Below are 144179 nucleotides of genomic sequence, written 5' to 3'. Positions count from 1 at the left end.
TCATTTGGGCAGGTACATAGATAGGAAGGGTTTAGAGAGGTATGGGCCAAATGTGGGCAGGTGGGACAAGCATAGATGGGAGATCGGTTTGAAAGGGCAAGTTGGGCCAAAGGTACGCTCGATGCGGGGTTCCCAATGAAAATGGAAAGTGCTGTGGTTTCAAACATTATCTCCCATTGAAACTTTCTTTGGATTTTGGCCATGACATTAGCATTGATGAAAAGTAAAAGCTCCACAAAGACAGTAAATTTATCGAGTTAGCGCATCATGAATGTGCAGTTAAAGACTCACCTGATACCACAGTAGAGCTGGAGAATCTCTAAAAGCAAAGCACAGTCAGGAAGAGGAGATTGGACTTATTGCGTGCTTGTCTAGTTCAATGGCAGCATGCCACATTGGCCTGGTCTTGCAATTGGACCAAGTGTATCTTTACATTGTGCGGTGTGTTAGTTCTGAACTCCCAGTCATTAAGATAGAAGGGGAAATTATACTGTAATAAACCTTAACTGCATTTTGCAGACACAAGAACCCAAGGAAATAGGAACATGAGTAGGTCCTTTGTGAGTTCAGAGAAAACAACATTCAATATGATTGTTCACAAAATTCTGGAGTAACTCAGCAGGTCAGGCAGCATCTCAGGAGAGAAGGAATGGGTGACGTTTCGGGTCAAAACCCTTCTTCAGTCTGAAGAAGGCGACCCGAAACGTCACCCATTCCTTCTCTCCTGAGATGCTGCCTGACCTGCTGAGTTACTCCAGCATTTTGTGAATAAATACCTTCGATTTGTACCAGCATCTGCAGTTATTTTCTTACATTCAATATGATTGTGGTTGATTGCCACTCAACTCCTCTTCTGTGACAATTCTTCAACCACCCCCCACCCCCCCACCCCCCCTTTCTCAATTTGTCAAGTATGTGTCTACCTCAACTTTAAATGATGCAGCTCCCACCACCTGCCCAGGCATAGAATTCCAGAAACTCACCACACACTGAGAGAAGAAACTTCTGTACGTCTCAGCTTTAAAGGGCCAGCCTCTTGTTTAGAGTTACGCCCCGTTATTCAAGACTGTCCCACTTACAATCTACTCTGTCAAACCCCCTTTGGACCTCATAAGTCAAGTAAGATCTCCCCTCATTCTTCTAAACTGTAGGAACAACAGTTTAGTTGTTCAAACTATATAGTCTCTCTTGGTAAGACAACCCTCTCAGGTGACTCTCTTTTGCACTATCTCCAATGTCATCATATCATTCTTTAGGTGAAGTATACCAAGTGGAGCCTCATTGAAATCCCCATAAAGACCTAGGGGTACAGTACACAGTTCCGTGAAAGTGGCAACGCAAGTAGACGGAGTGATGAAAAAGGCATTTTGCATGCTTCCCTTCATCGGTCAGGGCATTGAGTACAGGAGTTAAGAAATCATCTTACAACTGTGCAAGACACCGGTGAGACTGCACATTGGAGTATTATGTGCAGTTCTGGTCATTAATTTTTAAGCTGGATCGGGTGCAGAAAAGATTCACAAGGGCGATACTGAGACTGGAGGGTCTGGATGGGGAGGGTTTTTGCCCCTGGAGTGTAGAAGGCTGGGGAGAGACCTTATGGAGGTACATAAAAACATGAGGGGCAAAGGTTAGATGGATGGTCTTGGGCTTCTTGGGTCGGGGAGTCTTAAACAGGAGGACAGAGGTTTAAGGTGTGAGAAGACAACTTGAGAGGGGACAACTTGAGAGGGCAGGTATTTCCCACTGTAGGTGGTGAGTATGTGGAATAAGCTGCCAGAGGCAGTGGTAGAGGCTGGTACAATTACAATATTTAGAAAACATTTGGACAAGTACTGTACATGGATAGAAAATGCTGAGAGGAATATGGGCCAAATGCAGGCAAATAAGATTAGCTCAGATAGGCAAATTGGATGGCATAGGCAAATTGGACCGGAAGGCCTGTTTCATGCTCACTTTATGACCTCAACCATGGATCCCAACCTCCCAGCGCACATCTCCCCAATCCACCCCTCAACACAACATCCAGAGGCACAAACACGAAACATGTAATTATTAACTGGCAAGTTTATTCAGTTCTGCCTGGAGTTGATTCATTGAAGAGCGACACAGTGATGTAGCAGTAGAGCTGCTGCCTTACAGTGCCAGAAACCTGGGTTCGATCCTGACCACGGGTGCTGTCTGAGTGGAGTTTGTATGTTTTCCCTGTGATCGCGTGGGTTTTCTCTGGGTGCTCCAGTTTCCTCCCACACTCCAAAGATGTACAGGTTAATTGGCTTGGATAAAATTGTTCCTAGTGTGTAGGATCGTGCTAGTGTATGGGGATCACTGGTTGGCACAGACTGGGTGGGTCGAAGGGCCTGTTTCCATGCTGTATCTCTAAAGTCAAAGCTAAAGTCTAAAAGCTCTATGATAACATTTGGCAGTCTCATTCAGATTGCACCATGTCATTTCCACATCCCACAACTCTATAAACTGAAACGATTTCTTAATAGCATATCAAAGAAAATATAAGCTTTATGAAGTAGGAACTTTGGCTAGCAGGTTGTCCCCTTTAGTATCCAAGATTTGTACCTTGTTTCTGTGTCTATTACCTGACTTTTTTTATGGGCAGTTAAAATTATTTCATATTTTATAAATACAACTGATTGAATTAGCTAGCTTTCTCATATCACAGATATTTGCAAACACGTTTAGTATTTAATGTTTAGTTTAGCTTAGTTTAGAGATACACCGTGGAAACAAGCCCTTTGGCCCACTGAGTCCGTGCCTACCATCACCCATACACGAGTTCTATCCTACACACTAGGAGCCAATTAATCTACAAACTGCACGTCTTTGGAATATAGGGGGAGAAAACTCACGCGGTCACAGGGAGAATGTACAGACAGCACCCGTGCTCAGGATGGAAACCCAAGTCTCTGGTGCTGTTAAACAGCAATTCTACCACTGTGCCACCATGCTACCCCTTTGCTAATAATAATTTCCAGTCTCTTACAGTTTTAATGCAGAATTTTATCCAGGGCTTGGGAAACACCCTAATTAGGATTTGAAAGTATAAGGAGGACAAAATCTTACGTATAAAATTATAAAAGGATAAGCTAGATGCAGGAAAAATGTTCCCAATGTTGGGGGAATCCAGAACCAGGGGCCACAGTCTAAGAATAAAGGGGAGGCCATTTAAAACTGAGATGAGAAAAAAACTTTTTCACCCAGAGAGTTGTGAATTTGTGGAATTCTCTGCCACAGAAGGCAGTAGAGGCTAATTCACTGCATGGATTTAAAAGAGAATTAGATAGAGCTCTGGGGGTAGCGGAATCAAGGGATATGGGGAGAAGCCAGGTACGGGTTACTGATTGTGGATGATCAGCCATGATCACAATGAATGGCGGTACTGGCTCGAAGGGCCAAATGGCCTTCTCCTGCAACCAATTTCCTATGTTTCTATGACACTTTCCCATAAAAAGACACAAAGTGCTAGAGTAACCAAGCGGGCCAGGCAGCATCTCTCGAATTTTAGGGTCGGGACCCTTCTTCAGACTCACTTGTTCACTTTTACATGTTGTGGATCTTTTTCCTGTTCTCAGGTTTCTCTGGGGAGGAAGTGATGGTCATTTTGGTGCAGGGGATAAAACCGCTCATGTCATTTTGAAAATGATAAATGACTTCAGGGGTCAAGTAATGCTATTGAACTCTGCCTATTGACATATGCCAAAGGAACCCGATTGCTATTTCTTAAACAACAAGGCAAAAACATGTTTTAAAGATGGTCTAAAAAAGAGCAGAAAGGAATGGTAAGATGATAGCCAAAGAGATTTGCGGTGGAAATTTCAAATTGCAGGATCTGCATGGATGAAGGCACAGTTACTAATAGCAAGACAAAGAGCTGTGGAAGCAAAAATGCCCAGAGTAAGATGAACATGAAGCATTTAAAAGGTTGGAAATGGTGGCAGAGTCATGTTGGCGAGAAACTATTAATTACTGTAAACAGGAAGATGCCTTTGTTTAATGTGAGTTGTGAGAATGAATTAGGAGAAAATCCAAACCAGTGAACACTGGAATGATGGATGAGTGCACAGTGAGGAATTAGTTAATGGAGGCATAGGGTCATACAGTGTGGAAACTGCCCCTTCGGCCCATCTTGCCCACGCCGACCGACATGCCCCATCAAATCTAGTCCCACCTGCCTGCTGTTAAGGTCTTAAGTCATAGGTGATAGGAGTAGAATTAGGCCATTCGGCCCATCAAGTCTACTCCGCCATTCAATCATGGCTGATCTATCTCTCCCTTCTCACACCATTTTCCTGCCTTCTCCCCATAACCCCTGTACTAATCAAGAATCTATCTGTGACTTTAAGAATATCCACGGATTTGGCCTCCACAGCCTTCAGAGCCTTCTGTGGCAATTCATTCCACAATTTTGGTCCATATTCCTCCAAACCTACCTTATCCATGTACCGACCGGTCTAAATGTTTCTTAAACATTGTAATAGTACCTGCATCAACTAGCTCCTCCGGCAGCTTGTTCCATACACCCACCACCTTTGTGTAAAATAGGTACCCTTCAGGTTCTATTAAATACCCCCCCCCCCCCCCCCCCCCAGCTCACTGAAACCTATGTCCTCTGGAAAATTGTATTGAATTTTATGAAGCATGATGGAAACCTGGCCATTAGGAAGCTTAAAATGTCAATATCATTTGGGAATAACACTAATTTAGAAATCAGGCAGATTAGTGTCTATGTTTTAGGCATTCAACACACAACATTCAATATAACCCAGAAAAAACGTAACGGTCCATCATTTCCAGGTGAAATTGTGCCCATCAAAAAGTGAACAGAGCACTCCAAGGTCTCCGATGTGTCTGACATTATTGTAGTGTCACGTGTGCATGATAGGATGCCGTGTCATTAGTTCTAAACCTTTGACTCTCTACCAGGTGAAACTGGACCTCTGACTTTGGGACAACATCTTGCACGTGACTGCCACAAAGAACGAGAATCACGCTTAAAACTTCAATGTGCCTCCATTGTGACTGCAATGTTTTATTCACAATGTCTGATAGTAGTAAGAGGGATGGGGACTGGAGGATGGGGAGGATGGTGCACGATACAATGGTGCAACAAGTAGCTCTGCTGCCTTGCACTTTCAGTGACCCAGATTCAATCCTGACCTCCAGTGCTATCCAACCAGAGTTTGCACATTCTCCCTGGTCTGTGTGGGCTTCCTTTTTCCAATTCAACATTGTCCCCAGTGCACCAGCACATCCTTTGGCCATCTGAGGAACAATGTAGTTGAAGATCATGATCTGAAACACAGAAGAACCTTGACTTCCATGCCTCTTTGAAACTTGCCTTCCTAAGATATGAACCTGAAACATCTGGGAAGGTAAAATCAATGCCACATCTCAAAAAAACTCTATATCCACAGGGTGAACAAATGTCAGTGTCTTCTCCAAGTCAACATCCTCAGCATTGAAACACTAACTTCATTAATTAGGTTATTCTCAAGCCTGACTTCAGTCTCCAAATGCAAGCATTCTGAGCTCTGTCATGGGAAAAGATTACCAGGTGAGAAAGCAAACTCAATGCTAGCATTTATTTCAAGAGGGGTTGGATACAAAATCAGGGATGTAATGCTGAGGCTCTATAAGGCCGCATTTGGAATATTGTGAGCAATTCCCATATCTGAGGAAGGATGCGCTGGCTCTGGAGAGGGTCCAGAGGAGGTTTACAAGAATGATGGAATGAGTAGGTTAACCTATGATGAGCATTTGTTGGCACTGGGCCTGTACTCGCTGGAGTTTAGAAGAATGAGGGGAGACCTCATTGAAACATACAGAATAGTGAAAGGCTTGGATAGAGTGGATTCATAGAGGATGTTTCCACTAGTGGGAGAGTCTAGGACTAGAGGTTATAGCCTCAGAATTAAAGGACATTCTTTTAGGAAGGAGATGAGGAGAAATTTCCTTCATCAGAGGGTGGTGAATCTGTGGAATTCTTTGCCACACAAGGCTGTGGAGGTCAAGTCAGTAGTTATTTTTAAGGAAGAGATAGATAGATTCTTGATTAATGCAGGTGTCAGAGGTTATGGGGAGAAGGCAGAAGAATGGGGTTAGGAGGGAGTGATGGATCAGCCATGATTGAATGGCGGAGTAGACTTGATGGGCTGAATGGCCTAATTCTACTCCTATCACTTATGACCTTATGATCTCTCAGAGTGGAGACACATTTAGGGAAGGCATTGGGAACTTTGAGAACATACACTGGGAGTAGGGGGAAGCTCAGCCTAAATAAAGCACAACATTCTGGAGTAACTCAGAGGGTCAGAGAGCATATCTGGAGGACATGGAAAGAAGATGTTTCATGTTAGCGCTAATCTTCAGACTCTGATTACTCAAGATTCCAGCATCTGTAGTTACCAGTGGCATAGTGTAAAGCGGGCATCCAAATTAGTTATAGTTGGACAGCACAGAAACAGGCCTTTCAACCCATCATGTCTATTCCTGCCATTTTGCCCATCAATACTAATCCTATTTGTCAGCAAATTATTCATATGCCTGACTGTTCATTTGTGGCAGAGTGCTGTTGGCTACATCAAACCCACAGAACAGGACGGGAAGTCATTTTTGATCCCAAGCTACAGAACATTTTACATGCTTCTGAAGTCAGGGCATCCATTGTGAATCTCAGAATGATCTGCTCTAGTCAACATTATAAAAGAAAGTCAAACGTATAAAAGGCACAAAACATTATATATACTTACTAAAAAGCAATTCACCTAAGATTCATGTGGGAGTCAAGGAAAGTTGTTCCTTTTAGATTATGCTTTGACTTTTAATTTGAAATATTGTCACACAAGTGATTTTTATGCATACTCTCAATAATTGAGTTCAAACCTTATCCAATATTTTGCGGATATTTCCTTATCATGTATCATACACTGTGTATGGCTCGATCGTAAGCTTGTATTGTCTTTCTGCTGGCTGGTTAGAACACGACAAAAGCTTTTCTCTGTACCTCGGTACACGTGACAATAAACTAAACTAGACTAACCAAACCAAACTAAACCAAACTAAACTAAACTAAACTAAACTAAAGTTTAATACATGTATTACTGCCTGTATTGCCTTGCTACTCTTTGCAAAATGTGTCTGGTATTAATTATCAGTGTTACATTGCAATGTAGGAGTCTCGGCTTAGATTGTTGAATAAATAACCTCCCATTCTAGATATTTAGTCCTTTAGCATCGAATAGTTATTTCACAGTGTCAAATATTTCAGCATAGACAGCTCACTGAGAAAGGTAATACAGTGTAACCTTATATTGGTGATAGCCACCCTACGATCAAAGATTTACCAAGAGGTGAGGACGGGGGCAAGTTTAGGTCTACCTTTTTGTTCCTCATCCACTAGACCCATCCTTATAAATTGTGGACACATGATCTGATTCTGTTTGCTTTAAGCTTCTGAGTAAATCATTAGACTGGGAGACCGCACTGTGATGGAAACTTTGTTTGTTTGGCCGCTTTATCTTCAAGCAGTGATGACAGTGCAAAGTCACCGAATTGTCTGTGCACTGTGTAAACTACGAAAAGCTTGGCCTTAGGTGAAAATTCTGTCGGAGCACACTGAGAGAAAAGCCATGGTGAAAACTACGGAGATAATGATCAGCCGCCTATTTCACTTGCACCCCTACGATCAGGGGTATCATTCCGTATATACCACCGTTGCTTCTGCATATCAGATGATCACAGTCTAATGCACCCTAATGGAAAACACACACCTCCAGGACACAACTACATTAATATAACTGAACCAGTGGGGAAAACTATTAACTAACACCTTGGAGGCCAAGTCAATGGATATTTTTAAGGCAGATTCTTGATCAGTAAGACTGTCAGGGGTTATGGGGATAAGGCAGTAGAATGGGGATGAGAGGGAAAGATAGATCAGGGCATTATTGAATGGCGGAATAGACTTGAAGGGCTGAGTGGCCTAATTCTGCTCATATAACTTATGAACTTATGAAGTTATGAACACCTTATAATCCATTCTGTCAATAAACCTAGAACCTGACATGACCCAGATATTTCATCTTAACCCCACACTTTACAGTTTGAAGTCAAACTAAGATCTGTTTCCTCAGTGGACATAACAAAATTCACTGAGATGAATCATTGTGTATGCTTGGCTAGCAGCTGCACTACTTAATCTCAAACATTAGCTGACCGGTGGGAGCTGGATGGTGGGCAGCGAAATTACATTTGTTTGGCATTTTCATCTCGTTAAAAGTACAATAGTTTTATAGAAACAAAAATCTATTTATGAGAAATAAATAGAACCTATTTTTGGTGGGCTTATTAAACTGCATTTCTGCTCTTACGATTCATGTATCTACTTTAATACCCTGACCCATGTCTATTTTAAATTTTTTCTGAGTGTTGTATTATATTACATATGGCCATTTTGCAAGATTATTAGTGTCTTCCATTAATTAGGTAGCAAATTAGCCTTTACGATATGCCGTATCCCTAAACTAAACTAAATTCACTGTTCAAACTGAATGCCATGACATGTAACAGTGAACCAATTGAGTCATTCTTTTACAGTGCTGCTCAACAGGAAACTGGCCTATGAAAATTCTAATTCTGACGGAGATAACAGGCCTGCATGTTGCTGTAAATAATAGCCCACAACCTTTATCACCACTTTTTTTTGAGAAAGCAAGTGTTATTTTGCCAAGTTTGCTGATGATAGAAAACCAGACAGTATTGTAATCAGTAAAAAGGATGTACAGAGAGGTCAAGAGGACAAAAACAAGCTAAGGGAGTGGCTGAGAGCACGCTAAATGGATTATAATGTGGAAAACGTGAGATCATCCACTTTGGTGCATTAAACAGAAAAGCTGTGTATTTTTACATTGATGACAGATTGCGAAATGCCAATATTCAAAGGGATATGGGTGTCCTTGCATACTAACATGGAACATAGAACAATACAATACAGGAACAGGCCCTTCAGCCCACAATGTCCGTGCCAAACATGATCTCAAGTTAAACTAATCTCATCTGCCAGCACGTAATCCATACCCCTCAATTCCCTGCTTATCCATGTGCTTATCCAAAAGCCTCATCAGATCCACTTCAACCACCACCCCTGGCAGCACTGTCCAGGCACCCACCACTGAGTGTAAAAACTTGCCCCCTCCCACCTCACCTTAAAGCGATGCACTCCAGTCTTTAATATTTCCACCTTGGGAAAAAGATACTGACTGCCTACTCCATTTATGTCACACTCTATCAGGTCTCCCCTCACCCTCTGATGCTCCAGAGAAAATAATGCAAGTTTACATCATGTAAAAATATAACGCAGGAACAGGTCCTTCAGTCCACCTCATTTGTGCCAAAAATGACGGTAAGATAATTTCATATGCCTGCACATCCTTGTTCCTTCATTCCCTGCATATCCACATGCCAAAAAGCCTCTGAAATGCCACTATCGTATTTGCCTCCACTACCACACTTCCAACCTCTCCTTATAGCTAATACCCTCTAATCCAGGCAGCATTTTGATAAACCGCTCCTCCATCCACTCCAACGCCTGGTAGCCTTCCTGTAATGGGGTGACCAAAACTGCACACAATACTCCAAATACAGCGTAACCAAAGTCCTATAAATCTGTAACATAATTTCCTGACTCAATGCCCCAACCGATAAAAGCAAGCAGACCATATGCCTTCTTCACCACTCCTTCTACTTGTGATGCTGGTCTAGTCACTCTAGTTACTGATAGCTAATATGCTGTTGCAGCAAATAATTCAGACAGAAAGAGGTATGTTGACTACTATTGCAAAAAGATTTGAGTATAGTGCAATTATATAGGCTGTTGGTGACACCACGCCTCAGGTATGGTGTAGCTGTTGCCTACTTAACTAAAATTAGATATACTTTCCTTAACAAGAAGTGTGACAGAAAGAGGTTCCAGAAATGGCCGTTTTTTACAATGAGATCGAGTAGACCAAGTGTGTATTCTCTAGTTATAGATTCATACAGCGTGGAAACAGGCCCTTCGGCCCAACTTGCCCACATCGACCAACATGTCCCATCTACACTAGTCCCATCTGCCTGCATTTGGCCCATATCCACCTAAACCTGTCCTAACCATGTACTTGTCTGAATGTTTCTTAAGCAAGAAACTAGAATTTAGAAAAACGAGAGATCTCATTGACACTATCGACATTCTAATGGAGCATTAGTTTCACAACTAAAGCTAACAACTAGCACCAGGTAATTGTTGCTCAATGTGACAGAAAGGTAGGCAACTTAACCTAGTAAATCATCATCTCAGGCCAGGTGGCTCCAGTTTGTCTCACCCTCATCATTAGCTTTATCCATCATCATAACATTTCAACAATTTAACTAAATGACAGATATTGCCTTCAGCAAGAATGATAAAATCTTCTCGTAGGATTTACAATTCTGCCATCGCTCTCCCATGCCCTCAAGTAATGGTAGATCACCTGCCGAACTCTAAACGATGGCCTTGAAGAAGGCACGATTATTCTTTATTTTCTGCAAGGCCATAGTTTAGAAGAGTATGACTGGTACTCTAAATACATTATATATATATTTTACATGTTACAGACAGTTGTGATTTTCCTACTGAAATCCAAATTACTTTCTTCAAATAAAATATTGTGTAAAGACGTTTGTGGTCTTATCTGTTTGTACATACCTTTAACCTTTTAACCCAGGCTAACTTCATTCGTTAGCTTTTCGGATCCAATACATCCTTCACTCAACATCTCTTGCAAGAATGCTAATGAATTTGAGATTCTTAAGATCTGGATGAGATTTATGGAGATCTTGAAACTGATTGAAACAGGTATGAATCATAAGCTTGTAAACTATCATCAAAAATTAAGTTGAAAATACATAGTTCATAGTGCCTCCCATTGCAGCATATTTAGGGCTTAATGTTCCCATTAATATGATTTTAATTGCATCTATATTATTCTAAGGGGAAGCCCACTGTGGGTCATTAATATAAAGCTAATTTCTATAATGTTTAAATTTTGCATAGGATTATTAAATGCACTAATGCAAGTGTCACCCTTGCTTGTTATATGAATAAAAAAAGAAATGTTTCCAGGATCATTTCCTGAACTGGGCAGTCTGATTCAACTGAAATGACAGTAATGTCATTATGACGTCTATTATGACCAGTCTTTTAGGTTAAAAAGAAAGCCAACTCAGGAGTCTAAAATGTCGATCGTTTCGCTGAACACCTCCGCTCAGTCCGCCTAAATCTACCTGATCTCCCGGTTGCTCAGCATTTTATCTCCCCCTCCCATTCCCAATCTGACCTTTCTGTCCTGGGCCTCCTCCATTGTCGAGTGAGGCACAGCGCAAATTGGAGGAACAACACCTCATATTTCGCTTGGGTAGCTTACACCCCAGCAGTATGAACATTGACTTCTCTAACTTCAAATAGCCCTTGCTTTCCCTCTCTCCATCCCCTCCCCCTTCCCAGTTCTCCTACCAGTCTTACTGTCTCCGACTACATTTTATCTCTGTACAGGAAAGAACTGCAGATGCTGGTTTAAATCGAAAGTAGACACAAAATGCTGGAGCAACTTAGCGGGACAGGCAGCATCTCTGGAGAGAAGGAATGGGTCTGAAGAAGGGTCACGACCCGAAACATCACCCATTCCTTTGTGTCTACCTTTTATCTCTGTACCGCCCACTCCCCTGATATCAGTCTGAAGAAGGGTCTCGACCCAAAACGTTACCCATTCCTTCTCTCCAGAGATGCTGCCTGTCCCACTGAGTTACCCCAGCATTTTGTGTCTACCTTCAAGAGTCTGAAATCTGAGTGAAATCTTCCAAAAGTACTTGGGAGTCACTGCAGCGTCGAAACAATGGACATCAAGTAAACTTCCAATATTTGCCGTCTAGACCCCCTCTTGAGTTACACCCTTTCCACCGCTTAATGCATTTTCCAGAGAGAATTAGACAACATTGACAGTCTTTTACTGATAGCAGGAAAATGATCAAGTTTCAGTTTGTGACAAATGTTTTTCTTGATGAATGAAAAATGCAGTTTATTCGAAAGCACAAGAATTTCACAAAAATACATACCAATATACTATTTTACTGTTGTTAAAACATAATTCTCATTTAAATTAATAATTATAAACTTCATGTTAAATACTGGTTCTTTTGTTCATACTAAATACCTGGGTGAGGGAAGGTTGAATGAGATCCTGTGTACTCAATTCAAGTCACCTGAGGCAAAAGCTTTTATTGTGTTTAATTTACTCTTTATTCTCATCTACCTTTTTGAACATCTTGCATTTTCAGCATGTACAAGAGTGAGCGGACAATGGCTATTTACCTGCGATATTCGAGGAGGAAAACATAATCATCGTAGCATTTGTGCTTCTTTTTCTTGTCAGGGTCCCTGCTACATGCTACAATGATTTCCTCCTTCCATCCTGATTAAAACTCAATATCCACTATGCCAGGAGCTGTAAACAAGCTCCAGCGGTCCAGACCCAAAAGTCAGTTTTGTCCTATTTCCATTCATCTGTTTCTTCTTCTTTTGACAGAATTTTGCAGTTGCAGGTATTAAATAATGCTGTACAGTCATGTAGGAAAAATGCTGTACAGTCATGTGCACTTCTCAATTAGGTGTTAGTGTAAGAGAACATCCTAAATGTATTAAGGGGCAGTACATATGGCACAGCTGGTAGATTCTCTGCCTCACAGCGCCAGAGACCTGGGTTCAATCCTGGCCTTGGGTCGTCTTTTCATTTCACTGCACATTTATGTGTATGTGACAAATAAATTGACTATTGACTGTATGGAGTTTTGCACGTTCTTCCTGTGTCTGCATAGCTTGCCTCCAGATGCTCTAGTTTCCTCCCACATCCCAAAGATGTGAAGGTTGATAAGTTAATTGGCTGCTGTAAAAAAAATTCCCTCGTGTGAAGATGAGTGGTAGACTCTGGGCAGATTGGATGAGATCGGTGCAGAATTAGTGTAAATAGGTGGTTCATGGAAGGCAAGGACTTGGGAGGGCCGAAGGGCCTGTTTCCATTTTGTTTCTCTCTATAATCTATTCCCAGGAGGTGGGGGTTACTGCAAGAACAGCAGTGCTTCCTTTCGCAGGTTGCCGACAGACCTATCTAGGTTTTGGTTGTATTGTTGTGCACCACCATAGTCTTGAACATGTGGCTTAGCCAGACGATACAGGTAGTGCTTCTATAATGTGATAGTTGTGTTCCTAAGAAATCTCATATTATAGAAAGTTCTGTTGTAAAGACAGTTAGATCTTTGGAGAAAAGTGGGGTAGGGCCTCAAGAATTCAGGACTTACAACAACAAAGTTATTTATTTCAAAGGATTTTCAAAAATAAGCTACAGGTTTTAAAAAGCTACAGGTTTATTTTTGTCACAAGCTTGAACAAATCCCCCCAAAATACTGACAGCTATACATTACATTGATTAATGGAAAATCATTGCACAAATATCCATAGTAGTAATTTTTGCCAATTCCATTGGTCACCTATGGTGAAACAGACAGACTATGTTCTTGAAAAAGATAGACACAAAATGCTGGAGTAACTGAATGGGATAGGCAAGATCTCTGGAGAGAAGGAATGGGTGACATTTTGGGTCGAGACCCTTCTTCAGACCCGAAATGCTAGGAAGAGGGGATGTTCAACGAGATCTGGGTGTCCTAGTGCATCAGTCACTGAAAGGAAGCATGCAGGTACAGCAGGCAGTGAAGAAAGCCAATGGAATGTTGGCCTTCATAACAAGAGGAGTTGAGTATAGGAGCAAAGAGGTCCTTCTACAGTTGTACCGGGCCCTGGTGAGATCGCACCTGGAGTACTGTGTGCAGTTTTGGTCTCCAAATTTGAGGAAGGATATTCTTGCTATTGAGGGCGTGCAGCGTAGGTTCACTAGGTTAATTCCCGGAATGGCGGGACTGTCGTATGTTGAAAGGCTGGAGCAATTAGGCTTGTATACACTGGAATTTAGAAGGATGAGGGGGGATCTTATTGAAACATATAAGATAATTAGGGGATTGGACACATTAGAGGCAGGAAACATGTTCCCAATGTTGGGGGAGTCCAGAACAAGGGGCCACAGTTTAAGAATAAGGGGTAGGCCATTTAGAACGGAGATGAGGAAGAACTTTTTCAGTCAGAGTGGTGAAGGTGTGGAATTCTCTGCCTCAGAAGGCAGGAGGCCAGTTCGTTGGATGCTTTCAAGAGAGAGCTGGATAGAGCTCTTAAGGATAGCGGAGTGAGGGGGTATGGGGAGAAGGCAGGAACAGGGTACTGATTGAGAGTGATCAGCCATGATCGCATTGAATGGCGGTGCTGGCTCGAAGGGCTGAATGGCCTACTCCTGCACCTATTGTCTATTGTCATTCCTTCTCTCCAGAGATGCTGCCTGTCCCGCTGAGTTACTCCAGCATTTTGTGTCTATCTTTGGTTTAAACCAGCATCTGCAGTTCCTTCCCACACATGTTCTTAAGAGGCACTGGTGTCCGATTATTCTAGTGAAGGTTGGGGAGGGGAAGGGTTCGATGGAAAGTTTATTTTCCCTAGACTGTCTTTTGATCAAGACTGCTTTTATCCGCAATTAATTTCTAAAATAACTTTTAAGTAGTTCTCTACAGAAATTGTGTTATAACAAATTTAGCCCGTCTAATACACAGTGTTCCCTCATTCATCAATTGCATTACATCAAAATGGCGTCATGAAAATACGTTGTAACAGAACTATCTGTACATGCATATGGCAGCCCAAACATGTAGCATTTGCAGAGCGTAGGAAGGGATGTCAAAGCTACTGACTAGAAGATGCAAAGGGCATTTAGTCTTGAAATTTTTCATTCTTCTTTCCCGACAACATTGTCCTGAATTATTAAGTTGGCGACGTACGTAACATTTGTACTAAATTTGAGATAATTTCTGAAAGATAGTTCCACAGAGGAAAATAAAAAAACAATTGAATGCCCCTGTCACCTAAAGATAGGGATGCAAAGTGATAAATAGTTACAGCTATGGTCTTGCACTTACAACTCTAAGACAACAGTATATGGCATGTCCATGGTGTGTCAGGAGGATGAAAACACACACATATCATCAATATACCATGTTCACCGGGGAAGCCACTGTAACTGATTGTCCTGCAGGCAATAGCTCCAATCCGTGGTTTTCCATGGTCTAATCAACAATGTATGAACAGGGTTGCTTCCATTTTAAATTGCCTCCAAGGTAACATATCGGACTGTAGAAGTGCAGTTATAGTCATGGTCTACGTAAAACGTTAACTGAAGCAATACTCGGTTCATAAGCAAGTATCTGTGCTCACCTGAAGAATCTGGATAGATAAGTAACAAGATTCTTCTCCCTCAGCCCCAATTAATTAGACCTTCAAGCTTATGTTCTTTGGGATGGGATCATGAGAGGTAAACTAAAAGATTGTTTAGAGCACTGGCAAACTGCACGGATTTATCTTGTTTTCGGAGTATTCACACACATTTGACGCAGTAACATCACCACCTTGCCAAACTGCACTCAAACTCTTCGAACATTCTCTATCAAACACAAATCTGACGTATTGAGTAGTGTCAAAGAGGATATCAAGGTCAACTTATAACAAGTCAACAATTAAACAGATATATCCTGGTCATTCTCTCTCTAACACAAAAAACAAAGTTGGCATGGTCAAACACAATCCCCAATTAATTCAGCATGGTCTGGAAACCACGTGTTTTTTCTGGCTTACTAGTGTGCAATTTAGTATACTTATCTAAGCCTTTAGTGGAAACCAAAATTTTATTCATTTCTACAAATATGGCAATTAATTTTTTTTATATCACTGCACAAAATTGCAGAATAAATGGCTTTTGATGAGAGTAACTACACGGCATTATTACAACATGTTAGTGGTCTGAAGTATCACTGGAGTTCTCAGTCGAGGGATGCACATTTCTCGTGGCACGTGACCTCCATGACACTGTCTGGTCACCAGCTGCCTCGTGAGATGTATAAAGGAAGAAAATTCGATTCACCTCGCTGATGGAAACATCTTGCAGGCCAGGGATTGCTCCTTCAACATACGGTTTGCTCTGTTGGCTTTTTGCATAACTGTCTGAGAAGAAAAATATCTTTCTAATAAAAGGCAGAAACTGATGAGCCACATTACAATATTAATAACTATTACACAAAATGTAACCTTTTCCCATATGTGTGCACTGAAATGACAACAGATTTGAGCACCAAATATGTAATATTCAGATCTAGAGAGATGAGAGAAGCTGGGATATTTCCTTTAGATCAGAGAAAATTTGAGGGATTTTTCAAAGAGGCTTTCAAATTACAATTGATGGATGGAGAGAAATTGTTTTCACGAGGATGAAGGTTGACAACCTGACAATACATATCTAAGTAACAAAACACCATTCTGACAAGGTGCACAGAAATATATTTGCAAAGCATATTGATAACATTTGAAATGGACTAGCTGAAAGGGTGATGGAAGCCATTTTATTGGTAGGTCTCAAAAGGGGTTTAAAAGAGAGAAGTACGGAGAAGAACATCAAAAAGAGCACAATGATCTCTTTTTATTTTATTATTTTTTAAAGGCGGCACAGCCGTAGAGCTGTAGAGAATATCCTGATCCTGAGTGATACAGAGTTTGTACGTTTCTCCCTGTAACCGTGTGGGTTTTCTCTGGGTGCACTAGTTTCCTCCCGCATTCCAAAAAGTGCAAGTTTTTAGGTTTATTCACAAAATGCTGGAGTAACTCAGCAGGTCAGGCAGCATCTCGGGAGAGAAGGAATGGGTGACGTTTCGGGTCGAGACCCTTCTTCAGACTGAAGAAGTCTGAAGAAGGGTCTCGACCCGAAACGTCACCCATTCCTTCTCTCCCGAGATGCTGCCTGACCTGCTGAGTTACTCCAGCATTTTGTGAATAAATCGATTTGTACCAGCATCTGCAGTTATTTTCTTATACTACAAGTTTTTAGGTTAATTGGCTTCTGTAAATTGTCCCTAGTGCATAGGATTGAACTAGAACGTGGGTGATCGCTAATCGCTAGGGACCCGTTGGGCTGAAGGGCCTGTTTCTACACTGTATCTCCAAACTACACAAATATAGTCATCACTGAACAGGCTTGCACGTTTAGGCAATTCCAAAATGGCTAGAAAACTTTGGTGAACTGTTTCACTGAACTACTCCTGAAGATTAAGTATCGGTGACTGACTGAAGGAAGTTTGGAATACTTTCCCCCCTTACCTAAACCTATGTCCTCTAGTTCTCGATTCCCCACCTCTGGGCAAAAGACTCTGTGCGTTCACCTGATCTATTCCCCCTATGATTTTGTACTCTTCATGAAATCTCCATTAATGCAACCAACAGCTAAAACCCAGATCAGTACCTTCCATTCCAGGAACAACTTGGATGTTTTGACCAGAAAATTAACTATGCATTCCATACAATCTTTGTTATAAAAAAAACGCAACTGTTTAATTTAGATTTTAGACTTTGGAGATATAAAGTGGAAACAGGCCCTTCGGTCCACCGAGTCCGTGCTGACCAGCTATCCTAACACGATCCTACACACTAGGTACAATTTACAGTCATCAATTAACCCACAAACCTGTATGTCTTTGCTGTGGGAGGAAACCTGAGCACCCGGAAAAAAGCCACTGTGCCGTCCATGTGCTTAAACACACATTAAATTATTCGCAATAGAAGAAACCAGCTAACCAACTTATCTGGTGGTAATGTTATTACTGACCATTTCAATTGCCACTCTACCACTTTGTTGGGTCTGACATTCAAACTCACCAGTGACAGTATCTACAGAGTCCAGCGGCGCTGTGCTCATCATATTAACTCCACAGAGTAAAATGTAAGCAATTACAATGACGACAAGAAGATAGATGGGCAAGGCAACAGCCCAATACCTGTGAAAAATATTCAAATATTAAACAATAAATCCAATCCATCAAAAGATGCATATTGTTTTTAAATAAAGTGCCGGTGCTGAGATGCTGCATTTTAACATAATTTTTTTTATTTGACCTCTTGCACATCTCTGGCTTGTTCAAATTTCTACATCCACATCAGACTAGATTAGCAGGGGAAAAGCACTTCAGCAATGTAGCGAAAGGCAAGTATTTTCTTTGCTTTATCTTTGGTTCTTGAAAAAGTTCTCACTCAGCAAGAAATAATCCATATTGATTCAAAATTACTCATGGCCTCAAGGGCAGGACCTTCATACGGAATGCTCGGGCCTTGGGGAGTGTACTGGAGCAGAGGGATCTAGGAATACAAGTACATAGTTCTCTGACAATGGTATTGCAGGTAGTTAGGGTAGTGAAGAAGGTTTTAGGCACGCTGGCCTTCACCAGTCAGGGAAATTAGTATAGATGTTGGGACAATATGCTACAGTTAGAGTTGTACAAGACATTGGTGAGGCATCATCAACTCAGGGAAGATGCCATTAAGCTGGAAAGGATGCGGAGAATATTTACGAGGTTGTGGCCAGGACTTGGCCTGAACTATAGGGAGAGATTGGGCAGGCGAGAACTTTATTCCTTGGAGAGCGGGAGGCTGAGGGATGATCTCATAGAGGTGTATGAAATCATGAGGTGAATAGATAGGGTGAATTCAAAAGTCAGAGTAAAGGAGTTTAAAGTGAGAGGGAAAAGATTTAATTGGAAACTGAGAGGTAATTTTTCCCATACAGAGCATGTTGGGAATCAGGAACAAGCTGCCAGAGGAAGTAGTTGAGGCAGGTACATTAACAGCATTTAAAAGATATTTGGACAGGGTGTATGACTAGGAAAGATTTAGATGGATAAGGGACAAATGCAGACAAATGGGACTAGCTTAAGTGATCTGTATCCAGGCCATATGTCTCTATGATTCTATAACCTCAGTATGCAAATTCTCATTAAAACTAATACCAATCTGACATTGATACTCAATTAATAACCAATAGTATATTATAAATATTAATATAAAATCCATCCATCTGAAGAAGGGTCTCGACCCGAAACGTCACCCATTCCTTCTCTCCAGAGAAGCTGCCTGTCCCGCTGAGTTACTCCAGCATTTTGTGTATATTATAAATTGTATGTAATGCATACATTATATTGAGCCCAGATTATTGACATAATTTATGTTAACACTTACTTCTGTGGCCAATAGGTGAGACCCACTGAGTGCAACCACGATTCAGGAACATAGGCCCAGACTAGATACAGAACTGTGAAGTGAGAATAATAAATCACTGCAAAAATGCATTGGCACAACAACAATCTGTTTCCATAACCTTTCCTTATCTAATGTCTTAAGCAAATTTAATTCTGCCTTTTTAAATAATTTTGAGTATTCGTATTGAATTATTGCTAAAATGGTCCAATTATCATTTTCAATGTTTTATTTATTAATAATAATAATAATAATAATAATGAATTTTATTTATATAGCGCTTTTCATATACTCAAAGACGCTTTACAGAGATTTAGAGAACATAGGGAAATGAATAAATAGATAAATAAGTAAACGAACAGAGAAAGGAGACAGAAGGTGAGGTGACCTTCAGTGGTTGAAGGCAGTACTGAACAGGTGAGACTTCAGCGATGTTTTGAATGTGGTGAGTGTGGAGGAGTCTCTAACGGTTTGGGGTAGTGAGTTCCATAGGGTGGGAGCAGCGATGGAGAAAGCCCTGTCCCCCCAGGATCTGAGTTTGGTCCGGATGTGGGGGGATAGGAGATTGGCAGCAGCAGAGCGGAGGGTGCAGGTGGGAGTGTGCCTGTGGAGGAGGTCGGTCAGGTAGGATGAGGCCAGTTTATGGAGGGCTTTGGAGGTTATGAGGAGGATTTTGTACTGGATTCTCTGGGGGATGGGGAGCCAGTGGAGTTTGTAAAGGACGGGGGTGATATGGTCACGGATCGGGGTGTGGGTCAGTAGACGGGCAGCGGAGTTTTGAATGTATTGAAGTTTACTGATGATTTTTGAGGGTGCGCCATAGAGGAGGCTGTTGCAGTAGTCCAGACGGGAGGTGATGAAGGCGTGGATGAGGGTTTCTGCAGCTGTGGAGGAGAGGGATGGACAGAGACGGGCAATGTTTTTGAGGTGGAAGAAGGCTGTCTTTGTGATGTGTTTGATGTGTTTGTCGAAGGAGAGGGTTTGATCAAAGATGATTCCAAGGTTCCGGATGTAAGGGGAGGTGGATACTGGGAGACCATCAATGTTGAGGATGAAGTTTTGGGTGGATTTGGTGAGCGTTTTTGGACCAATGATGATGATTTCAGATTTGTTGCAATTGAGTTTGAGGAAATTTGATTGAAGCCTGATTGAAATTTGATTAATGCATATCATTTTCCCCAACTGCATCAGTAAATCTCAAACTTAGAAAAAAAATTAAACCATCCAGATTTAGTTCAGCACCAGGAGGTTATCCACTAATTGTATTTTCGATCCAAGCTGCTGTGATTTCAGAAATGTCAACAATGGGCAGCAAGGTGGGGCAGCGGTAGAGTTGCTGCCTTACAGCGAATGCAGCACTGGAGACCCGGGTTCGATCCTGACGACGGGTGCTGTCTGTACGGAGTTTGTACGTTCTTCCCGTGACTAGCATGGGTTTTCTCCGGCATCTCCGGTTTCCTCCCAAACTCCAAAGACGTACAGGTTTGTAGGTTAATTGGCTTGGTAAATGTAAATATTGTCCCTAGTGTGTGCAGGATAATGTTAATAGACAATAGACAATAGCCATTCGGCCCTTCGAGCCAGCACCGTCATTTAATGTGAACATGGCTGTTCATTCACAATCAGTACCCCGTTGCTGCCTTCTCCCCATACCCCCTGACTCCGCTATCCTTAAGAGCTCTATCTAGCTCTCTCTTGAAAGCATCCAGGGAATTGGCCTCCACTGCCTTCTGAGGCAGAGAATTCCACAGATTTACAACTCTCTGACTGAAAAAGTTTTTCCTCATCTCCGTTCTAAATGGCCTACCCCTTATTTTTAAACTGTGGCCCCTGGTTCTGGACTCCCCCAACATTGGGAACATGTTTCCTGCCTGTAATGTGTCCAATCCCTTCATAATCTTATATGTTTCAATAAGATCCCCTCTCATCCTTCTAAATTCCAACGTATACAAGCATAGTCGCTCCAGTCTTTCAACATATGACACTCCCGCCATTCCGGGAATTAACCTAGTGAACCTACGCTGCACTCCCTCAATAGCAAGAATATCCTTCCTCAAATTTGGAGACCAAAACTGCACACAGTACTCCAGGTGCGGTCTCACTAGGGCCCTGTACAACTGCAGAAGGACCTCTTTGCTCCTACACTCAACTCCTCGTGTCATAAAGGCCAACATGCCATTAGCTTTCTTCACTGCCTGCTGTACCTACATGCTAACTTTAAGTGACTGATGAACAAGGACAGCCAGATCTCTTTGTACTTCCCCTTTTCCTAACTTGACACCATTCAGATAATAATCTGCCTTCCTATTCTTTCCAGCAAAGTGGATAACCTCACATTTATCCACATTAAACTGCATCTGCCATGCATCTGTCCACTCACACAACCTGTCCAAGTCACCCTGCATCCACATAGCATCCTCCTCACAGTTCACACTGCCACCCAGCTTTGTGTCATCCGCAAATCTGCTAATGTTACTTTTAATCCCTTCATCTAAGTCCTTAATGTACATTGTAAATAGCTGCGGTCCCAGCACCGAGCCTTGCGGTACCCCACTAGTCACTGCCTGCCATTCTGAAAGGGACCCGTTAATCCCTACTCTTTGTTTCCTGTCTGCCAACCAATTTTCTATCCATGTCAGCACCCTACCCCCAATACCATGTGCTCTAATCTTGCCCACTAATCTCCTGTGTGGGACCTTATCAAAGGCTTTCTGAAAGTCCAGGTACACAACATCCACTGGCTCTCCCTTGTTCATTTTCCTAGTTACATCTTCAAAAAATTCATATGCGGGGATCTCTGGACAGCAAGGCTGAAGGGCCTGTTTCCGCACTGTGTCTCTAAAAAAAACTAAAACTAAAACATTACGATTATTTGGCAGATTAATCTCAGTTGGGAAGGCAAAATCACGGGCTAAAATAATGTCTATTGCTTTCTTTCTATTTCCTCTGAGTACATTAATTGATGTATCAATAGATGCGGTTTAGAGGCAGAAACCAATTAGCCCAACGTGTCCATGCCATCTGAAAAAAGTCCACTTTCCAACTTAAGCCAAGGTTAAGGCACCAGGTACTCATCCAGACGCTTATTAAATGTGAAGATGATTTTTACCTCAACTATTCATTCAAGCAACAAGTTGAAAATCCCATTATTCTGTTGTAAAATCCCATTCCTCAAATATTTCTCTATTAAGCCTACTACATTCGATCAAGTGATCAAGTCCCTCGTGATTGATCATTCTATGGTAGGAAATATTTCTTCCAAAGGACGGGAAATCAAAAATGTTTTTACATCTTTCTTCATTCTATGATATATTCATATATTCTTTAAAAATGAAACTGTGCAGGGCAAGTTTTTTTTTACAAAGGCTGGTGAGTCCCTGAACGACACTGCTGGGAGTGGTGTGAATACACGTATAATACATGGAAACATAGAAAATAGGTGCAGGAGGAGGCCATTCAGCCCTTCGAGCCAGCACGCCATTCATTGTGATCATGGCTGATCGTCCCCAATCAATACCCCGTGCCTGCCTTCCCATATCCCTTGATTCCACTAGCCCCTAGATCTCTATCTAACTCTCTCTTAAATCCATTCAGTGATTTGGCTTCCACTGCCCTCTGTGGCAGAGAATTCCACAAATTTACAACTCTCTGGGTGAAAACGTTTTTTCTCACCTCAGTTTTAAAAGGCGTCCCCTTTATTCTAAGACTGTGGCCCCTGGTTCTAGACTCGCCCAACATTGGGAACATTTTTCCTGCATCTAGCTTGTCCAGTCCTTTTATAATTTTATGTGTTTCTATAAGATCCCCTCTCATCCTTCTAAACTCCAGTGAATACAAACCTAGTCTTTTCAATCTTTCCTCATATGTCAGTCCCGCCATCCCAGGGATCAATCTCGTGAACCTACGCTGCACTGCCTCAATTACAAGGATGTCCTTCCTCAAATTAGGTGGCATTTAAGAGACTTTTGAGTAGGCACATCTGTTCTGTATTGTTTCATGGTCTAATTTACCCTAACTAGGTCACTTAGTGACCTCTGAAGAAGGGTCTCGATCCGAAACGTCACCCATTCCTTCTATCCAGAGATGCTGCCTGTCCCACTGAGTTATTCCAACATTTTACGTCTATCTTCGTTGCTGCACCACATCTGTTTTTCAACTAATCTCTGCTGGCATTTGCTCTAGCAGGTTTGGATTATCATGTCAAATAGTCTGATCAAATAAAATATACCTCTCAGTCCGTGAGTGTTCATTAAGATAAACTTTTACAATACTGACCGAAAGAAGGACAGACGGGGGTGGACGGATGGACTAAAGGTTGTGTTAAAGTGGAACATGATAACTATGATTTTGCAAAACACTATACATAGAGCTTCAAAGAAATTCATTTATTTTTAATAAATTGTGCTGCCTTACTTACTGAATGCAAACTTTGAAGCGAGAAACAGAACAAATCCGTAAATTGCCCTCTCAGGTAGCGGCGAAGGGGAGGTCACCCCCATTGTTCATGTCTAAGACAGACAAATTAACATATTCTGAGAGTACTGAAATATCCGTTGGACATACTGTTACACCACATGGTTAAACTATTAAATTGTAAATTACAGCTCATTCTGTGCACTGGTTTATTGTACAACTTAGACAAATAAAATGTCAATGTATCATAGACATTTTCAAGAGAGGCAACATTCAACCCACCTATTCTAATCATGCCATGAGGAGATATTTATGTTAATACTGTCCTCAACGCTGACAGACTTGGTGTCAATACAATAATTGATTGACAATTTCATATAGAAACGCAAAACAAGAAATCATATCTTAATCAGATCTTCCGCTTAAATATCTACAAATTCTTTCACTTTCCAATCTAGCCCACCTTAATCCCAGATTTTAATGAATTATTTTAGTAATTTGTATAGATAGTTTTATTTAATATAAAAACCTAGATTCAATTTTAATCCAAAGTTGCTGGAATGAAGATTATGGAATCCATTTCACATATTTTTGATTAAATACATAACTCAGTGAGTTTTAAAAAAATTAAATGTTCCAGCATTTTCTTCACTTTATTTTTGAGATTCAGCGGGGAAACAGGCCCTTCGGCCCACCGAGTCCATGCTGACCAACGATCACCCCTTACACTAGCACTATCCTACACATTAGGAACATTTTTTAAACTAAAGCCAATTAACCTAGAAACCTGTACATCTTTGGAGTGTGGGAGGAAACCAGAGCACCTGGAGAAAACCCACGCTGTCACAGGGAGAATGTACAAACTCCGTATAGACAGCAGCCGTTGAGTTGCTGCCTTACAGGATCGAACACAAATCTCTGGCGCTGTAAGGCAGCAACTCAACGGCTGCGCCACCATGCCACCCCCTTCTAGAAGATAAGTAATGTCTGTAGAAACACCATCGGCTTTCCAAAGGAATTGTAGGGAATGGAGAGAGCTTGATGTCAATATAATAATAATATATTCCTTTATTCGTCCCACACCGGGAAATTTACATATATAATGATTGGCAATTTCAAATAAATGAATTTCTTGGAGGTCATCGTGACAAATCCAACAAAAACTGATGCTCCCTGATTATGAAATTAAATATTATATTAGTGTTCCAATTCACACTCGGCTGGGTCATAGGTTTTTACAGGAGTAACAGCCAAGTATTAATACGTTTCCGAAAATCACATCTACCCCAAAGTTACTCAGAAACATAAAATGCAAAAAATACTCCCCATGTTAGGCAGTATCTTCGAGGTACCCGAAACACTGAGTTTCTCACTCCACAGATGCTGCTTGACTTGCTGTGTATTTCCAACAACATTTTTGTTTCAGATTTGCAGCATCTGCAGTAGTTTTAAAATTTTCATCTACATCCGCCTTATTCACTCTTGTCTAAATTTTAAACAAGTTTGATACTTGCTGTAAAAATCAAAGTGCTGGAGTAAATCATAGAAACTGCAGTAATGGTTTACCTGCCATACTTTGTCTCACCTCTGCTCTCTTCCAGCTTTCACCCTCTCCCCCCCAACCCCACTACAATCATACAGAAGGGTCCCGACCCAAAACGTCATCTATTCATGTTCTCCAGAGGCGCTGCTTGACTCGCTGAGTTACTCCAGCATTTTGTGTGCTTTTGCTGGAGTGCTCCAGGAACTCAATGGGTCAGGCAGCATCAGTGGGGGGAATGCACAGACCCTTCTTCAGACTCCAGCATCTGCAGTTGCTTGTGTCTGACCATTCCCTCCACAAATGCTGCCTGACCCACTGAGTTCCTCTTGCACTCTATGTTTTTGTTTAAGATTCTAAGCACCTGTACTTTCTTGTGTTTCTGGGAAATTTCCTGTTCCTGACTGCATTTAAAGAGTTTGTAAATCAATTGATGAGTGCACGCTGCAGCCCTGCTCCTATACCCTGCACATTGCACCCTGTACTCAATCTGCCCTGTACCCAGCTGCAGCCCTGCTCCTATACCCTGCACATTGCACCCTGTACTCAATCTGCCCTGTACCCAGCTGCAGCCCTGCTCCTATACCCTGCACATTGCACCCTGTACTCAATTTGCCCTGTACTCAGCTCAACCTGCCCTGTACCCAGCTGAATGTGCCCTGCACCTTATACCCAGTACAATGTGCCCCACACCCTGTACTCTGTACCCAGAACGATGCACCCCTAATCGACTACAATGTCCTCTCTACCGTGTGCCCTGCACCCAGTAGGTTGTACCTCATGCCCCTGCACCGTAGAATGTGACCTGCACCATTCAATGTGCCCTGTACCCTGAAATGCACCCTGTACTCTGTACCCAGTACAATGCACTCATCACCCACAAAGTTCCCTCTACCAAATACAATGTACCCTGTACACACTACAATGTGCCCTGCACACCTTATACCCAGTACAATGTGCCCTGTACACTACAATGTGCCCTGCACATCTTATACCCAGTACAATGTGCCCTGTACACACTACAATGTGCCCTGCACACCTTATACCCAGTACAATGTGCCCTGTACACAGTGCAATGTGCCCTGCACACCTTATACCCAGTACAATGTGCCCTGTACACAGTGCAATGTGCCCTGTACACAGTGCAATGTGCCCTGTACACAGTGCAATGTGCCCTGTACACAGTGCAATGTGCCCTGTACACAGTGCAATGTGCCCTGTACACAGTGCAATGTGCCCTGTACACAGTGCAATGTGCCCTGTACACAGTGCAATGTGCCTTGTACACAGTGCAATGTGCCCTGTACACAGTGCAATGTGCCCTGTACACAGTGCAATGTGCCCTGTACACAGTGCAATGTGCCCTGTACACAGTGCAATGTGCCCTGTACACAGTGCAATGTGCCTTGTACACAGTGCAATGTGCCCTGTACACAGTGCAATGTGCCCTGTACACAGTACAATGTGCCCTAGACCTTATACCCAGTACAGTGTGCCCTGCACCCTGTGCCTGCCCCCTGTACTGTGTACCCTACCCCCTGTATACCCCATACCCTGCATCTCCCTGCCATCTCTCCCCACATTGCTCCAGCTCCTCCTGCCTCCCATCCCTCAACCGTCCCCGGGCCGCAAGAGGAGGCGGGACCAGACTCGGGCCACTCCTCAGACTTTGCCCTACCAACGCGCAGTCCAGCCAAGTACGGGATGGCCGTGGAGCAGACGTGGGAGGCAAGGAGCTGCCGGCTGTAATGGCGGCGGCGGCGGCCTCGGCTCGTTTCCTCGGCCGCTGCGCAGTGCGCGTGCGCCAGGCCGGGCCCCGACCCCGGGAACGCCGGCTGCAAACTGAGCAAAACCTGCGGGAATTGCAGCTCCCATATTCCGAAAGAGCACAAATGCAGTGTCCTGCTTGTTGATGCAATTGAATAAATGCAAATAGTGCAGTTTGCATAATTATTAAGGCTGTTGCATGGAATACATGTCTGTAATATCATACATGGTTGAGATTGGATAAATATAAGATGCATTGGTGAGTTAAATAAAATGCATCCAAGAGTTATATATTAATAGTAGTGCACAGATTGTGCGTGCACAAGCAATTTTTTTTGCAGACCAAGTCAATGGATATTTGTAAGGCGGAGACCGACAGATTCTTGATTTGTACGGGTGTCAGGGGTTATAGGGAGAAGGCAGGAGAATAGGGTTGAGAGGGAAAGTTAGATCAGCCATGATTGAATGGTGGAGTAGACCTGTGTACGTAGGAACTGCAGATGCTGGTTTACACCAAAGATAGACACAAAAATGCCGGAGTAACTCAGCAGGACAGGCATCATCTCCAGAGAGAAGGAATGGACCCATTCCTTCTCTCCAGAAATGCTGCCTGTCCTGCTGAGTTACTCCAACTTTTTATGTCTATCTTTGGTGGAGTCGATTTGATGGGCCGAATGGACTGATTCTCCTCCTATAACATATGAACATGAGAATTGGTGCATTGGCCAAATATACATATATGTATACAAAATACAGTCAAAACGGTACATGATAGCACAACAACTTTAGGGGCACCTTACTCACCATTCGCCTGCAGTGTGGAGTATCAAGTTTTGTTCAAATTGTTGCGCTATTGTGTAACATTTTGGCTGTATTTTAGACACATACCCCATAAAATAAACATCGCCATTTTGAGCTAATACTTCTGTGTTCAATGTTGTCATTAAACGCGTGCATCGTTGAACGATGATTCATGAGGTAAATTCTCAAATTTTCTTCAAGTTAAAGTTGGACCACCCAATAATATTAAAATTGTGTGTCTTTTTTTTCATCAACCGCTGTCGCAAAAGGAACCCAACGGGTCAAATCTCATCTTGTATATATATATATATATATATATATATATATATATACACACACACACATATATATGTATGTTTTTGAAATACAGCGAAAACGGTACACGGTAGCGAAACAATTCTTACTCACCATTTGCCTGAGGTGTGCAGTATCAAGTTTTGTTCAAATTGTTGCACTATCGTGTACCGTTTTGGCTGCTTTTTGCAACCAATTGTTCAAGTGCTTTTGATTGCAACATGCACATTAATTTAGTTCCACAAAGAAAATGATAAGTTACTAAAAAACGTTTAGTAACAACAGGAACCCAACAGATCCACGGGTCATCTAACATATATAACATATAACAACTACAGCATGGAAACAGGCCTGTCCGGCCCTACCAGTCCACGCCGACCATTCTCCCTGACCTAGTCTCATCTACCTGCACTCAGACCATAACCCTCCAATCCCCTCCTATCCATATACCTATCCAATTTACTCTTAAATAATAAAATCGAGCCAGCCTCCACCACTTCCACCGGAAGCCCATTCCATACAGCCACAACCCTCTGAGTAAAGAAGTTCCCCCTCATGTTACCCCTAAACCTTTGTCCCTCAATTCTGAAGCTATGTCCCCTTGTTGGAATCTTCCCCACTCTCAAAGGGAAAAGCCTACCCACGTCAACTCTGTCCGTCCCTCTCAAAATTTTAAAAACCTCTATCAAGTCCCCCCTCAACCTTCTACGCTCCAAAGAATAAAGACCCAACCTATTCAACCTCTCTCTGTAGCCTAAGTGCTGAAACCCAGGCAACATTCTAGTAAATCTCCTCTGTACCCTCTCCATTTTGTCGACATCCTTCCTATAATTTGGCGACCAGAACTGCACACCATACTCCAGATTCGGCCTCACCAATGCCCTGTACAATTTCAACATTACATCCCAACTTCTATACTCGATGCTCTGATTTATAAAGGCAAGCATACCAAACGCCTTCTTCACCACCCTATCCACATGAGATTCCACCTTCAGGGAACAATGCACAGTTATTCCCAGATCCCTCTGTTCCACTGCATTCCTCAATTCCCTACCATTTACCCTGTACGTCCTATTTTGATTTGTCCTACCAAAATGCAGCACCTCACACTTATCAGCATTAAACTCCATCTGCCATCTTTCAGCCCACCCTTCCAAAAGGCCCAAGTCGCTCTGTAGACTTTGAAAATCTACCTCACTATCAACTACTCCACCTATCTTAGTATCATCTGCATATTTACTAATCCAATTTGCCACACCATCATCCAGATCATTAATGTAAATGACAAACAACAGTGGACCCAACACAGATCCTTGGGGCACTCCACTAGACACTGGCCTCCAACCTGACATACAATTGTCAACCGTTACCCTCTGGTATCTCCCATTCAGCCATTGTTGAATCCATCTTGCAACCTCACTATTAATACCCAACGATTTAACCTTCTTAATCAACCTTCCATGTGGAACCTTGTCAAATGCCTTACTGAAGTCCATATAGACAACATCCACAGCCTTGCCCTTATCAATTTCCCTGGTAACCTCTTCAAAAAATTCAAGAAGATTAGTCAAACATGACCTTCCAGGCACAAATCCATGTTGACTGTTTCTAATCAGGCCTTGATTATCCAAATAATTATATATATTGTCCCTAAGTATCTTTTCCATTAATTTTCCCACCACAGACGTCAAACTAATAGGTCTATAATTGCTAGGTTTACTTTTAGAACCTTTTTTAAACAAAGGCACAACATGCGCAATGCGCCAATCTTCCGGCACCATCCCTGTTTCTAATGACGTTTGAAATATTTCCGTCATCTAGCACTACCTAAAACTAGTGTGAACGGTTGATCATTGATGGCATGGACTCGGTGGGCCGAAAGGCCTGTTTCCATGTTGTATCTCTAAACTAAACTTCCGATTGCCTGTCACCTTAATTAATCAACCCGCTTCCACTCTGACCTTGCTGTCTGGTACTTCGCGCACGGTTACAATGAGGCCCAATACAAGCCTGAGGGAACAACAGCTCATATTCCATATGGGCACAGTGCAGCCCTCAGGGCTCAATATCATGTTCTCTAGCTGTAGACAATTCACTCCCTCTCGCTCTTTCATACTGACACACGTCTGACCGTTTCTGTATTATATTTAGGGAAAATTATATGGAAATTGGGATGAAAATCCATAGAAAAAATTAATTGGGATATGACGGAACAGATTTCCTGATTAATTTCTGGGGCCACACCAAAATTTGGGTGGTGATGAGAGCAGATGCAATAGTTGTGTTTCAGAGGCTTTGACATTGATATGGAGGAACATTGCACATAGATATGCAGTGAAAGGAGGGTATGGATCATGCGCAGGCAGAAAATATTAATTTAATTCAACACAAGCATTGTTGGCCAATGGGCCTGTTCCTGTGCAGTATTGTTCTCTTTGTACTATGATTTTAAAAAAATGAAACCTAATATTTTGTATACATGTCATTTTGTGAAGAATCTTATTCATATGATAAATATTATTGATAATAGTTCTCTGGTGCTGTAACTCAATGTGTAGTCAAATTACAACAGTGTTTCTTTCTAATAATGTCTTTACTAAAAATTAAATGTATTGCTTTCTGAATGTCCCTCTTAGAAATGACTGGTGTAGTGTTTGCAAATTTAACCTAATCTACCATTCCGAAATTTTAAGGATATGGTGTATTTATGGAGTGTTAGATCAGGCTAACTGCAGAACATTTACTGTAAAGATCATGGCTCTTCCTCAAGGGTGGTTATGTTGCAATTGACCCTTTTGCCTCCTTAAAGTGTTCATATATCTTTCCGATTTACAATGAACCGATGGCTTTACTGGATGCACATGATCATTTTCAATACGCATACTGTGACCAGTCATTGTCATATCTCCCAAGCTATCATTTGTTTCACGACCACCCCTGTGCAGTCAGTCTGATCGCACTTAAGTTCATAAGTTATTGGAGCAGAATTAGGCCATTCGGCCCATCAAGTTTACCACCATTCAGTCATGGCTGATCTATCTTTCCCTCTCTGAAGAAGGGTCTCGACCTGAAACGTCACCCATTCCTTCTCTCCTGAGATGCTGCCTGACCCGCTGAGTTAATCCAGCATTTTGTGAATAAATACCTTCAATTTGTACCAGCATCTGCAGTTATTTTCCTAAACTATCTTTCCCTCTCAATGCTATTCTCCTGCCTTCTCCCCATAACCCCTGGCACCTGTATTAATCAAGAATCTATCAATCTCCACCTTAAAAATATCCATTGACTTGGCTTCTACAGCAGTCTGTGGCAAAGAATTCCACAAATTCACCTCCCTCTGACCAAACAAATTCCCCCTCGTCTCCTTTATAAAGGAACATCGTTTTATTCTCAGGCTATGGCCTCTGGTTCTAGACTCTCACACTGGTGGAAACATCCTCGCCACATCCACTCTATCCAGGCCTCAACTCAGGCCCCTTCTCATAAACTTTGGTGCCCCTGCAGTACACTAGTTTTCAATCATTGATTATCTACTTGTCTCTGTTCCTCAAATTGAATTCAAAATCTTGTCATCCTTTACAAATCCTGTACTACTCTGCTGTGTCTGTTCCTAAGTATCTGCCCCACACTATTCACTCCTTCAATTCTCCTGTCCTGCACAGCACTTTCATACACTCTACCATAAGTGGGGAAATTATCATTCAGTATCAGATTGCTTTGGGAACAGCTCTGCCCAAGACCACAAGAAATTGGTAGATGTAGCCCAGTCCATCATACAGACCAGATACCTCGCCATTGGCTCCATCTACACATCATGCTGCCTGCGAAAAGCAGGCAACATAATCAAAGACTTGTAACTCCCTGGGCGGCATAGTGGCGCAGGGGTAGAGTTGCTGCCTTACAGCGCCGGAGGCCCTGGTTCGATCCTGACTACAAGTGCCGTCTGTGGGAGTTTGTACGTTCTCTCTGTGACTGCTTGGGTTTTCTCCGTGTGCTTCGGTTTCCTCCCACACTCCAAACATGCACAGGTTTGTCGGTTAATTAGCTTCGGTAAAATTGTAAATTGTCTTAGCGTGTAGGATGGTGGTGGTGTTCGGGGATCACCGGTCGGTGCGGACTTGGTGGGCTGAAGGGGCTGTTTCTGCACTGTATCCCTAAAGTCTGTAAAGTCCCGGGTCATTCCTTTTTCTCCCTGCTCCCATCAGACAAAAGATACATAAGCTTGAAAGCACGTTCCACGAGTCTCAGGAACAGCTTCGTCCTTGCTGTCTTCAGGCTTCTGAATAGCCCATCCATGAGCTAGAATACTGTCCAATTCACCCCATTGCAGACTTTGGACTTTGTCTGTGGAACTGTCGAGCTGCAATGCTGAGAACTATATACTGCACTTTGTATCTTGCCCTTCGCTCAACCTATTGTACTTGTGTTTGACATGATTGTATTTATGTATAGTCATATCTGTATATACTGAATGCAGATAATGGAGTTAGATGTGGCCCTTGTGGCTAAAGGGATCAGGGGGTATGGAGAGACGGCAGGTACAGGTTACTGAGCTGGATGATCAGCCATGATCATATTGAATGGCGGTGCAGGCTCGAAGGGCCGAATGGCCTACTCCTGCACCTATTTTCTATGTTTCTGTTTCTAATACTATTGGATTATCACTGCACCTCCATACATGTGACAGTCACAAACCTAAATCTGAACCTAACGTTTGGAAATCACATTTTTTCTCTCACCCTTTTAAAAAATACCTCATCAAACCTCCTTTGAACTCCACATTACTTAAACTGTTGAAATCAGTGAACAATTCTGCAGGATTTAGTTTTTCATGCAGCTGTCAACACTGTTGCCCCAGGATCTTCAATTATGTATTTATTAGGACCCCTCGAGAAATTTCCAGATGATCCTTTAAACACTGCCTTTGAAAAGATCTCTTTTGTTTTCTTCACTGCAGTGAGAATGTAATTCTATCTATGATATATGTCAATGTTTCACCTTCTATTGTCAAGCATCCACGGTTAATTTAGTCATAATTTCCAGCAGCATCTCTCTTTAAGGTCTCAGCTAAATGCAGAAATATATGCTAGAGCAAAAAGAAGATGCAAAATTTCACCTCAACATTCTGTATTAATGATTTGGACGAGGGAATTGAATGCAACATCTCTAAGTTTGCGGATGACACGAAGCTGGGTGGCAGTGTTAGCTGCGAGGAGGATGCTAGGAGGCTGCAGAGTGACTTGGATAGATTAGGCGAGTGGGCAAATGCATGGCAGATGCAATATAATGTGGATAAATGTGAGGTTATCCACTTTGGCGGCAAGAACAGGAAAGCAGAGTATTACCTGAATGGTGACCGATTGGGAGAAGGGGAGATGCAACGTGACCTGGGTGTCATGGTGCACCAGTCATTGAAAGCAAGCATGCAGGTGCAGCAGGCAGTGAAGAAAGCGAATGGTATGTTGGCATTCATAGCAAGAGGATTTGAGTTTAGGAGCAGGGAGGTTCTGCTGCAGTTGTACAGGGCCTTGGTGAGACAGCACCTGGAGTATTGTGTGCAGTTTTGGTCTCCTAACCTGAGGAAAGACGTTCTTGCCTTAGAGGGAGTACAGAGAAGGTTCACCAGATTGATCCCTGGGATGGCGGGACTTACATATGAGGAAAGACTAGATAGACTGGGCTTGTACTCGCTGGAATTTAGAAGACTGAGGGGGGATCTTATAGAAACATATAAAATTCTTAAGGGGTTGGAGAGGCTAGATGCGGGAAGATTGTTCCCGATGTTGGGGGAGTCCAGAACCAGGGGTCACAGCTTAAGGATAAGGGGGAAGTCTTTTAGGACCGAGATGAGAAAACATTTCTTCACACAGAGAGTGGTGAGTCTGTGGAATTCTCTGCCACAGAAGGTAGTTGAGGCCAGTTCATTGGCTATATTTAAGAGGGAGTTAGATGTGGCCCTTTTTGCTAAAGGGATCAGGGGGTATGGAGAGAAGGCAGGTACAGGCTACTGAGCTGAATGATCAGCCATGATCATATTGAATGGCGGTGCAGGCTCAAAGGGCCGAATAGCCTACTCCTGCACCTATTTTCTATGTTTCTATGTTTCTATGTACCAGTTTCTCAGCAAATGAGCATAAAAGGACGCATGTAACTATTACGGATACCTCTTTTTTATGGTGACTATCTTTAGACTTAACTTTAGATTTCAGATATACAGCGTGGAAACAGGCCCTTCGGCCCACTGAGTCCGCGTTGACCAGTGATCATCCCATACACTAGCACTATCCTACACACTAGGGACAATTTACAATTTTACCAAAGCCAATTAACCGTCAAACCAGTTAAACTTTGGCGTGCGGGAAGAAACTGGAGCACCCGGAGAAAAACCACGCAGTCACAGGGAGAATGTACAAACTCCATACAGACAGCACCTGTAGTCAGGTTCCAACCCGGGTCTCCGGTGCTAAGGCAGCAACTCGACCACTACACCACTGTGCCACCCCAGTTGTTCAATAATACCTGTTCAATAATAAGCACCTACAGCCAATTCTTTACTCTCTTGAGAACATGGTCTACCTTTCCAATGTCTGTGTTGACTTGCTAATCTCGATGCAGTCGTTGAAACATCAAAATTGAATTCAGCATCTTTTAAGAGTAAACTGGTTGGCCCACTGAGTCCACGCCGACAAGCAATCACCCATACATTAGTTCTGTTCAACAATTTAGGGACAATTTACAGAAGCCAATTAACCTACAAACCTGCCATCTTTGGAATGTGAGAGGAAACCAGAGGACTTGGAGAAAACCCACGCGGTCACAGGGAGAACGTGCAAACTTCGTACAGACAGCTGCCGCAGTCAGGATTAAACACAGATGTCTGGCGCTGTAAGGCAGCAACTCTACCGCTGCGCCACCGTGCTGCCCTGTGTCCACACTGCCAGGAGTGAATATTAGTTATTGGTGCAATCACTCGGCGCTGAAGACTTAATTGAAGTTTAATCCATTACAGGAGAAGAAGTCAATATTGGAGTCTGCACTAAGTAAACAGAAAGTGTTAAATACTTTCAACGCAGTCAGCGAAGATTTGATCACTGGTCACCCTTCTCTAAATACACAAAGATGTAATGGCATATCTGATCCCACAATGGCAGAAGCACAAAAAGTGATGACATGTCTTCCATTGACCTATGGGAAACTAGAGGTCTGAGCCTGGAAGGAAAATTAAAGTCAGCAAAAGTTCACCATTGCAGTTGACCTTTGTAAACCCTGTGCGGACATCCCCAGTCAACGGAATGTCATGGGGTCACGGGCTGGTCAGAGAAGCAATCAATGACAGTGAAGGACCCAACGAGGAGCAGGGCTTCTCAACCTTTCTACTTTAATCAAAATGCACTGACTTTTAGCCGAAGTGTTAAGAAACACAAAAAAAAAATCAGCTCATTTTCAAGTTCCATGAGGAACTATGCTACAATGTAAAACATATTTAATCCTTTCAAAACTTTGGAGATTCAGGTATAATGCATTCCCACCCTAATCAAAAATTAAACTGTGAACCATTGAATACAGTAAACAGAAGAGAATATTTCACTTATACAGGGAATTTTTCAGTTGGAGTACTTCCTTTGTGGTCTTTTTCTTCTGGAATTAGGTATTAATCTACTGCTCTAAATCATGACTAACCATTCTTTGCGTTTTTAAACAATGTACTGAAAATTCATGCTGATTTCAATAATGCAGTCATAAAATGTATTATTGCCACAAGAGTTCTTCAGGATGGTGTCTTAATGCCACCCATCTTCATTACAATACAATACAATACAATATATCTTTATTGTCATTGTACAGGGGTACAACGAGATTGGGAATGCGCCTCCCATACAATGCAATAAATTAATTAGCTAGTCAGTATTAATTTTAACAACTCAATGAAACAAATTAGAACAGTTTTAAAACAGAATAAAGTGCAAGTAGATCTGTGCCGGTTCACTGTGCGATGTGACCATCCGGCTCAGCAGCACCGGTTCATAGCAGCTATGGCCCTGGGGATGAAGCCGTTCCTGAGTCTGGAGGTGTGGGCCTAGAAGGCCTTGTATCGTCTAGATGGTAGAAGTTCGAACAGACTGTTGCAGGGGTGTGAAGAGTCTTTGTGGATGCTGGTGGCTTTTCTGAGGCATCGTGTGTTGTAGATGCCCTCCAAGTATGGTAGCTGTGTTCCGATGGTCCTCTGAGCTCTATGGACTACCCGCTGAAGAGCTTTCCTCTCTGCCTCCGTGCAGCTGAGATGCCACACAGGGATGCCATGTGTTAGGATGCTCTCTATGGTGCAGCGGTAGAAGGTCATCAGCAGCTGTTGGGGTAGACCAGACTTTTTCAGTGTTCTTAGGTAGAACAGTCGTTGCTGTGCCTTCTTGACCAGCGCAGCAATGTTATTGGACCATGTTAGGTCCTCCAAAATGTGAGTGCCCAGAAACTTGAAGCTGGACACTCTCTCCACACTGTCCCCGTTGATAAAGATCGGGGCGAATTCCCCTTGTGTGACCTACGGAAGTTGATGATCAGCTCCTTGGACTTGGTGGTATTTAGGGACAGGTTGTTATCAGAGCACCAATCCGCCTCCACCCTGTATTTTGTTTCATCACCGTTGGTGATCACCATTGTGTCGTCTTCAAACTTGACAATGGTGTTGGTGTCGAATGCACATCATAAGTGAGGAAGTTTGATAATGAATGTATCAAATATCTGTGATATTTAGAGTATTGTGTTCAGTTCTGGACAACATGTCACAAGAAAGATGTTGTCAAGTTGGAAAGGGAACAGAAAAGATTTTTGAGGATGTTGCCAGGACTCGAGGGTCTGAGCTATAGGGAGAGTTTGAACAGGCTGGCACTCTATTCCTTGGAGCGGAGGAGGATACGGAGTGATCTTATAAAGGTGTATAAAATGATGAGAGAAATAGATCGGATCGACGCACAAAGTCTCTTGCCCAGAATAGGGGAATCGAGAACCAGAGGACACAGGTTGGTGAACGGGAAAGATTTAATAGGAATCTGAAGGCTAATATTTTCAAAGGGTGGTGGGTGTATGAAACGAGCTGCAAGGGGAGGTAGTTGAGGCAGAGACTATCGCAACGTTTAAGAAACAATCAGACAAGTACATGGATTGGACAGGTTTAGAGGGATATGGGCCAAACGCAGGCAGGTAGGACCAGTGTGGATGGGACATGTTGGCCGGTGTGGGCAAGTTGGGCCGAAGGGCCTGTTTTCACGCTGTAGGACTCTATCTAACATGTTTTTTTAGCCACTATAAATATGCAGCTGGCCTAGTTGAGTTTCTGGTCAATGAAGAACTGCGAAATTGAAGGTGGGGGGAGGAGGCCTTGGGCTTTGGTAAACCTCTGGAGATAGTCATTCACTGGCACTTCGTAGCATGAATGGTACTTTCCATTATTCCTTCACTAAATGTTGTCCATGCTTAGCTCCGTCAACACTGGAAGAGATGGGATAAAGAGGCAGTTTTCCTGGTGTGTAACTGTGTAACTGCGACTCCAAAATTGCTAGGCTTTCATTTAGCAAAACACAAAGTGTCTGAGTAACACAGCAGGTCAGACAGCACCTGTGGAGGGAATGGGTAGATGATGTTTCAGGGTCTTCACACTCCAAGAAACTGCAGATTTCCCCCATTGAGGACATTGGACTTTGTCCATAGAACAGGTATGCTACAATGCTGACAACTATATATTTTTCACTCTGTATCTTCCACTTTGCCCTATCTATTGAACTTGAGTTTGAACTGATTGTATCTGTATAGTATATCTGATCTATTTGGATAGCATGCAAAACAAAGTTATTCACTGTACGTCGGTACATTAGTACGTGTGTCAGGGATTATGGAGAGAAGGCAGAAGAATGGGGTTACGAGGGAGAGATAGATCAGCCTTGATTGAATGGCAGAGTAGACTTGATGGGCCGGATGGCCCAATTCTGCTCCTATCACTTATGACCCTATGACCATATGATATGTGACAATATAAAACCTAAACTTAAATCAGGAGTTCCTTCAGCAATTTGTGCTTTGCTCAAGATTCCAGCATCTGCAGTTCCTTGCATTCATTTCCATTCTGTTCGTAGAATCTCTTGTAATTCCGACAATTACACGGTTAACGGACAGAACCAAGCTCCCGGTTGCCGTGGCGGTGGGTTCATAAATAGCGGGGCATTCCCTTGGCAAGGTGAGGCGAGCCATGTCTGATGTCCAACTTTACATCTCCAGTGTCTCGGCATCGAGTGTGGTAAGTGCAGCACGTTGTAATGAATCGAAATCCCGGTTAGAGGGCGACACTTCTCGCAAAAACGACCACATTTTTTCCCCCCAGGATTACTGGCAAACCAATGTTGTTTCAACATCGTTGCAGTTTTTTTCCCGAAATATTGCGAGTATCGATAACATTTACCATGTCAGGCATTGATAAAATCTAATTAAATGTACGGTGCTAGAGGGTCCCTAGTTAACACTACATAGAACCCAAGGTTCCTCAATTTTACCCAATGGAAATCAATCTTGATCGTTTTTGGGTAGTTAGAAAATAAACAGAAAAGAGAGATTTATATTACCTTGGATAAATCTAGGATATAGTTTTGAAAGGAATCACCCAAATAATTTATAACAATGAGGGGAAACTTGAAAGGAATCTGAGTAAATTTGAAACCAAACACGTCTCTGGGATCTCTGGATGAATGGGGAAACCAGCCCCCTGACATCGCACAACGTTGCTGCCCTGTTAATTTCACCGTGTGACAGGTTAGTTGGCTTTACCCAGGGCTGCAGGATTGGTCTCTCCAGAGAGATTCAGAGACTCGTGGCACGACGCAGTACAGAGGAAGCCACTAGACCCATGGTCCCTCTGTGACACTTTGTGCGAGCTATCTTATTAGTCCTATTTACCTGCTCTTTCCCTATGCATAAGTAGGCACAAAATGCTGGAGTAATGTGTAGGGAGGAACTGCAGATGCTGGTTTAAACCACAAGATAGACACAAGATGCTGGAGTAACCCAGCAGGAAAGGCAGCACCTCTGGATAGAAGGAATGGGTGACGTTTTGGGTCGTGATCCTTCTTCAGACCTGCTCCCCAGCTTTCATTATGCATGGTCTTTTTTGTTCATGTATGGCATTTTCTTTGACTGGATAGCACACAAACAAAAGCTTCTTGCTGTACCTTGGTACACTTGAGAGTAATAAATAAATTGAGAGACAACACAGTGGCACAGCGGTAGAGTTACTGCCTCGCAGCACCAGAGACCCGGGTTCGATCCAGAAACTACAGATCCCGAAACTACACACAGTTTGTAGAAACATAGAAAATAGGTGCAGGAGTAGGCCATTCGGCCCTTCGAGCCTGCACCGCCATTCAATATTGTCCCTAGTGGGTGTAGGATAGTGTTAATGTACGGGGATCGCTGGGCGGCACGGACTTGGAGGGCCGAAAAGGCCTGTTTCCGGCTGTATATATATGATGATGATGATGATGATCATGGCTGATCATCCAGCTCAGTAACCTGTACCTGCCTTCTCTCCATACCCCCTGATCCCTTTAGCCAAAATATAGCCAATGAACTGGCCTCAACTGTAGATCAATCCGTTTATTCGGATTGATCCATGTCTGGCTTTCAGATTGCCAACCAGATCCATGATCCATGACTGGTATTTGTTTTGAAACCGATGTTTAGTTTTGCTTTGTAGATTAGGCAGGCTTCGAAACTGTGGTGTACTGTGCGGACGTTTACTCATTTGCTCCCGGCTTGTGTTCTTAATAAATACTTTAGAAGTTAACGACATTGTGAAGTCCGCACTTCTTACATGGTGTCAGGAGTACTGTGGATTTGTTTCAGCTCATTTCTACTGTTATAACATGGCTGGGACATTCCGACAACCGGACCCTCTCGTCTTCGACGACCAGATCGGTGAGCGTTGGCGCCTCTTCGAGAGGCAGTATAATGTGTTTATTCGTGCCGTCCATCACGACAAACCTGCCACGGCTCGGGCCTACATGCTCCTCAATCTCGCGGGAGATGAGGCTTACGAGCGAGCGCAGCAATTCGTCTACGCGGAGGAGATTGTTCATCCCCCGGTAGGCGATGCACCTTCGGTTGTGACCCCTGCGGAATCGGCAGAGGACCCGGAGTGTTTGATAAGAAAGTTTCGCCAGCTTTGCGAACCTCGGACGAAAGCCCCAAAGAAATGGTTCCTCCTTCTTCGGACGAACCCCATTGTGGAGCGGGTGAAGTTTTTCTCTCGTCACCAGAATGACGGTGAGACAGTTGAATCGTTTCTGTGTGCTATTAAAAAGGCAGCCAAGGGCTGCGGGTTTGGACAACTCTGCGACGAGTTTGTGAGGGACAGGCTGGTGTGTGGGCTTGCGAACGATAAATTAAGGAGAAAGCTTATCCGCGACCCTGCTTTGACTCTGGACAAAGCTGTCTCTTTCTGTGCAAACTACGAAATTGGCAACCGTAACGCCGCGACGCTGTCCGGGGCACAACATTCCACACCCTTGGGAATCGATGCCGTCCAGACTACGTTTCCAAGACAACGAAAGCCTGAGACACCTTGGTACGTACAACGAGATAAGCAAGGATTTGTTACAAACTGTTCTAACTGTGGGGGCTCTCATGTCACGAACAGGGAGAAATGTCCTGCCTTTGGCCAAATCTGCCACGGCTGCAGAAGGAGGAACCATTTCTGGAGATTTTGCAGGTCCAGGGCTCGCGATGCCCCCGCGAAAATACCTAAAAAACCTGTGCACCTGGTCCTGCCGGAGCCCTTATCAGAATCCTCTGATAACAGTTCAGACGGAGGGCCCAAGGTCGACGGTATCGAGCTGCTTGTGCATTCCACTGTGGGGGTTGGTGCTTGGAACAGCGAACCCATGGCCACAGTGATGGTGAACGGCCATGCTCTGGAAATGAAAATTGACACTGGGGCCAAATGTAATGTTGTATCTGAGACTGAATTCCTCCGTGTTCGGAATCCCAGGGAGGCAGAGAAACTATCCACCTGCAGTGCCACCCTTGTGGCGTACGGTGGCAGTCACGTCAACCCTATTGGGCAGGTCAAGCTGCTGTGTAGTCTCCGGAACAAATCGCAAGTGTTGCGATTCTACGTTGTCAGGGGCGATGTAGAGACACTGTTGGGATCCGCTGCCTGCACTGACATGGGACTGGTCACGTTTAGCGAGGCCGTGCATCAACTGGCTCCTAGCCCTAACTCCACGCAGCGCATCCTCTCTGCATACCATGACCTTTTCGACGATGAGCTGGGCAGGCTGCCGGTCACGTACTCCATTGCTTTAGACCCGGACGCGCGCCCTGTGGTGCGTCCTGCCCACCGTGTCCCCGTTGCAATGCGGGACCGGGTCAAGGCTGAATTGGACAGGATGGCAGTGCTTGGAGTTATCACGCCCGTTACGGATCCTACGGACTGGGTGACTCAATGGTAGTTGCCGCTAAGAAAGACAAACAAGAGCTCCGGATCTGCATTAACCCCAGGGACCTGAACGCCTCTCTGAGGAGGCCGCACCACCCCATGCGCACCGTGGAAGAGGTAGCTGCTCGCATGGGCAAGGTTTCTGTCTTTTCAGTGCTCGACGCCAAGAACTCGTTTTGGCAAATTCCCCTGGACAATGTCTCATCCCTGCTAACTACCTTCAGCACTCCGTTTGGGCGCTACCGCTTCCTTCGCATGCCGTTTGGCATCAGCTCGGCCAGTGAGGTTTTCCAACGAACTATGGAACAAATTTTTGATGGCTTGCCGTGCTCCATCATCGTGGACGATATCATCATTGCTGGCAAGAATGTGCAGGAGCACGATGATAATTTAAAGAGGGTGCTTGAGCGTGCCAGAGAGGTCAACCTGAAGCTCAACCCCCGCAAGTGTCGGTTCCGTGTTGACCAGGTGAAGTACGTGGGACATGTCTTTACCAGTGAGGGGCTCAAGGCTGACCCCTCCAAGACGGTGGCCATCAGTGCGATGGCGGCGCCGACAGATGTTACCGGCCTACAGCGGTTTTTAGGCATGGTCAACTATCTCGGGAAGTTCATCCCCAATTTTAGCGAGCTCTCGGCTCCACCGCAGACCTTTTCGATTGGCATGGGCACCAGTACTTGGTTTTGGTGGACTCCTACTCTGGTTGGTTCGAAATCGATGTGCTCCACTCCACATCATCCGCGACAGTAGTCAAGAAGCTCCGCAGGCACTTCTCGGTCCATGGGGCACCTTGCACTCTAATCTCCGACAATGCTGGACAGTTTTCAAGCCAGCGCTTCCAGGACTTTGCGAAGCGTTGGGGCTTTCGACACATCACCAGCAGTCCAGAGTACCCGCAGTCGAACGGGTTGGCAGAGCGGGCGGTCCGCAGCGCGAAGCAGGCCCTCGAGAAGTCCAGCAGGTCAGGTTCGGACATTTTCCTAGACCTTCTTAATCTCCGCAACATTCCGCGAGACTCAACTCTGGGCTCCCCGGCTCAGCGCCTGATGTCCAGGAGGACACGCATCACCTTGCCCGTTTCGAAGCAGCAGCTCCAGCCGGAGGTCTACGAACCTTCCACCATTCAGGCTCGACTGCACCAAAAGCGACTGACCCAGAAGGTTAGTTACGACCGATCCAGTCGCCCTTTACCCCCGCTGTCAGAGGGTCAGGTCGTCCGGCTGCAGTCCCCGAAGGGATACGACCGCAAGGGTATTGTCAAGGGGGTCTGCGCGGAGCCCCGATCTTACCTCGTTCAATCTGATGGAGGTCTATACAGGCGGAACCGGAGACACATCTTACCGGTAAATGAACCGATGCCATCTCAGTGGGATTTAAACGGGTTGCCCGATGACCCGGACGATGTGCTATGGCCGGAAGGAGGTGACTATTATTCGTCACCCACAGCTCGAGAGCTGCCCCTTGCGAAGGAGACAAATTCAACATCGGTGAACGCACCATCCGTGGAGCTGCCTCCGACATCCAAATCGCCTATGAGGCCTGTGGCACGATCCCCGGGGAAGCCCATGCCGGTCGCATCATCTCCAGCGAGGGGTACCTCTGAGGGGCCGTATCGGACTCATGCGGGGCGGATTTGTAAGCCCAACCCTAGATATAAGGACTATGTCTAGAGACTCCCAGGACGCTTGCTGCTACTACAATATGTGCTATTATATTCCCATTACTGCTGTTTTTGCAATTGCATTCTGTTTTGTGCTGTACTGTTGTGTATTGGAATGCTAGAGAGTAGCTGTGGTTTTTTTAGTCTGAAAAAAGGGAAGATGTAGATCAATCCGTTTATTCGGATTGATCCATGTCTGGCTTTCAGATTGCCAACCAGATCCATGATCCATGACTGGTATTTGTTTTGAAACCGATGTTTAGTTTTGCTTTGTAGATTAGGCAGGCTTCGAAACTGTGGTGTACTGTGCGGACGTTTACTCATTTGCTCCCGGCTTGTGTTCTTAATAAATACTTTAGAAGTTAACGACATTGTGAAGTCCGCACTTCTTACATCAACTACCTTCTGTGGCAGAGAATTCCACAGACACCACTCTCTGTGTGAAGAAATGTTTTCTCATCTCGGTCCTAAAAGACTTCCCCCTTATCCTTAAGCTGTGACCCCTGGTCTGAAGAAGGGTCTCGACCCGAAACGTCACCCATTCCTTCTCTCCCGAGATGCTGCCTGACCTGCTGAGTTACTCCAGCATTTTGTGAATAAATCGATTTGTACCAGCATCTGCAGTTATTTTCTTATACCCCTGGTTCTGGACTTCCCCAACATCGGGAACAATCTTCCCGCATCTAGCCTCTCCAACCCCTTAAGAATTGTATATGTTTCAATAAGATCCCCCCTCAGTCTTCTAAATTCCAGCGAGTATAAGCCTAGTCTATCCAGTCTTTCTTCATATGAAAGTCCTGCCATCCCAGGGAAGTGAACCTTCTCTGTACTCCCTCTAAGGCAAGAACGTCTTTCCTCAGATTAGGAGACCAAAACTGTACACAATACTCCAGGTGCGGTCTCACTCATAGGTTGTACGTTCTCCTCATGGGTTCTCTCCGGGAGCTCTGGTTTCCTCCCACACACCAAAGATGCACAGGTTTGTATGTTAATTGGCTTCAATAAAAATTGTAAAATGTTTCTAGTCTGTAGGATGATGCGGGGATCGCTGGTCGGCGTTCACAAGTTATAGGAGTAGAATTAGGCTTCTGGTCCTAGACTCCCCCACCTGGTCCTAGACTCTCCCACCTAGACTCTCTCCAGTTTGAAAAAAAAAGATATTCACCAAGCCTATTTATCTCTGTCAATTTCATAACCAAGATCTTCATATTTGCTGAAAAGCTCTGTTAGGTGGTAATTCAGTAAATACATTTTGAACTCTAATGAAAACTGCCCCCTCTGCTACCACTTAATCACTACTTCCACAAACATGATTTGCCTTTTGTTCATGTCTTCCTGTAAGAACCCACATCTTTCAAAGTGACAATTATTTTTGTTCAATCACGTTTAGAAATACAACATGAAAACAGGCTCTTCATCCACAGAGTCCACGCAGATCATCGATCACCTGTACACTGGTTCAGTTACCCCCAGTTTTGCATTCTACACCCGAAGGACAATTTAAAGAAGACAATTAACCTACAAACCTGCATGTCTGTGGAACATGGGAGGAAACCGGAGCACCCAGAGAAAACCCACGCAGTCACAAGGAGAACGTACAAACTCTGTAGTCAGGATCAAACCTGGGTCTCTGTCGCTGCACCACTGTGCTGCCTGAATTAATCATACCCTACCACCACTAGCATTAAACTGATTGACCTCCAATTTGGAACTTTAGAAACTAACAACCATATTCCTCCAGTGGTCTGATACCTGAGCCGTATCAGGGAGATGAGGAATGGGGATGTGTGTGTGTGGGGGGGGGGGGGGGGGGGGGGATGGTAGTCCTGAGAGGCAACTTCTTCCACACAGAGGGTAGTGCATACATGGGACAGAGGAAGTGGTTGAAGCATTTAAATTACATTTGGACAAGCAACTGGATAAGAAAGATTGAGAGGATACGAGTTAAACACTGGCAAATGGGACCAGCGAGATGGACATTTTGATTTGCAAAGGGCTTGTTTCCATGTTGTGTGACTCAATAACACTGATAGAATATGCGATGGGGTCGTGTGGAAATTAAAAAAATATATATTTGAGTGAGAAATCACAATAATTATACCCAACAAAAACATTTCTGTATCTTGAATCTATTTCTAAGATATTTGTATCCTCTATATGCATCTTGGAACAATAGTACTTGAAAGAAAATATCTTTAATTTACAAGCATTGCTGGTTTTTACAACCTATATATCCCATGTTTTTTTTTAAATGGAAATATTCTTCCTTTCACCATTTTAATTGGAATATTTCACCATTTTAAACAAGGGATTAAAAGGTATTTATTGCGCTGACTGGTTTCAATGCATTCTGATTTAGTCTGAGCTTGGCCCAGACTCTATCCCTAGCAGATTCTGTTCCACATACACTCCCGAGACAGCAACATGATACTTAGAACTATATTCATAAACAAGAAGACTTAATCCTTGCAACCTTTTTTAAAATATATATCTGACAGGAGCTGACTTACTTACTTTTAATGAAGGTTAGAGCTTCCTCAGAAACTACCCACTCTGCAAACATATGGCCAGATCCCCCAACATCTCATAAAAACCTTTCAAACAGATAAATGGAGCTGCATAGTATTGGCAGGAGATGCACTGTAATTCTGCCTGTTTTGGAAAGATGACAGCTGGACTCCAATATAATGCACACGCTGAGTGCAGGGGAAAGACACAAAGTACTGAAGTAATTTAACGGGTCAGTCAGCATCTCTGGAAAAAAAGGATGGGTGATGTTTCAGGTCAGGACCTTTCTTGGGGTTCAAGGCACAGAAAGTAACGAAGACTTCCTACTGTCCTCCAACAGCACCATAAAGAGAAGAAGACAAGAAAATAGGAGTAGGAGTTGGCAACAGGCACCTCAAGCCTTCTCCTCCACTAAATATGATCTATGGTGGCTTCAACTCTTCTGTGCCAGTTCCCCTAGCCGGGGGTGGCACAGCGGTAGAGTTGCCACCTTACACTGCTTACAGCACCGGAGACCCGGGTTCGATCCAGACGACAGGTGCTATCTATATGGAGTTTGTACATTCTGCCCGTGACTGTGTAGGTTTTCTCAGAGATCATCGTTTTCCCACCCACACTCCAAAGCCATACAGGTTTGTAGGTTAATTGGCTTGGTTTAAATATAAAATTACCCCTATTGTGTGTAGAATAGTGTTAATATGTGAGAATTACTGGTTGGAGGGCCAAAGTGCCTGTTCCATGCTGTATCTCCAGACTAACCCCCCCCCCCCCCCCCCCCCCCCCTCACCCAATCTTTCAAAACATTATCCACCTCCACCATCACCATGAAGTTCATCTCATGATCTAGCATCCATAACTAACCTTCCAGGGTAAATACAATCCTGAATTGCACCTTGAGGGGCTGAGCTAGTGGGTTGGGTAGGTTAGGACTTTATTCTTCGGAAAGCAGGAAGCTGAGGGGTAATCTCAGAGTGTATAAAATCATGAGGGGAATAGACAAGGTGAATGCAGAGAGCCTTTTACCCAGGGTAGTGGAATCAAAAACCAGAGGAAAGAGGTGCAGTGTTTAATATGAATCTGAGGGGCAACTTTCTGTTGCGGCATCACAATAAAAGCGTGTTGGGGCATCTTGGTTGGCGTAGGTAAATTGGGCCAAAGGGCCTGTTTCAGTGCTGTATGACTCTACAGCACAAAGTCCTGGAGTAACTCAACTGGTCAGGCAGCATCTGTGGAGGGAATGAATAGCCAACATTTCATGTATTCTCCTTCAGGCTGATTGTAGTAGGGGAGGGGAGGGACAGTTGGGAAAGAGTGGAGGTGGAACAAAGCCTGGCAAGTGATAGGTTGGAGATAGACAAAATGCTGGACACAAAATAGGTGACGTTGTGGGTCAAGAACCTTCTTCAGGCTGAAGAAGGATCTGAACCTGAAAAGTCACCTATTCCTTTTCTCCAGAGATGCTGTCTGGCCAACTGAGTTACCCCAGCTTTCTTCAGAATAGGTCAATACAGGTGAGGTGTGATTGGCAGATGGGTGGGCTAAGCCTGGAGCCTTTGCAGGGACCTTTCCAAGTCACATAAAATCCCAACTTAGAAGTTTTTCTTAATCTCTTCAGTGTCATGAAAAAGACTCCCTACCCAAAAATATTGTGGGAGTATCTTCACAAGACACACTCCAGTGGTCCAGGAAGATGGCTCAAGGGCAATTAGAGATTGGAAATATCTGCTGGCTTTGCCAACATCACACCCTCATGAAAACGGTGAACTGAAACAAAAAATCCCATTTTAACTTTACTAAAAAAAACAGAAAAGTATCTTGACTTTGATCGAGGAAATGTCTGGTATCTAATTTCAGGTAATTTTGCCATGCATAACAAGCCAGGTACCTGGAATGAATCTTAAATATTCCTTTTGAAATATATTCAGTACTCTTAAAAAGCTCCAGTAAAAGACACTTTACACAAGATTTGCAGATGGCAAATGTTTTTCCATTTCAGTCATTTACACATTCTTTTCTAACCCCAGTTAAGGTCTCAACAGTTGGAAGTGGAAAGGGTGCTGGAAATAAAGGGGATAAATTACAAGCCGATAGATATCTCAGTCAGCGAAGCACTGCTGGAGGAAATGAGGAGTAGGGCAGGTGACCCACATGCACTTCCACCACAAATATTCAATGGCAACAATTACTGCGGGGTAAGAGATCATTAATTCCACTTTAATTGAAGCCCTGTTGCTCTCTCAAATGGGTGCAGACTATTTTATGTAACTAATTCAACGAAAAGTTGTCTGTGACCACATCGGTTTTCTCCGGGCTCCAGTTTCCACCCACATTGCAAAGTCGTGCAGGTTTGTAGGTTAACTGGCTTTTGTAAACTGCTTCTAATGTGTAGGGTACAAAACTGGGTCTTACATAGATCTAAGGTATAGGTGATCGTTGGTCGGTGTGGACTCGGTGGGTGGAAGCACCTGTTTTCATACCGCATCTCTCTAAACTCCTTGTAGACACGACTGAAAGTCAGCATTTATTAGTTATTCCAAAGGCTTGGTTTTTAGTTGCACAGGAGGATTTAACTTCAAATCTTTCAATAATCTAGGCCTCTGGAAGCTTAACCAGCAACATTAAAATAAAAATGTATTTTTAATGTTCATTCTTTTAAATGAAAGTTGCATTTCACTTTCTACTGCATTTATTTTTCGGAGGATCAAATAATCATGAAGGAGTTTAGTTTAGAGATTCAACATGGAAACACGCTCTTTGGCCCACCGATCACTAGTTCCATCCTCCACACTGGGGATAACTTATCTACAAACCTACACGTCTTTGGAATGTGGGAGGAAACCGGGGCACCCGGGGAAAACCCACGCGGTCACATGGAGAATGTACAAACTCCATACAGACAGCACCCATAGTCAGGATCTAACCTGGGTTTCTGGTGCTGTAAGGCAGCAACACAACTGCTGCGCCACTGTGCCACAGCTGTTGATGAAGCAATGTTTCAACTGGAAGTACTGATGGACAAGAGCAACGGGTGTTCCATCTTGGGTCATGCAATGATGTCCCTCATCTATAGAGACCATTGGATAAACACAGTCTACATTGTCAAGTCCAGATTTTGTTTTGCAATGGCCGACGAAAGGATGCTTGACCAAGTTTTAGTAGCCTGCTTTACTAGGCACCCCAACATACAGCAAAACTCATCCCCTCCTACACTACTTTATTTATACCCGGAGGGAAATTAATCTGCCAACAGTCATAAAACACAAGATACATAAAATTAAAATGACGATTGGAAAGGATTGGGGATATGCAAAAATTGGCAGGGGGTGGGGGAAAGAGGGTAGTCATTCCACCCCTTGACAGAAGGGGGATGAGTTGTACAGTTTGATCACCACAGGAAAGAAGGATCTCCTGTGGTGTTCTGTACTGCATCTTGGTGGAACCAGTTTGTTGCTGAAGGTACTCCTCAGGTTGACCAGTGTGTCATGGAGGAGGTGAGCTGTATTGTCCAAGATGCTCTGCAGTTTGAAGACCATCCTCCCCTCCAAGACCACCTCCCATGAATCCAACTCCACCCCCAATTGGTAGAACATCTGCAGCATCTTAATGCAGACATTGAAGGAGCAGAGCCATCTCAAAAAGTGCTGCTGGCTCTGTCCCTTCGTGTACAAGGCTCCAGCGTTCCTGGACCAATCCAGTTTACTGTCCAGGTACACTCCAAGGTATTTGTGCTCCTTGGTAAACTGCACATCCAAATCACTGATGGACAGGGGTGTTTCTCTGCTCCTAAAGTCGACCACTAACTCTTAGCACATTGCCTAATTTTGACAAGCAGTGTAATTAGGTTTATTTGACCAAATTTCTGAGGAGATATTTCAGCATGTGCAAATTAATACTATTTTAAATTCACTGCAGGTTTTTTTTTTGTTGCAGGATTATAATCAATTTTACGAAGCTGTGGAGAATGATGAAATTGATGACTTCTTAAAATTGAGAGAAAGAAACACAGCCATAAACCTTCAACAGATTACATCAAAATGATGCTGTGGAAATCTGTAATGATGGGTCTAATGCTGCTCACTGTAGTTCATTCCTGCTGTCTTATTGACATCACATTGGTCCTTTAGTGTAACAGTCAAAATTAAAATTACTAGACTTTTTATTTTTTAATTTCTGGTAGAAATTAGAATTTTTGGTGACAGCATGAGTTGAGACAACCTCAACAATTGCATTACACATCAGTCCTCCTGAATTCAGATAGTTGAGATTTCAGAACAGTTAGAAGCAATGTCCAGGATAGTAAGATTCAAACAACATCCTTTCAATATCTAGGCTGCTGATCCTGTAACATCTTCACTGTAGATACAAGAAACTGCAGAAGCTGGAACCTTGATACCTATCCTTTCCCTCCACGGATGCTGGCTGACCTGTTGAGTTCTTGTGCAGTGCTCTGTGTTGTGAACATAGTCAGAGTGCTACTCTAGGCATTATGCCTTAAACTATTGCAATGGATATTTTTCTAGCAGCTGGGAAAGAAATCAAATGCAGGAATTACATCAGAGTATCAGAGAGAATACTTTACAAGGTATAAGGCTGAGGGAATGGGACTGGTGGAAATGCCGAAGAAAACATTTCCTTGATGGACTGAGCGAGAACCAATGCAAGAAAATGAGAAAATAAGCTAAATCAAAGTCACAAAGAAGTCCACAGTCCAGAATTCACAATCTGATGTGTCAGGAAAGGCCAATAAACTTACATTAATAAAACAACTTTAATCGATTAAAATTTCAAAATAATGTAAACGGGAAAACTGGTGCTGTTTATTTCAGGAGTGTGTTCATACTGGGGTTCATTTAACATAATTGAAGTACTTCCCAATCCCAATATGAAATTGGAAAATGTGCAGCTGTACGAAATGTGAATGGAGGACTAATATTGGCAGCTATCTCACGACAAGACAAACTTGCTCTTTAGAAATGGAAGTAACTGGAGCCACATTTCGGATGAATATAAATAAATCCTAAGATCAAACCTTGCCAGAGAATAACATGATTAAACCTTTGATAGACACAAAGTGCTGGAGTAACTCAGTGGGTCAGGCAGTATCCCTGGAGAATATGGATAGGTGACCCTTCAGAGTTTGATTAAGTTTGAGAACACTGAAGAAGTTTTCCTCCTCTCTCCGACGGGGGTTCTGCAAGACCCTCTCCCAATGTACCCCCATCTGTGAACCTTGCTGCTCTCCAATGATGTTACCTGACCCACCAAGGTTTGCCTTTCCTTGCTAAACCAGCACCTGCAGTTCCTCGTTTCTACTATGATTAAACCTTTCCTCTGTTTAATGAAACACTAAAAAAAATCATGAAAGAGGGATTTTATTTTAAAAAAATTAATTGCATCATTTATCGGTAATTACTCTTTCCAACATTCACAGCGACTGATTTCAGTGAAAGGAACACTGGCAAAAGAGGAAAATAGGCAACCTGGCATAATTAAGATGTCAAAAACATTTTTGCAGTAATTGGCAGTTCCTCTTCTGAAGGCAAGCTTTGAGTTAAGGCTCTAACTGGCATTCCCAAGGAGGACATTTTCAGAATAAAAAGCAGAGTTTAATCATGCATAGAAATGGGACTGCTCACATTAACTTCCAAAAAATGTGTTTTGCTCCTGCAAAGTCCATTGAATCCAAATCATCTACAAAATGGAATGGAAAGATTGGCTGCGGCTCAATATTTGCAAATGGGGGTGGAGGTTTGAAGGCTACGCCTCCGTAGAAATCCATGCTTTCAATTGAAGAAATGTTTTGGGGGCAGTGCCAACATGTTTTCTGAGATCACCATAGGTGGTCGAATGTTCCTGGGTCAAGTCCCTACACTTGTCCTGCAAGGGCCTCTGCTTCCTAAAAACAAGAAACAAAAGAAAAACAGAAGTTTAATTAAACGGAACAAAACTGAACTACAGAAATCAAAATAGCTGCGTTCTGAAACCACTTACTCCGCGCCAGTTCCTTCAAATAGTTTTTTATACATTCTCCCAGAAATAAACTGGCATTCAAAGCTAATATACAGAGTAGTTCATAGTTGCTGACCAAATCTCTTTAGATTGGTTTACAGAACAAGTATCCAACATGATTAACTTAGTATTTGGATCTGGGCTGAGGAAAGGAAGGAACATTCTCCGAACGGATATCCCACACAAAGTATAATTTATTATACAGGTACCAGCATGTATTACTACCCATCAACTTCATTTCAATTAATGCAGTATCAAATACGTAAAACATCCCATAGGATTTTGCATTTCACACAAAGGTCAAAATATTATATCCCCAGTGTATCACAATTTAAAATTGAAATCAACTGCAGAAAGAAACATGAACATTGCAGTCATGGATAATCGCATGCAATTTCCCGAAGCAAATAAATAACAGCGTTTTACTAAAACCAAAAAGGAAAAGCCGTGAGCTACATTCAAGTCATTCCACCACACAATCTTTAATTAAGGGAATGACATTTATTTACCGAACACTAAACCTCAAGTTACCACACCAAACATTTGGAAAGAAAAATTAGTGCAAGCCACAGACATGTGCAGGAAATTCACTGGGTTGAGAAGAGACACGATATGCTCCACAAGTGTACTAAAGTAAAAAAATCAACATAAATGGTTTTGTGTTTTTAAAGGATGCCTTAAATATCAAAGTCGTATTTATTTGGTGAGAAACACAGTCAGCCAGACGTGCACAAATTAGTTCCCAACACATTATTCTGGTAGAGCTGATCCAGTGATATGATGCAACTTACTGTGAATAATTAATTTACAATACAGCTTTTAAATGCATTTGGAATTTTAGAAAGGCAGAATGCTTTAGCGATTAGTCAACTTCAAAGCTTCAAATACATGGTCAGATGCCTAGCTATGTTAGAGATACAACACTCACTGAAGCTAGTTATGTTTTGGAACCACAGCAGCAACATCAACAGGCATGTCAACTGTTATGTATTTTTAGTCCGAAGTTTGACATTTCTTGTTACCTTAAACCCTTGCAGATGAAATCATATAAAAGCAAAAATATTTTTTTAAGATTCATCCACTTCCTCCTCATCCTGATTGAGAAATAAGAGAAAATAAGTGACTACATTTCCTGGGACCCAAACAGTAACTAAAAGAAAACATGGTCACCATCATGTATTCAGTCAGAGAGTTGTAAATCTGTGGAATTCTCTGCCTCAGAAGGTAGTGGAGACCAATTCTCTGGGTGCTTTCAAGAGAGAGCTAGACAGAGCTCTTAATTATATCAGAGTCAGGGGGTATGGGGAGAAGGCAGGAACGGGATATTGATTGTGAATGATCAGCCATGATCACATTGAATGGCGGTGCTGGCTCGAAGGGGCGAATGGCCTACTCCTGCACCTATTGTCTATCATTCATGTCATATCTTACGTGTTTGGCAGAAAATACCATTTTCCTTTCAAAGCAATTTTTAAAAAAAAATCATGAGACCGCCTGATCCTGAGATATTTAAAATGCATTCTAAAATTAAAAGGAATTGAAGGATCTTTCCAAATACAACCTAACCTGCGAGCGAAAACTTCTGTTATTGGAATTGCTACTTGTACATTATTATTCAATGACGTTTGCAAAAGTGTACAAATCAAGTCGCATACCTATACAACACCCAAGTAAATAAAATACATTAAACATCAGTCATTGTTAAGCTTGAGTTCAGGGACTCTCATAAAACTACCTCAGTCACTGGTTCTTCATCTTCCTCATCCTAAAATGATGTATGAAGGAGGGAGTGGGAAGTAATGAGTGAGAGGGAGAGAAAGAGACACAAAACTTAAAAGAAAATCAAAATAAAAAATACACCATAACATAAATATGGAATAATTGATATCATAATGTGGAGAAAGTGATGGATGAAATTACACATGAAAAGAATGAATGAAGGCTGGAAAACATGGAAACCGAAACCTTGTTGTGGAGCAGAGTGATATCTTAAACAACTACTACCAATTTTCATTCCATTCGCCCCACCCATCTTCCCCACCTCATGCACCCACAGTTCAGATCAGAACTACTATCTACTTCAATGGAGACCCTCGGACTATTTTTGATCAGACTTTACTGGCTTTATCTGGCACTAAACATTATTCACATTATTCCCTTTATCATGCACCTGTACACTGTGGATGGCTCAACTGTAATTATGTACTGTCTTTCTGCTGACTGGTTAGCACACAGAAGCTTTTCACTGTACCTTGGTACACGTGACAATAAATAAATTAAACTAAACACACCAAAAGGATGTTCACTTGTTAGTCAAGAGAACAAGTTCTTTGTGTGGAGTACAGAAGAAGCTTGGGATCAAATGAAAACTCAGGCCAACCATGACTGGACCAGAGCAGGTCCAAACCCTACCCGAGCCAGATCGCATGATTTTTGCTTTCCCTGTATCTAACCCAGAGGCATTTATTGAATATTGTGCTTGGACTGATAGTGCATCATAGGACATCAACACCTCAGATAAGCACTCCAGACTGACCCTAGCTCAATGTGTTTGGAACTTAAAAGAGCTACTTGTAAGCTGATGAAATTCCCAAATTGAAATCAAATTGCACGCCAACATTTCCTGGAATCATCCTATCCCCGATTGGAAACAATGACAGATTACAATTGAAATATTACAATGGAATGGAAACAATATAAGAATGATTGATGAGAAGACAAAAAAAAACAGATGGAGCATGTAACAGATCTACCTCAGTTACGGGCTGCTCTTCTTCATCCTGAAGGAAGAAATGATAATAGGAATGATATTTGAATAATGAGCAATTAATAAGGTGAAATGTTTTGGTTAGTTATGATGAAGACAAAAAAAAAAAGAATGTGTAGATGTAATGAGAAGAACTCCAAGGGATTTGCACTCGAGATGCACTCTGAAACCCACGAACAAGGCATGCTTGAAAATGAAAATTGTTAATCAAGTGGATGTGTTAATTTTGATGTAACAATGGTTTCTCAGCACTCAGAATTTAATGATTGAACCTCTGTAACTGGCTCCTCTTCCTCCTTGTCCTAGTAAAATTAATATAATCGTTAGAAACAAAACCAGGAAGATAGAACGCAAGTATACAACTGTGAAAGAGCTGTATCATGAAAAAGCAAATTTCACACTCTGACTACCATCTACTTCTTACTTCCAGTTGTTACCTAGAAGGATTTTCTATGTTAATAGTATATTCTTTAAAAAGTCAGATTCATTCAAGACACTAACATTTAAGTTGGCTTTGGAGAAGAGTTCATGAATGGAGGTGGAGGTGAGAGAAGCAAGAGGAAGAGACCATAGTAATTCAAAAGACAGGCACAAAGTGCTGGAGTAACTCAACGCCTCATGCAGCATCTCTGGAGGAAAAAAAATGGACGACTTTTCGGGTCGGGATCCTTCTTCCCACAGTATGAAGAAGGATCCTGACCCAAAACGTCACCCATCCTTTTTCACCAGAGATGCTATCTGACCCGCTGAGTTACTCCAGCACTTTGCACCCATCTTTGGTATTCACAGCTGCAGAAACCCTCATCCACGCCTTCATCACCTCCCGTCTGGACTACTGCAACAGCCTCCTCTATGGCTCACCCTCAAAAATCATCAGTAAACTTCAATACATTCAAAACTCCGCTGCCCGTCTACTCACCCACTCCCCGATCCGTGACCATATCACCCCCGTCCTTTACAAACTCCACTGGCTCCCCATCCCCCAGAGAATCCAATACAAAATCCTCCTCATGACCTACAAAGCCCTCCATAACCTGGCCCCTCCTACCTGACTGACCTCCTCCACAGGCACACTCCCACCTGCACCCTCTGCTCTGCTGCTGCCAATCTCCTGTCCCCCCCCCCCCCATCCGGACCAAACTCAGATCCTGGGGGGACAAGGCTTTCTCCATCGCTGCTCCCACCCTATGGAACTCACTACCCCAAACCGTCAGAGACTCCTCCTCATTCACCACATTCAAAACATCACTGAAGTCTCACCTCTTCAGCACTGCCTTCAACCACTGAAGGTCACCTCACCTTCTGTCTCCTTTCTCTGTTCGTTTACTTATTTATCTATTTATTCACTTCTCTATGTTCTAGAAACCCCTGTAAAGCGTCTTTGAGTGTTTGAAAAGCGCTATATAAATGTAATGCATTATTATTATTATTATTATTATCTGTAGTTCCTCGTTTCTACCATGGTAATTCTAGTGTGTGAAACAGGAAACAGTGCAATCTGAGTTAAATAAATTATAGATGAGGAAAAAAAAGAAAACGATTCCCCAATTTCAATCCCAGTAAAAAAAAAAAAATTAATTGGAAGTTCTTCCCCATTACATTTCCATTAATCAACTGAACCAGAGCAAAAATGTAAATGGTCCACAAAACTAAAATAGCCTAAATTGTGTCCGAAGGTGATGTCTTTCTTTGTGGGGTAAAATCAGGGGATAACCGGGGAAGCAGGAGGAAAGGGGAGATGCACACAAACTCACACACCCTTCATCCCCTCAATTGAACCAAATAGTAAATTACAGCATCATTGTTACTTATATCGCTTGTCACTGATCACATGCACAAGCTGCTAAACTGCTAATATAATCCATCCCTTGCAATGCGTTGTGCAGATATTCCTTGTGACAAATTGGTCAAACTATGGAATGCAATTCTAAACAAAGCAAGTTAACTCAGTAAGTGGCAAGATACTGAGAGGTGTACAGATGTACAACTACAAATGACCCTAGCCTGCAGAACAGTCAAGGATGCATTTGCAAGTTTTAGATATAGCCATGTGACTGAATACAATAGCAGGGATATAATGCCAGAACTGTATAAAACTAGTTAGGACCCAGCTAAAGCACTGCGTACTGTTTTGGTCACCCCACTACAGATAAAGAGGGTGTGATAATTTGAGTGGAGCATAGATCTTGTCCAAAATTGAGCATTGTAGATACAAGGAAAAGCTAAAGTTGTTTTCTTTGGGAACGGGATGATAGCTGATTTAATCAGAAGGTTATAAGTGATCCTGTTAAAAGATCCATTTCACAAAGTGCTTAAATTAATAATCAAGTGCTTCAGCCACCTTCAAAGACATAAAACCTAAAATTTATGGTCACCTCTCCCAGCTATCAATTCCTCTTTTAACTTTTCTCTCTAAAGCTCTTAAAGGATTCCAACCCTGTCCACACACACACAACCACACAGCGAACTTAGTGTCCAAAAGATGGCTGCCTTCTTGAAGTAGTACTTTTTTTTTTTAAAGCACTTGATATGCTAGTACTTGCATTCACTTGCATTCACTTGTATTCTGCCAATTTGCTTGTAATAATACTGCTGGATGAATGAAATTTTCCAACTGATCGGGAAGATCATTCCATATCTCACACCTATCTGTCCCCTTCCTGCCACCCACCCCATAAACCCAGCATCCTTGGCCACAAGTCTGATCTGTCACAAAGATGAACGAAAGCTGTTTAAAATGCCACATCCTACTTCTCAATACCAAAATATTTTCACCACCATCCCATTTCTCCAATGATCTGACCTACATGTTTGATGCTAATTTCATGAACCTTCCATGCTCGTACCTCATGGCTCCCTCATCTGCCCTTTACAGGAACTCTGTCCATTCTGGCCAGCAGTGGGCATCTTTCATCTTAAGCTGTTTGCACTGCCCAGCAAGTAAAATTCTGATTTGGGGAAAATAAATTGGATTTTTGTCATCTTAAAGCTACATTTTAATCTCCAAACTCCTTCAGTCCTCCAATCATTGCCATCTTTGCTTCCTGCTTCTCAATCGCCTTGTTTATTTGGGACTGGTCCACATATCAATACCGCACTGCTCCTGCCACCTTTAAAGCCATAAAACCTAAACTTTATGGTCCCAGCACTCCCATAATCAATTCCTTTTTTAACTCTTCCCTCTAAAGTTCTAGACAATAAATCTCACATAATTGCTGTCATTACATAGCTACTGTAGAACATGCAATATAGACCAGATACCTCTTTTTCCACAGCTTCACCATCAGGAGCAGACTCCTTAGTGGAAGAAATTGGAAAGGATAAAGTAAAATGGAATGCATTTATTTTTAATACAATCTCAATAACACGTGTTTCCAAAATGTATCAAAAGGTTAGAAGTACATATGATTAGTTGAGATGAAAATGAGATACACTCGAGATTAACATGTTAGATTATGCTAATAGTGTTACTCATGATTAAAATGGTCGAGAGTTTATTAAAAACCTTAGATTGTAAAAGCTTTACAAAATCTGACAAAGCAAACGATATGTCTCAATACAGCAAGAATCTTCAAACTGCAACGATAATTTAATATTGACATCAGCAACTCTGATTGGAAAGTCTTGATTCACAAAATACTGAAACACACCCATTGGTCCGAGTTCATGCCAACCAGCTAAGTCGCTGCAACATCACGAGAAGGGATTTCTTTAGTCAGAGGGTGGTGAATCTGTGGAATTCATTGCCACAGACGGCTGTGGAGGCCAAGGCAATGGATATTTTTAAGGCAGAGATTGACAGATTCTTGATTAGTAAGGGTGTCAGGGGTTATGGGGCGAAGGCAGGAGAATGGGAATGAGAGGGAAAGATAGATCAGCCATGATCTATATACTTGATCAATAGACTTGATGGGCCGAATGGCCTTATTCTGCTCCAAGAACTTATGAACATATCACATTCTGCGCTCTGTTTCTTTTCTCTTTACACTACCCATTGTACTAAAGTATGGTTTTATGATTGTAATAATGATGATTTTTTTAAAAAAGGATCATAAGCAAAACAAAGCTTTACTGTATCCCAGTACACATAGCAATAAACCGATTCCATACCATCAGGTACCAATTTACACCAAAGATAGACACTAACGCTGGAGTAGCTCGGCGGGTCAGGCAGGATCTCGGGAGAAAAAAAGGATAGGTGACGTTTAGTGTTGGGAACTTCTTCCGACTAATTTACAGACTACCCATTTACACCAATTCCATTGTATTTTCATTGCATTCCTGTAATCATTAATTTGCACGTAGATAAACAAATCAATATAAAGACTCAATAAACACTCTCTGCAGAGTGCACAAAATGAAAGCATTTGCAATATAGGAACACAACCTGACCCATTTGTCCCTGAAGCCTGCACTGTTGCTCAATGATCGATCTGTTATTTAAAACCTCAATTTCCCCATATCCATTCACAATTTAACAGGAACAAAAATCTATGCAGGGTTCAATGAGAATAAACCTTGCATCAAATATCATTTGCAGACACTTTCCAAACGTACACTTCCATTTGTACATGGAACCGCTTCCATTCCCCAGCCTCCTCTAGACTCCAACCAGTGGTAAACTCCTCAGGTCATGCAACAGATCATGTGTGCATGCATGACCAGTGAGACTGTTATTCATACCTGGGATGATTTTTGGCAACTAATAGTCTATGGCAATACAAAGCAATAACAGTCAGTATTTGACAAAAATCTTAAACCACCTTCCCATTTTTTATTCAATTCAATATTTCAAAATGTTTCGGTGTTATCAAAGCACGTTATTAACACCCTTAAGCCACCTATAATTAAAAAGTAACTGAACCAACCACATAAATAGTGTTGATACAAGCTTAAAGGGTGGTTGTCTTGAAAAGAATGAATTACCATCCTTCCGCTAAAGAGGAAAAATGTACCATAATTACTAGAAATATTGCTATTTTCATGTTCATAAGTTATAGGAGCAGAATAAGGCCATTCGGCCCATCATGTCTACTCCACCATTCAATCGTGGCTGATCTATTTATCCCTCTCAACCCCATTCTCCTGCCTTCTCCCCATAACCCCTGACCCATAAAACATATTGACAAGAATTTGCCAATCCTCACCTTAAAAATATCCATTGACTTGGCCTCTGCAGCAGTCTGTGGCAATTAATTAGATTCCGACTGCCAACCTTCATAATTGGGGAAAGAATATTCCCAAATGCTGGATTATTCTGTTTCCCACTCTCTCCATTCATGTCCCTCATCTAACCCAGTATGGAGTACCTTAATTCAATTAGGTAGTTAGTAATGAAGATGAATATGAGGTTTATTAAGTGATTATTGGACATGTAATTTCTTGATCAATGTCAAATTAAATTAAATTTGACTTGAGTTTGTAATTAAACTGAAGTGGCTCAGGCACAAAAATAATAAGAGGAATGTTTACAGGTTTCTGAGATTCTCCTGCAGCATCTTCTCGATCAACCATTTGGTGAGGAGGCTCCTCATCCTTTGCAATTTCGTTCTCAATGTTTTCCTGCACACAGCAACATCAATATTTGAAAGAAAACAAAGCAAATACATTTTTCTTTACAAAATCCACGAATTCTAGAGGTTCTGACAAAAAGGTGAAAGTTTATAGATGCTGTAAATTAAAACAAAGAGCATACACACATGTTAGTGTTGATACAGAGGAGACATCATGAGTGGGAATCATCAGTACTGAAATAATCAATGAACTGCACAAAGGAGAGTTTAATAGAATGATGAAACTGGGCAAACGTGAATGCAAAACAGGCAAAAGAAAGATTAGCACAAAGTCGTTTCTTCCTGTGATCTAAGAAAGAAGGAAAAATCTTCTGCCATCTTATGCTATAAGTTCAGTTGACTGTTTATGTATTTTGATAGAACATCACATTGTTTGATATCTGCACAGATGCGAAACTTGAATGCCGAGTTCTCTGGTGTATTTGTTTTCTCCCTCCAAGAAGCTACGAACCAGTTTTATAAAAAATAAATTCTACCTGAATTGATATTTAGCATTAAATCAGCCCAAACTGTTGTTAATTATCATGAGCAAGTTAATGGCCTAACTAATTACACCATTGTCGGATTATGTATTTTTATTTACATAAAACATGAGGTAGAAAAATTAATCTAGCAAATGAAGGTGTGAATCTTCACATTTTGCTCCAAAGACCTGAAAATAAAATACTACCAAAACGAAATTCTCCGATGGTACTGATAATGATTTTTTTAAAGTGAAAAATACCCTGCATAAATTTGGAAAACCATGTAAAATCCTTCCACTAAATAAACAGTTTGTTGACTTAAGTATACAGCATTATAGTTTTAACGTCAGTCTGCATGACAAACTTCTTATTACTGCAAGCAACTTTCTCTTTGAAAATTAATTGTGTTAAAAATATATACTGCTCATTTGCTAGTTCAGCTATTCATATTAAAGACTCTCACATCACTTCTATCCACACACAAATTGTTAAAAATGATAATCCATGCACAAAAAACCATGCTATATAAGAACACCCAGAGCAATACAGGCAAATATATAATTACATTTATATCTGTTGACCGTTCAAAGTGATTATGCAACATTTCATTATTTTCTCCAAGCTGATCTTCGCTGGCTCTAAGCAAGTGCTGCACATTGGCATACCAAAGAAAGAAATGGCGGTGAGGGAAGAGTTCTGCCATGCCAATATGTTGCAAAGAATGACAAAGACAACATTATTGAACGATCATTTCTTTTTGTTAATCAAACCAAAATTAGAAAGAAAAAAAAGCATTTTGGCACGTTTCCAGTTTTTAATAAATACTTGCAATGAGAATAATTACATTCTACTAGGTTCCATTGATACATCTAGATTTTTTGTGGCCTGATGTTTTGACTCAAGTCAATCACTTCCAGATTTGAAGAAACAGATCCTTCCCTAGTTTCTCAGTTACATAACAAATATAAAATCCAGATATTTTCAAAGTATTTCCAACACAGAAACAAGTTATTTGGCCCCAAGCGATCAATGCTAATTATCCTGAGTCTTAAATGCAACATCACCCAACTGTTCTATCACAACACACTTTTATTGTGACATTTTAATCCTTCCTTTGACAACCTAAATTCCAAGGCTATCAAATGCTTTGGTTTCATTGCCCCAATCCATTTCCGTTGCCCCAATCCATTTTCATGCACTCTGATCTAACTTTCCTGCATTTAATTTTATCTTTCTTTTCATTCCCATTGTGTGTTATCGATTTCAATGCTGCCAAGCTTTTCAGAATCTTAAGTACCTCTATCAAACCTCTAGGATAAAAGGAGACATCTCAGACCACTGTGCTTTGTCTTAGTTCTGTTAATAACCAGAAAAATAATGACATAGGAGGCAATTTACCCCATCATATCAAAAAGGGGCAACCAGCCTTTCTAAAAGCAGTCGCCGCATCCAAGTTCTCCATTAGTTGTAATTCATTGTAAGATATCCAAGGTCATGAATGGGCTAATAAATGCAGGCCTCCAATGCTCATAATTGAGCTACTAAAAATATTTTTTAAATCTTCGCTTCTCCAAAGAGAACTATGCCAGTCTCTACATTCTCTCCACATAAATGAAATTCCCTACACTGATAGTCACTCTGATAAAATCTTCCCTGTAATTTCCTGTAGTGTAGTGTACAAAAAAGGACCCAATTTACTGGTCGAGGCCCAGTCATTTGCAAAATATTTATCTTAAATCTGTAGATATCACAATTTGCCTTTTAAGTAACTTTATCAACAGGCCAAAACATGTTGGCATGGACTCGCCATCTACAATCACCACCCAGTGCAATCATCCCACTCTTATACTTTGCTGGAGACGAAGGGATATCTTGTTGACTCGAAGCATCCTAGATTACAGTTGCAAGTACAGAATAGGGGTGTAAACAGCACAATGGAGGAGGTTTCTCCCCCCCCCCTGATACCTGCCTAAAAGCTTTGATGTAGACACAAGGAACTGCAGATGGGTTTGATAGTTGGCAAAGATCATCCATTTAAATAATTTAATTTTCATTGCTTTCTGAATATCAGAGGCACTTAAATGCAAAGAATAAAATAAGTCACTTGAAAGCAAATCAATAAAGGAATGCTTAAGTTCTAACTTGTTGCAGAATCCAAGAACAAAATTTTTCAATGCGATTGATTGGGAATCTCAGGACTGAGGCTAATCTCTCAAATGTCTACAGAATCACTATAATATTCTGACAGGATGCATCATAGCCTGGTATGACAACTGTTTGCTTCTTGACTGTGTAAACCTGCAGAGAATGGTGAACACTGCCCAGTCCATCATAGGACTGAGAGCACTTCCTTCTTTCAGTCTATTTTCACAGTGCATTGTATCAGGAAAGCTGGAAGTACTGTCAAGAGTGCCTATCGAATTGGTCATTCTCCTTTCTGTCTTCTACTTTCCAGAAGGTACAGGAGTTTGAAAGCTCGAACGTCCCAACTTAATTATATCTACTTCTTCACTCATATCTGACTCATAAAACAATCACCTTTGTCACACCCATTCCCTGTACCATTACCTCTACTTCTGGTTATTCCATCATTGTACTTGAATAATCTTTTTGCACTTTGCATTGCACCACAACTTTGCATCATTTTGCTGTTTTGCACTATTCATTGTATTTATTGTCCTATTTATCATTAATATAAGTATCCTATTTACTCTGTGAGCATTGTCTGAACAAGCAATTACATTGCACCCCCAGTGGTATACAACAATAAACTAATCTGCATCTCCAACTTCTGGCTCCCTGGGAAATCCCGAATGAAAACACATTTCTCAGTAAAATTTGAAGCTTTCAGATTTGACTACACATGCATACAAGGGACAGAGTTGAGAGCATTTACCTGCAAAGCTCAGGACATTGCAAGTAGTTGCAATCCGAAATTGAGTGCATATTTTGAACTCAGTTCTCCAGCATACACTTTAGTTTACCAACCGCTTTATATAGTTTTCATTCCTATTTTTAACAACAACGCTACTCAATCAATCTACATGCACTCTCATACTGTGATTTTCCTTAATGAAAACTGAAGTTACAATTGGAAATCCCGCAATTCTCTGGGGTCTAGGTAGAAATGGGTGATAATATACCCAATAATCTCCGCATTTTTAAAATCCTACATTAATCCGAGCTTGGAAAAGCAAAGCAACTTCAATGCAAAATTAGACAATGAAAAAATAAACATCTGGCAGCTTGTGCTCTCAGTGAAACCTCAAATTAAACTACACAATAGAATATTATATATCCATTACAATTAATAACATGGGTCCAAGTATGGCCTTGGTAAGCAAACATTTGCTTGTGAAAGCCAGAAATTAATAGGGCTGCAATATTGCGTCAGATGCATAAGTACACAGTTAAAACAAACATCACAAGCACATTACAAAGCTTCCATTTTGGTGGGTTAATGTCATCTGAGTTACCATCTGAGAGATAAATATTTGCCAGCTAAGCACTATGCAGCTTCGAAACAGAACTCTAACCAGTGATATGTAGTGGATGAATCAAAACTAACCAAGTCCACTGACAGCCGGATAAGTTAGTTCGAGTGCAAGCCAAAACCAAACAAAAAGGATAAGTAAATACAATGTTTAATTACAATTGTTTTATTTTCTGGAATTTCACCATTCTGGATGATTGCAGCCTGATGAGCTTCCTGGATCAGAGAAAAAGCAAACACAAGAAACTGAAGGTTATACATTTGCTAACAGTTTTTGGACGAAGAGAAAATCAAGAACTGGGAAAACTGAAAGCTCAGTAAGTTCTTGCGAGTGTTGGTCCTCAGTCATTGAAGATGAATTTAGGTTTTCACAGTATCAGCAAGATTCAGAAACCAAATTTTGAAGTGACTATTCAAACTTTAAATTGGACTCATTATAAAACATTTAGGACTACAGGAGAAACATACATACAAACCATCTATAACAGGATATCCAAATCCTGGCAGTAAATTGCAACTGTGTTTGAAATATAATGTTCAAGGCAAAATGTAAAAGGACTAAATGGTAAAAGATTCATTTATGTATCTTGCACACATTATTAACAAAACATTCTTTAAAAGTATTAACAGCAATATACAATGCAAAATAGAAATAGAGCACAAAATTTACTCCTGTTCAAATGCCCTCTAATTCTGAATTAACAGCAATATGCAGTGCAAGGTACAAATAGAACACAAATTTTACTCCTGGATCTTTGCTGAAATGCAGACCAGACTAAAAAGATAGAAAAGATTAATTTCTCCAAATGGCAAGTGAACTGTGCAAGACAATCCTAAACTCATTGCAAAGTCACGGTGAGTCCTCAGTGTGAAAATGAGTGAAAACTAACCTCACTCAGAGATTGTACAAATGGTTAGAGTTAAAAATAGGGGAAAAGTGTGGTGCAGGGGAAGCCTTCTCCTGAGCTGAGATTAGGGAAACAGAAAGCTTCTTCCTAAAGTAATTGATGCCGACACTGGTCTAAATATAGTACGCCATTCCCTTTTCCATTCTCACATCCCATGTAAAAATTGAGACCGTGCAAGAGGCTGAGAGGACAATTTTCAACAACAAAATTTACAGAAGTCTGCAGAGAGACACACAAAGTGCTGGAGTAACTCAGTGGGTCAGGCGGCATCTCTGGAGAAAAGGAACAGGTGACATTTCAGGTCAGAACCCTTCTTCGGAGGCTGTGGTTTTTTCTTAGAATAAATTGGATTTGCAATTCTTACAACAAAGTGAAAGATAGCCAATTTAATTCGAGACCTGTTCATCACTCCATTTGTCAGTTTATTCTGGATCTGACAAACGGCAGATGTTTGCCTTTTCGTTTCACCTGTTCTAGCCCATCCCAGGAGTCAACTTTCATTACTCACGAACCTGGGAAATTAATTCCCCAGCTGGAAGGGATAGAAAGCACTACATCATTGTGCATTACATCAACAATACGTTTATACATGTCAGTCTGGAATATGCACAAGGTATTTTTTTTTAAGCAAAAAATCAAACAAACCAGAGTAAGGGATTATAGAACATCAAATGTACTTGGGTTTACACAAACTGTTTTAGCTAGTTTACAAAACATTACACTGGAGCCAGTCCTGCTCAACAATCTAGGCATGTCAATAAGATTAAAGCAATCATGTGTAGGATATTTGTGGAATGAACCCATAAGTGTACTTTGATAAATTAAACAGGTTCTTTTGGATGCAATGATACCAGAAGTGAAGGCACAGCTCTGATCTCGTGAAAGTAAAATTAAAAACGAGGGCACATTTTATTCCTTGTTATTGTGAGCCGTCAACATCGTTCCCTCCCAACTCTGAGGCCGAGTGATCAGAGGCAATGCCCATCCCGTCTGTGTTTGCCTGGACTCCGGTCCACATGTTGGAGGCAGCCGGGGGTGTGAGGGCTACAGTGAATGTCGGTGGTGTATTGCAGCCCAGTGGGCGACTGCTTCCCCCGTGAGTGCCCAGATCGCTGGCAGCTCACCCCCACCTCACACATAGCTGTGTTCCAATAATATTCTTCTTTTGATTTTTTTTTCAACCTTTTAAAACTGCAAAAATCATTATTAACTCACGGGCCGTACAAAAACAGACAGTGGGCCGGATGAGGTTGCCGACCCCTGGTCTATCCTGAAGGCCAAAACTGTAATCCTTAATGTTTCAAACTGTTACCTTTCATGCACTGCAGGTTTATTTAAAGTTGGTAGATCTGACACAGAATGTTATTGTGAAACAGTCTCCACCACAACTGTGGTCCAACACCACTGAATGCCGTCAAGGTTCCAACTACTTATCCCTAATACTTCAGCTCATTTCTACTTAGTCAATTCCAGATGCCCTGAATGATCCAACCAGAATTCCCTCTTCTTTCCACTGAGCAATGTCCCTTGACAGTTTATTCACAAGTTCACTATCATAGTCATTCCGATGAAAAATCACTCCAAATTCACATCGTGGTAGCAAACTGCTGGCATGTTACAGGTAAACCTGTAACATTTCCTATTGAATGCAAAACAAAGCAAATTGCTGCTTCCTGGGGAGAAAAAAAAATTGTATACCGTTTCATTCCTGTCCAGTACATTCACAGGACTACTTTTTGAAAGACAATCATTGCTTTGATGTAAAAACCATAGGCAATTTGTACACAATACTCCAACAAACAGCACCATAACATTAATCAGTGAAGTCGAGACAAAGATATATTTAGTCAAAATATTAGGGAAGGCACCTTTCTTCAAATCAGTGCCATGAAATATTTTTCACCCAATTGGGAAAAAGAAAGAACAACCTTTTTATTTTTGCTGTCCTGCAGAATATGTAATTTAGGTATATGTTTTTGTGTGTTATCTGAGTCTATGTGCATGTGATGCTGCTGCAAGCAGGATTTTCAATGTACCGGTACCTAACTATACCTGTGCATATGATTATAAACTCGATTTGTTAACTTTGCCATTTTGCCCCTGATTACAGCTGGAATACTGGAACTTCCTACACAAGCCAATTGTAGGAATAACTCAGCATCATGCTGCAATTGAATTTTAAAAAGTCCAGAACTCCAAGATAAACATGGACCATCACTAAATATAAACAGAAAAGGCTGGCCATTTGCAAGATAGCATCCAGATAATATTCATGATATGTGTACTTTGAGAGTTTAAAGTGCTAGGAATACTCAAGCCCATGAAAGGTGCTAACCCAAAAGCAATTCTTTTGTTTTCTTTTAGATGTGAGAAAAATATTTTCCAAACTTATGAGAATGGTCAAAGTAATGTTTTTGAACTGGTAGAAACTCAAAATTTCATTTCAATCTATTCAGTTCTAGATGTTTGTTTCAGGGGTAACTCTTCCCTAAAAGGTGGTATTAAAATTGTTGCAAATTTTTAATCAGGTAATTTTTTCTCTCTGGAAGCACCCATTTTTAGACGGCACTTGATAAGCAAATTATTTTTTCATATCACTTTAAACTACAAACAGATAAAAATGCAGGAAAATACCTTTGAACCGGGAGGTGGTGTCAGACCAAGAAATGCATAAACTCCATTATCCTCTTTGGCATTGAAGAAACTATCAAAGTCCTATGGTGGCAAAAAACAAAATTAATGAAATATGTAAGCTGGCTTTTAATTAACACTGCAAATGGCAATGCAGAAGTCATCATAATGAGAACAGACTTGCATGGTCATGAAGTATTTAAATATAAAATAGGCTTAAAAGGAGATATTCTTCAATGTTTAAGAGAAGTTTGTTTACTTCGCTTCCTCTGAGTAATACCCAATACAAAAGAATAGTGAAAGACTTGGATAGCGTGGGAGTGGAGAGGATGGTTCCACTAATGGGAGAGTCCAGGACTAGAGGTTATAGCCTCAGAATTAAAGGATGATCTTTTAGGAAGGAGATGAGGAGTATTTTATTTTAGTCAGAGGGTGATGAATCTATGGAATTCTTTGCCACAGAAGCCTATGGAGGCAGTCAGTGGATATATTTAAGGCAGGGATAGATAGATTCTTGATTAGTACAGGTGTCAGAGGTTATGGGGAGAAGGCAGGAGAATGGTGTTGGGAGGGAGAGATAGATCAGCCATGATTGAATGGCAGAGAAGACATGATGGTCCGAATTCTACTCCTATCACTTATGATCTTATGAAAAGTACAAAGACGAAAACTTAAGATGGACACAAAGAACAGGAGTAACTCAGTGGGTTAGGCAGCATCTCTACAGGAAAATATATTTCGGGTTGGGAACGTTCTTCAGACTGAAAGTAGAGGGATGGGAATTGGAGATAAGAAAAGGTCAGAACAAAGCAGGGCTGGCAACAGATGACCAAGTGGAGCCCATAATGACCCATTGTTGGCTGGGGTAGAATTGATAATGAAGGGGATAAAAGGATGCGAGCAGTGGACCTAGTAGGACGACTAGGGTGGGGGTGGGGGGGGGGGAGGGGGGAACAGAGGGGGAATGCAGGGATTATTTGAAATGAAAGAAATCAAAACTTATACCGCTGGGTTGTAAGCTGCCCAAGTGAAATATGAGGTGTTGTTCCCCCAATTTGCATGTGGCTTCACTCTGACTGTGGAGGAGGCCCAGGACAGAAAGGTCAGTGAGGGAATAGTTTGGCTTTCATGTTATATATGTCCCACCTCCCCAGTGATCATTCATAGAAATTAAGAAAAAATGAAGGGCATGTGATTAAAATGTAGACACTTATACTTCAAACAGTAGAAGGAAAGTAAATTTCCATTGAATAATTTCTTACCCCGCAATACTGTTCATCATTAAAGATCTGTGGAGGAAGAGGAATACCATTCTGAGGGCATTTTTCCCCGGAAACATTCGCCCGCATCCATTTTCGGTTTTCTTCATGTGCTGCGATATCCATTTCTTTAAAATCAATTTTATTGGCTTCTAAGAAACCAAGAACATCCTGTTGCTTCTTCTTAATCTGTGAACAGGACCATAATTAAGTTGTACACCATGGATATAAATCCAGTGAGACAGGTTTAAGATTACTGTTACTATCTCATATCAATCCCCATGTTCAGTCCTTACCTTTAGAGATACATCGTGAAAACAGGCTCACCAAGTCCGTGCCGACCAGTGATCACCCTGTACACTAGCACTGTCCTACACACGAGGGACAATTTACAAAAGCCAATTAACTTGCAAACCTGTACATCTTTGCAGTGTGGGAGGAAACCGGAACATCTAGAGAAAAACCACATGGTCACAGAGCGAACATAAAAAAACCCATACAGACAGCGCCCTTAGTCAGGATTGAACCCAATCTGAAACTGTAAGGCAGCAACTATACTGCTGTGACACTGTGCCTGGTCAAATAGGAAAGGTACACATGGTTTATGACCAGATAGACATAAACCACTTGTACCTTTCCATCATAGAGCAACATAGTAAAGAATGGGTTACTTACTTCATACAAAATGGAAATTAATTTGATAATATTATATAGGTACAGAATAGCAAATCCGGCAGGTTATCAAAACCACAAGCACAACCAATAGGCAATGGAAGTTATAACAATAAATCATCAATAAAATGACTGGATAGCAATCCAAATAATCTAATGTTAATATAATAAATCAGAGAGTCCCACTAGATAAATCTGTTTTGGACTGAAATGTTACTGTTGTCCAGATCAGATGCTCAGTTTTAAAGGACTTCCAGGTTTTGAAATTATCAAAAGTGCTGGCTGGATCATGAAATATCTCAGAAATTTTGTGGAAACCGGTAAAGAAATGAAAAATATTACATTTTTAGTGTGAAAAACAAATAATTAAATATTAAATCCAGTAAAGATGACAATGGGATTTTCAAAATTATTTGTACAAATATAAAAGGGCAATAGAAAATTCTACAAACATTAAGAAAACTATAATTTCACATGAACTCTCCAAAGGAAGATAAAAACTGTGATCAAATTCAGAGCATAAAATCAAAGTCAAATGAAAAGTCAAATTAAATACTGAGCAGCCGTTAATATTTAAGCACTTCCTGCGAAAAGACATTGCCTAATCACGAACCCCATATTTAATACTTCATTCTTAAAAAAATTAATAGTAAACAGCTGTTAGAAGAAACCCATGGAGCCTTGAATTATCTTACATGTTGCAACATTGTGTAATTTGTATAGCCATTATTTTAGTGACGAACAAATCAAATGCAAGTTATTCCTGTGACTCTATGGTGTTTACAAATATTTTGAAGACCAAGTTCTACCCATTTATGCACAAGACCGCTTGTTTATTTTGACAAGTATGGAATTTTCAATATTGATTTGAGAATTCCACAGCATAACTACTTTCATGGAAATCCATCACCTTTCTCATTACTTACAGAATCAATGCACTTGCACTTAGACTGCTTAACCCAAAACGTCACCCATCCTTTTTCTCCAGGGATGCCGCCTGACCCGCTGAGTTACTCCAACACTTTGTGTCCATCTTCAATTTAAATTTTGTCATGTTGGCTTGCCTTAGTTGTCAACTACAGATCAGAAATTGTGGTTTCAAGTTCCCTACCAAGGTAAATTGAATTTAAAAACCCAAGCAGGTGCTTATTGTTGCTTTTGCCAATATTTAAATGAATTACTGAGGCCAGTTGCAGACACAAAGTTTTAGAGTAACTCAGCATGTCAGGCAGCATCTCTGAAGGAAAGGAAGGGCACGAAGAAGAGTCCCGACCTGAAACGTCACCCATTCTTTTTCTCCGGAGAAGCTGCCTGACCTACTGAGTCACTCCAGCACTTTGTGTCTATCTTTGGTATAAACCAGCATCTGCAGCTCTTTGATTTCACATACCGAGGTCAGTTACCTGGTTTGTGCCATAAGTGAAGTAATGACCATAAGCAAAGGAATTCCCATCCAGGCATTACTTGTTTAACCAACGCTAACATAACTACTGATCATGTATCCGTTGATTCCACTGCTGTTTGTACACTGTGTAAAATGATTGCTGCATTATGCCCAGTCTACATAATGTGATGTAATAATGTAGGATGGGTTAACCAACAAATGTCATTGGGACTAATCAAACAGTATATCTCCGGTGAATTTGTTCACCTACTATACTCAAAATGTAGAGTCTGGGTTGGTATTGTTGTAAGCTTAAGTAAAAGAGACATGTTGACTGAGAAACAGAATATCCTTTCTTGAAGGCAGCAAGTCTCAACAGCAATGGCTGATCCAACAAAGTATTAGACCCAACTTTTATATGTTATATAATCAATGCATAAGTACGATAACTGTCATTATTAAACTGGATCAAAACCTAAAAGTTTGAATCCATAATAAATCTCAACTTCATTAATCAAAAAATATTGTTGGAACTTGATTTTTAATCCTCAGGGAAAAATCATATGGCCATCTTCCTAAATTTCTCAATATAATTAGCGTGCTATCCAGTCAAACATAATCCCCATATATCCCAGAAGTACAACTCCCACTTCAAATTAAGCCAGTTTAGTGTCAGTCCCAGCACATAAATCTCAAATCTACTGCCAACCACCCTACCAATATCCACTTAAATTACACTATTCATAGAACAGAACTTTCACAGTACGATTGCTTGTTTATAGGAAGTATTTGCTCTCTTACTATTAAAAAGCCGAACAGCAAAGATCATTTTTGAACATGTTAATAAAACTGAAATATTTCTATCCATGTTTAAGCATTTAAATTAATTGAACTACTAAAGTGACATAAGAGTCATGTTGCACAGATTCATTCAAAAATGAAGAGGGACTCCCAAGATTAAAAGCACTAAAGTCAATTCCTGAGTCTGCAATGAACTGTGTAGGATTAACTAAACAACTGCAGTTTGGAGCACTAAAGACTAAATAATGTGGCTTTCTTAGGTTTGAATAGGTCACAAGGATTTTTTTAAAAGGCACACTTTAAACATCAGACTCTAACTTTAAAATGCTCCATTCTTTTGTATTTATAAGGATTTTTGTTTAGTTTAGCATGGAAACAGGCCCTTCAGCCCACCGAGTCCTTGCTGACTATTGAACACTTGTTCACCTGAATTCTATGTTATCCCACTTTCTCATCCATTCTTAGACTTTGGGGGGAATTTACTGAAGTCAATTAAACTACAAACCTCCATTTCTTTGCGTTACGGAGGAAACCCGGAGAAAACCCATGTGGCCACAGGGAGAATGTGTGAACTCCATACAGTCAGCATTCCGGGTCAGGGTCAAACCGGGTCTCTGGCGCTGTGAGGCAGCGGCTCTACCAGCTGCGCCAGTGTGCCGCCACATCATGAATGTGAATATATTCATACATTTTCCGAATAGTTTCAGCTCTGGAAAACGTCAACTAATTTACAGTCTGCAGACATGAAATTAATGTAAAAATAGAAGTCTATTTTAATTTCCTTCCAATACATACCAGCCATATCTCTGACAGGCACATCCAAGATAATTTGTCCCCCTGTCAAGATGGAAGAGGAGTGCTGCAGAAAGATCCGACGAGGAACTTTGCTGACACTCTCCCTTGCTGCACTTAGTGAAACCCGAGCTGCTCTACGAGGGGACAGAGCATTCCAATCCACCAGCCTGGATTTCAAATGAAGTACTTTAATGCAGCACATATAAAATATTACGTCAACAGCAAAGAACTGCTGAAGTAATTTCATACGTCTTAAAACATTTACATTGTTATCCCCATTTGCACTTTCTTGGCAATGTCAACTGCACTAAACGCTGCAACTGAGGGAATCATTTGCACTACAACCTTTGAGGAATTGGTTTCCTTTGCAAAAAACATTGAGATTCAAAAAATTAGTTTAATAAAATTGAAAAATTATCATCTTCTCAGTCGATTTGTTCTAGCTTAGCTAAGTTTATTATTGCCACGTGTACCGAGATACAGTGAAAACCTTTTGTTTGCGTGCTACCCAGTTAAAAAAAAAACCCAGAATATCCCAGATGTATAACTCTCACTTCAAACTAAGTCAGTTTAGTGCCAGTTCCGGCAAACAATTCTTAAATCTACTGCCAACCACCCTGCCAATATCCACTTAAATTAAACTATTCAAAGAACAGAACGTTCACAACATAATCGCATGCTGAGAGGAAGTAATTGCTCTCACTATTAAAAAAACAAAGAGCAAAGATAAATTTTCAACATGTTAGTAAAACTGAAATATTTCTATCCATTTTTAAGAATTTAAATTAATTGAACTACAGAATCATACCAAAGAGAATCATTAAGCGCAAAAGGAGGAGAGAACATATTTGATATTATGAACATATTAAAAGGGTCTTTGGCTTGAAATGTTTCCCTTATATAGTTCTGCAAAGAGAACATAGGATATCATTGACAGGAACCCATCATACCTGTAAGTGTCGCTATCAAGATCCGAATTCAAAGTTTAACTACACAAGTAATTTGTTCATAATTTTACTTATACGACAATGATGGAAATATTCAGCTGGTTTTGAAGCATCTATCAACAAAATAAAGTTAGAGTAAGATATCAGATTGATGACCATTTGGCAAAATGGCCCCTTAGGCCAAACTTAGTTTTGTCAACGAAGAGATCACCACATCATGAGCATCAAATACTGTATGCTTGGGTCTCTTGAAGATGGGAAAGGGAAGACGTATAAAGTGTTGCATCTCTTACAGTTAAATGATTAGGTGCCATGAAGAAGATAACTGATGATAATTCGGATTTCATTCATCTCCATCTATTTGAACCTCTTCCAAATATGCTCTTATCACCTACTCTCAGCTGACACCACCACGACCACTCATGTTGAAACAAGGAACTACAGATACTGATTTACAAATAAAAGACAAAATGCTGGAGTAATAGAAACATAGAAAATAGGTGCACCGCCATTCAATATGATCATGGCTGATCATCCAACTCAGTATCCCGTACCTGCCTTCTCTCCATACCCCCTGATCCCTTTAGCCACAAGGCCACATCTAACTCCCTCTTAAATATAGCCAATGAACTGGCCTCAACTACCTTCTGTGGCAGAGAATTCCACAGATTCACCACTCTCTGTGTGAAAAAAAACATTCTCATCTCGGTCCTAAAAGACTTCCCCCTTATCCTTAAACTGTGACCCCTTGTTCTGGACTTCCCCAACATCGGGAACAATCTTCCTGCATCTAGCCTGTCCAACCCCTTAAGAATTTTGTAAGTTTCTATAAGATCCCCCCTCAATCTTCTAAATTCCAGCGAGTACAAGCCGAGTCTATCCAGTCTTTCTTCATATGAAAGTCCTGCCATCCCAGGAATCAATCTGGTGAACCTTCTCTGTACTCCCTCTATGGCAAGAATGTCTTTCCTCAGATTAGGAGACCAAAACTGCACGCAATGCAGCAGGTCAAGCAGCTTCTCTGGAACGGTGACGATTCGGGTCGGGACCCTTCTTCAGACTCGTGTTACTCATTCTCTCCTGGAATAGATTCTACTATTAACTTTTCCTTTTGTTCTTTCTGATCCTTTCCTGCAACTTTGAACATTTCACTTCCAAATTTACCAGTGCTGAAGAAATGTTATCAACAGAAAGTGCAAATTGTTTCTCTTGACTTGCTGAATTATTTCTGTGCATATTTCAGATTTCCAGCATCTGCAGGCCGGGGGGGGGGGGGGGGGGGGGGTATATGTAATTTGCAAAACAGTTAGCTTTCACACTTAATTTTATGGAATAAGGAATTACATTGTACCCTGGCGTATATGATAATAAATGAATCCAAGGGGGTGGCACAGTGGCGCAGCAGTAGAGTTGCTGCCTTACAACGCCAGAGACCCGGGTTCGATCCCGACTATGAGTGCTGTCTGTATGAAGTTAGTACGTTCCCCGTGACCTACGTGGGTTTTCTCCAGGTGCTCCATTTACCTCCCACACTCCAAAGACTTACAGGTTTGTAGGTTAATTGGCTTCTGTAAATGGTCCCTGGTGTATAATATAGTGCTATTGTATGGTGTGATCGCTGGTTGGCACGACTTGGTGGGCCGAAGGGCCTGTTTCCACGCTGTATCTCAAGTCTAAATCAAATCCGAATATTATGTATTCGTTGGACGATTCCAACAAGGGGACATAACTTCAGAATTAAGGGACAAAAGTTTAGGGGTAACATGAGGGGTAACTTCTTTACTCAGAGGGTGGTGGCTGTATGGAATGAGTTTCCGGTGGAAGTGGTGGAGGCAGGCTCGATTTTATTATTTAAGAGTAAATTGGATAGGTATATGGATGGGAGGGGATTGGAGGGTTATGGTCTGAGAGCAGGTAGATGAGACTAGGTCAGAGAAAGTGGTCGTCGTGGACTGGTAGGGCCGAACGGGCCTGTTTCCGTGCTGTAATTGTTATATGGTTTATATGGTTACATAGAGTCTAGATAAAGAGTACCACGATTTAAATTTGTCACAAGGATTTACACTTCGGAGTTAATTATACCTTCTTTACCATCATAACTTTCTGTATTGCAAATTACCACAATCTTCATCTAGGGCTTTGGGAGTAATATTTAACACAGGCTAGCAATTTGCCAGATTACAATCTTTCCATAAGACAGTGGCGAATCTCTGGAATTCCCTACACCAGAGGATTGTGGAGGCTAGATCACTAAGCATTTGGAGAGGAGGGGGACATTTTAGAAGGAATTGATGGTTATGTAGAAATACTACCTGTGATTCACAAATACCTCTGAATTTTTTGGTTGGTAGTGACCATGCTAGTTGTGGTTTCTAGTTACAGTAATATGAATAGACTGATCGTTTTATGGTGCGGCACAGAAGGGGAGTCTAGGCTTTGGGCATGTCGATTGAATGGTATAGCAGACCTTGAGAATTAGGTGCCCTACTCCTGTTTGTTTTTGCATTACCATGTAAATTTATTACAATTCTGCAATAACTGCAACACTTTACAAACTGCACAATATTCCAACAATTAACATTTATTGCTAGAGCAAATTGGATGAGGCATGAAAAAGTGATCCACATCTTAAAACACCCAGCCAATTCATAGCACTACAACTAGAAACCATAACTAACATCGCTACTACCAGCCAGAAACTCCACTGCAGTATTTGTGAACAGCATTTGGGATTTTCTCAATCAGCGTTGTCTAAAGTTAAGCTTGAGAGGGTGGCATGGGGGGGGGGGGGGGGGGGGGGGGGGGGGGGGGGGTGGAGGGGGGGTGAGCTGCAAGTAAGATGCCAAGATGGTCCATAGTGATTTTGATAAGTTAAGCTAGTGGGCAAATACACAGCAGATTAAGAGAATGGAAATAGATTGCAAAAAGGAAGTAAATATGACTTGGATATCCTTGTACACTAGTCACTGAGAGCAGGAATTTTGGAGCAAACTAATGCAAGGAGAGCAAATAGACTGTCGCCAGCTTTCATTGCAGGAGGATTTAATTACAGGTGCAAGGGTGTCCTACTGCAGCTGTACATGTGCTTGGAAATACCCCCTCTGGACAATAGCCTCCTCTTGAATGTCACTAAAACAAAGGAGCTGATTGTGGACTTCAGAAGGGCTAAACATCCAAGGACGTACACGCCACTGGAGATAAATGGGTCGATTGTGGATAGGGTGAGCAGTTTTAAATACTTGGGAGTCCGCATCGCAGAGGATCTGACGTGGGCAACGCACATTGCCGCACTGGTGGGTAAGGCTAAGCAGCGCCTTTACCACCTTAGACAACTGAGGAAATTCAGAGTGTCTCTGAAGATCCTTCATTGCTTCTACTCTGGGGCTGTAGAGAGCATCCTGTCCAGCAACATTACAGTCTGGTTTGGGAACAGCTCTGCCCAGGACAGGATGACCCTGCAGAGAGTAGTGCGTTCGGCAGAACGCACCATGGGCACTACACTCATCCCCCTGCAGGACCTATACATCAGGAGGTGCAGATCCAGAGCAAGTAAGATCATGAGGGACCCCTGCCACCCCAGTAACGGACTGTTCCAGATGCTACGATCAGGCAAACGGAGAGGATGAGACGGAGCTTCTTCCCACAGGCCATCAGGACTGTCAACTTTTATAACCCCAGAGACTAAATTTTTGTCGACACTAATAGTAACTTATTAACTTTATTTATATGCTGTAACTGTAATTCTTTTTGTGCACAACCCGCAGGCATTGCCACTTTCATTTCAGTGCACATCGTGTATGTGTATGTGACAAATAAATTTGACTTGACTTGACTTGACTTGGAATTGTTTGCATATCTGGTCTCCTTACCTCAGGAAGGACATTCTTGTCTGTGGAGTTTGGGAAATAGTACAATTGGTGACTACACTGAGTCCACTGACTCCTGGGATGTCAGGACTGATGTACAAGGAAGAGATGGGTTGTCAAGGTCCATTTTCAGTAAATTTTGAAAAACGAGAGGGGATCTCAGGGAATCAGAAACTATAACATTTTATCTGGACTAGACAGTAAAGATACATGGCGGATTCTCCCAGAGACCAGAGTGTTCTGAGCCCGGAGTCAGTGTCTCCTATGGGGACAACAAGCAGAAATCTCTTTCCCCACAGTGATAAACCTGAAAGCATTAAATACCTTTAAGTATATAGATACATACCTTGATGCTTTTGGGAAAAGGGTTGGGGGGGGGGGGGGGGGGGGGGGGGGACAGGACACAGGACATTGAAGCAAATGATCAAGAGTGTTTTATTGTCGTATGTCCCAAATAGAACAATGAAACTCTTACTTGTAGCAGCACAACAGAAGTAAAATGATACTGAATAGTAAAGTCGATGTGAAAGGCTGAATGACCTACTCCTGCTCCTTTTCTTCAAGTTTCAGCTATTGATTTAGAGTACATAACTGCAATTTGCCATGCTTACACATTTGGAATCTGAACTCCAGAATCACAGGACTGGTACAGCTTGGAAGGAGGTTTGTTGGCTCAGCAAGTCCCTACCATCTTAACGCAAAAGCAATTCAGCTGTCTCTATTTTCCCACGCAAATTCTTTCCTTTCAACTGAAATGCTGCAACTGAATCAGCCTCCACTGCTGCTCCAGGCAGTGTTACTTTGCTAGTGTCTATTCCTTCCAAAATTAATGTTCCCAAAAGGCTTTACTCCATTGTGGAATAGAAATATTGTATCCAACCTATTTGGATTCATTACATAACTCAATAAATAATTTAAAGGACACAAAGTGCTGGAGTCACTGAGCGGGTCAGGCAACATCTCTGGAGAACATAATAGGTCACGTTTCGCGATGAAGGGTCCCGACTCGAAACATCACCTATCCATGTTCACTAGAGGTGCAGCTTGACTTGCCGAGTTGCTCCAGCATTTTGTATCCTTTTGCGTAAACCAGCATTTGCAGTTCCTTGTTTCTAAATAAAAAAAGTTTAAAATCTCAAAACGAGGATTCTCAAATTAGTGTAAGAAAATAACTGCAGATGCTGGTACAAATCGAAGGTATTTATTTCACAAAATGCTGGAGTAACTCAGCAGGTCAGGCAGCATCTAGGAGAGAAGGAATGGGTGACGTTTCGGGTCGAGACCCTTCTTCAGAGTGAAGGTGCAGGAGGAGGCCATTCGGCCCTTCGAGCCATTCATTGTGATCATGGCCGATCATCCACAATCAGTAACCCGTGCCTGCCTTCTCCCCATTTGAGAGGCGATGTTTAAATAGAGTGTGGTGGGTGCTTGGAACATGCTGTCAGGGCTATCCCTGGAGGCAGATAGACAGCAACTTTTAAAGAGGCATCTAGACAGACATGTAGAGGGATATGGACCTTGTGCAGGCAGATGGATCTGCATCATGGCCAGCATAGACATGGTGGGCCAAAGAGACATTTGCTGCTCTGTATTGTTCCATAATTAATATTGTCAATATTATTCAACATGTTCTGAATACTGATAACATTTATCATGATATAAATGATGTGGAGAACCAACTTAGTAGTTTAGTGTCTGAGAGAAAGTGAATTAATATCAATAACATAAACTCAGCAATATTTATGTACTCTATACAATGGTTTAGGAACCAATGCCAAGTTATACTGTTCTGCTATTCATCAAAACAAATTCAAAGCTATTAAGTTTAATTATAAAAGTGGAAATGTTCCAGACAAGTTAACTAAGTGCTTCAGCAAATGCCAAAATCCTTCATCCCCCTGATCCCAACCTAATAAATCGGTGAATATAACACAGCTGCTTTCACATCACCATCTTAACTATTTTAATCAGGCCATTAAAAAGTTGTGCGAGAGATTATTTAAGATTATTCTTTGTCCTTACAGATACACGGAACTGTAGATGCCGATTTATAAAATGAGACACAAAGTGCTGGCGTAACTCAGTGAGTCAAGCAGCATCTCTGGTGGAATCCATCAATGGAATACATTTTCTACCTCAATTATAAATGAGTACAGGAAAACTAGAAACATACAGGTGAGACCATGCCAGTGGAGAAAGAATCGGAATTAACACTTCAGGTCAACTATCCATCACTGGCACCAATTCTAAAGTTTAGTTTGGAGATACAGCCCACTGAGTCCACGCCAACCAACAATGACCCCCATACACTAGATCTACCCTACACTCTGGGGACAATTTACAGAACCCTATTAACCTACAAACCCACACATCTTTGGAATGTGTGAGGAAACCGAAGCACCGGGAGAAAACTCACTCAATTGCAGGGAGAACGTACAAACTCCGTAAGGACAGCACCGGTAGTCAGGATTGTACCTGGATCTCTGGCCCTGTAAGGCAGCAAATCTACTGCTGCGCCACTGTGCTGCCCAAAACACAAAAGATAAACGAAAACCTAACGAGGGATACCTCTTATACCTCCATAGAATCAGCTTTACATGCTGAGTATTTTCTATCCTTATTTCATATTTTTGCTTTTCAGTTTAGTAGCACAACCTATAGCTTTCCCCTTGGCTGCACTTCACATTTCCACCCCTACCAATGCTCTGCATTTACTGCCATAATAAATTAATACTGTTACTTGTTATAACGGTATGGGGTAAATAATCTCCTTTCTAAGGTAGCACGTGAATTTAAACAATAATAGATTAATATATTTCATGGGACCATGATAACATTAAAATTCTAACGCGCTCAACATACTATTGAGAACATGCTTCATAAGTAATATTTACAAAACATCTCAAAACATGAGTAGCATCTCCAAATATGTACATGAATTATGTCAAATTCTAAACCTTCTATTAGTAAAAGTCGCATCATATTGTTCAATTAAATAAGCAGCAAGTTAATTTCTCTGTTGGCATTGCTGAGATCTTCACTGTTATCACAAGCTCTTGAATCACAAGGAAACAAAACTAGTTTTACTAAGGCATAGAAACATAGAAAATAGGTAGTGTGCGCCATTCGGCCCTTTTAGCCAGAACCACCATTCAATATGACCATGGCTGATCGTCCAAAATCAGTATCCCATTCCAGCTTTTCCCCCTATATCCCTTGATTCCTTTAACCCCAAGAGCTAAATCTAACTCTCTCTTGAAAACATCCAGTGAATTGGCCTCCACTGCCTTCTGTGGCAGAGAATTCCACAGATTCACAACGCATGGATCTCAAAAACGTTCTCCGGCGAAAGACTACAATGGATGCTCAAGTTTTGTGCCTGGATTCCTTAACCTTATAACACAAAAGCAGGATCACCATTAGTGAGGTATGGGGATGGAATTGAGATTGGAGAAATAACCATTCTCTTGATGTTTAATATTTCTGCTGTGTAATAGAAAGTACAGTCAAACTCTTCTTGCAAAGTTAGCTTAGGATCCATCCTGAAAATGGACACAAAACGTTGGAGTAACTCAGCGGGTCAGACAGCATCTCTGGAGAAAAGGAATAGGCGACGTTTTGGGTCGAGACCCTTCTTTAACCCGAAACGTCACCTATTCCTTTTCTCTATAAATGCTGATGACCCACTGTGTTACTCCAGTTTTTTGTGTCCATTCAGGCCCATCCTCTTTGGTGACATTTTTATAAGCTCACATTTGATTTTCCACAATTAGTTAAGAAAATGCAGTCTGATCTTAAACAAGATCTCTACTGAAACTATTTCAGAGATTTATCAACACATAGCAACACTAGCTAAGACTTTGGATTGATAAAATACACTATTTTAACCATCTGTTAACTGATTTAAAGAAAATCAATAAGAGTGGCAGGTTGCCTGGATAGTTAACTTGGCCAAAGTGCTGATTCATCAGTCACATCTTAAACCAACCTCTGGGAATAAATATTATGAACAGCACTGCATTCTCTTTATTTGGAAACTAATAATCTTCTGACATTATACAACTGACTCAGGCTCAAATGCATTGAGGAACTACATCAAGGCATTAATCACTTAAATAAAAAGGGGTCAACTATGACAGGATTTACAAAGCAAGAGAAACAACTCAAACCAGTAGGTTGCAGGTAGGAATTTACAGATTAATACACAATATTAATGCAAGTGAACTATTTAAATTCTGATCACAGTATTTTGGATTGATTAATTTGAAAATAATGGAGATAGGGAAGCCATTTATAGGGATTCAGTCTTTAAATCAATGAAGGAACAGGAAAATTGGTGTGAATGTAATCTGCAATGTTGCTGAGGTAAAAAATATTCCATTAGCAAAATAGATTTGGGATGGAAAGGTCAAACTCGCAATGAAAATGGATTGCTAGCAAATTACTCTTGTCCCACACACACCAATAACATTGTTATCCTCTTCAGTCACTAAGCACCTACATTATAGCAGATTAGGCAGAACCCTTCCCAACTCATTTGAACATTCACCAGCTTTTCTTTAGCAGATTCAATAACTACCTGAAAAGGGAAATATCTTGTTTGCAATTAATCGAAAATACAATGAGTTAAAATAATAATGTACAATTATTCTACAAACTGCCCAACAAATTGGAGCAAGGAAGAGGTGTACAGCAAAAATAGCAACTCGCTCTTAGCTCCGTATCAATTTCAAGGAAGGAAATAGTCCATCAAATATGTCTGAGTCATTGGGGGCAGTAGGTCCAATAATATTGTCCCCAAATATTGCACAGAAACAGCCTAGGTGAGCTCACCCGACTAGGTTAAGGTATGTGGTTTTCTGTCCACATTGCATGGTTCACCTCCAAAAAGCCATACTTAGTTTGTTTGTATTTCCTTGAAAAATAGTTCCTCCCAAATGGTTTTGCTTCTCACAATCAATCACCTGTGCCTATTTAGGGGTTGGTTTTGCATCCCCTGCTCTATGCCAATACATAACTGCCTGGTAATATAGCCTGTAAACACAAGGTCAACGTTCCTACTAATAGCATTCAGCTTTCTTGCTTCACTGCCATTTCAGTAAGACTGCCTGGATTGAAATGTCAAATATAAAGGCCTGATTGTTAGAATTTCTAGCAACTTGTGTTGGCAAAAATGAACCTGTTCTGACATTCCAGATAATCTCCAGTTCGAGCCTACACAGCATATTTGTTACTCAAAGCTTTTTTCCGCCACATCATTTGTATCCATTTCTAATCATTCCTCTTATTCACTGCTACAAAAAATCTAAATTTGTCCCTTTATCACCTAACCACTGATTTCATTACTGTATTAACTGCCCTCCCTTTATTCTTTAAAAGATATTCAATAAATTCAGAACCTTGAAATCCTCGTTAAATGTGCACAGTCTCATTGCTGCTCTTGCTGGGATTGACTAATTCCTTCTTCCCAACATATGGACTTCAACTTCCCGACCCGAAACATCACCCATCTATGTTCTCCAGAGATGCTGCCTGACTCGCTGTGTTACTCCAGCATTTTGTGTCTACCTTTGGATTTCAACTTCCTTATCTTGATTTAAAGTTGCACCCAGAACTGGATACAATCTCCAAGTATCAGGATCTTGGTATATGTCCAAGGAACCCTGAAAGCACCAGGACATGATAAGGTGATGATGTTTGGGATAAGGTGAACACGGCAGGTCAGATACTTTCCTTTGTTTGCCAATGCACAGAATACAAGAGCAGGGAATTTATGGCACTAGCTCTGCAAGACATTATTAGTCAGGACACAATGGAGCAGAGGAGATTCACCAGGATGATGTGTGGTACAATGGTTTTCAGTTCTCACGAGATACTGTGATGGGTAGGTTTGTGTTTCTCGAAGTGAAGGAGGCCAACTGTGGAGGTGTTCAAAATTAGGAGATGTGTAGACTGGGCAGGTAGTTGGAAACCTTTCCCTACAGGAAGAGGGTTAAGAGTAAGAAGAAAGAGTAAAGGTTTAGAGGTGATCAGGAGGATTTTCTTTCACTCAGAGATTAATTAAAATCTGGAACTCACAGCATGAGAGGATACTGGAGGCAGATGCTCTCAACTTTTATATAGTTACATGAACACTTAAATTCCTACAGTATAAAAGGCTATGGAGCAATTGCTGATAAATGTGATTAAAAGCTTAGTATTAGTTTAGTTTAGAGATACAGCATGGAAACAGGCCCTTTGGCCCACTCAGACCATTGATCACCTGCACACTAGTTTGATGTTATCCCACTTTTGCACCCTGCATGCTAAGGGCAATTTACTGAAGCCAATTAATCTACAAGCCTGCATGTATTTGGAATATGGGAGGACATCGGATCAGCAGGAAAAAAACACATGCGGTCACAGGGAGAACGTACAAACTCCGCACAGACAGCACCTGGAGTCAGGATTAAACCTGAATCTCTGGTGCTACGAGGCAGCTGCTCTACCAGCTCCGCCACTGTGCCGCTCTAGGCCTGTTTCTTTATTGTATGATGAATATGACCCAGCGATTCATTCAAATGGTCCACACTCTGTTGCACAGACTCAGGCTCATTGCTTCACGGCTCTCTCATTAAATCCACTGGCCCCGATTCAACCACGTCTTGTTAACCAGCCCAGCAGAAGCACCAGCACCAGACAAGGCATCAACATCCCTCCCTTATACAGCAAAACCAGATGCCATTTTCACTCCACACATGGGCACTTTCCAGCACAGGCCACTCAACAAGAATCATATCGAGGAAATCTGGCTGATGCTAAGGTCAATTTTGGAACAAATTCTACACTGCTTGAAATCAGCTCAGTTAATAATTAATCAAGTATGGAACATTCTGATCTGTATGATAACATCAGCTTCTTTAAAGTACTGAAGGAAAGTTGGAGAACAATTCTATTTAGAATCTTTAGCAGAACTGAAATTTAAACCAATGACTTGTTTGACGATTCCAAGTACCATAAACATTTTTATGTTCTACCAAATGAAAAATGTACCAGATAATTAATTATTAGATTTTACAGTTTTGTTATCCTTCTTCCACTACCCATTTCAGAAGAAATATTTCCATTTTTTAAAATTGAAAAAAATCATTCATGGACTTTGATCAGCACCTATTACCCATCCACAGTTGTGATTATTTACTGCTCAATTCGTGGTGAACCATGTAAACAAAATCACTTCAATCAGCTACTTTATTCAAGTTATATTTATCCAAGGAGTGTTGAGATGCAATTCAAGGATAACCAGCACATTACTAAGTAAATAAATCGCATCAATCTGCAGTAATCAAACATAGAAATCAATTCCAGAACACTCATCCAAGATGATTTGACAGTTTTAGTAACTCTAAAATTGACTGAAGTCACGTCATTGCCACAAGTTTGGCTCACGAATGATTTAAGATGTATAGATAGTGAGACACATGGAAATGGGAAGTAAAATAAAATCAATAGCCAGCAACCTGATCATCTTATCAAGCTCTATGGAGCTAAATTTAGATTTTAATGCATTTGCCAGCTGGGTTCTAGGCAAATGTGATTCCTTCAATTTTGCTTCTCCCTCAACCATATATCCAGACAAAAGTAAAATGATAGACACAAAAAGCTGGTATTTATTCACAAAATGCTGGAGTAACTCAGCCGGTCAGGCAGCATCTCAGGAGAGAAGGAATGGGTGGCGTTTCGGGTCGAGACCCTTCTTCAGACTGATGTCAGGGGGGGCGGGACAAAGGAAGGATATAGGTGAAGACAGAAAGATAGAGGGAGAACTGGGAAGGGGGAGGGGAAGAGAGGGACAGAGGAACAATCTAAAGTTGGAGAAGTCAATGTTCATACCGCTGGGCTGCAAGCTGCCCAAGCGAAATATGAGGTGCTGCTCCTCCAATTTCCAGTGGGCCTCACTATGGCACTGGAGGAGGCCCATGACAGAATGGTCGGACTGGGAGTGGGAGTTGAAGTGCTCAGCCACCGGGAGATCAGGTTGGTTAAGGCGGACTGAGCGAAGGTGTTGGGCAAAACGGTCGCCGAGCCTGCGTTTGGTTTCGCCGATGTAAAGAAGTTGACATGTAGAGCAGCGGATACAATAGATGAGGTTGGAGGAGGTGCAGGTGAACCTCTGGCTCACCTGGAAAGATTGTTTGGGTCCTTGGATGGAGTTGAGGGGGGACGTAAAGGGACAGGTGTTGCATCTCCTGCCGTTGCAGGAGAAAATGGGGAAAGTGCCCGGGGATGGGGTGGTTTGGGTAGGAAGGGACGAGTGAACCAGGGAGTTACGGAGGGAACGGTCTCTGCGGAATGCCTTTGTCCCGCCCCCTGACATCAGTCTGAAGAAGGGTCTCGACCCAAAACGTCACCCATTCCTTCTCTCCTGAGATGCTGCCTGACCTGCTGAATCCAGCATTTTGTGAATAAATACCTTCGATTTGTACCAGCATCTGCAGTTTTTTTCCTACACAAAAAGCTGGATTAGCTCAGCGGGACAGGCAGCATCTCTGGAGAGAAGGAATGAGTGATGTTTCAGGTCGAGACCCTTCTTCAGACTGGTTAGGGATAAGGGAAACGAGAGATCTAGACGGTGATATGGAGAGATAAAGAACAATGAATGAAAGATATGCAAAAAAGTAACGATGATAAAGGAAAAGGACCATTGTAAGCTGTTTGTAGGGTGAAAATGAGAAGCTAGTGCGACTTGGGTGGGGGAGGGATAGAGTAAAATGATGCAAGGTCTCGTAGTTTAACAACCAATTTTCTAACAGAACAGCAGCAATTACTGACCCAAGTCAATAATCTCTCCCTGTGGCTCAAAATTCAGCATAGTTTGAGAAATACAATTTGGATTCCCACACAACTTTGAGATCTAGGTTCAAGTATGCTAACAGCTTCCAAAGCAACTCACAGTAACACTATCTACAAACTCTGAACTCCAACAGGAAATGCATTTTAAATGCTTAATTGGCTGAAAAAGCTTTGAGCTTGCAAAATAAAATTGTGCTAAACACATGCCTTTCTTTTTTTGAATCTTTAACCCAAATCTCACCAAGTCCATTCATTCAAATTCTCATAGATATCCAATGGGAAAATACTTGAATGTTAAATCAAGACTATTCTTTTCATATTCTCAACCCTCCACAACTCTCGGTACAGTGGTGCTGCTGGTAGAGGTGCTTCCTCACAGCACCAGAGACCCAGGTTCGATCCTCACCTCCGGTTTGCTCATTCTCAAGACCACATGGGTAACCTCCCACATCCCAAAGAATTGTGAGTTCATAGGTTAATTGGGCTCTATAAATTGTCCTTTCAGCTGTTGCCGTTGCTTCAATTTTGGGGGGGTTTGTGTGGGAGGGGGGGGTTGGGTGGGAGATGGGGGTTTGGGTGGGAGATGGGGGGGGTTTGGGTGGGAGATGGGGGGGGGGGTTGGGTGGGAGATGGGGGGGGGGGGGTTTGGGTGGGAGATGGGGGGGGGGGGTTTGGGTGGGAGATGGGGGGGGGGGTTTGGGTGGGAGATGGGGGGGTTTGGGTGGGAGATGGGGGGGGGTTTGGGTGGGAGATGGGGGGGGGGTTTGGATGGGAGGGTTGGATGGGAGGAGAGGGGGGGTGGTTGGATGGGAGGAGGGGGGGGGGTTGGATGGGAGGAAGGGGGGATTGGATGGGAGGAGGGGGGGTTGGATGGGAGGAGAGGGGGGAGTTGGATGGGAGGAGAGGGGGGAGTTGGATGGGAGGAGAGGGGGGAGTTGGATGGGAGGAGAGGGGGGGTTGGATGGGAGGAGAGGGGGGGGTTGGATGGCAGGAGAGGGGGGGTTGGATGGGAGGAGAGGGGGGGGGTTGGATGGGAGGAGAGGGGGGGTTGGATGGGAGGAGAGGGGGGGTTGGATGGGAGGAGAGGGGGGGTTGGATGGGAGGAGAGGGGGGGTTGGATGGGAGGAGAGGGGGGGGTTGGATGGGAGGAGAGGGGGGGGGTTGGATGGGAGGAGAGGGGGGGGTTGGATGGGAGGAGAGGGGAGGGGGTTGGATGGGAGGAGAGGGGAGGGGGTTGGATGGGAGGAGAGGGGGGGGGGTTGGATGGGAGGAGAGGGGGGGGGTTGGATGGGGGGGAGGGGGGGGGGTTGGATGGGGGGGAGAGGGGGGGGGTTGGATGGGGGGAGGGGGGGGTTGTTGCTCCAGCAATTGTTTATTTTGCTACAGAATTTAGCATTTGCAGTCTCTTGTGTCTCCGTTCTTCATCATCCAGGAACCTCCTCCATAATGGAAAGTATCTGCATTTATAAGCACTATCCAAGCAGCAGTCCATTATCAACTTATCCAGTATTATAAAGACAGATAATAATTATTGGCCTCGCCAGTTTACCAAAAAAGTTTGTTTTTTTAACTGTAAAGTAGGACAGTGAATTCTAAAAAGTGTTTCGCTTCATTAAACCCGCACTACACTGAACAACTGACATGGACCTGCGAAATTTAACTCAATGTATTAGTTTTGTGCAGCTCAGCTGACCACATATGTGCTGACCACATATTACAAGTTCAAAAGCAAACATAATTTGATGTTTGTAGTTGAAACTGGAAGTACATAAATGCAGTTATAATTCTGGAAGATTCTGTGACCACGAACCGGATGGGGTGAGTGTATTTGACTGATTGCGACTGCGGATCTGGTATGTGTTATCAGCTGTGTTGGATAAAAAAAGAAACGCTGTTCCGCGGTGAATGGAGGGACGGAGAGAGAGGGTGAAAGGGAGGGGGTGAGGGGGGAGGGAAGGGAGGGGGTGAGGGGGGAGGGGAGGGGGGGTGTGAGGGAGGGGGGGTGTGAGGGAGGGGGGGTTGAAGGGGGGGGTGAGGGAGGGGGGGTTGAAGGGGGGGGTGAGGGAGGGGGGATTGAAGGGGGGGGTGAGGGAGGGGGGGTTGAAGGGGGGGGTGGTTGAAGGGGGGGGTGAGGGAAGGGGGGGTTGAAGGAGGGGGGTGAGGGGGTGGAGGGGGGGCGGGTGAGGGAGGGGTGAGTGGGGGGGGAGGGGATAGGGGAGGGGGCGAGGGGGAAGGGGGGGTGAGGGGAAGGGGGGTGAGGGGGAGGCGAGGGGGAGGGGGAGGTGAGGGAGGTGAGGGAGGAGGGGGAGGGGGGTGAGGGGGAGGTGGGGGGGAAGGTGAGAGGGGGTGGGGGGGAAGGTGAGAGGGGGTGGGGGGGAAGGTGAGAGGGGGTGGGGGGGAAGGTGAGAGGGGGTGGGGGAAGGTGAGAGGGGGTGGGGGAGGGTGAGGGGGTGAGAGGGGAGGTGGGGGGAGAGAGGGGAGGTGGGGGGGAGAGAGGGGAGGTGGGGGGGAGAGAGGGGAGGTGGGGGAGAGAGAGGGGGTGAGAGAGAGGGGGAGTGAGAGATGGGGGTGAGAGAGGGGGAGGTGTGGGAAGGAGAGGGGGAGGTGTGGGAAGGGGGGGAGGTGTGGGAAGGGGGGGAGTGGAGGGAGGGAGAAGAGGAGGGAGGGGGAAAGGTGAGGGGGAAGGTGGGGGGAAGGGGGGGAGAGACAATAGGTGCAGGAGGAGGCCATTTGGCCCTTCGAGCCAGCACCGCCATTCAATGTGATCATAGCTGATCATTCTCAATCAGTACCCCGTTCCTGCCTTCTCCCCATACCCCCTGACTCCGCTATCCTTAAGAGCTCTATCCAGCTCTCTCTTGAATGCATTCAGAGAATTGGCCTCCACTGCCTTCTGAGGCAGAGAATTCCACCGGGGAGGGGAGGGGGTGAGAAGGGAGGGGAGGGGGGGGGAGAGGGGAGGGGGGGGGGGGAGAGGGGAGGGGGGGAGGGGAGAGGAGAGAGGGGGAGGTGAGAGGGGGGAGGTGAGAGGGGGAGGTGAGAGGGGGAAGGTGGGGTGAGAGGGGGGTGGGGAGAGGGGGGAAGGGATGAGAGAGGGGGGAAGGGGCGAGAGAGAGGGGGAAGGGGTGAGAGAGAGGGGGAAGGGGAGAGAGGTGGAGGGAAGGGGAGAGAGGTGGGGGGAAGGGGAGAGAGGTGGGGGAAGGGGAGAGAGAGAGGTGGGGGGAAGGGGAGAGAGGTGGGGGAAGGGGAGAGAGAGAGGTGGGGGGAAGGGGAGAGAGAGGGGGAAGGGGAGAGAGAGAGAGAGGAAGGGTACATAAATAACCTCACTTACCGCGGTGGACCCGGACTGGTTTGCAATGAAGACCTTGATGACCATGGTTTCCCCTCGAAGTTAATCCCGAAGGAAATAAGAGGGTGAAAAGGAGGCGATTAAAAATAAAAAGTGAGATGCAAGGACTCCGAGCCCGTGAGCTCCCCCCCGACCAGTGCACAGAGACGCAGATCCCGCAAACCCGACCCCAAGAGCCCAGCCGCATGCCCCGCCCCCCTCCGCCCCCGTGATTGGTCGAGAGCCCTCCCTGGTGGGCGGGCCGGCGTAAATCCGCCTCCTGATTGGCCGGAGGACCCGTCCATCATTCGGCCGCCCGGGTCGGAGTGTCCCTCCCTAGAAGGCAAGTGAACGTGCAGAGCCAATGGTCTCGCCCGGCAGCAAGTTAACACAAGTTCAACATTCATTTTTATTAAACTCTCTCTCCCCCACCCCCCCATCCAGATCCTAACTCCCTCTCTCGCCCCTCGGACAGTGTTCCTTAAAATGCATGGGGGAATTTAAAAAAAAAAACATTATTTACTGCATCCAATTAAAAACATCTAAGGCGATTTATGCTGCTTCTTCAGTTTGCAAATGAGACGAAGCGCGGAAACGAAACGTCGGGGAGCACAAAACACAAAGTTAACGCCGAGTGCCGGATGTTCGAGCTGAAAGCAGACACTGACAGACAGATATGATAGCATGGACTGGTTGTGTGGTCGGTTAGCGAGGCGTGAAGTGGCTGAAGTTGGGTGAAGGAGAAAATGCAAGGAAGATGAACATTTAAGCAACAACAACAAAAAACTGCATCCCCTGGTAATCTGGGATAACAAACAGAAAACGATGATGGGGGGGGGGGGGGGGGGGAACGACCGCAAGATCAGGCAGCGTCTAATGGTAGAGAAAAGTTAACATTTCATGTCTGTCTGTGATCCTGCATAAGAATTCATCAGGTCTGAAACGTCAATGAGAACTGCAGATGGTGGTTTACAAAACCAAAGACACAAAGTGCTGGAGTAACTCAGCGGGTCAGGAAAAACATTTTCAGTCAGAGAGTTGTGAATCTGTGGAATTCTCTGCCTCAGAAGGCAGTGGAGGCCAATTCTCTGAATGCATTCAAGAGAGAGCTTAAGGATAGCGGAGTCAGGGGGTATGGGGAGAGGGCAGGAACGGGGTACTGATTGAGAATGATCAGCCATGATCACATTGAATGGCCTACTCCTGCACCTATTGTCTATTGTTTATCTGAGAACATTGATACGTGATGATTTGACCTTCCTCCTTCCCATTCAAATCATTCCCTCCCCAGATACCGTTCCTTTGCAACCACATGAGTTGTAACACCTATACCTTCCCCCTCACATCATCCAGGGTTCCCGGCAGTCCTTCCAGGTGAGACAGAGGTTCATGTGCATCTCCTCAACTTCATTTGGTGTTCCCAATGGATAACCCATTGAAGTGTCTCTTTTTATGCCTTGACCCGCAGAAAGTGTTAGCGAAATGCAGTCCTAACCAGAAGTGCCACAGAAGAATGGCACTGGAGGAGAAGTGTGTGGTCAAATGTGATCAAGATCACATTTTACTTGGGGGTAGCATGGTGGTGCAGTGGTAGAGTTGCTTCCTTACAGCGCCAGAGGCCAGGGTTCAATCTGACTATGGATGCTGTATGTATAGAGTTTGTACGTTTCCCTGTGACCGCGTGGGTTTTCCCAGGATGCTCTGGTTTCCTCCAAAACTCCAAAGATGTACAGGTTTGTAGGTTAATTGGCTTTGGTAAAAAAATTGTAAATTGTCCCAGTGTGAAGGAGGCTCTGACTTGGTGGGCCGAAGGGCCTGTTTCCATGCTGTATCTCTAAACGAAACTAAAATTCCATACAGGTTGAAAAGTGTGGTCAGACTCCTCAGTCAAAATCATAGGAGATGTCATCATGACATTGATAAATGGCCTTTAAAATTTTGTGTTTGTGTGCTGCAAAGACACGTTTGTGCAGAAGAGTTGAATAGTTGTACAATAGTACAAGTTCAAACAGCTTCAGGTCAGTGTTCTTTGGATCCACATCCAAAAGCCCAAATCTTAATCGTCAAGTTTATTTGTCACATACACATACACGATGTGCAATGAAATGAAAGTGGCAATGCCTGCAGATTGTGCACAAAAAAGAATTACAGTTACAGCATATAAATAAGTTAATAAAGTTAATACAGAGAAGACAAAATTTAGTCCCTGGAGTTATAAAAGTTAACGGTCCTGATGGCCTGTGGGAAGAAACTCCGTCTCATCCTCTCCGTTTTCACAGTGTGATAGCGGAGGCGCTTGCCTGACCGTAGCATCTGGAACAGTCCGTTGCTGGGGTGGCAGGGGTCCCTCATAATCTTGCTTGCTCTCGATCTACACCTCCTGATGTATCGGTCCTGCAGGGGGTGAGTGTAGTTCCCATAGTTCTGCCGAACGCACTACTCTCTGCAGGGCCTTCCTGTCCTGGGCAGAGCTGTTCCCAAACCAGGCTGTAATGTTGCCGGACAGGATGCTCTCTACAGCCCCAGAGTAGAAGCAATGAAGGATCCTCAGAGACACTCTGAATTTCCTCAGCTGTCTAAGGTGGGCACTGCTTTGCCTTACCCACCAGTACGGCAATGTGCATTGCCCATGTCAGATCCTCTTTGATGTGGACTCCCAGGTATTAAAACTACTCACCCTATCCACAGTAGACCCATTTATTTCCAGTGGCGTGTACGTCCTTGGACGTTGAGCCCTTCTAAAGTCCACAATCAGCTCCTTAGTGCCAGATCAGCCACCTCCTCAGGCCTTCTCATCGTTGTCGGAGATCCGGCCCACCACCACAGTGTCATCAGCAAACTTGATGATGGAGTTTGAGCTGAACCTGGTCGCACAGTCATGTGTGTACAGGGAGTACAGTAGGGGGCTAAGGACGCAACCCTGGGGGGATCCTATGTTCAGGGTGAGGGAGCTAGATGTGTGTTCTCCCATCCTGACCACTTAAGGGCCTGGCGGTGAGAAAGTCCAGGACCCAGGCAGACAGAGGGGTGCTAAGCCCCAGTTCCAGCAGCTTCTCAGCCAGTCTGGTGGGGACTATGGTATTGAAAGCTGAACTAAAGTCAATGAACAGCAGCCTCACATAGCCCCCCTGGTTGGCTAATCAGAAATAGGTATGCATACTCTGAAAGCAGACAGTTGGTAATTATGATAGTATGGTCAAATGCTGGATTAAGCGATCTGAAAGATAACTTGACTATATTTAAAAAAATGTGGGGGATCATGTTTGGCACGAATGAGATTCTACAGAGCACTGGATCAAAAGTCAAGAGTGTTTAATTGGTATATTCTCTATGGACTCTTGCACTCTATGGACAATTTACAGAAACAAATTAGCCTACAAACCTGCATGTCTTTGGAATGTGGAAGGAAACCAGAGCAGAGAAAGCCCACATGATCACGGAGTACGTCAAGAGTGTTTTATTGTCATGTGTCCCAGATAGAACAATGAAATTCTTACTTGCTGCAGCACAACAGAATATGTAAACATCGTACACTGTAAACAATATGGTAACCGAGAGAGAAAAAAAAGTTCAGTGTGTATATCAGCCAAAACATTATGACCACTGACAGGCGGTGAATAACATTGATTATCTTGTTACAATGGCACCTGTCAAGGGGTGGGATATATTAGGCAGCAAGTGAACAGCCACTTCTTGAAGTTGATGTGGTGGATGCAGGAGAAATGGGCAGGAGTAAAGACCTGAGCGACTTTGACAAGGGCCAAATTGTTATGGCCAGACGACTGGGTCAGAGCATCTCTGAAACGGCAAGGCTTGTGGGGTGCTCCCGGTCAGCAGTGGTGAGTACCTACCAACAGTGGTCCGAGGAGGGACAAACCACAAACTGGCGACAGGGTGTTGGGCGCCCAAGGCATATTGATGCGTGAGGGCAACGAAGGCTATCCCGTCTGATCCGAACGGACAGAAAGTTTACTGTGGCACAAGTCACAGAAAATTGTAATGGTGGTCACGGGAGGAATGTGTCACAATACACTGCCTGCTGCGTATGAGGCTGCACTATGTATTCTAGTTTTTGACTCGCCACCCTTGGAAAAACAGTGACTAGTTTACCCTATCTGTGTCCCTCCTAATTTTATAAACCTCTATAAAGTAACCTTTCAGCCTCCTTTGACAACAATTCCAACCTATCTAATCTCTCCTTATAACTTATCGAAACATATAAGATTATTAAGGGGTTGGACAAGTTAGAGGCAGGAAACATGTTCCCAATGTTGGGGGAGTCCAGAACCAGGGGCCACAGTTTAAGAATAAGGGGAAGGCTATTTTGAACGGAGATGAGGAAGAACTTTTTCAGTCAGAGAGTTGTGAATCTGTGGAATTCTCTGTCTCAGAAGGCAGTGGAGGCCAATTCTCTGAATGCATTCAAGAGAGAGCTAGATAGAGCTCTTAAGGATAGCGGAGTCAGGGGGTATGGGGAGAAGGCAGGAACGGGGTACTGATTGAGAATGATCAGCCATGATCACATTGAATGGTGGTGCTGGCTCGAAGGGCCGAATGGCCTACTCCTGCACCTATTGTCTATTGTCTAACTGAAGTCTCCCATTCTCGGGCAACATCCGAGTGAATGCCTTCTGCACTCTTGCCAGTACTACTTCATCCTTTCTAAACTGTGGTGAGCTCTACCGTTGTGGCAGACGAGAGGTGGGTTGGGATAGGAGAGGTACTATTGACTACGTTTTCCATCGTTCTCCTAATATCTCATGTACCTCGACTGATAACAATCCTGGAAAAGGCTTTGGGGCATTTTAACCATATTAAAGGTGCTATGTAAATGTAGGCTGCGATCGCCGTGCGTGAGAGAACTGATAGCTTTGGTCCAAGACCTTCTCGTAGACAAAAAAAAAAGTATCCGCAGTCCACCTCATTTTGAACTGCAAAAGCACAATCGAGATCTCAAATAGGTCGGGTTGGGTTGGGTTGGCTGTAATTCAGTTTTGCCGTTTGTGAAATAAAGACAAAGGGCGAGAATTTATTCAGCTCCCGGGAGACCACTCTGAGCGCAAGTGCTCCGAGCGCCGCTCCCTTCGTTTCCAGGGTGATGGAACTAAATATTTGATGCTGTGTCCATTCGGTTCACCCCAACCACTGTTACGCACTCGCCCTTTCAGTGGAACTCACAGGGAAATGTTGCACGTCCCATGGACATCTCCTGCCTCTTTCAACGTCGTCTTTCCTACAGTAAATCGGTAAGTCGAGTTCATCAATAGATTCGATTTCCACAAAATTACGAGATGTATTGACCCTTTGAAAACTAATGCCAACACCATGCCTCTCCTGAAACTGTTATTCTGGTATTTATTCACGAAACGCTGGAGTAACTCAGCAGGTCAGGCAGCATCTCAGGAGACAAGGAATGGGTGACGTTTCGGGTCGAGACCCTTCTTCAGACTGATCAGACTGTTATTCTGGTTTTGTTTTATTCCATAACAACTTACTATTTAGGGGCATTTTCTGAGATTGGTCAGTTGCAGGTCGTAATATGACACGACGCCAAACAAAATAGGGAATTCTATCTTCAGAAACAGAAACATTGTTTGTTTAAACGATAACGAACATCAAACGTCATAAAGCTTGATAATAAAATGGGTTTCTGTTGATTATTTACAGTGTTTTTGTTTGAAAGGTGGGTGCTGATGACATAACAGAGGAAATCGATAGCTGCGAGTTTTTACTGAATACCATAAAGAGTGAGAAAAACGTTGAAGGTGATAAGTTGATAAACACGATGACCATCTCCACTATCCTAATAATATCAGCGTAGAACCATTTTTGGTGGTTGCATCTGTTCCAACTCCCTCTGCTCTACCAATAATAGCCATTTTTTTAGTCAACATGATTTTTAGACTTCAGAGATACAGTGTGGAAACAGACCCTTCAGCTCACCAAGTCCATGCCGACCAGCGATCACCCTGTAGACTAGCACTATTTTACACACTAGGGACCATTTACAATTTTACCGAAGGCAATTAACCTACAAACCTAGTGTGTAGTGGGTACAAACCTTGGTCAAAAACCTAGGTACCTCTCCTATCCCAAGTGTGGGAGGAAATTGGAACTTCCGTGGAAAACCCACGCGGTCACAGGGAGAACGTGCAAATGGCATATAGACAACAAACGTGGTCAGGGTCGAACCTGGGTCGATGGCACTGTAAGGCAGCATCTCTACCATCGGGCCACCGTGCTCTCCTGAACAAACTTTTACATCATTCCTGCCATGTTTGTTGATGCATTTTTAGGAAATTGTCTACCCATTGTGGCATGTAATCTATAATACTTGAATTATGTGAACCAATGTCTCAATTCCATGTTGTTACAAACATGAAAGCTTGTATTGGACCAATGATCAGTAATCAGAAAGCAAACTTACAAACAATGAAAGGCCTGGATAGAGTGAACATGGAGAGGAATATTCCCACTAGTGAGAGAGTCTAAGACCAGAGGGAACAGCATCAGAATAAAAGGATGTACCTTTTGGAAGGAGATGAGGAGGGATTTCTCTAGCCAGAGGGTGGTGAATCTGTGAAACTCATTGCCACAGACAGCTGCGGAGGCCGTCTTTGAGTATTTTAAAAGCGGTCCTTGATTGGTAAGGTGTCAGGGGTTATAGGGAGAAGGCAGGAGAATGGGGTTGAGAGAGAAAGACTTGATGAGCCAAATGGCCCAATTCTGCTCCTATAACGTATGAACTTATGAAGGTTCTTGATTAGTAAGGGTGCCAAAGGTTTTGGAGAGAAGGCATGAGTATGGGGTTGAGAGAGAAAGATAGATCAGCCATAATTGACTGACAGAGTAGACTCAATGGGCCAAATGGCCTAATACTGCTCCTTTGTCTTATGCACGTGAATTTAAGGCTATAGGTGAATGTGGCTGCAAGGAGAGATATTTTTAGAGAGCTGTCATCTGATGTGAATTGCTACAAGGTTGATCAAAGCAAATACAATATTAACTTTCCAAAGAATAAAGTTGAAAAAATTCCAGAAGATGCTGGGTACTTAGCAAGTTAGCAATGATGCTCTGACACAATAGCTGCATCTCACCCTTCCGAAATGCTGCCTGACCAGTTGAGTATTTCAAGTGTTTTATTTTCGACTTACAGTTTTTCCTTGAGTGAGAAGTAGTTTTAATTAAATAGTTTTCAAAAGCAAAATGGAATAATATTGTGTTGTATGAGTCTAAGCATCTAATGAAGCACCAGACTGCACAAACACTCAAACGAACACTTTCCCAAAAAGTTAATCTGCAAGTCAAATCAGTAGTACAGAAAGCAAACTCAATGCTAGCATTTATTTCAAGAGGGCTTGTATACAAAAACATGGGTGTAATGCTGAGGCTCTATGCCCCATTTGGAATATTGTGATCAATTTTGGGCACCATATCCGAGGAAAGATGTGCTGGCTCTGGAGAGTGTCCAGAAGAGGTTTCCAAGAATGATCCCAGGAATGAGTAGGTTAACCTATGATGAGCGTTTGTCGGCACTGGGCCTGTACTCGTTGGATTTTAGAAGAATGAGGGGGGACCTCATTGAAACACAGAATAGTGAAAGGCTTGGATAGAATGGATGTGGAGAGGATGTCTACACTAGTGGAAGAGTCAAGGACTAGAGGTCATAAACTCAGAATTAAAGGACGTTCTTTTAGGAAGGAGATGAGGAGAAATTTCTTTAGTCAAAGGGTGGTGAATCTGTGGAATTCTTTGCCACAGAAGGCTGTAGAGACCAAGTCAGTGGATATTTTTAGGGCAGAGATAGATAGATTCTTGATTAGTACAGGTGGCAGAGGTTATGGGGAGAAGTCAGGAGAATGGGGTTGGAGGGAAAGATAGATCAGCCATGGAGTAGACTTGATGGGCTGAATGGCCTATACTCCTATCACTTATGACCTTATGACTAGCATTTACCAGAATATATTTACATAATGACTGTACCTTCCCTTAGAAACCGATATTCATTGACAGGCTTAAGCAGGGAGTGCCTTTAAATGTCAAACAACAGTGTTTCATATGCTAAAGCACACAAAAGTGCTGGAGTAATTCAGTACGTCAGGCAACATTTCAGGAGAACATGGATGGGTGACGTTTCGGGTTGAGACCCTTCTTCAGAACCAGCATCTGCAGTTCTTCATTTCTGTAGACAACTGTGTAAAATCAGATTGCACTAGTATTCTTCATTTGTCAAAAGTTATTTTATTAGCAGTAGGAGGAGAAGTGAATACTGCCCCTCCCTTATCCACTTGCAAAAGTCCAACATTTACAACTGCACCACTGCCTCCATTCTTCACAGCAGAGGTTATCTCAGGACTGCATGTGTAAAAATGCAAGCAAAACAAAGCCCGGTTGGAACAGATTACCGCAGAAGGCACAGTTCAGCAATATTTTTGAGCTCCTGGACAGAATTTGCATAAACCGCATGCCTTTGACCTGGGTCATTGGTTAGCACCTGTTTATATAAAATTTTAAACTTTCCAGTTTTGCTATTTATCATTTATGTCTTTCAAGATTATTACATTTACTTATCACAGCTAAAATAGTGTACCTTGGTACAGTTACCATAACAGCTCCTAATCCATTCTGCCGGACTTGGTGCATTTTGCACATCACTGCCTGCTGTAACTTTTCGCAGTGCCACACAGGGCTGATCAATCTCACCATCTGCACCAAAGGGGGAATCCCACGAGACAGACAGGAAGTGCTGGGCATCAGGTGGAAAATTGCTGAAGCCCCATTGCAGGAATGCCCTGAAGGCTTTTGACAGCTCACTGCTTTGAACTACTAATAAATGTCCCTGCTGCAACCCAGCACTTAATGCCTGGTTTTGCATTTGCAGTTCCTTGTGTCCACATTTTAAATGTCACTGACTGAAACGTTTGAAGTCTAATCATATAGGTTCAATATTATATATATAATACACAATAATATACAGATACACAATTTAAAATATTACAATAAAATTAATATAGGTTCAATCATATAGGTTCAATATTATATATATATATATATATATATATATATATATATATATATATATATATATATATATATATATAATACACATATAATATACAGATACACAATTTAAAATATTACAATAAAATTAAATACAGTAAAATTAAACTTTGGAATAATTGAAACATTGACTTTTTTGTGTCTACATTGTGTCTACATTTTAAATGTCACTGACTGAAACGTTTGAAGTCTAATCATATAGGTTCATATATTATATATATACACAATACACAATATATAATATATACAGATACACAATTTAAAATATTACAATAAAATTAAATACAGTAAAATTAAACTTTGGAATAATTCAAACATTGACTTTTTTCCACAGGGACAGCAATGTGAATTAAGTTCAGTGGATACAGAAACAAAGAACTGCAGATGCTGGTTTATACCAAAGATAGACACAAAGTGCTGGAGTAACTCAGCGGGTCAGGCAGCATCTTTGCAGAAAAAGAATGGGTGATGTTTCAGGTTGGGGCGTTTCAGTCCCGACCCGAAACATCACCGATCCATGTTCTCCAGAGATGCTGCCTGACCTGCTGAGAGTTACTCTAGCACTTTGTGTCTATTTAAATTGAGAGACTGTTTATCCACCAGTTGCCCTTCTGTAAAGGTGAGGGGCAGAATGCAGAGTGAAAATGCCCCCCTCTCCCGAGCACATCAGTGCTTTCTAACACGAAGCCCAGGGCTGAATTCAAAGATGGTCAAAAAGAAAGAGGAGTAGAACTAACCAGATTTTTCTGATGAAGTCCCACCACAGGAAAATTGAACCAAATGGCCGTCTGAGGTCCATCATATGATGATACCTTGAAAAAATCAAGTGAATAAATAAAATGAAAGAATCACCAAGTGCTAAACCTTCTGGCATATAATGGTAAATTTTAAGAAAGATAATCCAAACTGTTCTATCGTATTCTAACATATGTTGCATTTTTTTTAGAACATAGAACAGTGTAGCACAGAGACACTCCCTTTCACCCTCAATGTTTGTGCCGAAAATGATACCAAGATAAGCTAATCTGTTTAAAAGTAAACGATCACTATTTAATGGTGTTTTCCAATATTTATGTTTTATTTTTTTGTCTTTCCAGAAGCTGTGTATGATACTGTACCTTTCAGAACAACCTGCATTATTTGGAGGTTTTACTGTGATATCTCATCCAAATGAAAAGGTTTTAACCAGCAAAGATGCAAATAAGTTATATTCCTGATCATGGCTAATGAACAGGGTTTGCAGGACAGTTCCTCAGATCAATCCTCAAGAAGACAAGGGAAAGATTCTACTTCCAGTAGCGACAATTTCGATAAGAAGCCAACTAGCAGCAGTAAGAGCAGTATCTCTCCAAGAAATAGTGCATACACAGAATACTCTGACGATTTTGACAATCACTGCAGCACTGCTGAATCATTTAAAAGAGAAAATGAAAAAGAAAAAGTACAGGAAGCAAAGAAAGAGAAAGAAAGGGGTCTCAGAAACTACAACATAGGCAACCGGACAAAAGGTATGCTACTTTTCTCAGTCGATAAACAACATGCAATAAGATTGCTTAGAGAAGCTATGACACAACTAATGACATCAGTAATTATAACATTGCCAGGGAGTTGAGTCAGTGTTTGACATATTAACAAATTGGAGAGGGTTCCTCAAATTCTCCATTACCAGTCAAATTCTCAGGAAGTCATGAAGGTAGCCCTGAAAGACTTTGGTTAGGCCGCATTAGGAGCATTGCATGGAATTCTGGTCTCCCCGTTACAGGAAGGATTTGGAGAGAGGGCCGAGCAGGTTTACCAGAAATCTGCATGGTTTAGAGGGTTACAGCTACAAGGAAAGGTTGGATAAACTCAGATTGTTTTCTCTGGAACGTCAGAGGTTGAGGGGAGACTTGATAGAAAGTTTATAAAATTATGAGAGGCATAGAAAGGGTAGATAGAACCTTTTTCCCCAATGTGGAAATGTCCAACACTTGAGAGCGTCGCTATAAGGCGAGAGGGGGAATGTTTAGTGGAAATGTGCAGGAAAATTTGGATCAGCCATTATATGATGGAACAGATTCAAGGAGCTAAATGACCTATTCTTGGTGTTACAATCTTAAACTTTTCATCTACTTATTGGATGTTTCAGATAATTTCCAAACCAATGCAGTACAGCAGAGAAACAGACCCTTTGGCCCACCATATCTGTGCTGGTAAAGATGCCAATTTTACTAATCTCATCGGTCCGCATCACTCCATTCTCTTTCTGTTCTTGTCTCTGCCTAAATGCTTCTTAAATGTTAAATACTTACTTTTAACCTCTTCTGTAAAGCCCCTATTTTTCGTCACAGGATAACAATTCTTGATTAGTATTGATGTCGGAGATTATGGGGAGAAGGTAGGAGAATGGGGTAGGAGGGAGAGATAGATCATCCATGATTGAATGGCAGAGTGGACTTGATGGGCCAAATGGCCTCATTCTGCTCCTATCACTTATGAAATAGCCATCGCAAAGCAGAGCAAAGAGCAAATATTCTCTCTGTAAATAAAATCATCACAATAATTTTTTTTGTCTAATTCTGTAACATTGGCTTTTAGTTTTCCTTTCCCCACAGTGTTTCTCTGATTATATCTGTATTCAGTCACAACTAAAGTTGTGCTGCTTGTTCAAGACATTTCAATTGTCAGAATAATTTCAGTCTCAGTTAAGTATCCTACATTAACTGATAATTACACTAATTCTTATCATATTGCAGAATTAAAATCCACAATTGCAGTATTATAGTTAATTGTGGTAACCCAGGTGTTGGCTAAAGTAGAAACAAGGAACTGGTGATGCTGTTTTGCACATAAGAAAACCAAGTGCTGGAGTAACTCAGCAGGTCAGGCAGCATCTCTGGAGAATATGGATCGGTGACGTTTGGGTGTGGATCCTTCTTCAGTCTGAAAGGACCCAACTCGAAACGTCATCTATCCTTGTTCTCCAGAGATGCTGCCTGAACTGTTGAGTTACTTTAGCACTTTATTCCCTGTAGCGAAAGTAGCTGGATTCATGCTGTTAGTCATTTGTGACCCTTTCTGGAAAGTAGTCAGAAGTGACCCTGGGTTGAGCATGGACCCATCCACAATGTGAATCATTACCAAAATGCATACAGACACCCTGAGGAGAAGGATGATAACTTGACTTGGCTGTTCATGCCCATGGAACTGAACCCAGATAGTTTAAGAAGGAACTGCAGATGTTGATTTACGCCAAAGATAGACACAAAATGCTGGAGTAACCCAGCGGGCATTTCTGCGGGAAAAGGAATAGGTGATGTTTCAGGTTGTGATCATTCGTCAGACTGAGAGTCGGGGGAGAGGGAAACTAGTGGTATGAAAAGGTTCAGAACCAGTTAGAACTGTCACCGATGAACAAGGAAAGGTGGAGCCCACAATAGTCCATTGTTAGCTGTGGGAGAGGTGATAACGAAGGGATATCACCATTATATTATATTATATTATATTATATTATATTATATTATATTATATTATATTATATTATATTATATTATATGAAATTAGTTTGTGTTATAGGCTTCGGAAAAGGAAAGGTGGTTGATGATGACTCCGAGGTACTGGAGTGCTTCCATTTCTAATGAAACAGTCTCAAGTGTGAGTGATTGTCTTTCAGAAACATCGAAGATAAGGGAAAAAAATACCGAATCATGCAAACAGTGGGCTCTGCAGAGTGATTGCAATAAAATGTCATAAATCACAGAAGATTAGTTAGTTTATGTGTAAAAAAAAAGTAATTGCTTATTATTCTCTCCTATATTGGTGGTGCATCATGTACCATCCTATATTGGTGGTGGATCATGTACCATCCAAGCAGTTTGCATTTCATGACATCATCGCTGAAAAATAAAAATTGTGAATTACTCCATTCGGCCTTATCAGAGTTGAGCCCACAGTCCAAGAACTAACATGGGTAAATGTTACTTTGAACTCATGGTCTCCCAGCGCATTGTTCATGGTAACCCAGAACATACATCATTTACAAATACAACAAAGATTATATCATGTGTAGGGAGGAACTGCAGATGCTGGTTTAAACTGAAGATAGACACAAAATGCCAGAGTAACTCAGCGGGACAGGTAGCCTCTCTGGAGAGAAGGAATGGGTGACGTTTTGGGTTGAGATTCTTCTTCAGACTGGTCTTCGGATCGAGACCCTTCTTCAGACTCTGAAGAAGAATCTCGACCCGAAACATCACCCATTCCTTCTCTCCAAAGATTATATCATGTTACGTTTAGAGTGTAGTAACTTACTGTTCACGCTCATAAATTCAAACTGCTATGTGAGCCCAGCCTGAGTTCACTTTAAGGTTAATTATTATTAAATACATTCTAAAGTTGATTGAAAATTAATCACTTTCTGAAGAAGTTTATATTGATTTATTTTTTAATGTTTATATTTGTAATTTTAAATTTAATTAATTACAGTGCATATAACAACAACAGTAAACCCCATCCCTCAAACTCAACTGCAACAAATCTGAAATCATCATCATTGGTCCAAAAACGCTCATCAAATCCACCCAAAACTTCATCCTCAATATTGATGGTCTCCCAGTATCCACCTCCCCTCACATCCGGAATCTTGGAATCATCTTTGATCAAACCCTCTCCTTCGACAAACACATCAAACACATCACAAAGACAGCCTTCTTCCACCTCAAAAACATTGCCCGTCTCCGTCCATCCCTCTCCTCCACAGCTGCAGAAACCCTCATCCATGCCTTCATCACCTCCCGTCTGGACTACTGCAACAGCCTCCTCTATGGCGCACCCTCAAAAATCATCAGTAAACTTCAATACATTCAAAACTCCGCTGCCCGTCTACTCACCCACACCCCGATCCGTGACCATATCACCCCCGTCCTTTACAAACTCCACTGGCTCCCCATCCCCCAGAGAATCCAGTACAAAATCCTCCTCATGACCTACAAAGCCCTTCATAACCTGGCCCTATCCTACCTGACCGACCTCCTCCACAGGCACACTCCCACCTGCACCCTCCGCTCTGCCGCTGCCAATCTCCTATCCCCCCACATCCGGACAAAACTCAGATCCTGGGGGGACAGGGCTTTCTCCATCGCTGCTCCCACCCTATGGAACTCACTACCCCAAACCGTCAGAGACTCCTCCACACTCACCACATTCAAAACATCACTGAAGTCTCACCTGTTCAGTACTGCCTTCAACCACTGAAGGTCACCTCACCTTCTGACTCCTTTCTCTGTTCGTTTACTTATTTATCTATTTATTCACTTCCCTATGTTCTCTAAATCCCTGTAAAGCGTCTTTGAGTATATGAAAAGCGCTATATAAATGTAATGCATTATTATTATTATTATTATTATTACATAATCATGAAAACAAACGAACAAAAACAAACAAATAATAAATAAAAATAAATTAAAAAAAACATAACTACAATGTGACAAAAAAGACAAAAGCACAAAAACATGAGTCAAGGTAATTTTCACAAGTCAAATATTTCAGTATTCAAAGAAGGTACAAAAGGGTGTGGCATTGATGGGGTAGTTTTACTTGTCCTTAATATGCTGCAGCACTGGGTTCCATATGTTGAAGAACTTTTGAGGGTTGCCAGACAATTCATATCTCAGCCTCTCTACATGTAAGATGCCCATTAATTCTCTTAACCAAGTCTCAAACTGAGGAGCAGAGTTTGATTTCCATAGTTTCAAAATACATCTGTTGGCAATTACCATACCATAAACCAAAATTGTGCGAGCATTATGGTCTAGCTTCTCGAGCATTGTGGAATACCCGAATAGAGCGGTTTCAGGGTCCGGAGTTAAAGTGACGTTTAAAACAGTAGAGTACCATTGAAATAAAAGACACCAAAAGTTGTGAAGTTTTGGACAAGTCCAAAAGTGGTGAGCGAGTGTACCCTCAGCGGTCTTGCATCTATTACACAAAGGTGAGAGATCAGGAAAGATTTTATGCAGCTTAACCTTAGAGTAGTGTAATCTGTGTATAACCTTGAATTGAATCAGTTGTAGCCTAGAATTAATAGAACAGGATTTTATACTTTTCAGTACTACCTTCCAGACATCGTCATCAATTTCAATGTTAAGGTCTTCTTCCCAGGTTTGTTTTATTTTTAAAATAGATTTATCTAGTTTGTTTGAAAGGATACCTACAAAAGATGAGATTAGGTTCTTTGCTTCCGGGGGACCCAGCAAAATGTTGGACAATGAGTCGTCTTCGGGCAGGGACTCAAAAAGCGAATTGTTTTGTTGAACATAATTTCTCAGCTGTAAGTACCTGAAGAATTGAGTTTTGGGCAATGAGAACTTGGATTGTAGCTGATCAAATGATGCAAAGTGTCTATTTATGTAAAGATCTTTTATTGTAAATATTGATTTATAAGGGCTCTTTGTTCAATTGTGAATTATTACATCATAACTGAGTCACCCACGTTTGAGAATGAACTAGTAAAAATGTAGAAACAAGGAACTGCTGATACTGGTTTACACAAAAGGACACAAAGTGCTGGAGTAACTCAACGGATCAGGCAGCATCTCTGGAGAACATGGGGAGGTGATGTTTGGAGTCGGGACCCTTCTTCAGACTGCTGAGTTACTCCACAACTTTGTGTCCTTTTTTGAGCAGGGACTACACTTTTATTAGCATTGGTACTGGTTTACTTTTGTGATTTGTACCAAGATAGAGTGGAAAGCACTGTTTTGTGTGGTAATTTGACGTACAATACCATACATAAGTACAATCATACCACACATGAATACAAAGAGAGAAAGAAAACAGAGCGCCGAATTACAGCTACACAGAAACTGCAAATAAAAAAAGTTCAAAAGCTTCAATGAGCTAGATTGGGAGATCGGGAACATATCCAGAGCTTATGAGAGTTCCGTTTGAGAGTCTGATAACAGCAGGGAAGAAACTGTTCCTGAATCTGATGGTACAAGCTTTCAAGCTTTTGTATTTTTTGCCATAACTCTCTTGATTTTACTTGGGGTCTTGGGAAGAGCAATTGTCATTCCTGTCCTGACAGACAGGCTCCTGTTGTGGCGCGTTGAACAGTTGTGAGCAGAGAAGCATTGAAAAGATAAGAGATGAACACCAACGTCTGTCTTGCACAATTGGCAAAGGTGATCTCTATGTAGTTGCACCATAACCTCCCTGTGTTTATAGTCTATGGCATGCCATAAAAGTGAAGGCATATTTCCCACATGCCTTCTTAATTACTTTATCTACCTGAGATCCTGTCTACAGGGATCCTTGGATATGGACACCAAGGTTTAAATATTCCTCAGCACTTCCAAGTGTCCTGCCATTCATTGCCTAAACTGTCCTACCAAAGTGCACAACCTCACAGTATTTGGGATTCAATTCCATTTTGTATTGCTCTGCCTATTTTACTAACTTATCTATATTATCCTGAAACCAAAGGCTATAGCTTTAGGTATTGCAAGTTCTTATCACACTTCAAAAATCTCTGTGGTGAAATTGCAATTTAGTTAAGCCACCCGAAGAATGAATAATGTGGCCACAAGCTTACTTTGTTCTTCTGGAAAATCAAGACGTAGTCGGAGATGATACATATTTATTTTAGTTTAGTTTAGTTTAGAGATACAGCCCTTCGGCCCATCATCCGCACCGACCAGCAATCCCCACACATTATTACTACATTGGGGACAATTTTACATTTATACCAAGCCAATTAACCTACAAACCTGTAGATCTTTGGAGTGTGGGAGGAAACCGAAGATCTAAGAGAAACCCATGCAGGTCACTGGGAGAACGTACAAACTCCGTACAAACAGCAGCCATAATCAGGATTTAACTCGAGTCTCTGACGCTGTAAAGCAGTAGCTCTATTGCTACGTCACCATGCTACCCATAGAGGTCATTTAGTTATTTAGGTCAGACACATTTGGAGTATTGTGAGCAGTTTTGGGCCCCATATCTGAGGAAGAATGTGTTGACATGGGAGAGGGTCCTGAGGAGGTTTACGAGAATGATCCCAAGAATGATTGGGTTAACATATGATGAGCATTTGATGTCTGTACTCACTGGAGTTTAGAAGGATGAGGGGGGATCATTGAAACTTACCATATAGTGAAAGGCCTGGATAGGGTGGAAGTGGAGAGGATGTTTCCACGAGAGGCCATAGCCTCAGAATAAAAGGGCGTACCTTTAGAAACAGGATAAGGAGGAATTCCTTTAGTCAGAGGGTGGTAAATCTGTGGAATTCATTGCCACGGGCTGTGGAGGCCAAGTCATTGGGTATTTTTATGGCGGAGATTGACAGATACTTGATTGGTAAGGGTATCAGGGTTGTGGAGAGAAGGCAGGAGAAAGGGGTTGCGAGGGAAATATAGATCAGCCATGATTGAATGGTGGAGTAGAGTCGATGGACCAAATGGCCTACTTCTGCTCCTATGACATGTGAACGTATGAACTAATTATCTATTTATTTCTCCAAAATAGAGGATTTCTTTCCTGAGTGCTCACGCTCAGGTTCCCCGTAGCCTAAAAGGTCAACGGCAACAAACTGGACATAATGCCTAGCTGGCAAAATAACTGGAAAATACTGCAGTAGTGTTTCTGCATTGATCGGATGAAGGGAATTGGTTATCTGGAACCTAATGTCGATGTTTCGTTGAAACGGTTCACTGTGTAGCAGGTTTTCTGACATGGAAATGTTTTTGCTCCACTCCTGTTTTTGCTCCACTCCACTCCAGAGCAACTCAACTCCACTCCAGAGCAACGGTTCCCATTGCCAGCAAGTGAAAATGGAGACAGAAGATATAGACAATAGACAATAGGCAATAGACAATAGGTGCAGGAGTAGACCATTCGGCCCTTCGAGCCAGCACCGCCATTCATTGTGATCATGGCTGATCATCCGCAATCAGTACCCCGTTCCTGCCGTCTCCCCAAACCCCCTGACTCCGCTATCATTAAGAGCTCTATCTAACTCTATGGAAATAAAACAAACCACTAAAACAATGACATAATTTTCGCAAACAAACGCCCAACTCATTTCGTACTTCAGAGAATACATTCTGAGGTGCACCGAGGAGTTTCTTAGCTATTACACTCTTCCTAGTTATACAGAAAGTAGAAAATGAATTACTGATGTATGTGTTAATGGGTAATTGTAAATATGCACACAGCGATGTGCAGTGTTGATAGTTGCATAGAAATGAACCTCGCGACTAATAGCCCCTCTCTGCAGAAGCACCTTATATTTGATACCTTTTGAGATGGACAACATAATTAATATACACGCACTGTTACTCTTTTCTTCCATAGTACAACACAAACCAAGATTTAAAATGCTGCAAAACTGGAACCAAAATGCCTTAAAAAGTAAAACACAAAGTACCACTATGGAGCAAGCTTGTGATTCAGTGACACGGCACATATTGTCAGCCAGACTGAACAAAACAAAGGAATTGAAGAATGAGGTGTATGACCTTCAGAGAGAGCTTGAGAACGCCCGGTTGGAAAACAGGTTGCTCAGGCAACTACAGTTCCGACACATGAAAGCCCTGGTGAAGTTCGAGAACGAGCAGAACAATTTGCCCCAGTTATTAGCCAGGCACGAGAGCGAGGTGCAGATGTTGAAGGAAATGCTGCGGAAGTCAAAGGAGCAGGACCGGTGTGTGTCAAAGCAACTGAAAGAGGCAGAGTTGGAGCTGTGGAAAACAAGGAGCTCTCAGCTGAAGCTAAAGACAATCTGTGATAACAGGAACCTGGAAGAACGGGACGAGCTGACCCTGAAGCTGACGGAGCTCACAAGGAAACTTGAGATCGACCAACAAAAAATCCAGGTGAGCAGTTAATAATATGGAAAAGAAGGGGGGGGGGGGGGGGGGAGTGGATGCTGGAATCCTGAACATGAAACATTGTTCTTATTGGTGTCCAACTGCATCCGCATACGCTGAACTGTCAGTACAGTTTTACACTGGGTGAGATTTGCAGTCCGCATTGGTAACTGGCCTTATGACTTTGATGTCTTATTCTGTCACAAATTGAGCCTCCATATCCAAACCCTCCTCATCACAATCACACACCACGTTCGCTCTGTAACATCACGGCTGTGACCACCAAACTAGACTGTCCTTGCCGGTCCCCCTTCCTTCACCCTCCAGAAGGTTCAGTTCATCCAGCACATCTGATATTATCTCATTCCACACCAGCTGCCCATCCTCATGGACTATTAGCTCCCCAGTCCCTCAGATACCTAAAGACTTTGCAGAGAACTGTGGACGCAGCCCAGACCGTCACACAAACCAACCTCCCTTCCATTCACTCCATTTACACTTCACCCTGCCTCGGCAAGGCCACCAGCATAAGCAAGGGCGAGTCTCACCCCAGTCACTCACTCTTCTCCCGTCTCCCATCAGGCAAGAGGTATAGAAGTGTGCAAAACGCATGGACATGATAATGGAATGTAACATGGAAAATTGTTATCTACTTTAGTCAAGAAATTACAAAAACAGGGTATTTAACAAATAGAGATTGAAAGGTATTGAAGTACTTGTTCAAGAATATCCAAGTTAGTGTGCAATGATGTGCTGCTTTTATTGGCTTGAGCACTTAAGTACAAGAGATGATACATCCTAGTCCTGGTAAGACTGAACGTGAAAGTTATGATGGGTCTGATCTCCTTACTTACATACTTGCATTAGAGGGAAAGCAGCAAATGGACCAGTAGATTAATTCCTGGGGCATTGGGCTTTGTTGTATGAAGAGACATTGAGCAGGCTTGGGCTGAACTCTCGTGAATGAGAGGTGATCTCATTGAAATCCACAAAATTCTTAGGAAGCTTTATGGAGAATCTAGTGAGTTGGTATTTCGCCCTGAATGGGGGTGGCTGTAAAAAGGGATCAGAGTCTCAAAAGTGTGAGTCATTCAGGGCAGACAAATCTCTTCAAGAGCAAGTAGGCGAATCTTTCACATTGCCACCCAGCAGTGTTGTGGGGATGCAGTTGCTGAGTAGTACTAGATCTATGGAGACTTTAAGGAAGTGAAGGGATATGCAGTTAGTGCAGGAGAGTGGACAGATGGGTTACTCCTGGTTATGTTTCTTATCTTCTTTTTTAATGTAACCAAATATATGTGCAACCAACAAACAATATTCTGACCAGAGGAGCCTGTCCACACTATGGATCTCTATTCTTGATTTATTTTTATTCAATAACTGATGCATAGAAGAAAATGCAGATAATTGGGCTTACTCCCCAAAGGCATGCAAGAATGATTAAGGAAGGATGATCATTTTATTGATTATATATCATACCTTCCATCTTTACCTGTGCTTAGCATTCACCTCCTTGGCAGCTCAAAATCAGTAATTTGCAGACATATGCAAACATGCATATACACATGCAGCATATACAAATGTGTCATGTTAATTTGCTTTCAGCAAAAGCATACGTCTGCAGTAAAATGTATCACCAGTTGACCTGAGGTGGCAGTGAAATGTTGGACAGGTACTCGAGAACACCTCTTTGAATAATGCCATGGAATCCCACTTGAATGTGTGCAAATAGGTTTCCGTCTAATGTCTCATCCCAAAGAAGGTTTGATTTTTGCAGCAGGGATCTATCTGTGGTGATCCCTCTCTGCTTTAAATGGTTTGTATATCACAATCCATTGAAAATCAGTGAGGCTCCACTTCATTGACATGCCTTTATTTACTGTGGAGGTTAAAACAATGAAGAATGCTGGCATTATATCAAGTACCAATGACAGTTGGGGAAGGCTAAAGAAAATATTTGCCTTCACATTTATTTTGAATAGTTAATTTTGAAATCTGTGCATATTTAACTATCTTCAGCTTAGTGTGTGCTGGGGATAAAGGTGACTTGTTCTTGTGATGAAGCAAAATACCTTGAAAGTCTGTACCCTGTTCTTGGATAGCTGCCCTGTTAAGCTTCGTGAAAGAGGTGTGATGGCCATCCTCACCATCGAGAATGCCTGCAACTTTTCCCTTTCTTCAGTTAGTTGCTAACAATAAGTGAATGCGTTTTAGGAAGGATATCAAGGTGGATATACATGTGGATATATAGGGAATTAAAGGATATGGATCAAGTACAGGCAGAGGAGTGTAATTTGGCAGCATGTTCAGCACGGACATTGTGAGCCAAAAATTCTGTTCCTGATCTGTACCCTTCTATGTTCTATTTATGTTGAAGGCACTGGAAAAGGTGCAGAACAATTCCAGGGATGGGGGAATTTCAGTTGGCCCAGCTCGTTGGTCTCCTTGGAACAAAAGCGGTTGAGAGGGGATTCAATAGACGTCAGGAAGATTATATTTCTTTTATAAAGGCATATTATGGAAGCTATTCCCATAGCAGTTAAATCAAAGGACAATGGAGACAAATTTAAAGGTCTAAATATACATGGGTGGGTTGGGGCAGTTGCAGATGCTAATGCAGTTGGCAGTGATCAGCCATGATCACAATGAATGGCGGTGCTGGCTCGAAAGGCCAAATGGCCCCCTCCTGCACCTATTTTCTATGTTTCTATGATGATCTGGAACTCAGTGCTGCAGATGTTGGAAGCATTGACCCAGGGGTTTCCAAAGCTCACATAGAAAATATTTTAAAGGGCTACAGGGAAAGAGAAAGCACTGATAGATTGCACTGTTGAGCGCAGACAACTTGATCTGCTGAATGGTTTCCTCTCGTGCTATTACAAATCCATTATTCAACAATGTCCAACTGAATGGGTGGCGTTTCAGGCCAGAACCCTTCTTCAGACTCTGAAGGACTCGAAACATCACCTATTCTTTTTCTCCAGACTCGCAGAGTTACTCCAGCATTTTGTGTCTATCTTCAGTATAACCAGCATCTGCATTTCCTACCTACACATTTTGTCCTACCGAATGGCGTGTCAGTGTGGCTTTTGAACAAAAAAACTGTGAGCGTTAATGTGAACAATGATTTTGAGAAAAGGATATTTGTTTAATTTTGGACCCCAGTTGAGTATTCCCTTTTTAACTATCTACTTCACAATGTGCCTCAGCAGCAACATCTTATTGTTGTAGAATACTGTGTATTTTTTCCGCTTTTTAATACCAGTATCCCCAAGAATAAAATCATCCGTGTCCCTTCATTATCTAGATTGTTCAAATGAAATCTTATTAAGTTTAACAAGACCCATTACATGGAGGATCAAAGCCAGCAGACAAAGAAGAGGAACTTCATCCTATCAGTCTGGGCTGAATCAAGACCACATTCCAGGGGCAGAGAACCTTTTGAAACTACTAGACATCATGTGACTTTGACATCATGTGACATTTTGATAGCAGGGTGCATTCTGGCTTCCCTGAAAATTATTGGGCTAAAACGGAAATTGCTATTAAGGGAATCAAGGGAAATGGACCAAAAGCAGGCAGATGGAATTAGTTCGTATTGCATCATGGTTAGCGCAGTTATTGTGGGCCGAAGGGCCTGTTCCTGTACTGTACCGTTCTATACTTCTAAGTTCTTTGATGGCGTTAAAATATTTAAAATATTGGTCTCCATCACACTGCTTGTGAAAGATGCATATTAACTTCAGTTGCATAATTCACAGAAACACAAAACATGTTGTTGCTTTTGTGATTCAAATATCTAGTGACCTTGATATCTAGTTGACCGTGTTACGATGAGTACAGAGGTGGCTGATTAGTCCATTCTGGGCTTGAACAGTTCCTTCCACACAGGTGACAGAGGTATGGGTGATGATATAGTATCCATTGTTCTTGATTTTCAAGAGTCTCTTTTCTTCTTTGCTTCCTGCGTTCTAACTTCTTCTTATGAGCCGAGCACCGCTTTTTACACGGGTAAAAATCACTAATAACTGCAAATTAACGCACTAGTCCAGCAAGCAATTCATAGAAAAAATAGTCCAATGTCTCTTATTGCATGAGGATTTGAGTACAAGAGTCTTACTACAATCAGCCCACATCCCATTTTACTGCATGTCCACGACATGTTTTAAAGATGTTTTTGGCCACACTCCCATTGTGGGGGACCCAATTCAACATTGGCACAAAATGGAGTGGGAGAGGTTAGTGCAACAGAGGAGGGTGAAATCTAACGTTTATGGTTCAGGATGGAGAAGGCAGGAGAATGGGGTTAGGAAGGAGAGATAGATCAGCCATGATTGAATAGAGGAGTGGACTTGATGGGCCGAATGGCATAATTCTACTCCTATCACTTATGATCTTATGACTGAGTTGGCTGATCATATGTCAAGAGTGTCATTATTGTCATATGTCCCGATGCGGAACAATGAAATTGTTACATGCAGCACCAGCGCAACAGGTTTGTAAACACAGTGCTCAATAGATAATATAATAAACAAATTAAAAAATAGTTCAATAAATTTTAAAAAAACAATACAATGCATAAACCCTAAACAAAGCCTAAAGTCCATAGTACAACCCGGACAATTTGTAGTTCCGAGTTTAGTTGGGATTTGTAATGTTCAATAGCCCGATGGTTGAGAAGAAACTGTTCCTGAACCTGGATGTTACCATTTTCACACTCCTGCACCTTCTTCCCAATTGCAGGAGTGAAATGAGAGCGTGACCAGGGTGGTGTGGGTCCTTGAAAATATTGGCAGCCTTTTTGAGACGGTGCCTCCTATAGATCCCTTCGATGGTGGGGAGGTCAGTGCCCGTGATGGACCAGGCAGTGTCCATCACTCCTTCGATCCTGGCCATTCGAGTTGCCGAACTAGGCTGGGATGCAGCCAGTCAATATACTCTCTACCGTACACCTGTAGAACTTCCAGAGAGTATTCCTCGACATACCATATCATCGATGTAGGACATTGATAAGTGTTGAAGTCGCGACTCACAAAGGACCCGAATCATTAGCCATCTACAGTAGGTTTATTTTACTTGCGGAAAATACAGAATACAGAGCTTTATTTGTCATTCGGTACCAAGGTACCGAACAAAATTACATTAGCAGTCACACAAAAAAAAAGAACACAAGACACATGACCCCAACACAAACGTCCATCACAGTGACTCCAAACACCAAACACCCCTTCACTGTGATGGAGGCAACAAAACTTCCACTCTCTTCGTCTCAGTCAAAGGCTGTGATCACATCTCCAAAGTTTGAAGTCACAACAAGATATTCATACACAAAGAAGACGATTCAATGTGACGTATAAAGGTTGATTAGCTTAAAGCTGATAGCCATTTGGTCTGCATGTTATACGCAAAGGAGATGATGCAGGATGCCTAAGGGTTGATTAGCTTAAAGGTGATAACCACTGTTCCTGCATGCAAGGGGTAATTAGATCAATATGTTAATGAACGCATACTGCCTAGCGAATTCTTGGTTTAATGTGTTAATGAACTCTGCAACCCACCCATGCCTCTGCAGGAGTCATCTGTATTACTAGTTTGATGAATAAAGTATATTTAAACAAGAAACTGATTTACGTGGTATGAAGAGTAAGAAAATAACTGCAGATGCTGGTACAAATCGAAGGTATTTATGCTGGTACAAATCAAAGGTATTTATTCACAAAATGCTGGAGGAACTCAGCAGGTCAGGCAGCATCTCAGGAGAGAAGGAACAGGTTCACCTGCACCTCCTCCAACCTCATCTATTGTATCCGCTGCTCTAGATGTCAACTTCTTTACATCGGCGAAACCAAACGCAGGCTCGGCGATCGTTTCGCTCAACACCTTCGCTCAGTCCGCCTTAACCAACCTGATCTCCCAGTGGCTGAGCACTTCAACTCCCCCTCCCACTCCCAGTCTGACCTTTCTGTCATGGGCCTCCTCAAGTGCCATAGTGAGGTCCACCGGAAATTGGAGGAACAGCACCTCATATTTTGCTTGGGCAGCTTGCAGCCCAGCGGTATGAACATTGACTTCTCCAACTTTAGATAGTTCCTCTGTCCCTCCCTTCCCCTCCCCCTTCCCAGTTCTCCGTCTAACTTCCTGTCTCCACCTATATCCTTCCTTTGTCCCGTCCCCCTGACATCAGTCTGAAGAAGGGTCTCAACCCGAAACGTCGCCCATTCCTTCTCTCCTGAGATGCTGCCTGACCTGCTGAGTTACTCCAGCATTTTGTGAATAAATACGTGGTATGAAAGATCACTGATGTTGTGATTTAAATATCTAACAGAGTATGACACACTAGTCAACCTCAGGAGCACCTTCAGCAACAGACTGGTTCCCCCAAGATGCAGCACAGAACGCCACAGGAGATCCTTTTTCCCTGCGGCTATCAAACTGTACAACACCTCCCACTTCTGTCGTGGGGTAGACTGACTCCCCTTCCCCCTCCTCCCCAATCTTTACACATCCTCAATCCTGGACTTTCCACTCGTCACTTTAATTTCACGTTTCATGGATCTCGTTGTGTTTTATGACTGTTGGCAGACCAATTTCCTTCCTGGGATAAATAAAGTTCTATCGTGTCATATCGTGTCGTGTCCTACATCCAACAGATTTTGGGACTTCTACATAAGCCCTTCAGATAGTTTGGTTTCAGTTGTGAGCCCTTTGATTGTGATGCCACCATAGCAGAATAGTCTGTATATTAAAGACACAAAATGCCGGAGTAACTCAGCGGAACAGGCAGCATCTCTGGATAGAAGGAATGGGTGACGTTTCGGGTCGAGACCCTTCTTCAGACTGAGGTCTGCCTATTACGCATGTACAGCTCGATTACCCATTGATCAGAAGGTTGCATGTGGCTGTGGAACTATTCCACTGATGAGCCCGCAGTTCAGGAAAGTAAGGGGATGTATGAGCACAGTTTTGTCCTCAGTGGCAGTATATTCCTGTGGTTTTCCTGCAGGTGCTTATTTTTTTCACTGTATCTTTAGGACTTGGAGAAAATTCTGGAGTTAAAAGGTAAAAGTTTCAATCATCAGCTGGCTACAGAACACAGAAAGACACGGGAGGCACTTGATCAGATAAAGAAGCTACAATTGGAGCAACGGCATCTGAACCAAATGCTGACGGTATTGCTTTAATTGACCCATTGAAAAGTGATCAATTTGTTTAAAAATTCAACAGTGAGAAATATAAGCACTCTCGTAAATCACCAGTTAGAAAGTTGCAATATTAATACTAGCTGAAGACTAGTTAAATGCAGGCCTGATTTTGATACTGTGCAAGACAAAGTCGTTTGTGCCTGTCGTTTTGCGAAGGAAGATTCTGTACTCCATTTCTTAACCATTCTTCCTCCAAACTGCAGCCCCTTCTTGGAACTCCTCTTCCCACTAACACTACCTCCCCTCCCCTCCCCTGCTGACCCAGGGTGTTGTAAACTACTCCACTGCGCACCACTCTCATGTTTTTATTCGGGTCTTAGCAGGGGACTTGGACCTCTCGTTGGCCATAGTCGCCAACGATGATGCCCTCCCTCACCAACGCTAATTTTCCATTGAAAACCATTGGAAGTGCACACCAGGAGGGGATCTCTGGCTGATCTCTGAATGATGCTTGTATCCCATCAATAAAATCATAACTATTGATAACTAATCACATTAGCTTATAATGTCTTAAAATGTCCATTCCACAGCACCATATTTGGACACCAACCATTGCTCCTCCAGAGGCCTTTGTTCACTGTAGTTCACCAGAATACCAGGAAACGTATTTACATCGGCGAAACCAAGCGCAGGCTTGGCGGTCGCTTCGCTGAACACCTGTGCTCGGTCCGCATTAACAAAACTGATCTCCCGGTGGCCGAGCACTTTAACTCCCCCTCCCATTCCCAGTCTGACCTTTCTGTCATGGGCCTCCTCCAGTGCCATAGTGAGGCCCGCCGGAAATTGGAGGAGCAGCACCTCATATTTCGCCTGGGCAGTTTGCAGCCCGGTGGTATGAACATCGACTTCTCCAAATTTAGATAGCTCCTCTGTCCCTCCCTTCCCCTCCTCCTTCCCAGATCTCCCTCTATCTTCCTGTCTCCACCTATATCCTTCCTTTGTCCCGCCCCCCTGACATCAGTCTGAAGAAGGGTCTCGACCTGAAACGTCACCCATTCCATCTCTCCCGAGATGCTGCCTGACCTGCTGAGTTACTCCAGCATTTTGTGAATAAATCGATTTGTACCAGCATCTGCAGTTATTTTCTTATACTACTTTAAAACTGGTGACCGGCATTTTAAATAAAACCCCATTACAATAAGAGTAATGACTTGCAGAGGTTCCCAAGTGAACATTATTATCTGAAGAAGGGTCCCGACCTGAAACATCACCTATCCATGTTCTCCATACACAGTACAATCTCACGGAGACTTTTATGTTTTACGAATTAAGCCTTGTATCTGAATACTTCCTACAAACTATAAATATAATGTTCTTTTTTACCGTGCCTGTTCTCATAATGATATAAACAAGGTTAGTAATTCTACAAAGAGCGTCATTGGCACTGGTTGAGTGAATTCCAGAGTAAACAGCACTGGGTCCATTGTTGATCGTCATCTATTTTAACCATTTACATGACAATGTTGTTGATATGGTTAGTAAGTTTGATGGTGGCAAAAAATTGGTAGTGTTGTAGACAGTGAAGTATCATCTCAGCCTCATAACAGGATCTTGGAAATCAACGTGGACCAGTGTGAGGGGTTGCATTTTGGTAAGTTAAACCAGGGTAGGACTTACACAGCGAATGGTGGGTCCCTGGAGAATATTTTGGAACAGAGAGTCATATGGATACAGGTACATGTTACCTGAAAGTGGCAACACAGGGGCGGGCGATAGGTGGTAGCTTGCCTTCATCAGACATGGAGCTGCGTACAGGAGGTGGGACGTCATGTTACAACTGTGCAAGACTTTGGTGAGGCACATTAGGAGTATTGCGTGCAGCTCTGATCACCTAGCTGAAGCAAGAATGTAATTAGAATGGAAAGGGTGCAGAAATGATTCACAAGACTGGAGGGTTTGAATTTGAAGGAGAGGCTGGATAAGCTAGGACGTTTTTCCCTGGACACTATGGGATGACCTCATGGAGGGATATGATGGGCATAGGCAATCTGGATGGTTACTGTCTTTTCTCCCAGGGTAGGGAAGTCTAAAAACCAGAAGTCCAGATTTATGGTGCGAGGAGAAATATTTAAGAGACTTAAGGAGTAACATTTTCACATAGTTGATGAAAGGTGTAAGGAACGAGCTACCAGAGGAAGCTGAAGAGGCAGATACAGCAACAATGTTTAAAATAAATTTTCACAGGTACATGGATAGAAAAAGTCTTAAGGAATATGGGCCAAACACAAGCAAATGCGACTAGCTCAGACAGACATCTTGGTTGGCATGGAGGAGTTTTGCCGAAGGGCTTGTATTTTACACGGTGTCAATCTATAATTCTAATGCACCAGTCAGAGAAAAACCATTGGCTGAAATATTCTGTATCCCTACCTGCTCCATCACTGTGTCTTTATTGGAAGTGTGGGCAAATTCTGTCTTGTTCACTCACAGGGATTCTTTCATGTTGTTATACAGACAGAGTGCAGAGTGAGTGCAAAGCCTGATGCAGTTCTGGCCAGAGAGGAATTCTGATTAAATTGGGTCTTTTATTGGAGTGTCAGTCTCTAACAGGGCAATAGACCATGTTCCATAAGCTTCCTACTGTTTATGCCATTCCACACTGAAGAAATCCTCGAGCAACATATTCTTAGGCCTTTGTTGATAATGTTGGGCAGATCTGTTGGGCGTAAGAGTTTCTCAAGATTTCAAGGTGGCAGTGTTGCGAGATTCAATAGGTACATGTTAACTTGCCTCAGATATTTCACATTACTGTTATGTCTCACCTAACATCTGCAAATAGGCCTTAAATGCAAACAAAGAGGCTATTTTAAGAATGCCTAGTGATGACAGTAAGCCTCGCCCATAGTTAGCATGGAACCCATATGTGCTCCCCACAATTTTCCATTCATTAAAACTAATGCAAGCTAATTATGCTATTTTTCCCTTGAGGTGCTTCTATTGTGACGACACTTCTTCAATAATCATTTTCCGCCCAGTTTTCTCCCCTGATGCTGATTGAGGTGCCATTCTTTTTAGGGTTGAGCAGCTCGCTGCCATTTGGCCCACAAAATTGTACATCAGGCTTGAGTCTCAGTCAGGGCACAGGACTTAAGCCTGAGGCTTTCCATTGCCCAATACCCGTGTGCAAACACATTGCAGCTGTGGTCAAAGCTGAGGAGAAACCAATGGTAGAACGTAGGATTTTCTTAGCTTGCCTTTCATAAAGCACTAGACCAAGTGGACCCGTTGGGCCCAAACCTCTCCTGCATCTCCCCTCCCCCTCCCTCCCTCCTCCCCCTCCCTCCTCCCCTTCCCTCCCCCCTCCCCCTCTTCCCCCTTCCCCTCCCCCCCACTCTATCCCCCTCAACCCCCCCTTATCCTCCCTCCTCTCCCCCTCCCTTATCCTCCCTCCTCTCCCCCTCCCTTATCCTCCCTCCTCTCCCCCTCCCTACCTCCCCCCCCCACTCCATCCCCCTCAACCCCCCTTATCCTCCATCCTCTCCCCCTCCCTCGGAGATAGATTTAAACTTTAAAATGTGGATAACTTAAAAAATATAACACCAATTTCAGTAAAACTACTTGCATTACCATTAAAGCGTCGACGGTGAGTAAGGTGGGCCTAAAATTGTTGCGCTATCGTGTACCGTTTTGGCTGTAGTTCGATCACAAACAAACAAACAAACTAGAGTTTTAGTATATGGATTGTGCATTCACAAAAAGCGGTAGCTATTTCAAAATAAAATAATTCTGAGTTCTCAGCCCCACCTTTATAGCTGTGAAAATTGTTTGCCAGGGAAATAAATTTCCTTTCGTTCACATTGTTCCAAGGTGGGCCATGAGGGGAAAAATAACTCCACAACACATTTATTTGATCATGGTCAGATCCACAACACTTATTTCAGGGGTTTTGCCTCAGATTAACTCTTGTTATCGGGTATTGATCTGGAAATGAATGTGCTTTTAATTTCATTGGTACATAGAGGGACCAGCTTAACAATTCAGCCACATGCCTCACATTCTTTGCAAATAAATACCACACAATTGGTAAAGAAGTTAATAAATTGTGGCAGCTTTGCATCATCAGCAAGTACATCACTGTATTTATACCACCAACTGGAGTCTTTTCCCTCAGGCATTGGGCCGCATGTGCAAAAATCAACAAATTAAAAAGTTAATGTATCTTGAAGTCACATTGGCAAGCCAAGCAGAACCACGAATGGTAGTTCTGATGATTGACTTGCAATGAAGTGTATAAGGTTCTCCTGATATTCTATATGTGTGTACAAAACTGTGGAGATAGTTTCCATGTATATGCCAACAACATTCATTGGGTATTTCATTATAAAGTTACTCTCGATGCCTGACATTGGTGAACTTTAGCATCTGGGGCAAATATAAAACCAAAATCAAGATTTTTTAGGGTTTCTGCGACAAACTAATAAAAAAATGACTTTTCACAAATATTCTTCACTCAAAACAATGTTTGTTATAACCCTGCCCTTCCTTAGAGATAGGTCCTTCTCAAGCCACATCATTGCCCAGAGGACAGGTTGCTAGTTTGACCTGTTAGATAGACACAAAGTGGCTGGAGTGACTCAGTGGGTCAATCAACATCTCTGGAGAAAAAGGTGACATTTCTGGTCGGAACCCTTCTTCAGACTGAAGGGTCCCGACCCGAAACGTCACCTGTCCTTTTGCTCCAGAGATGCTGCCTGACCCGCCGAGTTACTCCAGCACTTTGTATTTACCTTCGGCACAAACCAGCATCTGCATTTCCTTTCTACTCAGTTTGCTCTTGTAGTCTGTCTCGATTTGCAGCCATTCATTCAGTTAAACCAGAACAAATGATTTGGTTTGCTCTCAAAATATCCTTCTCCTTTAAGCAAAGCCAGCTCTTCATCAACTGCATAACCTGAAATGTATTGTCTCCCAGCATAGGCCAATTAAAGTCAGGACTTTTTGCAGAAAATCAGGAACAAAAATGTCCTGGTATGGAAAGACTTTGTGGCTCCTACTTTTAAAAGCCCGCTCTGAACAATAAGTGTACAGAATATCTTTTTAGATGATAGTTCATATGTATGATTATAGTGTGCATATGTCTGACAAGGATTTTAATTTATTTTCAGGACAAAGAAAGGCTCTTGGATGCTAGAAATATCTATGTTAATCGGAACACAAAGAATAACACATCAACACCAAGACACAAAGGTAGATCAATCAGAATGCATTCATATTCTTTATAATGTTATTCAATAGCATTCTGTCACGATTCTTCAACCTAAACTCTGATTTGATTCGAGACATATTCCAGCACTGGAGTTAATTTGGCTTTGTTAGTAGATGGCATCCATGCCTTTGCATCAAAAAGGCTGTGAGTTCAATTTGCACCCCTATGGCCTCAGTACTATCCCCTGTCCTCCATGACCCCCCCCCCCCCATCAGCTGTGACAGTGCCACAGCATTCTTTATTCATGGAGGGCGTTGAAAATTTAAATCGGGGTAGGCAATGAATTCTTCAGGTTGCATGATATGAGTCGATCCCGTCTTCAGCAAGGCTCCATTATCATAATTGGACTTCAACAGGTCGGCTGGGAACAGGTTAGTGTTTGTTGCAGCAGTTGTCGTGGGTCAGGAGCAGCCCCAAACACACCAACAGTCCAATGTCATATCACCTGGCCCCAACAAGTTCACCTATATCCTATAGATAAGGAAATATGAGGTTATGATCTGGCCAAGCCAATATATCACTCCAGACCCACACGGCAATGCGATTAGATAATTTAGTTTAGAGGTACAGCATGGAAAGAGGCCCTTCGGCCCACTGAGTCCAGGCCGACCATCGATCCCCTGTTCACACTAGTTCCCTGTTATCCCACTTTCTCATCCACCCCCTACAGAGGCCAATTAATCTACAAACCCTCATGTCTTTGGGATGTGGGAGGAAATCGGTGCTCCCTGAGGGAACCTACATGGTCACAGGGAAAACGTGCAAACTCTACACAGACAGCACCGAAGGTCAGGCTCAAATCCCGATCACTGATCCTGTAAGGCAACAGCTCTACTAGCTGCGCCACTGTGCCACCTTTAGTTCATTATATTTCCCCTGTGGAAAGGCCTGTGAAAAGGGAATTTTGCTTTAATAGTTCAAAAAATAAACTTTATTAGAGATAAATAATACAAACAAAACAAAAACTGAGCAAAACTCTCAATGCATTATTTGTGTCTATGCATTCAGCATCGTTAGAATTCTACACAGTAGGAAATTCTCCCAATTTCTTTACTCATGTGGCCCCAGTTTCAGTTTAGTTTATTTAATGTGTGCCGAGGTACAGTGAAAAGCTTTCACAGTGATCGATGGTCGGCCCCTTTGGGTGACGTTCTTTGAGGATTGTCCCTAATGGACTCAGCTCCTCAATGTCCAGCAGAAGGACCATGGATAAGGGGATAAACGCTGGCTGTGCCAGTGGTGTCCTTGTCACTTCAATGAGTAAAGCATGCTGTGGCACTGTGCTCACTTGCTTAGTTTAGTTTAGTTTAGTTTAGAGATACAACGCGAAAACAGGCCCTTCGGCCCACCAAGTCCCCACCGACCAGCGATCCCCACACGCTAACATTATCCTACACACACACTGGGGACAATTTACACTCATACCAAGCCAATTAATCTACAAACATGTACGTCTTTGGAGTGCGGGGGGAAACTGAAGATCTCGGAGAAAACCCAAGCGGTCACAGGGAGAACGTACAAACTCCATACAGACAGCACCCATAGTCGGGATCCAACCCGGGTCTCCGACGCTGCAAGTGCATGATTGATGTAAAAATATGTTTAAAAAATTGTCTGTGTGTCTTTCTCATCACATTTATTTATATCAATATTTCTGCTTCAGTGAAAATATACAGGAAACCAAAAGAAAATTATCTTTCAAAATTCAAGGGAGTCAGGAATGTTTAATTGTCATATGTATTGACAACAGGACAACACAATTCTTAGTTAACAGGCCCATAAACACAATGCACATAGATAATATATGATAGACGAAATTACTATAAATTAATACCAGTGCAAAGAAACCTTAAGTCCTTAGTGCAACCAAAGACAGTCCACAGTTCATAGTTGAGGGTTGTGTTGTGTAGTGTAGTGTTCAAGTGCCTGATGTTGTTGGGAAAAAACTATTCCTGAACCCGGTAGTCACGGTTTTCAGGCTCCTATCGTTCCCGATTGTGGGAGTGATATGAGAGCGTGGCTAGGAATGGTTGGGTCTTTGATAAATATCTCCATCAGTTATCAGGAAAAAGTGATACAGAAAAGGGCAGGGCAAGCAATTGATCATGTTTCTCTTGTTCCATTTGAGTCTGAAGAAAGGTCTCGACCTGAAATGTCACCCATTCCTTCCAGAGATGCTGCCTGTCCCGCTGAGTTACTCCAGCATTTTATGTCTATCTTCGATTTAAACCAGCATCTGCAGTTCTTTCCAAAAGATTTCTCTTGTGAATTGATAAGAGGGTTGTGGTTGAAGTGCTGAAGAATCTGAGTGGCTGCAATATTTCAGTGCACTGCTACACATTATGCAGTAGGGGGTGCCCTTGTACCACCACAAATCGAAGGCACACAAAAACAGAGATCTGGAAATAAAATGGATTTTATTTTAATCCTATGAATGCAAATGGTTGCAGCCCTGCCGAATTCTCCATTATGGTGTCCACAAATGTTCGGCATTGTGATCATTTATCAATGAATAATGTTTTCAATACCAACAATAGATAAGATATTCACAATGTTTGATAAAGGATATAAAGCAAGCTATATTCCATTCTCTCTTATTTTTATCTAGCATGGGATTAACCATAATTCAATCATGGAGTGGGAAAGAACAAGTCTAGAGAAATACATGTCCAGTGTACTTTGCAGGCAAAGCTATAACAGAGGACCACGAGCATTTTAAACAGCAAAATCAAACTACCGTTTCGGCTGAATGAGCTTTCTCCCACAAATCAAAGACACACAAGAATAGAAAAAGTTTGAATTAATTTTAAACTGCAGAGAAGGGGGAGGGAAGAAAGAATAAAGGGAATGTCAGATAGAATGGAGAGCCAGACAGGTAACCATAAGCGGTTCTTCTGTAACCTTGAGAGGCATTTAATTGTAGCGTTTACTCCATTTCTCTCTCCATGTATACCACCTGACCTGCTGAGTATATCCAGCATTTTCTGTTTTTAAAGCTTTTGTTGCGTGCTAACCAGTCAGCAGAAAGACAATACATGATTACAATCGATCTTAACCATCTTATTTACTTATCCATCAAATTTGTCCCTTAGTACCATCCAATTAGTTTCTGAATATGTCGCCCAACTTTGGGTGGCATCAAAACGATCCCATAAATCTTTTGCTGCTTGTCCAAAAACATTCTGCCTGACTTGTTAACAAAGAGAATGATTTTCCTCAGTTCCAGTGTTATCATTTCTAATGTATCAAGCGTGAACCATGAAAGCCCAGGAAATAGTTAAAAATGGCACCAAATACCACCGCCCCCGGCTCCCTATATGGATGCACAAATATTATAGCATTTAATTGGCCTTTATTTACATTTCATTTATTTTATTTTGTGTCACTTTTTAGTGATTGATATGGTGGTTAGCCTTGCCCAACCTGCATTCATGTTCAATAAAATACTCTCGTACGTAAGGCAATGTCCATTTAATTTGGCTGCACTTCAAGCAAAATTGTAAGTGAATTAGTGGTGCTATTCGTGGATGTGCTTTAACTGAATAAAAGCGAACACATAGAAATTTCTCTTTGATCTGACCTTTCGTAGATTCCACAGGTTTCCTGCAGCTCCATTCATTGTTGCCTTTTGTTACACAGCAAATGTGGCCAAAGCTATACAGACGGAAGAATTCATTTCTCCCATCAACTTATCTCTTCACACTGTTCTTCCAACCCTCGAGAAGAAGGCTGTTCACAGTGAGGTAACGAATCTGATTTGCTTTCCTTATTATGTCATCTGTAATGTGGCCTGCAGCTTATATATTAACGACCGGAAAACGTATTCCTGTAACAGAAGGAGCCGCTGAAAGAAGTTGACGATGAAGATAGCAGAGCATCAAAACGGCAACAAAAAAAGGAAAAGGAAGAGAGTGAAATACAATTAGAGGCAGAGAAATTAAGGAAAGGTACGTCTCTAATCCATTTTAAAATCCAGCGGCGGTAACTCACCTACACTGTAAGCATTTATTTGAAACAATGTGTTCTTTGCTTACAAGAGAGGTTTAGTCATAGACTCACAAGGTGTGGAAACAGGCCCTTCGACCCAACTTGCCCACATCGGCCAACATGTCCCACCTGCCTGCATTTGGCCCATAACCCTGCAAACCTGTCCTATCCATGTACCTGTCTAATTGTTTCTTAAACATTGCAACAGTCCCTGCCTCAACTACCTCCTCTGGCAGCTCGTTCCGTACACCCACCACCCTTTGTGTGAAAAAGTTACCCCTCGGATTCCTATTAAATCTTTCCCCCTTCACCTTAAACCAAAGTGCCCTGCTCCTCGATTCCCCTTCTCTGGACAAGAGATTCTACCCGATCTATTCCTCTACCGATTGTCTGCCCGATTGATTCATCTCATGATTTTATACACCTCTATGAGATCACACCTCATTCTCCTGTGCTCCAAGCATTAGAGTCCCAGGTTTGTTGATTGGTTGAAGGGGTTGGAGAGGCTAGATGCGGGAAGATTGTTCCCGATGTTGGGGGAGTCCAGAACCAGGGGTCACAGCTTAAGGATAAGGGGGAAGTCTTTTAGGACCGAGATGAGAAAACATTTCTTCACACAGAGAGTGGTGAGTCTGTGGAATTCTCTGCCACAGAAGGTAGTTGAGGCCAGTTCATTGGCTATATTTAAGAGGGAGTTAGATGTGGCCCTTTTTGCTAAAGGGATCAGGGGGTATGGAGAGAAGGCAGGTACAGGCTACTGAGCTGAATGATCAGCCATGATCATATTGAATGGCAGTGCAGGCTCGAAGGGCCGAATAGCCTACTCCTGCACCTATTTTCTATGTTTCTATGATTCAGATTCTTCCATCGGTGAAAAGTGGAGGGAGGAGGAGGGTTTTGAAATTATCTAAAATTGGAGAATTCTATGTTATAGACAATAGACAATAGACAATAGGTGCAGGAGTAGGCCATTCAGCCCTTCGAGCCAGCACCGCCATTCAATGCGATCATGGCTGATCACTCTCAATCAGTACCCCGTTCCTGCCTTCTCCCCATACCCCCTCACTCCGCTATCCTTAAGAGCTCTATCCAGCTCTCTCTTGAAAGCATCCAACGAACTGGCCTCCACTGCCTTCTGAGGCAGAGAATTCCACACCTTCACCACTCTCTGACTGAAAAAGTTCTTCCTCATCTCCGTTTTAATGGCATACCCCTTATTCTTAAACTGTGGCCCCTTGTTCTGGACTCCCCCAACATTGGGAACATGTTTCCTGCCTCTAATGTGTCCAATCCCCTAATTATCTTATATGTTTCAATAAGATCCCCCCTCATTCTTCTAAATTCCAGTGTATACAAGCCCAATCGCTCCAGCCTTTCAACATACGACAGTCCCGCCATTCCGGGAATTAACCTAGTGAACCTACGCTGCACGCCCTCCATAGCAAGAATATCTTTCCTCAAATTTGGAGACCAAAACCGCACACAGTACTCCAGGTGCGGTCTCACCAGGGCCCGGTACAACTGTAGAAGGACCTCTTTGCTCCTATACTCAACTCCTCTTGTTACGAAGGCCAACATTCCATTGGCTTTCTTCACTGCCTGCTGTACCTGCATGCTTCCTTTCATTGACTGATGCACTAGGACACCCAGATCTCGTTGAACTCCCCCTCCTCCTAACTTGACACCATTCAGATAATAATCTGCCTTTCTATTCTTACTTCCAAAGTGAATAACCTCACACTTATCTACATTAAACTGCATCTGCCATGTATCCGCCCACTCACACAACCTGTCCAAGTCACCCTGCAGCCTTATTGCATCTTCCTCACAATTCACACTACCCCCCAGCTTAGTATCATCTGCAAATTTGCTAATGGTACTTTTAATCCCTTCGTCTAAGTCATTAATGTATATCGTAAATAGCTGGGGTCCCAGCACCGAACCTTGCGGTACCCCACTGGTCACTGCCTCCCATTCCGAAAGGGACCCATTTATCCCCACTCTTTGCTTTCTGTCTGTCAACCAATTTTCTATCCATGTCAGTACCCTACCCCCAATACCATGTGCCCTAATTTTGCCCACTAATCTCCTGTGTGGGACCTTGTCGAAGGCTTTCTGAAAGTCGAGGTACACCACATCCACTGACTCTCCCCTGTCAATTTTCCTAGTTACATCCTCAAAAAATTCCAGTAGATTTGTCAAGCATGATTTCCCCTTCGTAAATCCATGCTGACTCGGAATGATCCCGTTACTGCTATCCAAATGCTCAGCAATTTCGTCTTTTATAATTGACTCCAGCATCTTCCCCACCACTGATGTCAGACTAACTGGTCTATAATTACCCGTTTTCTCTCTCCCTCCTTTCTTAAAAAGTAACATTTGCTATCCTCCAATCCACCGGAACTGATCCTGAATCTATAGAACATTGAAAAATGATCTCCAATGCTTCCACTATTTCTAGAGCCACCTCCTTAAGTACCCTGGGATGCAGACCATCAGGCCCTGGGGATTTATCAGCCTTCAGTCCCATCAGTCTACCCAAAACCATTTCCTGCCTAATGTGGATTTCCTTCTGTTCCTCCATCACCCTAGGTTCTCCGGCCCCTAGAACATTTGGGAGATTGTGTGTATCTTCCTCAGTGAAGACAGATCCAAAGTAACGGTTTAACTCGTCTGCCATTTCTTTGTTCCCCATAATAAATTCCCCTGCTTCTGTCTTCAAGGGACCCACATTTGCCTTGACTATTTTTTTCCTCTTCACGTACCTAAAAAAACTTTTGCTATCCTCCTTTATATTATTGGTTAGTTTACCCTCGTACCTCATCTTTTCTCCCCGTATTGCCTTTTTAGTTAACTTTTGTTGCTCTTTAAAAGAGTCCCAATCCTCTGTCTTCCCACTCTTCTTTGCTATGTTATACTTCCTCTCCTTAATTTTTATGCTGTCCCTGACTTCCCTTGTCAGCCACAGGTGTCTCTTACTCCCCTTAGAGTCTTTCCGCCTCTTTGGAATAAATTGATCCTGCAACCTCTGCATTATTCCCAGGAATACCTGCCATTGCTGTTCTACCGTCTTCCCTGCTAGGGCCTCCTTCCAGTCAATTTTGGCCAGCTCCTGCCTCATGCCTCTGTAATCCCCTTTGCTATACTGTAATACCGACACTTCCGATTTTCCCTTCTGCCTTTCCATTTGCAGAGTAAAACTTATCATGTTGTGATCACTGCCTCCTAATGGCTCTTTTACCTCTAGTCCCCTTATCAGATCAGGATCATTACACAACACTAAATCCAGAATTGCCTTCTCCCTGGTAGGCTCCAGTACAAGCCTCAAGCTGAGCCTCAAGCTCATCCACTTTATTTTTTATACTACGCGCATTTAAGTACAACACTTTAACTTCTGTATTCACCTCCCCTCTCACATCGGTCACAATTGGCCCTGCCCTTAATTTCTTTTCCCCTCTAGAACTTCTGTTCCCATTTTTCCGAGAGTCTTTTGCAATATCTCCTGTATTCCCTTTTTTTTACCTCATCTTCATATTCACAATTTGTCAACCCCTCCCCCCCACTACTTAGTTTCATGCTGTTGAATTGTAAGCTACCCACCCAAGCCTCCAGTTCCTCCAGTTTTCGTGTGGCCACACTCTGCCAAAATGGAGGAGGCCCAGGGCAGATAGTTGAGTATGGGAATGGGAAGAGGAGTTTCTTGTACAGTTGCTTATATCTATCATTTTTACATGGTGAAAATCATTCCATATTTTTCATTAGCACAACTCAATCAGAGACCAGTCTCACCCTAGTCACTCCCTTTCCCCCCCCCCTCCCATCAGGCAACAGGTACAGAAGTTTGAAAAAGCATGCCTCCAGATTTAGGGACATTTTCTTCCCAGCTGTTATCAGGCAACTGATTTGTCCTTGAAACTGGCACGATCCTGACCTCCCAACGGCCTCAAAGATAGACACACAATGCTGGAGTAACTCAGCGGGACATGCAGCATCACTGGAGATTCAAGATTCAAGATTCAAGATTCAAGATAGCTTTATTTGTCATCCAAATTGGACGAAATTCAGTCACCCACAGTCCAACAATAAAAGCATTAAAATAGGCAGATTACACAATAAGGCATTAAAATAGGCAATTTACACAACCCCAAAAACACACACAAAAAAGAAACATCCATCAAAGAAACATCCATCACAGTGAGTCTCCTCCAGTCCTCTCCACACTGTGATGGAAGGCCACAATGTCTTTTCCCTTCCCCTGCCGTCTTCTCCCGCGGTCAGGTTGTTGTGGTTGCAGGCCGCGCCGGACGGTCCGCAGCGGGCCGACCCAGGCCCCGCGATCCGGGGCGGGCGAACACGCTGCCGCTGTTGCTGCACGTCGGGGCGGTCGTGGCTCCCGACATTGAAGCCCCCCACCCAGCAGAGAAAAAAAAAAGAGGAAAAAAAAAACGAAACGTCATCCATTCCTTCAATCCAGAGATGCTGCCTGTCCCGCTCAGTTACTCCAGCATTCTGTGTCTATCTTCAATGTAAACCTGCATCTGCAATGTATCATCTGCAGTTCCTTCCTGCACACTTACACCTATCTCATTAGAGACATTTGAACTAACTTTAATATATTATTTATATATTAAAAGAATATATTCTTTTAATATATCTATATTGGACTTTGTCTTGCACTAAACGTTATTCCCTTTATCCTGTATCTGCATATTGTGGGTTGATTGTAATCATGTACGGTCTTTTCACTGACTGACTAGCACGCAATATAAAGCTTCTCTCGGTACATGTGACAATAAATTCATGGTTTTGAGGCCAGTTTATTGTCGTATGTACCAGTTAAGGTACAGTGAAATTTGAGTTACCACAGTCAAACCATCCGCAGTCGGGGCGATCAAAGCCCCGCAGCCGACGATCGAAGCCCCCATCAGGGTGATCGAAACTCCTGCGTCGAGGTGGTTGAAACTCTTTCCGCGGCATGGAGCTCCCGAGTTGGCCTCTTCTTACCAGAGACCGCGCGGGCTTCACGACGTTAAAGTCCACAGGTCCCGCGGTTGGAGCTTCGATCCCCGGCAAAGGGATCGCAAGCTCCGCGATGTTAAAGTCCCACAGACTCCCGCAGCTTGGAGCGCCAAGTCGGTCTCCAGGAAAGGCCGCTAACTCCACGATGTTAGGCCACTGTGGGGACGGAGATACGATACGGGAAAAAAAAAATGCATCTCCGTCGAGGTAAGAGAGTGAAAAAAAGTTTCCCCCAACTCCCCCCCCCCACCCCCCACATAAAACAAACCAAGGAACACTAAAACATACTTTTAACACATGCTAAAAATAACAAAAAGTAGAAAGGACAGACAGATTGTTGGCGAGGCAGCCATTGCTTGCCAACAATTTGATGCCTGATGGAGGTTTCCCCGAGGTCATCATGCACCTTTACCTCCTTCCCTTGTGCGGCTGCTTTGGAAAGCTGGTTTTAATAGTGTGAGATGCATTTCTCATGGGTCAGCTCACAGGTGCCATGGCTTCAGTATCTCTGTATGCCTAAAAAAAAATGGAGCTCCTGTAAAAGGTGCAATTCAGGTTTTACTCTCTTAGAGGGAGAAATAGTGCCAACAAATTTCTAAACGTCAGCATGTCCTAATTTTGCAAACTACCCCTTGGTGTCTTCTGATTAGTCACTGTTGCTACAAGTAGTTTAGTTTAGTTTTGTTTATTGTCACATGCACTGAGGTACAGTGAAAAGCTTTTTTATTGCATGCTCGCCAGTCAGCGGAAAGACTATACATGATTATTATCAAGCCGTCCACATATACTGTACGGATGCAGGATAAAGGGAATAACGATTAGTGCAAGATAAGGTCCAGAAAGGTCAGATTAAAGATAGTCTGAGGGTCTCCAATGAGGCATTGGTAGCTCAGGGCCCCTCTCTAGTTGGTGGTAGGATGGTTCAGTTGCCTGATAACAGCTGGGAAGAAACTGTCCTTGAATCTGGAAGTGTGATTTTTCATACTTCTATACCTCTGGACCGATGGGAGAGGAGAGAAGAGGGAGACTTGTCCTTGATTATACTGATGACCTTGCCGAGGTAGCATGAAGTGTAGATGGAGTCAATGGTAGGGAGATTGGTTTTCATGATTGCCATACCCACAATGAAGTAGCATGCACAAAGTACAAAATATGGAGTGAACCCAATGTTTAGGCCCTGTGAATAGGCCAGCCAACCACAAGAGATCATTGAATAGACAGATGGGCAAACTTACTTAACACTATCATGCAAAGAAGATTAAACGAGGCAAAAGCAGTGTATTGAGCAGAGGGCACTGACATATACGGGGTAAAGGTAGGAACTCATAGGAAGCAAGAGGGCAGATGGCCCCGGTACAATACATTGTTTACTCCATCAAATGCTTCAGCACACAATATTATAGATCATAAAATTCCCTTTATTTGTGATACATGCACAAACATATAACACAAAAATGTTCAGATACTTGAGTTAGACTAATTTGGTCCCAGCACTCTGTTGCCAAAATCCAAGTCTAACTGGTAATGCCAGTATTCATGCAAATTTCCATACTGTATGTAAATATTATTTTCCTGAACTTTGTGCATCAATCTCTCTCAACTTGACTGGGGATTATCTATTACCTTAGGGACCTAACAGACAAGCTTTTAAATCCAAATTACTACTTTGGTCAAGTTGTTTTTCTCCTGCCACATGCATAACCTGCACGTTCAGGCCTTAAGCTACCAGGAACGTTAAAGATAACTAGCCCACCGTTCTCCACACTATCTTCAAACATGCGCAGCATGTTGAAAGACAGAAATAATTGTCACTCTTTCACCACTACAGGGATCCAAAATAGTTTTAGTGTCAAAAGTAGTACTTTGAAGAATAGTCAACATTTTTTGAAACATTGTGCACAAAGAGACAAGACAAGCAGCAAAGTTATTATGAAGATAGATACAAAATTCTGGAGTAACTCAGCAGAACAGGCAGGGGTCGAGACCCCTCTTCAGATTGATGTTATTATGATGTTATTATGAAACCTTATTTAGAAGGTACCTGAGAAAAAAATATATCCAGGATATTTCTGTGGACTAATTCCAAGGGATTAGTTATATTCCCCGAGACGCTAGGTGGTGCCAATATTTTTTATTATTATTTCGATATGTATGGTCAGCATGGGCAAGTTGGGCCAAAGGGTTTGTTTCCGTGCAGTACAACTCTGTGAATTTATATATAGAGGAAGCTTGCCCTGAGGATCACTGAATACAGGCAGTGAGTAAACCTTCATGGACTAGGAGCCTTCACAAATGTTATGGTAAATTAAAAAATGCATAACCGTGTCAGATTGCAAAGAGATCTCTGGTATACATGTATGTGCCTGGTTAAAGCTAAAGGGAATTGCCATCTTGTTTCAAAAGCCAGGATATAAAATTATTGGAAATATTCTAAAAGTTAAGTGCGCATTGTTTCTTCCTTCATATGTAAGCTTAGCAAAGGTATTTTCAATTAAAATGGAAAAGAGAAATAATTAGGTCTCATTTGCTGCTACAAGAAACTGCAGATGCTGGAACCTTGAGTAAAATACAAAGCGCTGGGATAGGCAGCATCTCTGGAGGACGTTTTGGGTCGGAATCCTTCTTTAGATTGAACAGACAAGAGTCTGAAGGAGGGTCCTGACTCGAAACATCATCTATCCATGTCCTCCAGTGATTTGCGTGACCCACTGAGTTACTCCAACACTTTGTGTTTTAGTTCTCATTTAATGTTCAGCTCGTTAGCATCAAGTTGTTTAGCGAGTCCACGGCATTTGTATAAACAAGGCTGACAATCAACTTCTCAGCCCATGAGTAGACTTCTCTCATCTCTTTCTTGTTCCTGGCTTTTGAACTGTTGCTGATTTAACTGAATTCTTGTCTGACACAGCAATGTATTTGACAGGGATACGTGGCTGTAGTTCATGGGATCTTTGTGTTTGGTTACTGCTGCAATTTGTCTGCTTCGCTTATTCTCCTAAAGTGGTTTCAGACAATTTTTGTCCCTTTCCTCTGGATGGACAGATAGGAGGTGAGGTAGCACCAGCCCCATCAAGCCCTGCCAAGTACGGCGGCACAGTGGCGCAATGGTAGAGTTGCTGCCTTACAGCACTTGCAGCGCCAGAGACCCAGGTTCGATCCCAACTACGGGTGCTGTCTGTACAGAGTTTGTATGCTTTCCCCGTGACTGCATGGGTTTTCTCCGAGTTCTTCGGTTTCCTCCCACATTCCAAAGACGTGCAGGTTTGTAGGTTAATTGGCTTGGCAAAAGTGTAAATTGTCCCTAGTGTGTGTTAATGTGCGGGGATCATTGGTTGGCGCGGACTCGGTGGGCCGAAGGGCCAGTTTCCACTCTGTATGATCCTACGACTCTAGTACCTATCTCAACTACCTCCTTTAGTTTAGTTTAGTTTATTGTCACGTACTTAGGTACAGCGAAAAGCTTTTGTTGCATGCTATCCAGTCAGAAGCAAGACAAAACATGATTACTATCGAGCCATTTACAGTGTATAGATACATGATAATGGAATAATGTTTAGTGCAAGGTAAAGCCAGCAAAATCTGATCAAGTATAGTCCGAGAGTCACCAAAGAAGTAGATAGTAGTTCAGCACTACTCTCGGTTGTGGTAGGTTGGTTCATTGCCTGATAACAGCCTCCGGCAGCTCATTCCATATATCCACCGCCCTCTGTGGGAAAAAGTTGCCCCTCAGGTTCCTATTAAATCTTTCCCCTCTCAACTTAAAACCATGATCTCTGGTTCTTGATTCCCCTGCAGATGCTATTGAGATTTTGCCATTTCAAGATTACAGATGCCAAATTATTTACCTCCATTTATAAAAATTTTAATAAATGTACATTTTTTGTCCACCTACTCATCAGAATACGAGCAGGCAGAAAGGAGATGGAAGGAGATGGTCGAGAAAGATATCTTGGAAAACCTGGAAAAGGATAGATGGGAAAAGCAGGAGAAAGAAAGAGTTGCCCTATTTTTCAAGGAAGTCCTTGAAAGTGGAGACCTAGAACAAGAGGAAATCAATTACTTGAAGGAAACAGAGCAGCAGAAAGCTGGAAACGATACCTCGCTGGATGATACCAAGGAAATAGATGAATCTTTTTCTTTGTTAGAGAGCTCCATTAAAACTCCTTCCAGGCTCCGAAGACGTTACAGATTTACTGAACAAACCGAGAACCTCCACCAAGGACTTCCTGTTTGCCAACTATCTTATGCGGCCCAAACTAACATCAAAAAGCGACAAGACAAGCCGGAAAGCAAGGAGTTGCCGGACCTGGGCGCTTCCTTTTGCAGTTACGAGCCATCCTTTGGGAAGCTCTGTAGTCGGATGAACGAACTGAGGCAACACATTGGGGACGGACCAAGTGAGAAAGCCGAGAACCACCTTCGGTCACCTTCAAGGAATGATAAGAAGAACACCTTCATAGAATCACTATTTCGATCAGGCGATACTTTAGAAAATAAAACCTGCAAAGACAGTGAGGCCGACGCCTCTGAGAAACTAAAACAACTGCACAGAAATAAACAGACCAGTCGAATTCAGATTACCAATAAAAACAGGTTGAATCTTCTGGATCCTGAGTTGCTGCCTGTAAGGGTTTTGGAATCATCTGCAGATGAAAATGAAAAGCTTGTTTTACAATCATTAAATAAATAATATTATAAACTTTTGATGAAAAGAATTTCAAAGTTACATATTTTTTTCCAACAGTTGTCATTTGCTATAAACTATGCAAGTAACCTCCTGGGAATATGAGGCTATGACATTAATATGCACCTGATTTTTGTTTTAATGTGGGTTCTAAATTTTGATCGTGGTTTCAGGATAGTGAAAGAAAGGAGGAGTGACAATGTTGGGAAAGAGAAATATTGCGGTGATGGAGAGTGAGGATGAATGTCCAATAAAAATCTATTCCGTGAGAGTTAAGAAATAATAGAGGCGTGTTTATATTATTTCCAGGTTCAGTATATATGGCGCTAACTAGTGGGAGAAATATTGAGAACAAATTTGCATGTAATACCTATATGTAAAAATGCCTTAGAATGAAAGTGGGGGACATGTACACAGGATAGCAATGGGAGAAGTTAACAAAGCCATAGAGGAGATTCTAAAGTTTTCATGTTCAAGAGAACTTCTTTGATCAATACATTTCCGTTTCCACAAGGAAGGCAGTATTTTCGGACATAATGCCATTAGGCCATGAGGAACAAGCATGAATGGGTGAACACTTAAGTAATGACGATCATAAGCTTTAGAATAGCTATGGGAAAGCCACAGTAGGGAAAATGAGAAGAATGAATACAACTAGAGGCCACAATTATATAAAGTGGTATGAGAACAGAGTTCTCGAGGTGGTAGTGATTTATGTAGATGGTTTACTGAACGTATGCAGGTGTTGAGAAAATGCTTTTTAAAAAAGTATATGGCATCCTGATCTTTACAAATAGATGATCAGCCATGATCACAATGAATAGCGGTACTGACTCGAAGGGCCAAATGGCCTCCTCCTGCACCTATTTTCTATGTTTCTGTTTCTATGATTTAAGTGCAAATTCAAAAAAGACATCATAACCCTTTATAAAACTCAGAATATGGTGTCTTGATCCGGCTGCCAAATCTTGGTGAAGACATGAAGGCCTTAGGATGGGTGAAGAAGAGATTTACCTATATTATTTCAGGAAAGCGGATGGACTGTAGAAGCTGGGATTGTTCTCCTTAGGAAAGGGAATGTTGCAAGGGCATCCTGTGGAGTTATTTGTGGTCATTTATGGATTTGGGAGAGTAGATGGAGAGAAACTATTCGTACAGGATAGAAATGTCCACAGCCATGGAACATAGAATGAAGGTAATTGGTAAAAGAACAAAAAATAACAAAACGCTACAGTGGTTAAGGCTTGGAATGCGCTGCCAGGGATGATAGTTAAGAGGGACCTGGATAAGTATCTGAAATAATCTGCAGAGCTATCTGCCTTGTGGGAGAGTAAAGTTAGCTGGAATGTTCCAAAGAACAATTCTGTGATTTGTGAGTGTAATATTTAAGTTTAGATTCTTGCATTTTTCATGTAGTAAACAAATGCTGACAAGTTTTACACTTTGTATGCACATAGATATCAATAGTACTCATTTAATTGGATGAAATGGTGTTACCACCTCATATATGGGAATAAGATAAACGAGGAATGCAATGAAAAGGTTTTTTCAGCAGCGATTTGGATCTCACTATCTGTAATTGTAAAGGAAATAATCACACTGGATTTTTATACAGTGCAGTGCACAGACATTTCATGGATAAAAATCTGCAGGGTAATGGGATGTGAGGAAAACAACGAGTCGTTCTCTGAGGAGCCAGCATAGGCTCGAAAGACTGAACATCTTCCTTTCATGGTTTATTGCTTCTGTGATACAAAAGGTAATGATTTCAGGTCATTATTTAGAATGTGTAGGAAGGAACTGCAGATGCGGGTTTAAAACAAAGATAGACACAAAAGGCGGAATAACTCTGCGGGTCAGACAGCATCTCTGGAGAAAAGGAATAGGTGATGTTTTGGGTCGAGACTCTTCTTCAGTCTGAAGAAGGGTCTCGACCCAAAATGTCACCTATTCTTTTTCTCCAGAGATGCTGTCTTACCCGCAGAATTACTCCAGCTTTTTGTATTGATCTTCATTATTTTGAATGGTTGGCTTTTTATACAGCCAATTCTGCATTATTACAAGTGAAATATTTTTTTATTAATACATGGAAGTTGAATCAATGCCAAGGTTTAAAAAAAAAAATGAAGTGAAGAGTTGAAGTTCAAACTGATAACCAGGTAAACATAAAAATCTCCCTAATGCCAGCTACAAAGTCTGTTCATCTATGGATCACATTATTGCCTGAGATTTAATTTGCCTATCTAAATTTCAGTTTTGTCTACATTATGCATCATAACTCCAAAATCCTCTTCATCAACACAAATTAGAGTATACAAATTCGAGATATAATTGCATCCCTAAATATGTATTTTAAACTGTGTGAAACAAGGTATAAAAATTCTGCACCACTTGCTGAATTTTAGTCAGCACAAAGCTGTTCAGAACCATGAATCTCCCATATCAACCATGATTTCATGGCTATAGAATGAGGCCAGAGCTTCCTCACAGAGAAAAGGCAGTAGTGTTAAACATCCCGGACTTCTCACTTCCAACCTTCCCAACAATAAACTCAAGACTTATGTTATCTGGCCTTTATGACCGGTGATGCTGAATGGGAAAACTCTGCAAAGAGCAGAGAGAAGTTTAAGTAGATTACTCCCTGAAATGTGTTAAAAGCAAAGGTTCATGCCCCAACCATGGATTATGGTAAATCTCTTTGTTAAATATCTATCCATCTAAAGGAAACTTTTACATCCTCTCAAATTCCCAATGTACTCACTGTGGTGTTACGCCTCATAATACTCTGCCATTGTTGTACTGGTTAACGCATGTTTCATATCCAAGTCTGACAACGTTATGCCAATCACATCTAAATCTAGCAACAAGGAAGCAAGGAACTGCAGATGCTAGTTTATGGGCAAAAGTAACACAAAGTGCTGGAGTGACTTCGCAAGTCAGGCAGCATCTCTGGAGAACATGGATAGGTGACGTTTTGGGTCAAGCCACTTAAGAAGAGTCCCGACCCAAAATATCACCTATCCATGTTCTCCAGAGAAGCTGCCCAACTTGATGAATTACTCCAGCACTTTGTGTCACATCTCTAGCCTTGTTCCTCTCTTGCTAAAGTCTGATCCGGTCATGGGGTTTGTAAACCCAAGCTGCTGCCATATTCATAAAACACCAGGCATTTTCCATTCAAGTACCAACAGTTCACCTGGTAGCTGGTAGGTGTAACCCACTTAACTGGGCAGAAACTGTTAATATCTAAAGCTGTTAATATCAAAACCGACATCAACAGATTATTTAATGAATCAAGTTACTCTAACAGTCACTACGTACACTTCACTACCAATTTCCATCCTGCTCTTAAATATACTTGGACTATCTCCGACATCTCCCTACGCGTTTCTGGACCTCACCATCTCCACCACAGGAGACAGACTAGTGACTGACATCCACTATAAACCCACTGACTCGCACAGCTATCTGGACTACACTTCTTCCCACCCTGTCTCCTGCAAAAACTCTATCCCCTATTCCCAATTCCTCCATCTACGCCGCATCTGTGCCCAGGATGAGGTGTTTTACACAAGGGCATCAGAGATGCCCTCATTCTTCAGGAAACGGGGCTTCCCCTCTTCCATTATAGATGAGGCTCTCACTAGGGCCTCTTCTATATCCTGCAGCTCCGCTCTTGCTCTCCCTCCCCCCATGCGAATGGTATGTTGGCATTCATAGCGAGGGGATTTGAGTATAGGAGCAGGGAGGTTCTGCTGCAGTTGTACAGGGCATTGGTGAGACCACACCTGGAGTATTGCGTACAGTTTTGGTCTCCTAATCTGAGGAAAGACATTCTTGCCATAGAGGGAGTATAGAGAAGGTTCACCAGATTGATTCCTAGGATGGCAGGACTTTCATATGAAGAAAAACTGGATAGATGTCAGATGTCAACTTATTTACATCGGCGAAACCAAACGCAGGCTCGGCGATCGCTTCGCTCAACACCTGCGCTCGGTCCGCGTTAACCAATCTGATCTCCCGGTGGCTGAGCACTTTAACTCCCCCTCCCATTCCCAGTCTGACCTTTCTGTCATGGGCCTTCTCCAGTGCCATAGTGAGGCCCACCGGAAATTGGAGGAACAGCACTTCAAATTTCGCCTGGGCAGCTTGCAGCCCAGTGGTATGAACATTGACTTCTCCAACTTTAGAGTTCCTCTGTCCCTCTCTTCCCCTCCCCCTTCCCAGATCTCCCTCTATCTTCCTGTCTCCACCTATATCCTTCCTTTGTCCCGCCCCCCTGACATCAGTCTGAAGAAGGGTCTCGACCCGAAACGTCGCCCATTCCTTCTCTCCTGAGATGCTTCCTGACCTGCTGAGTTACTCCAGCATTTTGTGAATAAATACCTTCGATTTGTACCAGCATCTGCAGTTATTTTCTTATAGTACTGTGCCATATATTATTATAGTTTATTAAAGCATTCAGGATCTTTGGGATGGGGTAAAGATAAATGGACTAACAATATGCAATGAGATATTGTTATCCCAAATGTTATCCCACTTTTTAAGAAAGGAGGGAGAGAGAAAACGGGTAATTATAGACCAGTTAGTCTGACATCAGTGGTGGGGAAGATGCTGGAGTCAATTATAAAAGACGAAATTGCTGAGCATTTGGATAGCAGTAACGGGATCATTCCGAGTCAGCATGGATTTACGAAGGGGAAATCATGCTTGACAAATCTACTGGAATTTTTTGAGGATGTAACTAGGAAAATTGACAAGGGAGAGTCAGTGGATGTGGTGTACCTCGACTTTCAGAAAGCCTTCGACAAGGTCCCACATAGGAGATTAGTGGGCAAAATTAGGGCACATGGTATTGGGGGTAGGGTACTGACATGGATAGAAAATTGGTTGACAGACAGAAAGCAAAGAGTGGGGATAAATGGGTCCCTTTCGGAATGGCAGGCAGTGACCAGTGGGGTACCGCAAGGTTCGGTGCTGGGACCCCTGCTATTTACGATATACATTAATGACTTAGACGAAGGGATTAAAAGTACCATTAGCAAATTTGCAGATGATACTAAGTTGGGGGGTAGTGTGAATTGTGAGGAAGATGCAATAAGGCTGCAGGGTGACTTGGACAGGTTGTGTGAGTGGGCGGATACATGGCAGATGCAGTTTAATGTAGATAAGTGTGAGGTTATTCACTTTGGAAGTAAGAATAGAAAGGCAGATTATTATCTGAATGGTGTCAAGTTAGGAGGAGGGGGAGTTCAACGAGATCTGGGTGTCCTAGTGCATCAGTCAATGAAAGGAAGCATGCAGGTACAGCAGGCAGTGAAGAAAGCCAATGGAATGTTGGCCTTCGTAACAAGAGGAGTTGAGTATAGGAGCAAAGAGGTCCTTCTACAGTTGTACCGGGCCCTGGTGAGACCGCACCTGGAGTACTGTGTGCAGTTTTGGTCTCCAAATTTGAGGAAGGATATTCTTGCTATGGAGGGCGTGCAGCGTAGGTTCACTAGGTTAATTCCCGGAATGGCGGGACTGTCGTATGTTGAAAGGCTGGAGCGATTGGGCTTGTATACACTGGAATTTAGAAGGATGAGGGGGGATCTTATTGAAACATATAAGATAATTAGGGGATTGGACACATTAGAGGCAGATAACATGTTCCCAATGTTAGGGGAGTCCAGAACAAGGGGCCACAGTTTGAGAATAAGGGGTAGGCCATTTAGAACGGAGATGAGGAAGAACTTTTTCAGTCAGAGGGTGGTGAAGGTGTGGAATTCTCTGCCTCAGAAGGCAGTGGAGGCCAGTTCGTTGGATGCTTTCAAGAGAGAGCTGGATAGAGCTCTTGAGGATAGCGGAGTGAGGGGGTATGGGGAGAAGGCAGGAACGGGGTACTGATTGAGTGATCAGCCATGATCGCATTGAATGGCGGTGCTGGCTCGAAGGGCTGAATGGCCTACTCCTGCACCTATTGTCTATTGTCTATTGTCTATTGAGATTAAAGGATTGAGAAATAAACCCAGAAAGCACTGCGAATAATCGGTAAATCAGAGGCAGCAATTTCACATGTCAAATAGGTGATTAAATGGAAAAAAGAATAGACTGTGGGTGAAAGAAAAGAAAAAAAGTTATATTTAAAATCCAATCAGTTCACTGCATGAAAGAATGAGACTGCACAATACTTACTGCAGATATTGGTTGGCAGTTACTAATTTTAATTATAGCCTTAAAAGGATACATATGTTATACATCACTGGAGGTGACTTTGTGTGGCAAGTTTAATGAACAATTAATGCGCAAATGCAACTCATTAAAAAAAATCACAGGAAATTTGAATACTAGATGAAGCTCATGACAAAGTAACACAAATAAATCAATACGGAAACTAAAAAGAACAGTAAATGCTGGAAATACTCAACAAGTTAGGCTGCATTTGTGGGGAAGAAACAGAGAAAATGTTTCAGGTCAAAGCGCTTTGTCGGAACTGGGAAGGAGAGAAAATAAAATTGTTAAGCAGGGAGTGGGAGGGTGGGAGGGGAATGTCTTTGACAGGATAAACCCCCACCTGTGGAGTATTTCCAGCATTTTCCATCTTTTATTTCAGACTTCCGGCATCTGTTTTTTTTTAATCTTCACCTAATGTGGAACGTTCTCCTTGTTACAAATTGTGGTCATTTGTGCATGAGCAATGATGTGCTTTAATTCATATGTTTGTTCCACGGCAAAATCTGATCAGCTGCTAATTTAACAGCTCTCAAAGTAAGGTGAATTGATGCAAGGAACTGTATTTGTTGAAATCTTGAGCAAAACACAAAGTGTTGGAGTAACTCAGCGGGTCAGGCAGCACCTGTGGGGAGAATTGACACACGGAGTTTTGGGCTGAGACCCTTCTTCAGACTGATTCCTGCATTTGTCTGAAGAAGAGTCCCAACCTAACATCACCAATCCATTTCCCCCAGAGATAGACACAAAGTGTTTTTATCCATCAATTCAAAACACAAAGTGTTGGAATAACTCAGCGGGTCAGGCAGCATCTGGAGAAAAATGATGGGTAACATTTCAGGTTGGAAACCTTCCTCAGACCCTTCAGAGATGCTACCTGACCCGCTGAGTTACTCCAGCACTTTGTGTTTTGAATTGATGGATAAAAGCAACTGCTTAACAAATCATAATCATATCATCATCATATCATATATATACAGCGCGGAAACAGGCCTTTTCGGCCCACCAAGTCCGCGCCGCCCAGCGATCCCCGTACATTAACACTATCCTACACCCACTAGGGACAATTTTTACATTTACCCAGCCAATTAACCTACAAACCTGTACGTCTTTGGAGTGTGGGAGGAAACCGAAGATCTCGGAGAATAATGATCTACTTTGGTCGATATAAACCGATAACTATAAAGTAGTCAATCACAGCACAATCATGGATGTTTATCCACTTAAGTGGCCTGTTCCGGTTTTCTTATATCCCTTAATCTCTTTGGCATTGAGAAATACATCTATATCCTTCTTGAACATATTTAGGACTTGGCCTTCACTGGACCCTATGGCACAGAATTCCATGGGTTCACCACTCTGGCTGAAGAAACTTCCTTTGATTTTGCTTCGAAATGTGATACCCAATATCATGAGGGGGAGATCTGGTTCTGAACTCTCCGGCCTTGGGGAATATCCTCCCCGTGTCCAGTCCCATTTGAATTGTGTTTGTTTTTAAGTACTCCAGTAAACATAGGTCTAAGCACCCCATCTCAATGGATTCAATAATACTTTATTGTCACATGTACCTATCTACAGTGAAATTCTTTGTTTTGCATGCAATATACAAAGTATGCAAAGAGTCACCAGGCATAGGGTGCCGACAAAGTTACAAAAGTATTCAATATAGTCCCAATGGTCCCGCTTCATTCTCGACGGCCCTTTCCCCACCAGGTCCCTCTGTTTTCAGCACCTCTCCCCTGCCACCCAATGTCAGATCCCTTTCTGACCCCACCAAACACCTCCCCTGTTATGTCAGCCATGCCATCCTGAGAGTCAGTCCGGTAAATTGCACTTGCAATCCCTCCACGGTAAGAACATCTTTCCTCAGAAAAGGAGATCCAAACTACACCAGGAAACTGCAAATGGGTTGTCGACCAAAACCCAGGCATTGTTGCAGCAAGGCATCTCTGCACCTGTACTTAAGTTATCTTGCAGCCAAGGCAATTTCTAACGAGTGCATCAAGAATACATAAGAGACCAGTTACTTTGATTAATTATGGGTGTCAGAGGTTATGGGGAGAAGGCAGGAGAATGGAATTAGGAGGGAGAGATAGATCAGCCATGATTGAATGGCAGAGTAGACTTGAAAGGAATAGAATTAGGCCATTTGGCCTATCACTTATGACCTTATGAGGCCAGAAGGAGGCAACAAGGTAGAGGAAGAATTTTGAAGCTGGGAAAAGAGATCCATCATCCTGCATAAATATTCCTGGCAAACATAATGGAAGAAGAGCTCGACATTGTGCCCAACAATGAAATTCACTGAGCTATGGCAATGAAATAAAGGGTCTGTGGACAAAGATCTTTCGGAGTCGAAGGAGGGGAATAGTGAAAACACAGCAATGGGTCAGGTAGGAAGGAAGAACAGGGCGAGAAGGAAGTGAAGAAGAAGAGAGTAGTTGAAAATAGCAATCTTCGGTACATAAATTTTGTTAGTGCAATTCACAACCATGTACTAATTTTCCGTTAAAGCTCTGAATGAGGTGAAGGACAAAATGGATGAATGGGTGGGGACAGCTAGGGGCACAGTCAACACTCCACGCACCACACGGCAACTAATGTCAATGTTAGAATGTCAGGAATATAGTGACTAAGGAAAACAGATTATCGATAACCTTCAGATTGTTCAAAGCATGAAAAGTAGAATTTCCTATTCACTCCTGGCCTGATAGCTTGTTGATACACAAGTTACTTTAACATTTTCTGCTATTTATTTTTCACCTCAGGGATTCAATGTTAGCATGGACTTTTGCCAAGATGTGGGAGTGAGGGTGGTGCAAAATGGGACACAACATGCAAGAGCATGCAGGGACAAGAAATGTATTGGATGAATGAGCCTACTCGTACCTGTCTGGATATCTTGTTGAATTGTCAATTTCTGCACACAACTATAAATCCCAAGAAGGAACAAGTAAAATTAGAGAAATTTAGTTAGGGTAGTGGAAGAAATGAATGCTATCCTTTGAGTTAAATCAGTTTAATTAAAACAGCAATGAAGCAGGGCACTGAACTGGCAAAGTGGGTAGCAGCAAAAATCTGCTGAGTTGTAACATTGGTATTTGGAAATACACACTGTACAATGTCCCATTATGCTGTTGCAGAGGCTGAATCAATCACATACCTATAGCCTGCATTCTCGAATGGTAGCCTTCTTCACTTTTTGCTCCATATCAACTCTGCCTTCCCTTTAGAGCAATTCACAAACTGTATTTTTATTAACATTTCCAAAGCTAAAAGAGGGAATTTAGCATTGCACAATTTAAGCAAGACTGTTCACCAATATTATTCTATATCACACTTGACAAATGTATCCATTAATAATTAATATACAAATTAACTACATACTCACACTTATAATGTTATATTTTAGTACACTTTGCATGCTATGTAGAAACAAGGAACTGCAGATGCCAGTTTACAAAAAAAAGACAAAGTGCTAGAGATACAAGATACAAATAATTTATTAGCCAAGTATGTAAGAACATA

General features: G+C 42.4%; 4 protein-coding genes across 4 annotated transcripts; 2 read left to right on the top strand and 2 right to left on the bottom strand.

Moving 5' to 3' along the window:
• Positions 1–12184: 12184 nt before the first annotated feature.
• Positions 12185–27013, bottom strand: pigp (phosphatidylinositol glycan anchor biosynthesis, class P). Its single transcript, XM_078409678.1, has 5 exons — positions 26878–27013; positions 23664–23754; positions 19229–19301; positions 17876–17994; positions 12185–16174 (listed from the first exon to the last, which is right to left on the bottom strand). Exons 2-5 carry the CDS (start codon positions 23743–23745, stop codon positions 15966–15968), a joined length of 483 nt encoding a protein of 160 aa, XP_078265804.1. The 5' UTR covers positions 23746–23754; positions 26878–27013; the 3' UTR covers positions 12185–15965.
• An 11288-nt stretch (positions 27014–38301) lies between these two features.
• On the top strand, positions 38302–49747 carry LOC144598460 (SH3 domain-binding glutamic acid-rich-like protein 3). Its single transcript, XM_078408602.1, has 3 exons — positions 38302–38349; positions 47734–47901; positions 49640–49747. Exons 1-3 carry the CDS (start codon positions 38302–38304, stop codon positions 49745–49747), a joined length of 324 nt encoding a protein of 107 aa, XP_078264728.1.
• A 3023-nt stretch (positions 49748–52770) lies between these two features.
• LOC144598986 (SH3 domain-binding glutamic acid-rich protein-like) lies at positions 52771–89621 on the bottom strand. Its single transcript, XM_078409676.1, has 11 exons — positions 89442–89621; positions 68817–69002; positions 67558–67638; positions 64175–64231; positions 61088–61171; positions 59958–60047; positions 57747–57782; positions 54758–54787; positions 54472–54498; positions 53454–53483; positions 52771–52812 (listed from the first exon to the last, which is right to left on the bottom strand). The coding sequence occupies exons 1-11, from the start codon at positions 89484–89486 to the stop codon at positions 52786–52788; spliced, it is 693 nt and encodes a 230-aa protein (XP_078265802.1). The 5' UTR covers positions 89487–89621; the 3' UTR covers positions 52771–52785.
• Positions 89622–99717: 10096 nt separating this feature from the next.
• LOC144598459 (lebercilin-like protein) lies at positions 99718–134447 on the top strand. The gene is made up of 7 exons (XM_078408601.1): positions 99718–100006; positions 107829–108349; positions 115375–115512; positions 120651–120732; positions 124391–124494; positions 124587–124698; positions 133657–134447. Exons 1-7 carry the CDS (start codon positions 99718–99720, stop codon positions 134445–134447), a joined length of 2037 nt encoding a protein of 678 aa, XP_078264727.1.
• Positions 134448–144179: the final 9732 nt, after the last annotated feature.

This window comes from Rhinoraja longicauda, chromosome 12, assembly GCF_053455715.1.
Source record: "Rhinoraja longicauda isolate Sanriku21f chromosome 12, sRhiLon1.1, whole genome shotgun sequence".
Lineage (NCBI taxonomy): Eukaryota > Metazoa > Chordata > Chondrichthyes > Rajiformes > Arhynchobatidae > Rhinoraja > Rhinoraja longicauda.
Note: the sequence above shows the minus strand (reverse complement) of the source record. Positions and strands in the feature narration are given on the sequence as shown.

Coding starts and splice junctions, on each gene's coding strand:
- LOC144598986 (XM_078409676.1), bottom strand. CDS start 89,486: ATGGTCATCAAGGTCTTCATTGCAAACCAGTCCGGGTCCACCGCG. Junction 69,003..89,441: donor ACCAGTCCGGGTCCACCGCG/GTAAGTGAGGTT, acceptor TCCTGTTCACAG/ATTAAGAAGAAGCAACAGGA. Junction 54,499..54,757: donor AAGAGGAGCCAGTTACAGAG/GTTCAATCATTA, acceptor TTCTTCCTTCAG/GATGAAGAAGAGCAGCCCGT.
- pigp (XM_078409678.1), bottom strand. CDS start 23,745: ATGGGGGTGACCTCCCCTTCGCCGCTACCTGAGAGGGCAATTTACGGA. Junction 17,995..19,228: donor CTCACCTATTGGCCACAGAA/GTAAGTGTTAAC, acceptor TATTTTTCACAG/GTATTGGGCTGTTGCCTTGC. Junction 16,175..17,875: donor CTCTGTAGATACTGTCACTG/GTGAGTTTGAAT, acceptor TTTTCTTCTCAG/ACAGTTATGCAAAAAGCCAA.
- LOC144598459 (XM_078408601.1), top strand. CDS start 99,718: ATGGCTAATGAACAGGGTTTGCAGGACAGTTCCTCAGATCAATCCTCA. Junction 108,350..115,374: donor TCGACCAACAAAAAATCCAG/GTGAGCAGTTAA, acceptor CTGTATCTTTAG/GACTTGGAGAAAATTCTGGA. Junction 124,495..124,586: donor AGAAGGCTGTTCACAGTGAG/GTAACGAATCTG, acceptor TTCCTGTAACAG/AAGGAGCCGCTGAAAGAAGT.
- LOC144598460 (XM_078408602.1), top strand. CDS start 38,302: ATGTCTGATGTCCAACTTTACATCTCCAGTGTCTCGGCATCGAGTGTG. Junction 38,350..47,733: donor GTGTCTCGGCATCGAGTGTG/GTAAGTGCAGCA, acceptor TTCTAACCCCAG/TTAAGGTCTCAACAGTTGGA. Junction 47,902..49,639: donor ATGGCAACAATTACTGCGGG/GTAAGAGATCAT, acceptor TTTTTGTTGCAG/GATTATAATCAATTTTACGA.